Genomic DNA, 144,179 nt, shown 5'->3' with positions numbered 1-144,179 from the left:
AACTAGCTAATTAATACATCAAAGTTAACTGTCGAAATCACCCATGTCTATGTACTCTTGTTCATGCTAGGATGAGGGCATCTGCAAGTTGGTAGCTAACTTAGGTCTGATTAAGTCTGAAACATCCATAGGTTGCTCTGAAGAAACTCTGGGAACAGTAGATAGCACGGTTCAGTTAGCTGGCTCTGAACACCGTTCTTTCTGAAAGAAAACATGAAAAACATATAATAGTGTGATAACATGAGGCACACAAAGATTGTTTGTGTGTTGTGTAAGCCTCCGCACCCTCTTCAAGAAACACAGAGAGATAGCTAAAAAATCCATCAACTATAGTGGTCGAAAAACTAAGAGGTCCAGATCACTTTCACGGGAGTACTACAGGAGGATTGACCACTTACAAACAAGTTGTTTAAGTCTTAAGTAATTCAGACATGCCTACTAACAGTGAACTTGGATACTTGTAAATTCACAAGCACGGATATGAGTACTGACAGTGAACATAAAATAGACTGGCGCTCTCATGAAGCACAGAAAAATTTAGTCCTACCAAAAGTTCCCCATCCCGCTGGCCGGGCACGGCGCTGGCCGTGGCGGTGCCGGACAACCAAGCAGAACACGACCACACTACCCCTGACGCCCCTTCTTGTCGGACAAACACCACCGGTGTCCACCACTCTCACGGCGGACCACGACAGTTCCCCCATCCCGGTGCCCAACAGCGTAGGCACTGGCGAATCCTCCCTATTGCGGTGGCTACACACAACAAATCCAACAAACTAGAATTGCTCCGACCGCAGAGAAGCACAAGCTCAAGCCGACAACACTAATTCACAGCCTCATGTTCGTGATTTGCGTAGAAAAAAAAAGCACACGAAAAACACAAAAGATAGTGATTCTCAACAAATCCCTCTTCTAGACTTGCAATTCCCTCTTGGAATCGTGATTCTCAACAAATTATGAACCCTAGACTGCAGAAAATGGACATCCGCAGCTCGATTATGCCTCGCGTACACGCAACAGGGGCGGGATTTGGGGGATGGAGGGGAGAGAGGGGAAAAGGGACCGTAGCTCACCTCATCAGTGGGGAGCGAGGACTCTGGAGGGGCGCCGCTAGGCATCTCGCCATGGGCGTCCACGAGCATCTCGTCGCCGGCGACTTCCGCCGCGGGAACCTTGGATGTGACCGCCCCCGTGATGCGGCTTCCTTCCTCTCCCGTTTTCTCTCTCCGTGTGTGTCTTTGTCTCTCGATTCAAACAGTGTCGTTGGGTGGTCTCTAGAAGAGATGTTGATCCTGGGTCCACATTCCAGAGAATGAAAAAAGGAAAAAAACAAATATTAGACTACTCGCGCGATGAGATGCAATGCAACCAAGACTCGAGTAAGTGAGAAACAAATGAATCACTTACAGAAATCTTCTGATGCACAAAAATGTAAGATAGATATACACTAACAGAATAAAAAAATGACCGAGGATCTGAATAAGTAACTCTTCTCTATTTTAATATGCTCCTTTTTTGAGAAAATGAACTCTACTAACAGATTAAAATTTACTTAAATCCTTGGGAAAAACAAAAAAATGCAAAAAAGAAAAAAGGACAAAAAAAGTATATGATTTCAAAAAATATAGAAGAAAAAAACACATAGCGAGGGTGAAGGCATTTCATGGGGGGAGTTTCCCCCTTTTGACCAAGCAAAAAAGTTCTAGTTGCGAAAAAATGTTTGTAGAAAAAGACATGTAGTTTCTTCTCGACGCCGCAACCTCCGACAAAACAAAGCCCCACCTCCGACCAAGTTAGAAGATAAAGCAGTTTCATGTCCTGGTGTGGGACATGCAACTGGACCTCCTCTCTTTCTTTGTCGCCCTATCTAAGAAAACAAAGACCCCTAGTTGCAACTAAGTTGGAAGACGCTAAGTTATGACCATGCTAGAAAGACATGTGGGTTGCATGAGTTTATTTGGACATGCAATGCAGTTGCGACCAAGCTAGAAGACATGTAGTTGCGTGCTTAGTGTGGGACATGCAACTGGGGCCCCCATGTCTCTCGACGCCGCGCCCTTCTGACAAGGAAAAATCCCTCTAGTTGCGACCAAGCTAGAAGAAGTGCAGTTGCGTGCCTGGTGTGGGACATGCAATTGGGGCCCCCATGTCTCTCGACGCTGCGCCCTTCTGACAAGAAAAAATCCTCTCTAGTTGCGAACAAACTAGAAGACATGCAATTGTGTGCCTAGTGTGGGGCGTGCAACTAGGGCCACCCGTGTCTCTCGACGCCACAACCCTTCTGACAAGAAAAAATCCCTCTAGTTGCGAACAAACTAGAAGACGTGCAGTTGCATGCCTGGTGTGGGACATGCAACTAGGCCCCATGTCTCTCGGTGTTGCCCCATTCGACGAAACAAAAAGGTACCCCCCCCTCCCTGAGCTGGGACCAGAAAACTAGAAGCCGCCCCTCGAGCAACCAACAAAAAATGGAAGTCAAGTTGTGACCAAGCTAGAAGACATGAAGTTGCGTGCCTAGTATGGGACATGCAACTAGCCCCCCATGTCTCTTGATCCCGCCCCCTCCGACAAAACAAAGCTCCTCCTAGTTGCGAACAAACCAGAAGACGTGCAATTGCGTGCTTGGTGTGGGACATGCAACTGGGCCCGATGTCTCTCAATGCCACCTCATTCGACAAAGCAAAAAGATACCCCCACCCCCCGGGTTGCGACCTAAAAACTAGAAGCCGCCCCTCCGAGAAAGCACAAAAAAATGGAAAGTAAAGTTGCGACCAAGCTTGAAGACATGCAGTTGCGAGCCTAGTGTGGGACATGCAACTGCCCCCCCCCCCCATGTCTCTCGATGCCTCGCCCTTCTTACCAGAAAAAATCCCTCTAGTTGTGAACAACCTAGAAGACATGCAATTGCGTGCCTGGTGTGGGACATGCAACTGGGCCCGAAGTCTCTCGATGCCGCCCCATTCGACAAAACAAAAGGTACCCCCCACCCCCCCCCACCCCTCGAGTTGGAACCTAAAACTAGAAGCTGCCCCTCCGACAAAGCACAAAAAATGGAAAAGTCAAAAGTTGCGACCAAGCTAGAAGACGTGCAATTGTGTGCCTAGTGTGGGACATGCAATTGGGGCCCACGTGTCTCTCGACTCCGCGCCCTTCTGACAAGAAAAAATCCCTCTAGTTGCGAACAAAACTAGAAGACGTGCAGTTGCGTGCCTGGTGTGGGACATGCAACTGGGCCCGAAGTCTCTCAATGCCGCCCCATTTGACAAAACAAAAAGGTAACCCCCCTCCCCGAGCTTGGATTAGAAAACTAGAAGTCGCTCCTCCGACAAAGGACAAACTAACAAAAAATGGGAGTCAAGTTGCGACCAAGCTAGAAAGACATGCAGTTGCGTGCCTGGTGTGGGACATGCAACTGGGCCCGAAGTCTCTCGATGCCGCCCCATTTGACAAAAAAGGTACCCCCACGCCCCTGAGTTGCGAACTAAAACTAGAAGCCGCCCCTCCGAAAAGCAAAAAAATAGAGAAGTCAAGTTGCGACCAAGCTAGAAGACATGCAGTTGCGTGCCTAGTGTGGGACATGCAACTGGGGCCCCCATGTCTCTCGAGGCCGCGCCCTTCTGACAAGAAAAAATCCCTCTAGTTGCGAACAAACTAGAAGACATGCAGTTGCATGCCTGGTGTGGGACATGCAACTAGGCCCCGTGTCTCTCGACGCCGCCCCATTCAGAAAACTAGAAGCCGCCCCTTGGGCAACCAACAAAATGGAAGTCAAGTTGCGACCAAGCTAGAAGACATGCAGTTGCGTGCCTAGTGTGGGACATGCAACTGGGGGCCCCCGTGTCTCTCGACGCCGCGCCCTTCTGACAAGAAAAAATCACTCTAGTTGCGAACAAACTAGAAGACATGCAGTTGCGTGCCTAGTGTGGGACATGCAACTAGGCCCCGTGTCTCTCGACACCGCCCCATTCAGAAAACTAGAAGTCGCCCCTCGGGCAACCAACAAAATGGAAGTCGAGTTGCGACCAAGCTAGAAGACACGCAGTTGCGTGCCTAGTGTGGGACATGCAACTCCCCCCCCCCCCCCCGTGTCTCTCGACGCCATGCCCTTCTGATAAGAAAAAATCCCTCTAGTTGCGAACAAACTAGAAGACGTGCAGTTGCGTGCCTGCTGTGGGACATGCAACTAGGCCCCATGTCTCTTGACGTTGCCCCATTCGAAAAAACAAAAAGGCGCCCCCCTCCCTGAGCTGGGACTAGAAAACTAGAAGCCGCCCCTCGGGCAACCAACAAAAAAATGGAAGTCAAGTTGTGACCAAGCTGGAAGAGATGCAGTTGCGTGCCTAGTGTGGGACATACAACTAGGCCCCCATGTCTCTCGATGCCGCCCCCCCTCCAACAAAACAAAGCTCCTCCCTAGTTGCAAACAAACTAGAAGACATGCAGTTCCGTGCCTGGTGTGGGACATGCAACTGGGCCCGATGTCTCTCGATGCCGCCTCATTCGACAAACACAAAAAAGGTACCCCCCCCCACCCCCGGTTGCGACATAAAAACTAGTAGCCGCCCCTCCGACAAAAGCACAAAAAATGGGAAAGTAAAGTTGTGACCCAGCTAGAAGACATGCAGTTGCATGACTAGTGTGGGACATGCAACTGGGGCCCCCATGTCTCTCGACGCCGCGCCCTTTTGACAAGAAAAAAAACCTCTAGTTACGAACAAAAGTAGAGAAGACGTGCAGTTGCGTGCCTGGTGTGGGACATGCAACTGGGCCCGAAGTTCTCTCGATGCCGCCCCATTCGACAAAACAGAAAGGTACCCCCCCCCCCTCCCCCGAGCTGGGACTAGAAAACTAGAAGTCGCCCCTCCGACAAACCAACAAACTGGAAGTCAAGTTGCAGCCAAGCTAGAATACATGCAGTTGCATGCCTGGTGTGGGACATGCAATTGGGCCCCATGTCTCTCGACGCCGCCCCATTCGACAAAACAAAAGGTACCCTCGCCCCTCGAGTTGCGACCTAAAAACTAGAAGCCGCCCCTCCGACAAAAGCACAAAAAAATGAGAAAAGTCAAGTTGCGACCAAGCTATAAGACATGCAGTTGTGTGCCTAGTGTGGGACATGCAATTGGGTCCCCCCATGTCTCTCGATGTCGTGCCCTTCTGACAAGAAAAAATCCCTCTAGTTGCGAATAAACTAGAAGACATGCAATTGCGTGCCTGGTGTGGGACATGCAACTAGGCCCCATGTCTCTCAACGCCGCCCCATTCGACAAAACAAAAAGGTACGCCCCCCTCCCCGAGTTGGGACCAGAAAACTAGAAGTCGCCCCTCCGGCAACCAACAAAATGGGAGTCGAGTTGCGACCAAGCTAGAAGACATGCAATTGCATGCCTAGTGTAGCACATGCAACTAGCCCCCGTGTCTCTCGACGCCGCCCCTCCGACAAAACAAAGCCCCTTCCTAGTTGTGAACAAAACTAGAAGACATACAGTTGCATGCTTGGGGGTGGTACATGCAACTGGTTCCCCATGTCTCTCGGCGCCGCCCCATTCGACAAAACAAAAGGTACCCCCACTCACCGAGTTGCGACCGAAAAACTTGAAGCCGCCCCTCAGACAAAAGCACAAAAAAATGGAGAAGGTCGAGTTGCGACCAACCTAGAAAGACATGCAGTACTACTCTACTATGTCAACAACAAAGGACATGACAGATTAGGGAGGGATTCTTCAACAGTAGATTTTATTTGATCCACAAAATTCCTTCGGCTACACACACATGCTCCATTCGACATGTGCTATTGTGGCACATGCAACTAGCCCCCATGTCTCTCGACACCTCCCCCTCCGACAAAACAAAGCCCCTCCTAGTTGCGAACAACCTAGAAGACATGTTGTTGCGTGCCTGGTGTGGGACATGCAATTGGGCCCCATGTCTCTCGATGCCCGCCCCATTCGACAAAACAAAAGGTACCCTCACCCCTCCCCCCCCCCCCCCCGAGCTGCAACATAAAAACTAGAAGCCACCCCTCCGACAAAGCACAAAAAAATGGAAAAGTCAAAGTTGCGACCAAGCTAGAAGACATACAGTTGCGTGTCCTAGTGTGGGATATGCAACTCGGGCCCCATGTCTCTTCGACGTCGCGCCCTTTCGACAAGAAAAAATCCCTCTAGTTGCGACCAAGCTAGAAGACATGTAGTTGCATGCCTGGTGTGGGACATGCAACTGGGCCCCATGTCTGTTGACGCCATCCCATTTGACAAAACAAAGGTACCTTCCCCCCTCCCCGAATTGGGACCAGGAAACTAGAAGGTGCCCCTCCGGTAACCAACAAAAATGGAAGTCAGGTTGCAGCCCAGTTAGAAGACATGCAGTTGCGTGCCTGGTGTGGGACATGCAACTGGGGGCCCCATGTCTCTCGACGCCGCGCCATTCTGACAAAAAATCCCTCTAGTTGCGAACAAAAACTAGAAAGACATGCAGTTGCGTGCCTGGTGTGGGACATGCAACTAGGCCCCATGTCTCTCAATGCCACCACATTCGACAAAACAAAAATGGTACCCCCCCCCCTCCCCGAGTTGGGACCAGAAAACTAGAAGTTGCCCCTCCGGCAAACCAACAAACTGGAAGTCAAGTTGCAGCCAAGCTAGAATACATGCAGTTGCGTGCCTGGTGTGGGACATGCAACTAGGCCCCATGTCTCTCGACGCCGCCCCATTTGACAAAACAAAAGGTACCCCCGCCCCTCGAGTTGCGACCTAAAAACTAGAAGCCGCCTCTCCGACAAAAGCACAACAAAATGGGAGAAGTCAAGTTGTGACCAAGCTATAAGACATGTAGTTGCGTGCCTATGTGTGGGACATGCAACTAGGCCCCCATGTTTCTCGCCGCCGTGCCCACCGACAAGACAAAAGGCCTTCCTAGTTCTGACCAAGCTAGAAGACATGCAGTTGTGTGCCCATTGTGGGACATGCAACTAGCCCCCCGTGTCTCTTGGCGTCGGCCCCTCCGACAAAAAAGCCCCTCCTAGTTGCGACCAAAAGCTAGAAGACATGCGGTTGCATGACTTGTGTGGTACATGCAACTGGGCCCCCTTATCTCTCGACGCCGCCCCCGTTCGACAAAACAAAAGGTACCCCCACCCCCTCGAGTTGCGACCTAAAAACTAGAAGCTGCCCCTTCGACAAAAGCACAAAAAATGGAAAAAAGTCAAGTTGCGACCAAGCTAGAAGACATGCAGTCGCGTGCCTAGTGTGGGACATGTAACTAGGGTCTCTCGATGTCGCGCCCTTGTGACAAGAAAAAATCCCTCTAGTTGCGAGCAAACTAGAAGACATGCAGTTGCGTGCCTGGTGTGGGACATGCAACTAGGCCCCATGTCTCTCGACGCCACTCCATTCGACAAAACAAAAAGGTACCCCCCCCCGGTCCCCGAGTTGGGACCAAAAAACTAGAAGCCGCCCTTCCGACAACCAACAAAATGGAAGTCGAGTTGCGACCAAGCTAGAAGACATGCAGTTGCGTGCCTAGTATGGCACATGCAACTAGCCCCCCATGTCTCTTGACACCGCCCCCTCCGACAAAACAAAGCCCCTCCTAGTTGCGACCAAAAGCTAGAAGACATGCAGTTGCGTTCCTGGTGTGGACATGCAACTGGGCCCCCCATGTCTCTCGATGCCGCGCCCTTCTGACAAGAAAAAATCCCTCTAGTTGCGAGCAAACTAGAAGACATGCAGTTGCGTGCCTGGTGTGGGACATGCAACTAGGCCCATGTCTCTCATCGCCGCCCCATTCGACAAAACAAAAAGGTAACCCTCCCCCTCCCCCGAATTGGGACCAAAAAAAACTAGAAGCCGCCCTTCTGGCAACCAACAAAATGGAAGTCAAGTTGCGATCAGGCTAGAAGACATGCAGTTGCGTGCCTAGTGTGGAACATGCAACTAGCCCCCATGTCTCTCCACACCGCCCCCTCTGACAAAAACAAAAGCCCCTCCTAGTTGCGACCAAGCTATAAAGACATGCAGTTGCGTGCCTAGTGTGGGACATGCAACTGGGCCCCCCCATGTCTCTCGACGCCGTGCCCACCGACAAGACAAAAAGCCTCCTAGTTCCGACCAAGATAGAAGACATGAAGTTGCATGCCTATTGTGGGACATGCAACTAGCGCCCGTGTCTCTTGACGCCGCCCCCTCCGACAAAACAAAAGGTACCCCCTCCCCGAGTTGGGATCAGAAAACAAGAAAGCAACCCCTCCGACAAAACAAAAAGGTGCCCCCCCTCCTCCCCGCGTTGCGACCAAGAAAACAAATGTCCCCTCCCCCTAGTTGCGAGCAATGTAGAAAAGACATGAAAGTTTTACGTGCCCTAGTGCAGAACATGTAAATTGGGGGGCATGTCTTTCGACGCCGCCCCCTCCAACAAAACAAAGGTCTCCCACCCCCTAGTTGCGACAAAAAAACTGGGCTCCCTTGTCTCTACGCCGCCCACCTTCGACAAGACAAAAAGTCCCCTAGTAATCATTTTAGAAAAAAGACATGCAAGCAAAAATAGATCGCGCACAGGCTTAAAAAATCAATAAAGTTCAATTAAAAACACATAAGCTGGTTGGATAGAATGGAAAAAAATGACATGTATAGAGGAAGTCTGGTGTCCTTGAAACGAACACAGAAGCACACATTTTGACATTTAGAAAAAAAACATGTACACATAAATTAAAAAGTATATGTATGGTTACTGAGAAAATCAACAAAAAAACTTAGGTGAAAACTTGAATATAATGTAGAAAAGGGTCCCCATCATATGTTATTCAAGCCGCATTGTTCGGTGGACACATAAGAAAACGGAAACTACACTGACAGGTTCAGCATGGCATAAAAATGAAAAAAAGGTTCGTCATACAGACTTCGACACAAAAAATATATAGAAATACCCAAAAGATGAGTATTATAGACGCAGCTCTGCTTGTCATCAGTTGCTGTGGCTGGTGCCTAGCCAAGCTTCTTCAAGATAACCAGGACATGGACATCATCCCTCTCGCTGCTCTTGAAGCCAATAAGAACAGCTGTGTTGACTTTGAGTCCTCTGCTAGCTGCGAAGTCTTTCCACTTCTTGCTGTCAAACACAATGCGGCCATCATCAGCAGTTTTGTATGAGATTTTTTTGAATCTCCCACCATCCACAGAAATACCAACAACCCCCTGTTTTTCAAACAGCGTGGCAGCAGCAACTTTCTTGGGTATTTTCTATCAAAAAAACACAAACATACACAGAAAAATGAGTGTTTATATCAAAAACAATCAAATTTTTCTTTGGTCTTTGAATAATTTAAAAAACAGCTAAAAACAATTCACATTTTTTTTGCTTTGAAAAGAGTGTACTAGAAAAAAAACTGAACATGAATACATGTTCAAAACATGCTTGCAGATACTAAAAACTCCTAAAAAAATCTTATATTTTTTACTTATGCAATTTTTGGTTTCAGAATCCATATTACCCTGCCCCTTCTCTTTCAAGGAATCATATTTGCATTATGTGTTCACATATATATGCCTGTAGCATACCATACAAAAAAAGAAAAAAGGAAGAAAAAGAGATACATACCATCATGCCCAAGCAAATGTTTGTCCTTGTGAGGCGGTGAACAAAAGCAAACCCGATGAAATCATCACTAAGAGGTAGCAGCCCTTGTAGCTGAAAATCCTCTCTCTCATTAAGCAGAAGCCCCCTAGTGCGAACAATGCCTTCACCATCATCACTTGAACCTCCTCCATCCTCATTATCTGAGTCTGAATCTTCAATGGGATCACCCTCCTCCATAGGTTGTTCATCTTCGGAGCCGTTGCCCACTTGGAACCACAAAATAGATGCCATAGGCGAAGGTTGATCCAGGAAGAACACCACCATGTGACTCTTGCCCAGCTTGTTGTCTTCATAGAACTTCCTCCAACCTCTCCCATACATAGCGCTCTTTCTGTGACCCTTGTAACACTTTACAGTGTATGCCTGTTGGTTTGCCACAATCGTCACCTTCTCTCCTATCATATTGTTGAAACGGGCCCTTTCATTGCAGGGCACAACCTGATTTGAACAAAAAAACCAAAAAAGCTAGGAGTGATGTCAAGGCAAAAAGTTATGACAAAATTGTGATGACATTAGTACAAAAGGTTAGGAGTGAGTTACCCCTGCATTCTTGAACTCCTCCCATGCAAACATGTTGAAACCGCTTCCCTCAGTCTCATACTTGCAATGGTTGAAACAAACTCCACAAACCCCCTGTACACATCCAAAAAAAGAAAAGCAAAAAATAAAATAAAAATAAATTAGAATGGATAACTCACTAGAAACACTTTACAGTGTCATTCTTTGACCTCGGAAACATATATATACTCACAATGTATTCATACAGCTTTATTGACTGCGAAAAAGCCCAAAAACCATGCTTACCCGATGGTACAACCAAAACAAAAGGTACTTCTGCTGTAAAAAGACTAGTGGTTCAAGTTTCGGGAAAAGAGAAGAAACGAAAGTATTGCTGTACATGTGGTTACTATTACTCTTCTAAAAAAAGGAATTACAAACAAAAAATAGTTTCGAATAGCTTCACACAGGGTCCGTTCAGGTTCCTGAAATTAAAAACTGCCCCCCAAAAATGACAAAAATCTTGCTTTTTAATACGTTTTTGTGACTAAATTAATTCAAAAAACGATGCTAATCTAGGCTAAGATATTTCACTTTTTGCTACTCGACAGATCAGAGAATACTCCTGTGATGGTCATGAGTTTAACCTCTGAAACTAAAATGTACCTACATAGAAAAATGGTGGTGCTACTAGTACTACTTCTAGTATATAAACAAAAAAGATACTAATCACTATTATAGCTACTAGGCTTTATTACTAGTTCTAATCAGTGCCGCAGAAGTACTCTGGGAGCGATTCTCTGCTTGAAACTACTATCAAAAAGTTGATACAAAAACAAAATAAACATGCCACTCCTAAATAGATAAGTTCAGTAAATCATTTATCATTTGATTCCAGAGAAAAATAAAAATATTAAACATGCTACTGATTCATAGGGTTTCAACAAAAAATAAAAAAATAAAACATGCTACAGCTAAATGATAGGTTCCATAATCATCCTCTTGTTTTCCCAGAGAAAAAATGGTATCAGCATCCTACTGATTCAAAAAAAGGTTTCAGCAGAAGATCTGAAGATAAAAAATCACACACAAAAAAAGGGCGCCCCCCTACATACCAGTGCTTGAAGAAAAAAATGACACGAAAAATATGTCTAAAAAATCCTGGAGGCGATTATATGGTTGAAACTATTAATTTACACTCGATACAAACAAAAAACGACCCCAATCCCCCTCTAATCTAGTAGTGCCTCAAAGCCAGCCAGAGTGAGCGGCTGGATTTTCTAGTGCGTCAATGAGTAAGCAGCTACAATGGTTCTCCTGCCTGGTTCATTCTCTAAAAAGGGCATTTTTTACACAAACACAACAAACAAGTAGTGTTCATGGTGTCAGATATCAATACCCCGCCTATACTGTAATCACTAGTTCATGTGTTGTTAACAAATTTAGTGTCCAAATACAATTTATTTGCTAAAAATAAGCGTACAAAAAATGAATATGCATTCATGTACATCTCCAGCAGAACTTCGGACTAAAGAACTACAAATTACTTGGCTTTACATCTGAAGAAGCAGAAAAGTACTAGACTAACTGAATTTCATATGGAAAACGCCTAAAGTAACAGACATGAAAAGATGAGAAATCCTTCCGTTCCCTGCTTCTTCTTTTTGTCAAAAGGAGCCTCGTTGAAAAATTTCCATGCACAAGTTAAGTTGCTCTGTGTGTGCGCACACTTTGGTTAGAGTTGGGTTCACTTGGTGAAAACAATCAGATCTGTTTATCAGCTTTACAAAAAAACAGAGGTGCTTGGAACATGACAGCAGCTACTTCAAAAATCGCTCACAAGCTACTTCAAAAAAAAATGGCCACTTCATTTCCGATTAGACACATCGAAAACTGCCCAAGAAAAAGGGGATTCCTTCATTTCGGGGCAATGAGAAATTGGGCTCCGCTCGAGCAAAAATACTGGCACCTCAGTCGTTGCTCTAACATTGAACAAAAAAACATTGGCACCTTAGTCGTTACTCTAACATTTAAAACTAGTCTCTTGCGCTGGGATCTCTCTATGAATGATAATTTTGGCACACATAGGTGAAACCTAGAGAGAAAACTGAAGTAGGGGTGCTGCATTTTGGTGCGCAGACACACTGGTGGGGATTGATTTTCGTGTTCAATCTATTAGCTGCTTGAACAATAAGGACACGAGAAAAATAACTAAAAGAGTCGATTATAGAGTTGAAGCTATTAAACTTCGCAAACAACTACCCCTAACCTCTTCAGATCTGAGGTATATCACCAACAAAGAACAAAAACAAACAAAGAAACGAAAAAAGATGGAGAAAAAAGTAGGGGGAAACTCACTCTATCAGCAGCGCCCGCCATTTCTCTCTCGTTGAGCCTCTGTAGCACGCCGATCTTCAGAGCTCGGCCTCTCTTCTCCCCCCTGCAGCGTTCTTCGATTTGAGACTGAGAGAATGGGGAGAGACAATGAGTAAATGAGCTCTGACTGCTCGCTCCCCTCTGCTTAATAACCACGGACTGGTCGCTTCCCTTTCTCAAAAAAAAAGACTGGTCGCTTCCCCTTCTTCACTTTAATGCGTCCCAAAAAAACAAAAACACAGAAAAAAAAAGAACGGGCACAGCCCAGCCCAGCCCATCAGCAGCGCTCGCTCTGGGAGGCGCGCATACAGCGGGAAAAAAACAAAGCGGGCCGGTCTATGCCTTAGACAGGGCGAAAACTAAGGACAAAGTGCCCCAGCGTGAATCTACAAGCAGCTGAAGATCGGACGGCTGGCCCATCCACTGAGACTTTACAAAGTCTCATTCTGACTGATTTTTAGCGTCTCCATTCAACAAATCGCATCACCACCACGCACGTAACCCCCAGTGCGTCACTTGTAAGGCTCTATACGAGCTCAGCCGTGCGTGGCAATGGAGATCGAATCCAACCCAAAGTATTGCAGAGTTATTAAAAGAGCATCATCCGAGGAGGACCGGCTGAGTGGCCTCCCCGACGACGTCCTCCACTCGATCGTCGGCCGGGTCCCCCTCAAACAAGCCGTCTGCACCAGCGCCCTCTCCACGCGGTGGGCATGCCTGTGGCTCCACGCGCTCGCCGCCTCCGCCGTCCTCGACTTCACCGACAGCGACTTCGTCCGCGGCCAGTCCCCAGAGCAGATCGTGGCCACGGTGAACCGCTGCCTCGAGGTACACGGCGCGGCGCCCATCGATGTGTTCCGCATGGCGTTGTCCCCGTTCGACGCGTTTGGGTGGGACGTCGTCCGGTGGGCCGCGACCGCCTTGGGGAGAGGCGCCAGGGAGGTGGGGGTGGACCTGACGCAGCACGCCAACGGCCGCGGGGTTCTAGAGTTTCCCGGGGACCTCTTCCAGGCCGAGAGCTCCCTGGCGGTGCTCAGCTTCGGCCGGTGCAGCCTCCGCGACGTCCAGCCCGGCGCGGCGGGGCTCGCCGGCCTGACATCGCTCTCCCTCAACCAAGTCGACGTCACCGACGATGCTCTCCGGGACGTGGTGTCCGGGTGCCGGCTGCTCGAGTTTCTGAGCCTGAAGAGCTGCCACCTCCTCGTGTACGTGAGGGTCGCCGGCGAGAGGCTGCGGGGCCTGCAGATCGTGCGCTGCCTGGCAATGCGCCACCTGCAGGTGGCCGCGCCCGTGCTGGAGTCTGTTGCCTACCACGGCGACGTCCTCATCTGGAGAGAGGACGAGCCGTCCGGCGTGGAGTTCGTTGGCCCAGGCGGCAGGACCGATGCCAGGCCGGAGCTAAAGGACGCGTACCTGACCCACATCGGCTATGCCGAATACGACGAAGTAATTCACGAGTTCGCCTACTCAGGCTTCCTGGATCAGGTCTCGCATGCCAAGATTTTGACACTTTGTTCCGTGGGCATGCTGGTACGATATTCAAACTTGTTGCCTAGGAAACAGTTAGGTGATTAACTGACGGTGTCCTTTATACGATCAGCATATGGAAGAAGAGCGACTGTTCTTTGAGGCCAGTGTGGATATATACCCCGAACCTCAAAGAGCTGCAGCTGCTTGTGGACTCCATGGGCGACGACGATGTTACTCACATCTCCGTATTCTTTGAGGTCTTCGAGGCGCCGCTCCTCGAGCGCCTCTTTATCCGGGTAAGCATCCTGATACATGACCATTCCAACCTAACTTCCCATGGCGTGCGATCCTAACGAGCTAGCGGCTCCGCCGATCGAACTTGCAGTTGCCAGACGCGCGCGGCGGCACGGCGGCGACAGGCGAGGGCGCGGATATCGTTCTCGAGTACGAGATCACTCTCGACCACCTGACGTTCCTCAAGGTGGTGAACTTCCCAGGGAGGAGGCGCGAGCTGCGGCTGCTAAGGTTTGTCCTGCGCAGGGCTCCTGTCCTCGAGCTGTCGAGCAGCTGGTGCTCGTCACCCCGGAAGACGTGGGGACTCCGGGAGACCATGAACACCAGGACAACGTCCGCCTGCTCCTTAAGGTCGTCCAAGAGCATGTGTCAGAGATCAGCAAGGCGTGGCTCTGGCAGGAGCCCCGCGTCACCGTGTGCCGGCCGAGGGAGGACGACAGCCGGAGCCCTGCACACACCAAGTACTACCACCATGACCAGGCGTAGTTCAACTACAGCTAATTAAGGGACCGGCTACATACAAGTCGACTGATTTTGTATGTTGGGTCAGTCATTTTTTTTTGCACCATAGGAGATGAAAACAATGCCGGTATCGAGAGCGGATTATCCACCATGCACAGGATATTTCATGCATGTTTTGGCCCCATGGTCGGGTTGTGTGTCGGTGTAAATAGTACCAGGTCAACCGCATGCCCCACCTCTCCCTTTATAACTCTATACCAGAAATATCTTCCCTCTTATTTCTTTCTATGTAAATAATTTAGATGCCTGATATCTTGTGAAACAAAAGTGTGCTTTATATTCTATTTGGACAAATATGTTTATTCTGACGAGACATTCAAAACAAGATCAATATTGAATATATTATTAAAACTGTTTTTTTACAAATATATTCAAGAGTGGTCTTCTTTTAAAGTCCTAATCCGAAGGAACGCAAATATGGAAACATATTGTAAATCAAAATTTTGATTCAAAAGATAAAATGGATTCTAACATTAAAATCATATGAAAAAGTATGAGTTAGTGAGAGGAGAGAGGTCATATGAAAAAGGGAGGCTACACTATGGGCAAAAATGACTGGTTGATGTGACGCATTTAACATGCATGAACACGAATCTCCAACATAGATGATCGACGCTCAATACATGCATGGTAGATATGTTTTTCTCCAAAGGTATCCCTATGGCAACGCTATGCCTAGCTGGGTGCAGGCAATTGTTGGGCCTGGGCATGACATGCATGGATAATGGATGGGTCACACGTACATCACATTAACAGTTTGGCTTTTTAGGTATGATGGATATGAGTACGTACATGAAAAATAAAAGCACACACGTTTGTATAAGTCTTTAGTGATGGTATAGACATAAAAAAATCAAAAAAAATGTATGTGTGCCACATTGGTATTGCCTTTTAAGAAGAAGAAAAAATTGCAAACAATTTTACACTCAAATTGCACTTTTTGTAATACACAACGAATAAACATATACTAGTGCAATTTTCACAACCTAGTATAATTTACACACATATTATAGTATTTGAGTGTATACCAGCCCTTTATGAAGAAATAAAATATAAAAATAAAAACAAAAAACAAAATAGTAAAATTTCTACGTAAGAATGAAACCCTTTAAGAAGAAAGGAAATAAAAAACAACAAAATAATGAAGTTTTCTAGGGAAGAATAAACCATTAAGAAGAAAGAAAATAAAAATAAAAAAACAAAATCATTAATTTTTTTATGGAACAATGGAACCATTTAAGAAGAAAGGAAATAAAAAGTAAAATAAAACAAAAATAATGAAGTTGTCCAGGAAAAGTTGAAACCCTTTAAAAAGAAAGAAAATAAAAAATTTGCATACAGGCTTGCCCTGAAATTGCACATTTTGTAATATGCAAAAAAAGCATATACTGTACAACTTTTGCTCTCTACTATAATTTACAAAACAATGGTGCATCGTACTTGCGTGTATACTTACTTACAAACATAGAAAAAACATATTCTGAGAAGAAATGAAGTACAGTGGCATTGGCACTACTCTTAAGAAAAAATAAAGTGAAAAAAGGAAATAGTAATAAAATTTACACATTAATTGCACTTTCTAGTATATGTTGGAATAAACAAATAATAGTGAAATTTACATTAAAAGGAAGTTTTTAAGCAAGGAATGAATTAGTGGCATTGGTATTAACCTTAAAAAAGGAATGAAATAAAAACTAAAACATAATAAAAAATAAAGTTTTTCTAGTAGAAAATGAATTAGTGACATTGGTATTACTCTTAAGAAGAAAGGAAATTAAAAGAACTTGCACACAACTTTGAGTGAAATTGCACTTTTTGTAATATGCAACGAATACAGGTAAATACTGCAACTTCCATAATATAGTATAATTTGCACACATATTATGTAGTACTTGCGTGCATACATATACAAAAAAATATTAATGGATTTTTAAAAAATAATGAATTAGCAAAAATTTAGCACAAAAAATAGCATTGGTATTGCCCTTAAAAAAGAAAGAAAATAATAAAATTTCCAAACAATTAGCACAAAAATGCACTTCTCATAATATATAGAATAAACATATAAGAGTGATGTTTCCGTACTCTGATGTAATTTGTACATGTAGTACTTGCATGTATACATTTACACACACTCAACATATGAAAATAAACGTAAATAAAAAAAAAACTCAACGGAAAAATAAAAAATAGAAACCAAAAGCAAACAAGAAAATAAAAGCAAACACAAGGAGGAAAAAGCATACACACACTAAAATTGGGATGCATTTCATCCATGCATGTGCGTGCAAGAGCCACGAAGTGGACATGCATGCATGCATGAAGTCGTATCGTGCACTCAGCAAGGATAGGCAAAAAAATCAATTGAACAAGTAACGGAGTCAGTCGAATCTCCTACACATGTATCACAAAGCATTTTGAATCAACGGCCGCAAATTTGACTGACTGAATTTAATAATTCAGTCGCCTGACATATAGCTAACGTGGCTAATTAATTAGGTCCAACACCCCATTCGTTGTAGAAGTCCCGTTGCAACAATTAATAAGCACATCTCGAATGGACACCAATACCTTTAGGCTGGTCATAATGGGGAGTAATTTAAACTAGTGTCATGCATAGGACATAATAGTAGTATTTTAGATGGCTTTATTTATTAGCTTGTAGACTCATCTTGTCTTGAAAAACACTATGTTACAGTAACATATTATGTTACCACCTCTCATTAATTACTTGCCACATAAGCATAAATTTCTTGAAGTGCGCTATGTTACTAGCTAAATTACCCCCACTATGACTAGCCTTACGGACACGTCCAGGCAAATAGGGAGACGGCCATCAAACACTATGCGCCAAGTGTTGCCGACTTCATTCCACATGTATATTTAGATTAATAGCGATTTTTAGCATATGTAAATAAGTGCAAACATATGTAATCACAACCAAAAAAGCGCCAGATGTTTATATGATTTTTTTACATGCGGTCAATCTTAAAAATTGCCAGTTTGGCTGTCTGTGCAAAAATCCTTATTGTTTTTGCCTTTCATACCAGTTGTCTATGCCAAGTTCTTCACTATGCGGCCGACTCCTTCAAATTGGGCGCCAAACGCTTCAACATCCTGGTGCACAGTAGGCTTGCACGATCTTTCTTGCATCGGGTTCCCAAGTACAGACATCTTTGTGGTCAACATCTTGGTGCCCTCCAAAGTGGCTGTGAGCTCAACATTTTTCTCTTGAAGCTTGACCATCTTCTCTTGCGCTATGATGAACTTTTCAAACCTCTCAGCCTTCTTTTCTTCCTTCACATCATTGCACTCGATGCATGTCTCCTTCTTCTTCACCATGATAATCACGAACCTCTTTCTCATCTTGGTTGCCGCCCTTTCTCGCTTCTCCTTCTCCTTCTCTCACTTCCTCCTCGGTTCCTAGCCATCCTTTTTTGTTGGAGCAAGCCTTTTTTTGGATCACCATTTTCGCCTACATCGGTCATGATGACAGTCTTGACGAAACTGAAAACGACATTGAACCACTTGGGGTTGCGCATTGAACTTCAGCCAACAATGCATGAAGAGGATGCACATTGTTGCAAGACTAGTCAAGGTTGTCACATGTCTGACGTGCGATGCTGCAAGGACGACCTCCCACTTCTACAAGTTCTATGTGTGATAATGCAAGGTCACGCGTCTATGTTAAAAGAGGGACACACATCACTGCAAGACTAGGCGGGGATCTGCATGTCGGACATGGCGTGCAACATTGCAAGGCTGGTCCCCAGTAGCTACAAATTAGACGCGTGATGTTGCAGTGTCAGGAGGGAGGGGGTGCTCAAAGCAGGGCACATGCCACCATAAATTTGTGCCGACCCTAATGCATGCCATATGTGCGGCACCGCAAGGCTAATAACCAGATGTTGCAAGCCAGTCGACCATTGTTGCAAGCAAAAAGTATGTTGCTGCCAAAGTCAACTAGAACTGTTCTTTCACTAATGCAAGCTAGAGCAATGTGCTACAAAAGCTTGCCGTCATTGTTGTAAGGAGCATAATTTCTCGCACAAATCATGTAGGGAGGCATCTAAGTAGGTATGGAATCTTTATGGCAACATGTCGATATGTTGCGCAAAGGCAAAAAGAGAAAGCTGCTGGGATCCGATGGTGAAGATTGTTGTCATTCAACGGTTAGTGAGCCGGCCAATATGTGCTTAGGATTTACAGGCTAACACCTAACAGACGCCTAAACATTTTGTGAATTGATGAAACGTCTTTTAGGGTACTGTGAATATTTTTATTTGATATCCGTGAAACTATCTCACAAAACACTTGAACAGATGGAAAACATGAAAAATTAAAGAGTGGCTAAGTCAGTTGACTAAGACTCAACCAAGTCTCAATCAAGTGGCATAATATATACTGCCTCTACCGCGAATTGCTTGTCACTCAAATGGGTCTATCTTTCATTAAAATAGTGCTAGATACATCCATTTGAGCGACAAGTAATTTGGGATAGAGTAAGTATGAAATAAAAAGAAGAAAATAAAATAAAATTTTGAATGAATCTCCACGCAAGACTTCACGAACATAGCACCGATTGAGACATAAGCAAGTCTCAGTCGACTGATATTTAGCAACACCGAAAGCCAAAAAAAAGGAAAATAAGTTAAAATTTTGATTTTTTAACTTATAATTAAAAAACAACAAGACGTATAAAAAGGAAAAAGACGAAAAAAGAATCTTCTGGAAACCAAAACTGGATCAGGCCAAGTACAAGCAATTTCCGATTTTTCTGCCAAAAAACCCAGTGACGTTCACCACGCGATTGACCCCAATCTTTTTTGTAAGATTAACTTTTTTTTTGTAAGAGATTGACCCCAATCTGATGTTTCCTGTTCGGCGCTTAACGTTCCCGTTACAGCGAGCGCCCACACCGGAGGTTTTTTCGTTGCTTGATGGGTCGGCCCACCTCAGCTCCGCTTTTGCATCTGTTTTAGCAAGCTTCCGAACTTTTTTTCCCGCTCTCTTTCTCGAAATCATTAATTAAAGAGTACTCGTTGCAAAAAGCACTCAATTTTCTCAAGTCGCGACAAGTGGTGTACATGCAGCGCGCCACTTGTCGTAACCTGGGAGTTTTTTCTTTTTTCGTAGATCCGTTTATTCAAAACGTTTTATCTCTTAAACTGTGCGTTCAAATCTCGAACCATTTTCATCGTTAGATTCTTCGCGTCGAGATCTTCAAAACTAGATCCCATGTTGATAGGTTTTGACGAACTTATTTTTTCACGAAAAAACCGGGCGAAAAAACCGGACCGGGAGCATGGTTTTTTTTCCTTTCCGAAAGAGGCACGTCCATGCCTCTCGCGAAATCACAACCGTGCCTTTCATGAAAGCAAAACCGTGACTCTCATGGAAGGAAAAAAAACAAAAAACATATTTTTTTTTTGTTTCCAAGAGGCACGGCCGTGACTCTCGTGAAAGCACAACCGTGACTCTCGCGAAAGCAAAACCATGACTCTCGCGAAAGAAAAAAAAACAGAAAACGTGTATTTTTTCCCTTTCCGAGAGGCACGGCCGTGACTTTCGCGAAAGCACAACCGTGCCTCTTGCAGAAGCAAAACCGTGACTCTCCCGAAAGAAAAAAAAATAGAAAACGTGTTTTGTTTTTCCCTTTCCGAAAGGCACGGCCGTGACTCTCGCGAAAGCACAACCGTGCCTCTCGCGGAAGCAAAGTCGTGACTCTCGCGAAAGAAAAAAAAAACAGAAAATGCGTTTTTTTTCATTTTCGAAAGGCACGGCCGTGACTCTTGCTAAAGCACAACCGTGCCTCTCACGAAAGGAAAAACGTGACTTTTGCGAAAGAAAAAAAAAGAAAACGTGTTTTTTCGCGCAAAATAAAATTTAAATTTTTTTTAATCAAAAAGCTAAGAAAGACCGGAGGAAAACCAAAATGTCGAAAAAAACCAAAAAAACCGTTTAAAAAGCCGAAAACACGTGCGGAAAAATAAAAAAACAAAATCCGAAGGAAGCGTCCAAAGCGCGACACGTGGTAAATGACCGAGAGCGCGCCAAGTGGCGCTGATCGTAGCGAGGCTCCCGAAAAAGCGCTCGTTAACTAGTTGCTCCCTCTCTTTCTTCGTTTCTTTACGTTAAGTTCGGCTTTCTCTGATTCGTTTCTTTACGTTAAGTTCGGCTTTCTCTGATTTTTGTTTTCACTGGGTTCACAGGCCTAAGGGCCGGCCCAAGAAGCGTGCGCGCGTGCGTTAAGCGCTGACGAGGAGGTCTCCCCCAATCCCCCGTTCCCCTCCGCCCTACACGCTCTCGCTCCCGTTGCCGCCGCCAGCTCCTCCCCCTTTCGCCGGAGCTCCTTCTCCGGCAGTAGATATGGTGAAAGGCGCAGTCCGGTATGACCACTTCTCCCCTTCGCTTTATTCGTTGCTAGTCCCGGGTCCCGTCAAGTTTTCAGTTTCAGAGCCAGAGAAACAAATAACCAACCCCACTTCCGTCACTCCTTTGAGTGATCCGGGGGCTCCAAACCCTAGCGCCGGTGCACCCCCTCTCCCCTCCTCTGCCGTAGGCTCCGTGCGCGGTGGCGGAGGGCTTCTCCCCTAAAGGGTGGAGGGATTTTTTTTTCTTCGTCTCTCGGCGGGTGGGGTACCGGGGCTACCGGGGCGGCGGCTGCTAGCCGAGCTCGCGTGGTCTAATTTCCGAGGTCACGCTCCTGAGGACGCTGGGCGGCACCGTCCCGTGCCCCGGTTTTCTACACGCCAGTTGCTGGACGTGAACCATAAACAATAACGAGAATTTGGCAATTCACAAGTCAGACATCCTTGATAAATACGTTCGTAACTGTGAATCAGTCTAGTATCGGCTTGGCCTCACTTGTAGTGCTTGTTATATTCTCAATTCAATTGTCTGTTCTTCTGCATCTGAAACCTTGCTCCAACCTTGTAGCTATGAGCCTGGACCGGCATTTCAGGAGAGTGGAGAGCAGGGCAAGCTTGAAATACCAGCATCTGGCTCGACAGAATTTTGGCTAATACAGTGGCCTCTAAACCATGTAACTCGGAAGTTTTTTTTTCCACCCCCATGGCATGTTACTAGTATGCTGCATTTGGGCTCCAGGGTAACATTTTTCTGTATTATTACACAGGTAAATGCTTCTGAGTTTAATGGTAAAGAAGTTACTGTTGAGCTTCAGGATGATGGAAACTTGGGAAATTTGGAGAGTTCTTCCGGTAAATAAACACAATGATGTATTATTTCGAAATTATTTTCACGTGATTAATTACATGTTTCAGTGATCTTAAAGCTTCCCAGCATTCAGACAACAACGGAGTTTGGTATTTTCTAAATACTGTTACTCTTGAGTGTTCAGCGGGTCTATTTTATCTGGACAGTGATCTTTATTCCTAAAGGTGTTATAAATGAAACCACTTGCTTGTCCATGGTGAAACTTGTCTTTCATTTTGTTAGGTGTAAATAAGATTCAGACAATGCTTGTTCTTTGATGGTCACTATTGTTATGCAGGCCACCAAGTATTGGCTTGAGTTATTAGTTCAGTCTGAACTAACTCTTATTCAAATTTTTTGAAAGCTTGTTTATCTGTGCAAAACAAACTATTAGTTCCTATTGGCTCCTTGAAACAGAAATAGAAATTAACAAGATGTTATACTTCAGTCTAAAAAAAGATGTTATTCTTTGTGGATATTCTGACTCCAGAAGTTTGGTATTTCCAGTGAAATTTCCTTGTGAACTTTTTCATGTAATGGCCAGTTATATCCTCCTCCTTAATATAAGCTAGTTGTTGATTGACATGCAATATGTTGACATCTGCAATATGTTGTAGTACTAGATGACTTGTCTAGTCCCTTCTCCATTCTCATTGACTGAAAATACCATTATTTTATCAAAATTGCTATGAATACTTTCCGCAAACATTCCGGTTTATCTCATGTACGTTATTTGGCAGGGAAATCATATGAACTCGTTAGCTTTGCTGCTCAACAGCCAGATGCTACTGTCTTCATTCCATCAGGATCTGAAATGAAAGCCGGTACTTGAAATGTCAACTTAGTACTTTAATTGTTCGGTATTAGGAATGCTCTGCTATTATTTTTCCATTATTGAAGTAATGTGAAGTTTGCTGAAGCATTCTACTGTCTTTGTTTATAGTATTTTGAAGTCATAATGATGACACAGTCTATGGGTTGGTAAACCCTAATTTACTTTGCATTACTTAGGCACCTATTAATATTTTGCTTGTTTGCCAAAACTTCAATTCACTGGATACTAGTAAACCATATATTGTAGCACTATGTTTGATTTCAGAATACTTGGATCCTAGTCTTCAATGGGAATAACAAATAAAAGAAGAAACTGTATATGACACTTCATTAGTGAAAGTTTACCTCCAGATATCTAACTATTATGAGTTACAGTGTGTGCTTATTGATCTGTATTGAAGCAATGAAGGAAACCAATGTCAGCATCGTAAGAGGGGTATGCCGTGAAAGTAAATCTTAGAGTTTAAGTGGCATACAAGGAGTTGGATCATCTGTGTGTTAGCTGATAGAAGAAAAGTATCTTCTCAAAATAAAGCTTCCAATATTGTGAGCTTCAGGAGAACCATTGCTGTTTGAATGATTCATAATTGTATTATGAGAACAAGTTGGTCTAATAGCTATCCTCCAACTATGTAATAAGTAACATGAGTCTAGAAATATATTCTCCATTTAACTGTTGAGACCTGCAGCAGTTGTATGCTGTATTTATTTTCACACAAACATGCAAATAACGTGGGAAAGAAAATCAATTATGTTATGCTTATTTCACACTGTTTAAACAAAAACAAAAAGTAATATATCAGTTCTCAGTGGTTGTGTTCTTTCCAATTTGTTACGAGCCCAAGCAGTCTATTTTACCTTTATTTCTGTCATGTGCTCTGTGCATGTAAATTGGCCTTTTCACTAACATAAATGAATAAATCCAGTGGGGAAGATTTCACGCAGAGTTTGCTTGGTTCGTTACCCCGAACCTGAAGAATTGGAGAAAGAGAAACCAAGTTTTGGGAGTCTTACACCTGGCAGCAGGAGAGCTGCAGGTATATATTTTTTAATATGGTTTTTCTTCAGTAATGTCATTTTTCAGCTGCCAATACCTTAGACAAGCCAGGCAGAGATCTAGCTAGATTTACCAAAATTTGCTGAATGAAGTAGTAAAGGAGGGTTTACCCATGAACACAAGTTTAATTTAGTTCTGTTTAACCCAGCCGGAGCTGCATATGCAGAACATCACTACAAAAGTGGTCATAAAATGCACTGACTGTTATTGTTGCTGTCATATGCAAGATATGATGTTGGGCTCATTCGGTTTGGAGGAAATCTAAACGTAGGAATTTGGAGTAGTATAGGAATTTGATAGGATGTCACTTGCCACCCTAAGGAATTGACTTGCCTCGTTCCTACGCGCAAAATGAGCTTTGAGTGGACGTGTAGTTTCCTCCAAAAGCATAGGAAATGAATAGTATTCCTACAAAATTCCTTTACGCATTTCCTACAAACCGAATGCATATATAGGAAATTTTCCTCTGGAATCCTTGTTCTCATTTTTTTCCTATAAAAATCCTCCAAACCGAATGAGGCCCGTCAGGCAATATTTATCATCTCTGATGAAATGCTGCCTACCAGTATGTTAGCATGTCCTTTCACCTTATAGGATCAGTTGACTGTCACTGATGAGTGCATATGATTTTTCAGGTTCTTCTCGGAAGACTATGTCTCGGTTCAGTGGCTTATCGAAGAACCGTAGCAGCCAAGGATCAGCATTGTCCCTGGGTCAAGAGAACCGTAGCAGCCAAGGATCAGCATTGTCCCAGGGTCAACAGAGCGTGGAGCCGACGCCCAAACACAAGCAGAAGAGAAGGGACGAAAGCAGCTTGGGGGGCCACTCAAACGTGTCCGCCAAGTCCTCGGAAGGATCCCAGGCTCGTGGCGCAGGAAGCAACACAACGTCGGAGATGCCGCCGACGTCGGTGGAGAAATCCAAGAAGAAGAAGAAGGTTAGGATTCAAGAGTAGTAACAACGGTGGCAGCAGCCACCCACCCACCTTGGAGAAGAAGATGCTATTTTCCCCCCTGACAGATGAGCAGTTGCATCTCCTCTTTGTATGCGTCCACACTGTTATTGCTTGTTGCTGGCCTTGGTGTTGCAGCCAGTTGGTCTCTGCGGCCACGGTACAATCGTGAAATTTTGGTGAATGGAAGTTGTGGAGGCAAATTTCGTGACATGTTCAGCAAATTCAGCATATGTGCCGCATCGGGTGCAATCACATGGATCTCCATTTCTCCAGTCTCTCAACGTTAATCCTCACCCAGCAATATACACCAGCAGCTCGTATTTGGCAAACAAAAACTCCTGCTGCTGCCACAGGGTTGGGCCTATGGGCTGGCCGATCAACATTGCACGTTTATCCGCGCGTGGATCCACTCGGTCTCTCGCACTGCTAAAAAAAACGGTCTCTCGTGGTCCACTAGACGCTCTCGCGTTGCCTAAAAAGAAAACTAGACGCTCTCGCGCCTTTTTTTTGGCTATCGGTTTTGCTTAGCGGAGCTGTTAGCCCGTGATTCAGCAAACTGTGTCGTCTGAACCGTTAGCCCGTGATTCAGCAAACAGTGCCGTCTGAACCTAGCGTATGTACTGCCTCGTGCAGGTTTTTTTAACATCAGTGCAGACATAAAGCGCTCATATACATGCGCATGCACTCACTCCTATGAACGTACACATGCACACGCTACCCCTATGAGCATCTCTGAAAGACTAAGCCGGCATATCATCTTGAAATTTATAAAGTCATCGTAGGCGTCTCGTCGTCGATGAGAACGTCTTCTCTCATTGAATGCGCATCACCGAAAGTCTTGAAATAAATCCAGAAATAAATGCGAGCATCAGCATTTAAACCCTGATGATGGGATGAGATACCACAATCCCTTTAATCATCCAACCACAGATTGGCTTTTATACCTTGTGCAGGTTTGAAGAATGGTAGGCGATCCGGCACATGATCTTTGTTGTGCGTGCCCTTATCTCGTGCTGGCCGTGCCCGCCCGCCTCATGTACGTCACGGGTTCAACCCCTGCAACCATACCACGGGAAGAGACGATGGCCCTGGAGAAAGAAAAGAAAAATAGTGATACTGCCATGGTGGTATGGGTAAGACATCGATTACATCTCTGCTGGATTTTCTTGTTTTCGCCACGTCCTCCCATAAGAGTATATAAGATGTTTTAGGTCAATACTTTAGTGACCAAAAACTTTTTATATTTATTTACAAAGATAGTACTTTCTTCATCTCATAATGTAGGACGTTTTTTTGACACTGCAGTGTCAAAAAACGTTTTTTGACACTATACTTTATTACAACTTGTATAGAATTAAGGGCTACAACATTTGTTACCTCCTCTTGGTTTGCTTAGTAGTGCGCGCTCGGAGAGTGCACAGCACTTAGTTAACGGGAGACACGGAGATCCGGAGATACACTGCGCAGGTGCACACTAGTTACTTAGTTAAAGGCAGACAGGGAGATCCGGAGATGCACTGCACACCGCAGAATACAGCGACAGAGACGAGACAGCGGCGCAGCGCCGTACGTACTTACCGTCCGGAGCCATCACGAGTTATTTGGGTGCGTTATTGGCTCATCGCAGTCGGTCACGTCGCACCCACGCACGCATGTTTCGCGCGCGCGTTCGCGGTTTTAGACAGGTTTTCGTAATTAGCCAGGAACCAGCTAATCAACCCGTCATGTCGGCCAGCGGACGAGGAATCTAGCTAGTCCGTACTAGCTCTCATCGATGCCCCGGAAAAATGATGAGGCTTTCTAGGTCACCGCAGGTTCTGTTATTAAAGCACACATATCATATCACGGCAGGAAAACTGTTACACATCACAGCTTTTTTTTCTTTTGCAGATTTCTCTTGTGTGTAAATGTTTTTTTTGAAAAAGATAAGACCTATTAAAAGTTCATCAAAAGTACAAAAAAAAAATTACATCAAAATTCTGAGACCACCGAACAACCCGTCAGAACGAGCCGCCGGCATGTCATTGTTGTCGCTTCCCTAACAGAGTCGGCTTGACCTTGTCGATTTTAGCCAGGAGTCTTCGTGCATGTGCCCATAAGGACCAATGCCCTGGAGTCATAGTCATCCCCATTGAACCCTTGCAAAGATTTAAATCACCTAACACGAAATCTCGTCATGATTTTTTTCTTTTGCACATTTCTCTTGTGTGCACATGTTATTTTTCTTCAAACCTATTAAAAGTTCATCAAGAGTTCAAAGTAAAAATTACACCGAGATTCCGATACCACTGAACGACCACTAGTACCGCCAGAACGAGCCGCCGACACGTCACTGCTGCCGCTCCCCTATTAGAGCCGGCTTGACCTTATTGATGATAGCCAAGAAGTCTTTGTGCATGTGCCCCAAGGACCAGTGCCCTGGACTCGTAGTCGTCGTCTTTGAACTCTTGTATATATTTAAAGCGTCTGACATGAAATCTCGCCACATGTTGAGAAACCCTAACATCACTACACGAAGGAGACAACAGGAATCTACGCTCGAGCTCCGTCAAGTACGTCCAAACAGACGAACTCGAGGTGTATTGAAATTTAAAAGACAAACCTGAAGAAGAAGCGCCACCACCTGCCCAAGCAGCTACGAGGACTAAAAAAATTCTAACCTAAAGTACTAACCGGAGTGAAGGCACCGGCATTTCCTCCCCGCCACCAGCCACCAAAGTGGCAGTTAGAGGGAAGACAAATCTACGGGCTCATCGGTTAAGCCTGGAGGGGAGAGTTTGGCCTGCTAGCGGCCTAGGGTTAGGAGAGAAAAAAGAGAGAAAGCCTCGAAGGTTTTCTTTCTGGCAGAATGTTGTTTTGTGTGTACAAGTTTAGGGTGTATTTCACGGGAAATACCTTACACGTACCATACGGTTGCGCATTTATACTGCATGTGCACGTAGGCACACGACAGTAGTGCATGGGCTGCACCCATCGCCATCGACCGTATTGGCTCCGCTTGGCCATACCTGCTGCATGTGCTGGTGCTGCGTCCATCCATCCATCGCCAAGACCGATCCTTCCAGCTCCAGGACCCATCGTCCTCCTCAAAATCTTCAGATGATACTGCATTCAATACGTCCATTATACATCACAGCTAGCCAGCTTATTCATTTCTTCACAGCTTGTTTAACTTTGTCACCGACCATGCTGCGTCCATCTATATATAGAAGCCCCATCAATCTAAGCCTCCTCCATCTCAGTCCCAGTCCGGGGCCCTTCTCCCCTTCCTCAGATTCTTCCTTCCCTTCTTCCCCTTCCTCCTGCATGGCATGTATGCGCAAGCCATGGCCATGGAACGATCGATTTGTCAATCGGTTTCGCTTGGCCGTCGCCTAGCATCAGGCTCGGGGACTATGGTGCAGCCAAGGATGACTTGCCGACCGAATAATGATACATCATCGTCATATACATTGATCGATCGGCGAGTTGTTCTTGGCTACGTCTTAGCTCCTGATCCTCATGTCAGGCCGGCCTGCGGTTGTGACGCTTCTCGCCATGGTGATTCCAAGCATGCTGGTAAGTTGGTGCTGGTGAACTCCCACTTATATTAATTTATGAAGAAAACCAAGGAGCTAGCTATCTGTTGGTTAATTAATCATTCCATCTAGGAGTATGAATCGAGATCTCTCCCAAATCCCGATGCACATCTTCACTTGAGTTGAGGGTCATGGTTGGGCAGCAGCAGCCACCTCTGCGCTGCTCCGCTAGGAGTTCAACATATGGACAGATTGATACTATCTGTACGTGCTCTGGGCCTCTGGCCACTTGCCGACTTGCGGATGCAGAAACTGACAATTATAAATGCTGTGATATATAGCTCTACTGTAAGATTCCAGGGGCACTGAGGTACGCCTGGCTGGACCAAGCACGAACGGTACTAGCTAACCAAAAGTGGCCGCGAGACACTGAACTTAGTACGTAGTACTGTAGTTTATAATTTGGCACACTGCTACGGTTTGCGCCTTCTTATCACTTGCTCAGTTTCTTCAATACATAAATCATCTTATGATCTATGGAAGAGCTTAGGACGACAAAACCTCCACAAACATCCTATAATTTTTTCTCTAAAAAACCCTCCATAAACAAATGACTGGGCGCACTACTTAATATTGCTTTTGATAAACAACATTTTTATTAACTTAAAATATAGCATCAGGTGGATACAAAGCATGGTGAGCAATACCTGGCCTCTGCATAGGTAAGACGCACATAGTCAAAACCAACAGTATGAGCAATACCCGTTTTTACAGTACCAATTTTTATTAACTTAAATCTGACCATTGAATTTCTGAGGATAGGATAGACATTCTCCTGTTAAAAATTAAGGGAGCCATGGTCTCGTCTGCCCAGCCCAACCGGGCGGCTGTAGCGGATGAGCAGGCGTTCGTTGGAACTTGGAAGCCATGGGATGTCAAGAATTCCTGGACGTGGGTTCGGAGGTCCTACAGCTTCATTTGACCAGCCGTCCTCGCCTGGAGAGGCGGCGGTGGTCAAGCCGGGTTGAGGCTGCACGCGATGTCGGAGGGGAGGTCGCCGGAGTAGACGGGTGCACAGCTCCGGCGGGACGCTGGCAGGGACCTCCGTGGAGACGAAGACGAGGCAAGAGCAGTCACGAGTGAGCGCTGACCGGTCCTGAAACACGTCAGGTCCCTGGGGAGTAGTGGCGTCCTGGGCGGCGAGTCCTCCTCGAGCTCCTCGTGGTGGGAGGAAGAGGAGGAGGGAGGGAGGGAGAGACTGGAGTACAACGTAACATAGATGGCGAGGAAGAGAGGCCTAGCTGTGCAGCCTCTTGATCAGCCATAGATGGCCTTCGCCTGGCGGACCGGCATAAACTTTTTCTACCCAAAATACCCTTATGACATGTATACTGGACGACGAGAGCCAAGCAGTGCAACCTATACTGCTCGTGATTTCATGGGCAAATTTGAGCAGTACCCATCGGTTGCCATCGTTAGATTTCACGATTGGACGGCCCATATTTGTCGCAGGGCACCATAAAAGAGCTCCAGACAGAATGAACCCCCCCCCCCCCCCCCCCCATATTTGCTCGTAATTAATCTTGGTTTCATTTTGATATAATGGTGTGCACTCTTATAGTGTGTATTATAGTTCGTTTTGCATACAGAAAATTAAGCTTAATAGTTCGCCACACCTCAAAAAAGTTCCGTCCTCCGCCATTGACTATGCCTATGTCGAAGGATGTGGTGGACTGATCCGGAGATTATGCTGCCACCCATGTTGGGTAAAAAACTTCATGGCCACCTGCTCCAACCGCATCACACCATTTCTTGTTAAAGCTTGAGCCACTTTTGATCTCACAATCTCTTTTTTTAAATAATTTTGAACTCAATCTAGTGTCTGAGTATTTTATTTTTCTAAATTAAGTTGTGTACATGGGGAAGTACTCACCACGAATCCACTAATTGTTGATGCTTTGTTATTGCTGCTGGGGGGGGGGGGGGGGGGGGTGATCCCTGTCTCCGCCTCCTCCGACTCGGACTTCGACAACTATCTTGGGCGCAAGGAGCAGCTAGTATATAAGGCTATAGGTTTTATGTCCACACTTGGGCTAGTTCGATGTCTAATTATGCTATGTATGATGCAAATGTTGTAGGCACGGGTTTAATAATTATACTATGTATGGTGTGGTAGGGTTGTTCAATTATGCAATTAGCTAGTTTAAATTAGTGTTTGAAATGAGTTTGTGTACAAAAAATTATGTTTCAATTTTCTTAGAAGATTAACTTTTATGTATTTGTTGGATAAACAAAACTTTAATCCCTAGAAAATTCGACTTTATATTAGGGGAGATTTTGGACTTATAGAATACATAGGGGGTCCGCTATAGCATGTTTTGCATGGCTCCGGTAAGGAAGGGGCGATAATAGCGACGCCTCTTCGACTCGCTTCGGTGTTTATAGTCGTCGCTAGGTGGTCTAGGGTATAAATGCAAGTTTTATTATTTCTGATGTTTATTGTACTGTTATGATTGAAAATGAATAGATACGAAGTTTTATTTAAAAAAAAGTACATGAAGGGTCAGCTAGAGATGCTCTAACTCCACCTTCATAGTAGACACCACCTGACCTTATAGTACTATTTTTCATGATGATTTGATTAACCGAGCACAGTAGAACAACTGAGCCTCAGTTTTAAGCGTTCACCATTTTGGAGCAGGCATCCATTTACATATTTGTGCCTTAGATACCGCGGAAGGACAAATCTGTGCAAGTTGTGAGCGGTGCGTAGTACCATGGCACATGCATGATTTATGGAAGGTAGCCGCATCTCATCAAGGAACTGACGTGACGAGAGTTGGTTTGTCAGTCTGCTGCGCCCACCGGAACCGGATCGATTCAAACTCTTGCACCAGCCGTCTTTCGCTTTCGAGGTGGTACGTACGTACGCGGGAGGTCACGTGTGGCCGCCTGGCTACTATGGTGTCGGCATCGATGAGCCCTCGGGGACGAGGGACGACGCCGTACGCGTGCGCCGGCTCTTGGGCGCGCCGGGGGTCGCCTTGCCGTTGTGGGCACTGCTGGGCTTGCGGCATGGCCACCATATATGACGAGGTGAAGGACGGCACGGCTTTCAGATTCAGTGCAGACGTGTTCGGTCCTGCCCTCCTGCTTCGATCAGGTTACGCATTGTAAAGGCCAATGCAAAACTTTAAAAAAGTTGCGAAACATTTGAATATAAGTAGTCACAGCATCCACGGACCTCTCAAACCCATCTCAAACGCCTGAGCAGGCCGCCCGGTCACTGCCCGGTCATAAAATTTGAACCCAGACTGGTTTTTCCTCAAACGCCCGGCCTAACCGGCACCCTCATATCCAGCCCAATAATAGGATGGTCCGGGAGCGTTTAGGCCCACCCGCCATGTCGACTTGGCCCAGTCTGGCCCACGGCTGCCCCACAAATAACGTTGTCCGAAAAACTCTAGACTGCAGTCAATCAGAACTTTACTCCCCTCTTCGTCCACTCCACTTCCGATCCCCTTCAAAGTAGTGCTACCTCCGGTTGGGAATCCGGCTCCGACGACGACTGGTCTACCCTGCTGCGTGAAGCGGACCCCGACGATGTGGAGGAGGTCGCCCTCCGCATCACAATGAGGCGTTCGTTCGTCGACCAAGGCGGATCCGACAGCGGCGGATCCACTTCGTCAGCGCCCAGCGCCCGTCGACGCAGCACTGACGACGTCATCGGCCCTTCCCCCTGGCGCGCAGCTCTGGCCACTCCGCTCCGCTCCTCCAGGTATGCCGCCCACCACCAGCACCCTCAGCTCCGGAGGTGGTGCCCAGCTACCGCTGGGTCCTTGTGCCCGCGACGGGGCGACGGACGGCCGAGTAGGAGGCACGAGCAGCCCGGCGCGAGCGGCGGCGGGCGAGAGAGAGGGCAGCGGCGTCCGAGTTGATGTCAGTGCGCCATCCGCGTGCGAGCGCGCTGGTCGATCCCGAGGCAGCGCTCCTCGCTTCTGTCCTCCGCCGCTCGCTCACGACGGCGGAGACGGATGCACGGCGCCTCCGCTGCAAGAATGCCAAGGTGCTCCAACTCGCCATCGAGTTGTCGGAGCGCGGGGCAACAAAGGAGGCGGCGGCGAAGACGAAGGCGGCCCGCCATGCCAAGGAGCAGGACCGCTTGCTCCGCAGGCTGTCAGGCATGAGGTGCAGCTCCGACTCGGATATGACGGACGGCTCCACCTCCGGCTTCGAGGATGACGCGCCTCCGCACGCCAACGCCTACACGGATGAGGGGCACAACCATGCCGACAACCGGAAGTGGAAGGGGCCAGCGAGGAAATGGTGATTTCCTCCGCCCTTCCTCGTTTTGTTTATATTTTATCTATGTTTGTAGTATGGATTTGCATTGTCCGCCGTTGGACTCCAATGAATCATGTTCCTTTTTCCGGCTAATTCGACGAACTGCGTCAGGATCATGTGTTTTACGTAGCGTTGCATAAATCGCATGGTTTTGAGGTTTAGACGTTTGAGGGGTCGGATTGCCCAATACGAGTGTAGATGCTCTCATGTGCATACATAATGCGCAAAGGATGGTGAATTGAGCATAGGTTTAGTTCCCTATGGTGGAATCAGCGCATGGGCAATTTTATTACAAAAAAAAGCATGATTAGGAGCAGTGTGAGTTGATCGCTGTTCTTGTCCAACACTTCCTAAAAAGTACTCTATGTTTTATTTTCCAACCAGAAACACTACTAGCTCACGCGTGGAAGAATGACGACCAAGTTGCTTTCAGCTCCAACTAAAAAAAATCAGGACTATAAAAGACTATTGAACGAGAGCATGCAAAATGAGTACTTCGAAGTCTTGCATTGTTGATCAAGCCACCGACAAGGCCGACCCGCCGGCAGCGACATCAAGCTTGACAGCCACCACCTGGCAGCCTGGTGTTGTCCGCAGAGGCATTGATCTCGTTGTAGAAGAAGCGAAGGAGACGATCGGTGTAGCGACGACCCGTCCGTCGGCGCGCTCCAGGTCGAGGATGAACTTTTTATCGATGTCGAATGACGGTGTCCTGAACTAGGGGGTACTAACCTAGTCGGCCCATGCTCCTCGGACTGGGATGGTGGACCCTCATTCATCTCAAGACGGACTCCTTGAGCCGCACGCCGAAGGCGTGATCAAGATTACATCTACCGAAGACTTGCCGTATACTCCAAAACTTCTCCTGCCGCCTCCATGGCTATATACCGACCTTATAACACTAGATGCCCTGCCTGGCGTGTATATAAGCAAAATGATTTAGCCCGTAGGGGGGACTTCAGCGCAATCTCATTCACCTAGCCCTAGAGTTAGAACACCTCTTACGATCTCGGGGTAGATCAACTCTGTATTTTCTACAGCTCCATCAATATAAACAAGAGCAGGATGTAGGGTTTCAATACAAAAAATACACTTCCGTGATGATACGTGTTTGTCACAGTAGGTCATGTTTTCTGTCATGCATGTACATCTATGATGATTTTACGACAGAATCAAGATAGTGATACCTGTGCTGGCATAGAAGTGTTCTGTGACAATACCAACACTATCATCACGGAAGTGTCCACTTCCATGATGATAAATGCCGCGTCATGGAAGTGCTTTCGTCAAGGGTAACCGACACGTGACATCCACCGTAACGGCTCGTCTTAAGCTATCGGGTCTGATTTTGGATCCGATAACCCGCTATCAGCCAGACGGAACCACGTGTCTGCTCCGCGTTGGCACAGATGTCACTCATCCAATGGGCGAGATGCGCCTATGATATGTTGACACATGGACCAGCCCAAAAGTAGTCCATAAAGATTAAATGGGCCAGCCCAGCTAAAGGCCCACAAGATTTTGCAGACCATAATGGGCCGGCCCAGCTAAAGGCCCACAAGATTTTGCACACACTAGTCGGATCAAATATGAGACGACATGTTAACGAACCAAGATGACTGGGCCCATGATGCAGCCCATATATAGTGATTTGCATGCCGACCCGATTATGTACAATAATTTTACGGTTTGGCCCGTTTACTTTTCATAGAGCGAAGACATGATATATATATAGTAAAATAACTACAGCATCGTGAATAAGAAAAAAACCTAGACTATACAATAAAGAAATTACGACATATTACATCCACTAGGCATCAAAGTTCTGTTGGGGAACGTAGCAGAATTTAAATTTTTTTCTACGCATCACCAAGATCAATCTATGGAGTTATCTAGCAACGAGGGAAAGGGGAGTGCATCTACATACCCTTGTAGATCGCGAGCGGAAGCGTTCAAGAGAACGGGGTTTATGGAGTCGTACTCGTCGTGATCCAAATCACCGAAGACCGAGCGCCGAACGGACGGCACCTCCGCGTTCAACACACGTACGGTTGGGCAGACGTCTCCTCCTTGATCCAGCAAGGAGGAAGGAGAGGTTGATGGAGATCCAGCAGCACAACGGCGTGGTGGTGGAAGCAACGGTGGTCTCGGTAGGGCTTTGCCAAGCTCAGCGAGAGGGAGAGGTGTCACGGGAGGAAGAGGGAGGCGCCAGGGGCTAGGGTGCGCAGCCCTCCCTCCCCCTCTTTATATAGGGGTCTACGAGGGGCCCCGACCCCTCTAGATCCCATCTAGATGGGGGGGCAAGGGGGTGGCTTGCCCCCCAAGCCAAGTGGGGCGCCCCCACCCCTAGGGTTTCCAACCCTAGGCGCAGGGGGAGGCCCAAGGGGGGTGCACCAGCCCATCAGGGGCTGGTTTCCCTCCCACTTCAGCCCATGGGGCCCTCCGGGATAGGTGGCCCCACCCAGTGGACCCCCGGGACCCTTCCGGTGGTCCCGGTACAATACCGGTGACCCCCGAAACTTTCCCGGTGGCCGAAACTGGACTTCCTATATACAATTCTTCACCTCCGGACCATTCGGGAACTCCTCGTGACGTCTGGGACTCATCCGGGACTCGGAACAACTTTCGGGTTACCGCATACTAATATCTCAACAACCCTAGCATCACCGAACCTTAAGTGTGTAGACCCTACGGGTTCGAGAGACACGCAGACATGACCGAGATGACTCTCCGGTCAATAACCAATAGCGGGATCTGGATACCCATGTTGGCTCCCACATGCTCCTCGATGATCTCATCGGGTGAACCACGATGTCGAGGATTCAATCAATCCCGTATACAATTCCCTTTGTCAATCGGTACGTTACTCGCCCGAGACTCGATCGTCGGTATCCCAATACCTCGTTCAATCTCGTTACCGGCAAGTCACTTTACTCATACCGTAATGCATGATCCTGTGATCAACCACTTGGTTACATTGAGCTCATTATGGTGATGCATTACCGAGTGGGCCCAGAGATACCTCTCTGTCATATGGAGTGACAAATCCCAGTCTCGATTCGTGCCAACCCAACAGACACTTTCGGAGATACCCGTAGTGCACCTTTATAGTCACCCAGTTACGTTGTGACGTTTGGCACACCCAAAGCACTCCTACGGTATCCGGGAGTTGCACAATCTCATGGTCTAAGGAAATGATACTTGACATTCGGAAAAGCTCTAGCAAACGAACTACATGATCTTTGAGCTATGCTTAGGATTGGGTCTTGTCCATCACATCATTCTCCTAATGATGTGATCCCGTTATCAATGATATCTAATGTCCATAGTCAGGAAACCATGACTATCTTTTGATCAACGAGCTAGTAAACTAGAGGCTCACTAGGGACGTGTTGTGGTCTATGTATTCACACATGTATTACGATTTCCGGATAGCACAATTATGGCATGAACAATAGACAATTATCATGAACAAGGAAATATAATAATAACCATTTTATTATTGCCTCTAGGGCATATTTCCAATAGTCTCCCACTTGCACTAGAGTCAATAATCTAGTTATATTGTGATGAATCGAACACCCATAGAGTTCTGGTGTTGATCATGTTTTGCTCTAGGGAGAGGTTTAGTCAACGGATCTGCTACATTCAGGTCTGTATGTACTTTACAAATATCTATGTCTCCATTTTGAACACTTCCACAAATGGAGTTGAAGCGTCACTTGATATGCCTGGTCTTCCTGTGAAACCTGAGCTCCTTGGCAAGGGCAATAGCTCCAGTGTTGTCACAGAAGAGAGTCATCGGGCCCGACGCATTGGGAATGACTCCTAGGTCGGTAATGAACTCCTTCACCCAGATTGCTTCTTGTGCTGCCTCCGAGGCTGCCATGTACTCCGCTTCACATGTAGATCCCGCCACAACGCTTTGCTTGCAACTGCACCAGCTTACTGCCCCACCATTCAAAATATACACGTATCCGGTTTGTGACTTAGAGTCATCCAGATCTGTGTCGAAGCTAGCATCGACGTAACCCTTTACGACGAGCTCTTCGTCACCTCCATAAACAAGAAACATATCCTTAGTCCTCTTCAGGTACTTCAGGATATTCTTGACCGCTGTCTAGTGTTCCATGCCAGGATTACTTTGGTACCTTCCTACCAAACTTACGGCAAGGTTTACATCAGGTCTGGTACACAGCATAGCATACATGATAGACCCTATGGCCGAGGCATAGGGGACGACACTCATCTTTTCTCTATCTTCCGCCGTGGTCGGGCATTGAGCCGTGCTCAATCTCGTACCTTGCAACACAGGAAAGAACCCCTTCTTTGACTGATCCATATTGAACTTCTTCAATATCTTGTCAAGGTACGTACTCTGTGAAAGACCAATGAGGCGTCTCGATCTATCTCTATAGATCTTGATGCCTAATATGTAAGTAGCTTCTCCAAGATCCTTCATTGAAAAACACTTGTTCAAGTAGGCCTTTATGCTTTCCAAGAATTCTATATCATTTCCCATCAATAGTATGTCATCCACATACAATACGAGAACTGCTACAGAGCTCCCACTCACTTTCTTGTAAATGCAGGCTTCTCCATAAGTCTGCGTAAACCCAAACGCTTTGATCATCTCATCAAAACGAATGTTCCAACTCCGAGATGCTTGCACCAGCCCATATATCGAGCGTTGTTGCACACCTTGTCAGCATTCTTAGGATCGACAAAACCTTCCGGCTGCATCATATACAATTCTTCCTTAAGGAAACCATTAAGGAATGCCGTTTTGACGTCCATTTGCCATATCTCATAATCATAGAATGCGGTGATTGCTAACATGATTCAGACGGACTTCAGCTTCGCTACGGGTGAGAAAGTCTCATCGTAGTCTACCCCTTGAACTTGTCGATAACCCTTAGTGACAAGCCGATCTTTATAGATGGTCACATTACCATCCGCGTATGTCTTCTTCTTAAAGATCCATTTATTTTCTATGGCTCGCCGATCATTGGGCAAGTCAGTCAAAGTCCATACTTCGTTTTCATACATGGACCCTATCTCGGATTTCATGGCTTCCAGCCATTTGTCAGAATCTGGGCCCGCCATCGCTTCTTCATAGTTCAAAGGTTCACCATTGTCTAACAACATGATTTCCAGGACAGGGTTGTCGTACCACTCTGGTGCGGAACGTGTCCTTGTGGACCTACGAAGTTCAGTAGCAACTTGATCTGAAGTTTCATGATCATCATCATTAACTTCCTCTCTAGTCGGTGCATGCACCTCAGGAACATTTTCCTGAGTTGCGCCACTTTCCGGTTCAAGAGGTAATACTTCATCAAGTTCTACTTTCCTCCCACTTACTTCTTTCGAGAGAAATTCTTTCTCTAGAAAGGATCCATTCTTGGAAACAAAGATCTTGCCTTCGGATCTAAGGTAGAAGGTATACCCAATAGTTTCTTTAGGGTATCCTATGAAGACGCATTTTTCCGATTTGGGTTCGAACTTTTCAGGTTGAAGTTTCTTGACATAAGCATCACATCCCCAAACTTTTAGAAACGACAGCTTAGGTTTCTTCCCAAACCATAATTCATACGGTGTCGTCTCAACGGATTTTGACGGAGCCCTATTTAAAGTGAATGCGGCAGTCTCTAAAGCATAGCCCCAAAATGACAATAGTAGATCGGTAAGAGACATCATAGATCGCACCATATCCAATAGAGTGTGATTACGACGTTCAGACACACCATTACGCTGAGGTGTTCCAGGCGGCGTGAGTTGTGAAACTATTCCACATTTCCTTAAGTGCGTGCCAAATTCGTGACTCAAGTATTCTTCCCCACGATCTGATCGCAAGAACTTGATTTTCCTGTCACGTTGATTCTCAACCTCACTCTAAAATTCCTTGAACTTTTCAAAGGTCTCAAACTTGTGTTTCATTAAGTAGACATACCCATATCTACTCAAGTCATCAGTGAGGGTGAGAACATAACGATAGCCACCGCGAGCCTCAACACTCATTGGACCGCACACATCAATATGTATGATTTCCAATAAGTTGGTTGCTCGCTCCATTGTTCCTGAGAACAGAGTCTTGGTCATTTTACCCATGAGGCATGGTTCGCACGTGTCAAATGATTCGTAATCAAGAGACTCCAAAAGTCCATCTGCATGGAGCTTCTTCATGCGTTTGACACCTATGTGACCAAGGCGGCAGTGCCACAAGTATGTGGGACTATCATTATCAACCTTACATCTTTTGGTATTCACACTATGAATATGTGTAACATTACGCTCGAGATTCATTAAGAATAAACCATTCACCAGTGGGGCATGACCATAAAACATATCTCTCATATAAATAGAACAACCATTATTCTCGGATTTAAATGAGTAGCCATCTCAAATTAAACGAGATCCTGATACAATGTTCATGCTCAAAGCTGGCACTAAATAACAATTATTGAGGTTTAAAACTAATCCCATAGGTAAATGTAGAGGTAGCGTGCCGACGGCAATCACATCGACCTTGGAACCATTCTCGACGCGCATCGTCACCTCGTCCTTCGCCAGTCTCCGCTTATTCCACAGCTCCTGCTTTGAGTTACAAATGTGAGCAACCGCACCGGTATCAAATACCCATGAGCTACTACGAGTACTGGTAAGGTTCACATCAATTACATGTATATCACATATACCTTTAGTGTTGCCGGCCTTCTTGTCTGCTAAGTATTTGGGGCAGTTCCGCTTCCAGTGACCACTTCCCTTGCAATAAAAACACTCAGTCTCGGGCTTGGGTCCATTCTTTGGCTTCTTCCCGGCAGCTTGCTTACCAGGCGCGGCAACCCCCTTGCCGTCCTTCTTGAAGTTCTTCTTAACCTTGCCTTTCTTAAACTTAGTGGTTTTATTCACCATCAACACTTGATGTTCCTTTTTGATCTCCACCTCCGCTGATTTCAGCATTGAATATACCTCAGGAATGGTCTTTTCCATCCCCTACATATCGAAGTTCATCACAAAGCTCTTGTAGCTCGGTGGAAGCGACTGAAGGATTCTGTCAATGACCGCGTCATCCGGGAGATTAACTCCTAGCTGAGTCAAGCGATTGTGCAACCCAGACATTTTGAGTATGTGCTCACTGACAGAACTATTTTCCTCCATCTTACAACTAAAGAACTTGTCGGAGACTTCATATCTCTCGACCCGGGCATGAGCTTGGAAAACCATTTTCAGCTCTTCGAACATCTCATATGCTCCGTGTTGCTCAAAACGCTTTTGGAGCCCCGGTTCTAAGCTGTAAAGCATGCTGCACTGAACGAGGGAGTAATCATCAGCACGTGACTGCCAAGCGTTCATAACGTCTTTGTTCTCTGGGATGGGTGCGTCACCTAGCGATGCTTCTAGGACATAATCTTTCTTGGCAGCTATGAGGATGATCCTCAGGTTTCGGACCCAGTCCGTATAGTTGCTGCCATCATCTTTCAGCTTGGTTTTCTCTAGGAATGCATTGAAGTTGAGGGCAACATTAGCATGGGCCATTTGATCTACAAGACACATTGTAAAGATTTTAGACTAAGTTCATGATAATTAAGTTCATCTAATCAAATTATTCAATGAACTCCCACTCAGATAGACATCCCCTTAGTCATCTAAGTGAAACATGATCCGATTCAACTAGGCCGTGTCCGATCATCACGTGAGACGGACTAGTCAACATCGGTGAACATCTTCATGTTGATTGTATCTTCTATACGACTCATGCTCGACCTTTCGGTCTTCCGTGTTCCGAGGCCATGTCTGTACATGCTAGGCTCGTCAAGTCAACCTAAGTGTATTGCGTGTGTAAATATGGCTTACACCCGTTGTATTCGAACGTTAGAATCTATCACACCCGATCATCACATGGTGCTTCAAAACAACGAACCTTCATAATGGTGCACAGTTAGGGGGAACACTTTCTTGAAATTATGTGAGGGATCATCTTATTTAAGCTACCATCGTTCTAAGCAAATAAGATGTAAAAACATGATAAACATCACATGCAATCAAATAGTGACATTATATGGCCAATATCATTTGCTCCTTTTGATCTCCATCTTCGGGGCGCCATGATCATCGTCATCGGCACGACACCATGATCTCCATCATCATGATCCCCATCATTGTGTCTTCATGAAGTTGTCTCGTCATCTATTACTTCTACTACTACTATGTCTAACGTTTAGCAATAAAGTAAAGTAATTACATGATGTTTATGTTGACACACAGGTCATAAATAAATTAAGACAACTCCTATGGCTCCTGCCGGTTGTCATACTCATCGACATGAAAGTCGTGATTCCTATTACAAGAACATGATCAATCTCATACATCACATATATCATTCATCACATCCTTTTGGCCATATCACATCACACGACACATGCTGCAAAAACAAGTTAGACGTTCTCTAATTGTTGTTGCAAGTTTTTTACGTGGCTGCTATAGGTTTCTTAGCAAGAACGTTTCTTACCTACGCCAAAACCACAACGTGATATGCCAATTTCTATTTACCCTTCATAAGGACCCTTTTCATCGAATCCGATCCGACTAAAGTGGGAGAGACAGACACCCGCTAGCCACCTTATGCAACTAGTGCATGTCAGTCGGTGGAACCAGTCTCACGTAAGCGTACGTGTAAGGTCGGTCCGGACCGCTTCATCCCACGATGCCGACGAATCAAGATAAGACTAGTAACGGCAAGTAAATTGACAATATCGACGCCCACAACTGCTTTGTGTTCTACTCATGCATAGAAACTACACATAGACCTAGCTCTGATACCACTGTTGGGGAACGTAGCAGAATTTTAAAAAAATTCTACGCATCACCAAGATCAATCTATGGAGTTATCTAGCAACGAGGGAAAGGGGAGTGCATCTACATACCCTTGTAGATCACGAGCGGAAGCGTTCAAGAGAACGGGGTTGATGGAGTCGTACTCGTCGTGATCCAAATCACCGATGACCGAGCGCCGAACGAACGACACCTCCGCGTTCAACACACGTACGGTTGGGAAGACGTCTCCTCCTTCTTGATCCAGCAAGGGGGAAGGAGAGGTTGATGGAGATCCAGCAGCACGACGGCGTGGTGGTGGAAGCAACGGTGGTCTCGGCAGGGCTTCGCCAAGCTCAACGAGAGGGAGAGGTGTCACGGGAGGGAGAGGGAGGCGCCAGGGGCTAGGGTGCACAGCCCTCCCTCCCCCCTCTTTTTATAGGGGTCTGGGGGGGGCCCTCTAGATCCCATCTAGATGGGGGGGGGCGGTGGCCAAGGGGGGTGGCTTGCCCCCCAAGCCAAGTGGGGCGCCCCCATCCCTAGGGTTTCCAACCCTAGGCACAGGGAGAGGCCCAAGGGGGGCGCACCAGCCCATCAGGGGCTGGTTCCCCTCCCACTTCAGCCCATGGGGCCCTCCGGGATAGGTGGCCCCACCCGGTGGACCCCCGGGACCCTTCCGGTGGTCCCGGTACAATACCGGTGACCCCCGAAACTTTCCCGGTGGTCGAAACTGGACTTCCTATATACAATTCTTCACCTCCGGACCATTCGGGAACTCTTCGTGACGTCTGGGATCTCATCCGGGACTCTGAACAACTTTCGGGTTACTGCATACTAATATCTCAACAACCATAGCGTCACCGAACCTTAAGTGTGTAGACCCTATGGGTTCGTGAGACACGCAGACATGACCGAGACGACTCTCCGGTCAATAACCAACAGCGGGATCTGGATACCCATGTTGGCTCCCACATGCTCCTCGATGATCTCATCGGGTGAACCACGATGTCGAGGATTCAATCAATCCCGTATACAATTCCCTTTGTCAATCGGTACGTTACTCGCCCGAGACTCGATCGTCGGTATCCCAATACCTCGTTCAATCTCGTTACCGGCAAGTCACTTTACTCGTACCATAATGCATGATCCCATGATCAACCACTTGGTCACATTGAGCTCATTATGATGATGCATTACCGAGTGGGCCCAGAGATACCTCTCCGTCATACGGAGTGACAAATCCCAGTCTCGATTCGTGCCAACCCAACAGACACTTTAGGAGATACCCGTAGTGCACCTTTATAGTCACCCAGTTACGTTGTGATGTTTGGCACACCCAAAGCACTCCTACGGTATCCGGGAGTTGCACAATCTCATGGTCTAAGGAAATGATACTTGACATTCGGAAAAGCTCTAGCAAACGAACTACACGATCTTTGAGCTATGCTTAGGATTGGGTCTTGTCCATCACATCATTCTCCTAATGATGTGATCCCGTTATCAATGACATCTAATGTCCATAGTCAAGAAACCATGACTATCTTTTGATCAACGAGCTAGTCAACTAGAGGCTCACTAGGGACGTGTTGTGGTCTATGTATTCACACATGTATTACGATTTTCGGATAACACAATTATAGCATGAATAATAGACAATTATCATGAACAAGGAAATAGAATAATAACCATTTTATTATTATCTCTAGGGCATATTTCCAACAAGTTCGCCACCAGTGAAAATAAAGCACAAGCAGACAGCAGATTACATACACTGGGCATCAAAGATCGTCACCAGTGCAAATAAACACGCCGACAAAATAATATACAGAACCAACATCACTTCAATAGAGTTCAAGAAAGGTTAGCCCTGCTCGGGAGCTGCAGCGCAAGCAGCTGAGCAAGCTGATGAGACTGCGCTTGTTTGACGCTTATATCCTCCTCATTCTGAAAGAGAAACAAGCAGACAGATGACAGGTTTTGCACATATAAGTATCAGTGCTGACAATTCATCACATTTCTTATTGGCGAATAAAGAGACGCAGTTTGAAATAGCATTGACACAATATGGTATTGTTCAGGTTAAGACATGACATGAAATGACATTGTGAAGGAGTTGGTAGCTTCAGACACCACTAGCTTACATATCAAGAACTCATAAGCATCAATGGTTAGTGTGCTATCAATTTATCCCATTTGGGTTGGCAAGTAAAGAGACAGTTTACATAATAGTAGAATAATATGACATTGTTCATAGTTAAGACATTGCAAAATATGACATTGTGCTGTAGTGGGTAGTTTCACCACACCACTGGATTACGGATCAAGAACAGAAGCATACATGTAGTGAAAAAGAAGATCACTTGCTCTGTATAGTTTAATTTACATGGTATGAAGAATGAACTTGGTTGTACAATTGAAAACTTAAATTGAGAAGGACAAAATTTTGTTTATGAACTTCATAATAAACTTTAAACATGCAATTTGATGCAAACACCAAAAATAAACAGCTGTTGCAGTCATGCCTAACCAAATATACACAATAAAGTTTGAAGGCTTGAGAAGGACAAACTTACATTAGTGATGAAGATCGGCTCTATAAAGCCCTTGTTCATGCTGATGGGGGGGGGGCAATTCAAGAGGTTTACCACATAATATTCTTCATAACCATTGCCTTTATTCTACATTTTGTTAAGAGTAAATATAGATGTGATAATATAATAAAAAATGGAGAATATTTAAGATAAGATGAAGAGTAATGCTACATAAACAAGTATCTATAAATGTAAGTACAACGATACAGGCAAAATGTATAGCCAAAAGCAATGCAGAGCTAAACTTCTTCAGTACCATTGGTTTTATCCAACCTTATGGTAAGAGTAAATATAGATCTGATGTGTAGAAAATGGAGGGCAAAGGAAAATAAGATGCATAGTGATGGTACATGAATAACTAACTGTCAATATAAGTACACTGATAAAGGATCGCAGGCACTTACAAGAACAATGCAGAGCTAAAGTTTTTCATTGGCATTGGGTATATTCTACATTAATGTAACCATTAACACAGATCTGATAATTTGGAGCGAATAATTGATAAGCAAGCTATCATGCATACTGCTGTCACATAATGAACCAGGTATGAATGCAACTATAGTGACACAGGACAACAAGTACTAACAAGAGCAGAGCAGCGGGCAACACATTTGCGATATCTTGTCGTCCTTTTCAAACCGGAATTCTTCTTCGAGCAGATTTCCTGCAAAAGAGATCCGTAAGGCATATCGGAAAAGTACAAGTTCAGGTTGTCATGTGATATCATAGACAGTACCTCATCCTGGGAACGAGACCAATGCATAACAAGGTTTTCCCATTCAATGTCTTCTAAATTTAGAATAGGAGACTTCACCGGAAATTCGTTTATATACTTGCCATCAAAGTGTGTTTTCCTCAGGTAACACTGATACTGCTGCAATGCTTTCTTGAAAAGCGCAAGCAAGATTTGCTTGTCATGACTATCCAGATCAACCCTCGTCTACTTACAACAATGTACTGTAAATCATTGATGTGTTCGATCAGTAGAAAACAGGAAAATAATCACCATGAATAATAGCACTTACACATAAGTGGGATAGGAAGATGTGAAAATGGTGTTTGTCTGCACTATAATATTCCCATGATGGGAATATATGCACGTAGTTCATAACAACATTGAAAGCATTGTCTTTTAAACTTGAAATAACTGGAATGAGGTTCGAATGGGCAGAAATTGGCCATCTCTGCAGTTGGGATAGGTCTTCGGCCGGTGGACTTGCTGTACTTTTTGCTGGAGTGGGATTTTTCTATGGTACGACTGGTGCTATGGAAACTGAAATCAACATACCTTTTACTGGAGTGCAGGTCCTGTGTGGTTGGGCTAGTGGTGTGGCCATTGAAGTATGGGTACAGTCTGTTGGAGTCGGTCCTACGTTTTGTGTCACTAGTTGTAGAGCCAATATAAGTGGGGTGCTATTTGATTTCTCCGGCACCACCACATTTTTCAAGGACTTTGCTGGCGCTCCTTTAGGTTCGGCAATCACCCTCTTCCTTTTTGATGTCTGATGCACAAGAACAATATTTGAGTGGGAAAACATGGTATGATGCCAGATGGAATATGTATTGATAATGGATGGGCATGGAATCTTGACATATGTGATGAGTAAACTAAGCAGATGGCGGTGCAACAAAGTAGAAGAAATGCAAGACACCTTATGCAAGATACGCGCAATCAATAAAACCTTGCCAAATTAGAACATGCACCTTGATGGGTGAACATGACGTGCCATCTGCCCTCAGCTCCTCGAGGTCAAGAATAGTCATTAGGATCATATTCTGAACAAGAATCTGCAGGTGGGGGCATATGAGTTTCATTGCATCCAGAATGGAACTCAATGCCTTGGTGCCAAGTTTGTTAGTCATTGCAGTCTTCCATAATATTCTTCTGATGCACGCATTCTCATATTCATTGTGATTATGTACAATATCTGAGAAGCATGAAAACATAAATAGTAGTGGGATTATCTTTGTAATGTAGAGGATATTATAATATAATAGGGGCTCTCTATAAGCACGTGTGTGCTATCACTGGATTCTGATGAGAGAGCCCATGTGTGCTGTAATATGATGTGTGTAGATATAATCTGGCACAAGTACACAAAAAATAGGCTCCCTGTTGGGAGCTCCAGAAGTAAGGATAGTTAGCATATGATAGGTTCATAATATACTGTATAGAAAGTTTATTGCTAAACCATGATAACAAGAGCACAGAGCAACTAGGCAGACCGCAATGTACATAAAAGGGGTACACCATAACCAGCATATATAAATTGGGAAAATGGAACTGGCTAGAAAATACAGTGTTGTATTACCGCTACTAATTAAAAGCCTATCGATCATGTACATGCCACACTACAAAAAAATACACTTCCATGATGATACATGTTTGTCACAGTAGGTCACATTTTCTGTCATGCATGTACATCCATGACGATTTTATGATAGAATTAAGATAGTCATACCTGTGCTGTCGTAGAAGTGTTTTATGACAATACCAAAATTATCATCACGGAAGTGTTCACTTCCATGACGATAAATAACGCATCATGGAAGTGCTTTCGTCAAGGGTAACCGACACGTGGCATCCACCATAATGGGTCGCCGTTAAGCTATCGGGTCCGATTTTGGATTCGATAACCCATTAATAGCCCAGACCAATGGCGAATTTCCATGTGTAAAATTCTCATTGGCCAAAGGAAACATGTGTCAGCTCATCATTGGGTCAGATAGGTGCCTATGATATGTCGACATGTGCGATGGCCCACCACTGGCCCATTTTACAAAGGGCGGCCCGTTTGACTTGGTCAAAAGTTAGCGGGCCGGCTCATGAAAAGCATGTCAAAGGTTTGTTCATAAATAGCCCATTTTACGGCCCGGTAACTCACGACCCATTAGGGCCTTCCCGAAATCGTCCCAACAGCGTCATGTGGGCCGTCGAATATAACACAGCCCGTTTCACTTTCGGCCCATGTATGGCCCATGACGTCTTTCGGCCCATATGAGGCCTTTCGTATCTTTAGGCTCTTTAGTGGCCCACTGTGACTCTAGCCCATAATGTATAGTAAATTTCTTTGTACCCATTAACGGCCCATGATTCACATGGGCCGTTTCCAGCCCGTGTTAGCTTTCGGCCTATTGACGACCCATACGTTCTTGGGCTCCTTTCCGGCCCTCGATTACTTCTGGCCCGTTACTGGCCTGTTTCCCTAATGGGCCAAATTCGTCCCATGGACAAAATTGGCCTGTTTGTTGCATGTTAACCCGTTGCGCCGTTTCCAGCCCGTCCTATATTCTGGCCCACTGACGACCAATTATGCTTGTGACAGAATTATGCCTTTGCTGTCTTCCAGCATGTTAACGGCCCGTTACAGTGTTGGCCCGATACCAATTACGCCTGTTTACGACCCATGTGGACCCATTTATCCGACGGCCTGAGGCCCACCGATTCAATGGCCCATTGGAGGCCCATTTATCCGACGGCCCGTAGATCCTACGGCCTATAGTAGGGTCAAGGTTACCACGGTCCTTATATGGCCCATGATTGTTGCGACCACTAGCAAACCAGGGAAAAAGAAGACTAGGAAATAAATAAGCCCGAAACTAATGCTAGGCTATTAAGGCGATTGCACAGATTACATTCACTGGGCATCAAAGTTCGCCACTAGTGCAAATATAGGGAACACCCTACACTATACAAAAATGTCTTGCTATTTTCTTCAGCCGGTGGCTGCACGTTAAGAACAAGTTTTGTATCGCAACAAAACAAATTACAACCATAAACAAAAGGAAGGTTGGCATAAAAGTTAATAGTCTGGCAGATAAGTGCACCACCAGAAGTTCAGAAGCTCAGTTCATTTTACCAGACTGTTATGTTTTCATGCTGTATTGTCCGATGGAGCACCATAACCTTCGCCTTAATTTCTCCTAGGCTCCTGAACAACATAGCAAATGTCTGATAGTCTGGTTTCAAAACCATGCATATCTTGACGACATCGAACAATGGCTGTCCTTGTTTCATAAAGGGTCTCTGTTAGGGAATGGATTTGTGTGTGGAGCGCAGATATAACATTGCTTTGATCTTGCATATCTTGATCATGAGGCCGTTTGGACGAGATTGCCTTAACAACCAACCCAGTATTATGCAGGAACGTGCTTTTGGCACTCTTAGTGGACAGGTACCGACCCGCTGCAGCAAGAGGTGACATTGCAGTTATATTTGCCTTGTCACGTTCAGAAGGTGGCGGTTCCACCATTTTTCCCATAGCTTGCTGAAAAATTGAGTATTTACATTAGTACTACTAGAACAGAAGATATTAAGGAGGCAGCAAAACCAAACAAAATAGCTTTGGTTTATATACAGAACTTATTCTGGTGAACCCGTGTAAAATATTAGTTGTATTTTACTGCAAAGTACATAATAAAACCATGTACCAAACATATGACCATGTACCCTGGCTAATGTATTATATATTTATTCACATTGTATTGACAGCTAAGGATAAAGAGACAAAGTTTATAATACGGTAAGCATAGTATGACATCATTCATATGGCAAAACAACTGAGAACAGACAAACAAGCAATTGTAACGTTGTGTGGGCAAGTCCAACACATAACTAGATTACAGATCAAGATCAAAGGAACATCACTCCTCTCTTTTAAACCTTGTAAGGTGCAATGATACACTAAGAAAATTGTGTATAAAATTGAAAAGAGTAATAGACATTGGCTGCAAACCATGCAGTTCAATGCACAAGTCAGAGTAACTAGTAGTTAAAAGGCATGAGGATTAAGGACTGACAACAACGGCTTTGACTGGTGTAGTCATGCCCTTCGTCTTGCCGGTGTGACAGTCCTTGAAGATTTCCACAACATTTAGTTCAGGTACTTTTTGGTCCTTGCAGGCTTTCCTCTGCATTTGGAACAAGTCAATATAGATATGATAATATGGCATAGTGATACGCCTCCAACGTATCTATAATTTTTGATTGTTCCATGCTATTATATTATCAATCTTGGATGTTTTTATGCATTTATATGCTATTTTATATGATTTTTGGGACTAACCTATTAACCTAGAGCCCAGTGCTAGTGCCAGTTTCTGTTTTTTCCTTATTTTTGAGTATCGTAGAAAAGGAATATCAAACAGAGTCCAATTGACCTGAAAATTTACGGAGATCATTTTTGGACCAGAAGAAGCCCATGGAGCATCGGAGATGGACTAGAAGAGTCCCTAGGCCACCACGAGGGTGGGGGCGCGCCCTACCCCCTGGGCGCGCCCCTGCCTCGTGGCCGCCTCGTGGACCCCCGGACTTGTTCCCGATACCAACGCCTCTTATATATCCCCAAACTTCCATAAAATAACCTAGATCAGGAGTTCCGCCGCCTCAAGCCTCTGTAGCCACCAAAAACCAATCAGGACCCTGTTCCGGCACCCTGCTGGAGGGGGGATCCATCACCGGTGGCCATCTTCATCATCTCGGCGCTCTCCATGACGAGGATGGAGTAGTTCACCCTCGGGGCTGAGGGTATGTACCAGTAGCTATGTGTTTGATCTCTCTCTCCCTCCCTCCCCCCTCTCTCTCTCGTGTTCTTGATTCAACACGATCTTGATGTACCGCGAGCTTTGCTATTATAGTTAGATCTTATGATGTTTCTCCCCCTCTATCTCCTTGTGATGGATTGAGTTCTCCCTTTGAAGTTATCTTATCGAATTGAGTCTTTAAGGATTTGAGAACACTTGATGTATGTCTTGCATGTGCTTATCTGTGGTGACAATGGGATATTCACGTGATCCACTTGATGTATGTTTTGGTGATCAACTTGCGAGTTCCGTGACCTTGTGAACTTATGCATAGGGTTTGGCATTTTCGTCTTGACTCTCTAGTAAAAACTTTGGGGTACTCTTTGAAGTTCTTTATGTTGGTTGAATAGATGAATCTGAGATTGTGTGATGCATATCGTATAATCATACCCACTGATACTTGATGTGACATTGGAGTATCTAGGTGACATTAGGGTTTTGGTTGATTTGTGTCTTAAGGTGTTATTCTAGTACAAACTCTAGGATAGATTGAACGGAAAGAATAGCTTCGTGTTATTTTACTATGGACTCTTGAATAGATTGATCAGAAAGGATGACTTTGAGGTGGTTTCGTACCCTACAATAATCTCTTCATTTGTTCTCCGCTATTAGTGACTTTGGAGTGACTCTTTGTTGCATGTTGAGGGATTGTTATATGATCCAATTATGTTATTATTGTTGAGAGAACTTGCACTAGTGAAAGTATGAACCCTAGGCCTTGTTTCAACGCATTGCAATACCGTTTTCACTCACTTTTATCATTAGTTACCTTGCTGTTTTTATATTTTCAGATTACAAAAACCTATATCCACCATCCATATTGCACTTGTATCACTATCTCTTCGCCGAACTAGTGCACCTATACAATTTACCATTGTATTGGGTGTGTTGGGGACACAAGAGTCTCTTTGCTATTTGGTTGCAGGGTGGTTTGAGAGAGACCATCTTCATCCAACGCCTCCCACGGATTGATAAACCTTAGGTCATCCACTTGAGGGAAATTTGCTTCTGTCCTACAAACCTCTGCACTTGGAGGCCCAACAACGTCTATAAGAAGAAGGTTGTGTAGTAGACATCAAGCTCTTTTCTGGTGACGTTGCCGGGGAAGTTAGCGCTTGAAGGTATGTATTTAGATCTTGCAATCGAATCTTTCTGTTTCTTGTTTTATCTGTAGTTCAGTCTATAAAAGAAAACTACAAAAAATGGAATTAAGGTTGCCTCATATGCTTCATCTTTTTGATGTCTTTCGTGAAAATAAGGATTCCGATAATTGTGCCAAAGTGTTAGAAGAGGAATGTATTAAAATGTTTGGCACTGAATCTTTGGATGATGAGCATGATTGCAATGTTGTTAGTATGAATTATTTGAATATCCATGATGCTAATGATATGAAAAGCCACAAGCTTGGGGATGCTATGTTTGATGAAGATGATATTCTTTGTCCCCCAAGTTTTGATGAGCAAATTTATTTTGATGATAGCATGCCTCCTATTTATGATGATTATATTGATGAAAGTGGGTTTGGAAGAGTGTCAACTTTAGGAAGTAATGATCCCACTATTTTGGAGGGTGTTGAATCATAGTGTGATAATTATGAAAGTGGATTTGGAGAGGTCATGACTTTATTTTAGTGACGAATCCACTATTTCGGAAGAGGTTCCAATTGATTATGAGAACAAAGTTGCTATCTATGATGATTATTATGATGACATGTATGCTATAAAGATTAATGATAACCATGAAACTTGTCATCATGATTTTTATTTTCAATTGTATTATGCCTGACATGTTAGTTATTTTGTTGAGGTTGCTCCCACTTCTATTCATGAGAAGAAATCTGCTTATGTGGAGAGTAATAAAAATTCTATGCTTGTGGCTCATGAAAAGAATGCTTTATGTGATAGTTATATTGTTGAATTCATTCATGATGCTACTGAAAATTATTATGAGGGAGGAATATATGCTTGTAGGAATTGCAATAATATCAAGTTTCCTCTCTATGTGTTGAAAATCTTGAAGTTATGCTTGTTTTGCCTTCCTATGCTAGTTGATCATTGTTCCCATAAGTTGTTTGATCACAAAATCCCTATGCATAGGAAGTGGGTTAGACTTAAATGTGCTTGTCATATGCTTCATGATGCTCCCATTATGTTTCAATTCTTATCTTTTATGTGAGCATCATTGAAATTATCATGCCTAGCTAGAAAGACATTAAAGAAAAGCGCTTGTTGGGAGACAACCCAACACCTTTACCTACTCTTTTTGTGTGTTCACATGATTAAGCTACTGTAGTAATCATGTTTTATAGCTTTTGTTTCAATAAAGTGCCTAGTAAAGCCATTAGGATCTTCTTGGGTGATTGTTGTTTGATCTAGCTGATAAAAACAGAAAGTATGCACGCATGAAAATAATAATTATTTTTTACCAGAGTGATAAAATACCAATTCCAACTGCAGTAGAACAATATACCTTTTATCCTGGTCTTCCTAATTTTTCAGAATTTTTGGAGTTGCAGAAGTATTCGAAATCTCCAGATTACTACAGACTGTTCTATTTTTGACAGATTCTGTTTTCATTGTGTTGTTTGCTTATTTTATGAATCTATGAGTAGTATCGGAGGGTATGAACCATAGAGAAGTTGTAACACAGTAGATATTACACCAATATGAATTTAGAATGAGTTCACAACAGTACCTAAGTGGTGATTTATTTTCTTATACTAATGGAGCTTACAAGTTTTCTGTTAAGTTTTGTGTTGTGAAGTTTTCAAGTTTTGGGTAAAGATTCGATGGACTATGGAATAAGGAGTGGAAAGAGCCTAAGCATGGGGCTGCCCAAGGCAACCCAAGGTAATATTCAAGGAGAACCAAGAGCCTAAGCTTGGGGATGCCCCGGAGGGCATCCCCTCTTTCGTCTTCGTTCATCGGTAACTTTACTTGAGGCTATATTTTATTCACCACATGATATGTGTTTTGCTTGGAGCGTCATTTTATTTTCTTTTGTTTTGCTTGCTGTTTGAATAAAATACCAAGATCTAAAATTCTTAAATGTTAGAGAGTCTTCACAGAGTTGCATGATTATTCAACTACTCATTGATCTTCACTTATATCTTTCGGAGTAGTTTGTCGTTTGCTCTAGTGCTTCACTTATATCTTTTAGAGAATGATTGTGGTTTTATTTTGAAGAAATTAATGAACTCTCATGCTTCACTTATATTATTTTGAGATTCTTTTAGAACAGCATGGTAATTTGCTTTGGTTATAAAATTAGTCCTATTATGATGGGCATTCAAGATAGGTATGATAAAAACTTTCATATAGAGTGCATTGAATAGTTTAATACTTGATAATTATTTTGAGATATAAAGATGGTCATATTAGAGTCGTGCTAGTTGAGTAATTGTGAAATTGAGAAATACTTGTGTTGAGGTTTGCAAGTCCCGTAGCATGCACGTATGGTAACCGTTGTGTGACAAATTTGAAGCATGAGGTGTTCTTTGATTGCCTTCCTTATGAGTGGCGGTCAGGGACGAGCGATGGTCTTTTCCTACCAATCTATCCCCCTAGGATCATGCACGTAGTACTTGGTTTTGATGACTTGTAGATTTTTGCAATAAGTACGTGAGTTCTTTATGACTAATGTCGAGTCCATGGATTATACACACTCTCACCCTTCCATCATTGCTAGCCTCCCTTGTGCAGCGTAATTTCGCCGGTACCATAAACCCATCATTTACCTTCCTCAAAACAGCCACCATACCTACCTATTATGGCATTTCCATAGTCATTCCAAGATATATTGCCATGCAACTTTCCACCGTTCCATTTATCATGACACGCTTCATCATAGTCATATTGCTTTGCATGATCATGTAGTTGACATCATATTTGTGGCATGGACACCCTTCATAATTTTTTATACATGTCACTCTTGATTCATTGCACATCCCGGTACACCACCGGAGGCATTCACATAGAGTCATATTTTGTTCTAAGTATCGAGTTGTAATTCTTGAGTTGTAAGTAAATAAAAGTGTGATGATCTTCATTATTATAGCATTGTCCCATGTGTGGAAAGGATGATGGAGACTATGATTCCCCCACAAGTCGGGATGAGACTCCGGGCGAAAAATAAAAAAAATAAAAAAATAGGCCATTAAAAGGGAGAAGGCCCAAACAAAATAAAAAAATGAGAGAAAAAGAGAGAAGGGGCAATGTTACTATCCTTTTTCCACACTTGTGCTTCAAAGTAGGACCATGATATTCATGATAGAGAGTCTCTTATGTTGTCACTTTCATATACTAGTGGGATTTTTTCATTATAGAACTTGGCTTATATACTCCAATGATGGGCTTCCTCAAATTGCCCTAGGTCTTCGTGAGCAAGCAAGTTGGATGCACACCCACTTAGTTTCTTTTGTTGAGATTTCATACACTTATAGCTCTAGTGCATCCGTTGCATGGCAATCCCTACTCACTCACATTGATATCTGTTGGTGGGCATCTCCATAGCCCATTGATACGCCTAGTTGATGTGAGACTATCTTCCTCCTTTTTGTCTTCTCCACAACCATCATTCTATTCCACCTATAGTGCTATGTCCATGGCTCACGCTCATATATTGCATGAAAGTTGAAAAAGTTTGAAAAGGCTAAGTATGAAACAATTGCTTGGCTTGTTATCATGGTTGTGCATGATGGGAGCATTTTGTGTGATGAAAATGAAGAATGGCCAAACTATATGATTTTGTAGGGATGAGCTTTCTTTGGCTATGTTATTTTGAGAAGACATAAGTGCTTGGTTAGTATGCTTGAAGTATTATTATCTTTATGTCAGTATTAAACTTTTGTCTTGAATCTTTTGGATCTGAACATTCATGCCACAATAAAGAAAATTACATTGAAAATTATGTTAGGTAGCATTCCACATCAAAAATTCTGTTTTTTTATCATTTACCTACTCGAGGACGAGCAGGAATTAAGCTTAGGGATGCTTGATACATCTCCAACGTATCTATAATTTTTGATTGTTCCATGATATTATATTATCAATCTTGGATGTTTTATATGCATTTATATGCTATTTATGTGATTTTTGGGACTAACCTATTAACCTAGAGCCCAGTGCCAGTTTCTGTCTTTTCCTTGTTTTTGAGTATCGCAGAAAAGGAATATCAAATGGAGTCCAATTGACCTAAAAATTTACGGAGATCATTTATGGACCAGAAGAAGCCCACGGAGCATCGGAGATGGACCAGAAGAGTCCCAAGGCCACCACGAGGGTGGGGGTGATACATCTCCAACACATCTGTAATTTTTGATTGCTCCATGCTATATTATCTACTGTTTTGGACATTATTGGGCTTCATTATCCACTTTTATATTATTTTTGGGACTAACCTATTAACCGGAGGCCCAACCCAGAATTGCTGTTTTTTTTTGCCTATTTTAGGGTTTTGAAGAAAAGGAATATCAAACGGAGTCCAAACGGAATGAAACCTTTGGGAACGTGAACTTCTCACCGAACATGATCCAGGAGACTTGGACCCTACGTCAAGAAACAAAGGGGGAGGCCACGAGGTAGGGGGCGCGCCTACCCCCCAGGCGCGCCCTCCACCCTCGTGGGCCCCCTGTTGCTCCACCGACGCACTCCTTCCTCCTATATATACCTACATACCCCCAAGCGATTAGATACAGAGCCAAAACCCTAATTCCACCACCGCAACTTTCTGTATCCACGAGATCCAATCTTGGGGCCTGTTCCGGAGCTCCGCCAGAGGGGGTATCCATCACGAAGGGCTTCTACATCATCACCATAGCCCCTTCGATGAACTGTGAGTAGTTCACCTTAGACCTACGGGTCCATAGTTATTAGATAGACGGCTTCTTCTCTCTTTTTGGATCTCAATACAATGTTCTCCCCCTCTCTTGTGGAGAACTATTCGATGTAATCTTCTTTTTGCGGTGTGTTTGTTGAGACCGATGAATTGTGGGTTTATGATCAAGTCTACCTATGAACAATATTTGAATCTTCTCTGAATTCTTTTATGTATGATTGGTTATCTTTGCAAGTCTCTTCGAATTATCAGTTTGGTTTGGCCTACTAGATTGATCTTTCTTGCAATAGGAGAAGTGCTTAGCTTTGGGTTCAATCTTGCGGTGTCCTTTCCCAGCGACAGTAGGGGCAGCAAGGCACGTATTGTATTGTTTCCATCGAGGATAACAAGATAGGGTTTTCATCATATTGCATGAGTTTATCCCTCTACGTCATGCCATCTTGCTTAAGGTGTTACTCTGTTTTCATGAACTTAATACTCTAGATGCATGCTGGATAGCGGTCAATGAGTGGAGTAATAGTAGTAGATGCAGGCAGGAGTCGGTCTACTTGTCTCAGACGTGATACCTATATACATGATCATACCTAGATATTCTCATAACTATGCTCAATTATGTTAATTGTTCAACAATAATTCGTTCACCCACCGTAGAATACTTATGCTCTTGAGAGAAGCCACTAGTGAAACCTATGGCCCCCGGGTCTATCTTCATCATATTAATCTTCCAATACTTAGTTATTTCCTTTGCTTTTTTACTTTGCTTTTATTTTACTTTGCATCTTTATCGTAAAAATACCAAAAATACTATCTTACCATATCTATCAGATCTCACTCTCGTAAGTGGCCGTGTAGGGATTGACAACCCCTTATCGCGTTGGTTGTGAGGATTTATTTGTTTTTTGCAGGTATGAGGGACTCGCGCGTAGCCTCCTACTGGATTGATACCTTGGTTCTAAAAAACTGAGGGAAATACTTACGCTATTTTACTGCATCATCCCTTCCTCTTCGGGGAAAACCAACGTAGTGCTCAAGAGGTAGCAAGAAGGATTTCTGGCGCCGTTGCCGGGGAGTCTACGCAAAAGTCAATATACCAATTACCCATCACAATCCCTATCTCCCACATTACATTATTTGCCATTTGCCTCTCGTTTTCCTCTCCCCCACTTCACCCTTGCCGTTTTATTCGCCCTCTCTCTCTATCCTCCCTCTCTTTCCCGTTTGCCTCTTTTTGCCCGCTTGCTTTTTGTTTGCTTGTGTGTTGGATTGCTTGCTTGTCAAGATGGCACAAGATAACACTAAATTGTGTGAATTTACCAATACCAACAACAATGAATTTGTTAGCACTTCGATTTATCCTCTTACCGATGCTGAAGCTTGTGAAATTAATGCTGCCTTGCTGAATCTTGTCATGAAAGATCCGTTTTCCGGCCTTCCTAGTGAAGATGCTGCTACCCATCTAAATAGCTTCATTGATTTGTGTGATATGCAAAAGAAGAAAGATGTGGATAACGATATTGTTAAATTGAAGCTATTTCCTTTTTCGCTTAGAGATCGTGCTAAAGCTTGGTTTTCGTCTTTGCCTAAAAACAGTATTGATTCATGGAATAAGTGCAAAGATGCTTTTATCCCTAAGTATTTTCCTCCCACTAAGATCATCTCCCTTAGAAACGATATTATGAATTTTAAGCAACTTGATCATGAACATGTTGCAAAAGCTTGGGAGAGGATGAAATTAATGATACGTAATTGCCCTACTCATGGTTTGAATTTGTGGATGATTATACAATTTTTTTATGCCGGATTGAATTTTTCTTCTAGAAATCTTTTAGATTCAGCCGTGGGAGGCACTTTTATGGAAATCACTTTAGGATAAGCTACTAAACTCCTAGATAATATTATTGTTAATTATTCTCAATGGCATACTGAAAGATCTACTAATAAAAAGGTGCATGCGATAGAAGAAATTAATGTTTTGAGTAGAAAGATGGATGAACTTATGAAATTATTTGCTAGTAAAAGTGTTTCTTCTGATCCTAATGATATGCCCTTGTCTACTTTGATTGAGAATAGTAATGAATCTATGGATGTGAATTTAGTTGGTAGGAACAATTTTGGTAACAACGTGTATAGAGGAAATTTTAATCCTAGGCCTTATCCTAGTAATCCCTCTAATAATTATGGTAATTCCTACAACAATTCTTACAGAAATTTTAATAAGATGTCCTCTGATTTTGAATCTAATATTAAAGAATTTATTACTTTGCAAAAGAATTTCAATGCTTTGATTGAAGAAAATTGCTTAAGATTGATGAGTTGGCTAGGAACGTTGATAAAATTTCTCTTGTTGATTTTTTGAAACTTAGATCTATTCCACCTAAGCATGTTATCAATGAGTCTCTCAAAGCCATGAGAATTTCCATTGATGAGTGCAAAGAAAGAACCACTAGGATGCGTGCTAAGAAAGATGCCTTTATAGGAGCGTGTTCTTCTAGTTCCTATCAAAATAAAGATGAAGATCTAAAAGTTATTGATGTGTCCCCTATTAAATCTTTGTTTTGCAATATGAATCTTAATAATGATGGGACTGATTATGATCCACCTTTACCTAGAAGGCGTTCCAAGAATTCGGAGTTTTTAGACCTTGATGCTAAAATTGATGAAAGTGGGATCGAAGAAATTAAAACCCTAGATGTTGCTAAACCCACTATTTTGGATTTCAAGGAATTTAATTATGAAAATTGCTCTTTAATTGATTGTATTTCCTTGTTGCAATCCATGCTAAATTCTCCTCACACTTATAGTCAAAACAAAGCGTTCACTAAACATATCGTTGATACCTTGATGCAATCTTATGAAGAAAAACTTGAATTGGAAGTTTCTATCCCTAGAAAACTTTATGATGAGTTGGAACCAACTATTAAAATTAAGATTAAAGATCATGAGTCCTATGCTTTATGTGATTTGGGTGCTAGTGTTTCCACGATTCCAAAGACTTTGTGCGATTTGTTAGGTTTCCGTGATTTTGATGATTGCTCTCTAAACTTGCATCTTGTGGATTCCACTATTAAGAAACCTATGGGAAGAATTAATGATGTTCTTATTGTTGCAAATAGGAATTATGTCCTGACATAGATTTCAATCCTTCATGTCCTATTATTCTTGGTAGACCTTTCCTTAGAACGATTGGTGCAATTATTGATATGTAGGAAGGAAATATTAGATTACAATTTACATTAAATAAAGGCATGGAACACTTTCCTAGAAAGAAAATTAAATTACCTTATGAATCTATTATGAGAGCCACTTATGGATTGCCTACCAAAGATGGCGATACCTAGATCTATCCTTTTTTTGCCTAGCTAGGGGCGTTAAACGATAGCGCTTGTTGGGAGGCAACCCAATTTTATTTTTATTCCTTGCTTTTTGCTCCCGTTTAGTAATAAATAATTTATCTAGCCTCTGTTTAGGTTGTGTTTTTTTGTGTTTAATTAGTGTTTGTACCAAGTAGAACCGTTGGGAAGACTTGGGGAAAGTCTTGATATCTTGCTGTAAAAAACAGAAACTTTAGCGCTCACGAGAACTGCTGCCATTTTTATTTGGAAGGTTCTATTTAGTTCATATTATTTTTTGCATATGATTAATAGATAAATTCCTCACGTCCAGCAATTTATTTTAGAATTTTTGGGGTTCCAGATCTTGCGCTAGCTACAGATTACTACAGATTGTTCTGTTTTTGACAGATTCTGTTTTTCGTGTGTTGTTTGCTTATTTTGATGAATCTATGGCTAGTAAAATAGTTTATAAACCATAGATAAGTTTGAATAAAGTAGGTTTAACACCAATATAAATAAATAATGAGTTCATTACAGTACCTTGAAGTGGTCTTTTGTTTTCTTTCGCTAACGGAGCTCACGAGATTTTCTACTTTAAGTTTTGTGTTCTGAAGTTTTCAAGTTTTGGGTAAATATTTGATGGATTATGGAACAAGGAGTGGCAAGAGCCTAAGCTTGGGGATGCCCATGGCACCCCCAAGATAATCTAAGGACACCTAAAATCCAAAGCTTGGGGATGCCCCGGAAGGCATCCCCTCTTTTCGTCTACTTCTATCGGTAACTTTACTTGGAGCTATATTTTTATTCACCACATGATATGTGTTTTGCTTGGAGCATCTTGTATGATTTGAGTCTTTACTTTTTAGTTTACCACAATCATCCTTGATGTACACACCTTTTTAGAGAGCCATACATGATTTGGAATTTGTTAGAATACTCTATGTGCTTCGCTTATATCATTTGAGTTATATAGTTTTGCTCTAGTACTTCACTTATATCTTTTAGAGCATGGTGGTGGATTTGTTTTATAGAAACTATTGATCTCTCATGCTTCACTTAGATTATTTTGAGAGTCTTAAATAGCATGGTAATTTTATTAAATAATCCTAATATGCTAGGTGTTCAAGATTAATATTTTTTTCTTATGAGTGTTTTGAATACTAAGAGAAGTTTGATGCTTGATGATTGTTTTGAGATATGGAGGTAATAATATCAAAGTCGTGCTAGTTGAGTAGTTGTGAATTTGAGAAATGATTGTGTTGAAGTTTGCAAGTCCCATAGCATGCACGTATGGTAAACATTATGTAACAAATTTGAAACATGAGGTGTTATTTGATTGTCTTCCTTATGAGTGGCGGTCGGGGACGAGCGATGGTCTTTTCCTACCAATCTATCCCCCTAGGAGCATGCGCGTAGTGCTTGGTTTTTGATGACTTGTAGATTTTTGCAATAAGTATGTGAGTTCTTTATGACTAATGTTGAGTCCATGGATTATACACAGTCTCACCCTTCCATCATTGCTAGCCTCTTCAGTACCGTGCATTGCCCTTTCTCACATTGAGAGTTGGTGCAAACTTCGCCGGTGCCTCCAAACCCCGTGATATGATACGCTCTTTCACACATAAACCTCCTTATATCTTCCTTAAAACAGCCACCCTACCTACCTATTATGGCATTTCCATAGCCATTCCGAGATATATTGCCATGCAACTTTCCACCATTCCGTTTATCATGACACATTCATCATTGTCATATTGCTTAGCATGATCATGTAGTTGACATAGTATTTGTGGCAAAGCCACCATTCATAATTCTTTCATACATGTCACTCTTGGTCCATTGCATATCCCGGTACACCGCCGGAGGCATTCATATAGAGTCATATCTTGTTCTAAGTATCGAGTTGTAATTCTTGAGTTGTAAATAAATAGAAGTGTGATGACCATCATTCATAGAGAATTGTCCTAAAAAAAGAGAAAGGCCAAAGAAAAGAAAAAAGAAAGGCCAAATAAAATAATAATAATAAAGAAGGGACAATGCTACTATCCCTTTTCCACACTTGTGCTTCAAAGTAGCACCATAATCTTCATGATAGAGAGTCTTTTGTTTTGTCACTTTCATATACTAGTGGGAATTTTTCATTATAGAACTTGGCTTGTATATTCCAAAAATGGGCCTCCTCAAGTGCCCTAGGTCTTCGTGAGCAAGTAAGTTGGATGCACACCCACTTAGTTTCTTTTGTTGAGCTTTCATACATTTATAGCTCTAGTGCATCCGTTGCATGGCAATCCCTACTCCTTGCAATAACATCAATCGATGGGCATCTCCATAGCCCATTGATTAGCTTCGTTGATGTGAGACTTTCTCCTTTTTTGTCTTCTCCACATAAGCCCCATCATCATATTCTATTCCACCCATAGTGCTAGATCCATGGCTCGCGCTCATATATTGCGTGAAAGTTTATAGGTTTGAGATTACTAAAGTATGAAACAATTGCTTGGCTTGTCATCGGGGTTGTGCATGATGAGAGCATTCTTGTGTGACGAAAATGGAGCATGACTAAACTATATGATTTTGTAGGGATGAACTTTCTTTGGCCATGTTATTTTGAGAAGACATAATTGCTTAGTTAGTATGCTTGAAGTATTATTATTTTTATGTCAATATTAACTTTTAGCTTGAATCTTTCGGATCTGAATATTCATACCACAATTAAGAAGAATTACATTAAAATTATGCCAAGTAGCACTCCACATCAAAAATTTTGTTTTTATCATTTACCTACTCGAGGACGAGCAGGAATTAAGATTGGGGATGCTTCATACGTCTCCAATGTATCTATAATTTTTGATTGCTCCATGCTATATTATCTACTGTTTTGGACATTATTGGGCTTTATTATCCACTTTTATATTATTTTTGGGACTAACCTATTAACCGGAGGCCCAACCCAGAATTGCTATTTTTTTTGCCTATTTTAGGGTTTCGAAAAAAAGGAATATCAAACGGAGTCCAAACGGAATGAAACCTTCGGAACGTGATTTTCTCACCGAACATGATCCAGGAGACTTGGACCCTACGTCGAGAAACAAAGGAGGAGGCCACGAGGTAGGGGGGCGCGCCTACCCCCCAGGCGCGCCCTCCACCCTCGTGGGCCCCCTGTTGCTCCACCGACGTACTCCTTCCTCCTATATATACCTACGAACCCCCAAAACAATCAGATACGGAGCCAAAACCCTAATTCCACCGCCGCAACTTTCTGTATCCACGAGATCCCATCTTGGGGCCTGTTCCGGAGCTCCGCCGGAGGGGGTATCCATCACGGAGGGCTTCTACATCATCACCATAGCCCCTCCGATGAAGTGTGAGTAGTTCACCTCAGACCTACGGGTCCATAGTTATTAGCTAGATGGCTTCTTCTCTCTTTCTGGATCTCAATACAATGTTCTCCCCCTCTCTTGTGGAGAACTATTCGATGTAATCTTGTTTTTGCGGTGTGTTTGTTGAGACCGATGAATTGTGGGTTTATGATCAAGTATGTCTATGAACAATATTTGAATCTTCTCTGAATTCTTTTATGTATGATTGGTTATCTTTGCAAGTCTCTTTGAATTATCAGTTTGGTTTGTCCTACTAGATTGATCTTTCTTGCAATAGGAGAAGTGCTTAGCTTTGGGTTCAATCTTGCGGTGTCCTTTCCCAGTGACAGTAGGGGCAGCAAGGCACATATTGTATTGTTTCCATCGAGGATAACAAGATGGGGTTTTCATCATATTGCATGAGTTTATCCCTCTACATCATGTCATCTTGCTTAAGGCGTTACTCTGTTTTCATGAACTTAATACTCTAGATGCATGCTGGATAGCAGTCGATGAGTGGAGTAATAGTAGTAGATGCAGGCAGGAGTCGGTCTACTTGTCTCAGACGTGATGCCTATATACATGATCATGACTAGATATTCTCATAACTATGCTCAATTCTGTCAATTGCTCAACAGTAATTCGTTCACCCACTGTAGAATACTTATGCTCTTGACAGAAGCCACTAGTGAAAACTATGACCCCCGGGTCTATCTTCATCATATTAATCTCCCAATACTTAGTTATTTCCTTTGATTTTTACTTTGCTTTGATTTTGCTTTGCATGTTTATCATAAAAATACCAAAAATACTATCTTATCATATCTATCATATCTCACTCTCGTAAGTGTCCGTGTAGGGATTGACAACCCCTTATCGCGTTGGTTGCGAGGATTTATTTGTTTTGTGCAGGTACGAGGGACTCGCGCATAGCCTCCTACTGGATTGATACCTTGGTTCTCAAAAACATAGGGAAATACTTATGCTACTTTACTGCATCATCCCTTCCTTTTCGGGGAAAACCAACGTAGTGCTCAAGAGGTAGCAGGGGGGCACGCCCTACCCCCTGGGTGCGTCCCCTGCCTCATGGTCGCCTCGTAGACCCCCCTGACTTGTTCCTGACGCCAACGCCTCTTATATATCCCCAAACTTCCAGAAAATAACCTAGATCGGGAGTTCCGCCGCCGCAAGCCTCTGTAGCCACCAAAAACCAATCGGGACCCTGTTCCGGCACCCTGCCGGAGGGGGGATCCATCACCGGTGGCCATCTTCATCATCCCGGTGCTCTCCATGACGAGGAGGGAGTAGTTCACCCTCGAGGCTGAGGGTATGTACCAGTAGATATGTGTTTGATCTCTCTCTCTCTCTCGTGTTCTTGATTTGGCAGGATCTTGATGTATCACGAGCTTTGGTATTATAGTTGGATCTTATGATGTTTCTCCCCCTCTATCTCCTTGTGATGGATTGAGTTTTCCCTCTGAAGTTATCTTATCGGATTGAGTCTTTAAGGATTTGAGAAACACTTGATGTATGTCTTGCATGTGCTTATCTGTGGTGACAATGGGATATTCACGTGATCCATTTGATGTATGTTTTGGTGATCAACTTGCGAGTTTCGTGACCTTGTGAACTTATGCATAGGGGTTGGCACACATTTTCGTCTTGACTCTCCGATAGAAACTTTGGGGAACTCTTTGAAGTTCTTTGTGTTGGTTGAATAGATGAATTTGAGATTGTGTGATGCATAGCGTATAATCATACCCAAGGATACTTGAGGTGACATTTTGTGTCTTAAGGTGTTATTCTAGTACGAACTCTAGGATAGATTGACCGGAAAGAATAGCTTCCTGTTATTTTACTACGGACTCTTGAATAGATCAATCAGAAAGGATAACTTTGAGGTGGTTTCGTACCCTACAATAATCTCTTCGTTTGTTCTCCGCTATTAGTGACTTTAGAGTGACTCTTTGTTGCATGTTGAGGGATTGTTATATGATCCAATTATGTTATTATTGAGATAACTTGCACTAGTGAAAGTATGAACCCTATGCCTTGTTCCAATGCATTGCAATACCGTTTTCGCTCACTTTTATCATTAGTTATCTTGCTATTTATATATTTTCAGATTACAAAAACTTATATCTACCACCCATATTGCACTTGTATCACCATCTCTTCGCTGAACTAGTGCACCTATACAATTTACCATTGTATTGGGTGTGTTGAGGACACAAGAGACTCTTTGCTATTTGGTTGCAGGGTTGTTCGAGAGAGACCATCTTCATCCTATGCCTCCCATGGATTGATAAACCTTAGGTCATCCACTTGAGGGAAATTTTCTACTGTCCTACAAACCTCTGCACTTGGAGGCCCAACAACGTCTACAAGAAGAAGGTTGTGTAGTAGACATCACACAACGAAAAGAGTGAAACAACAGCTAATTACAAGAGCCTAGCAGTTTGCAATATAGCTACGAGATCCTGTTGTGTTGGAATTTCACTTTCGTACAGTTGGCCTTGTTCTTTGAACAGTTCACCTACAAGAAGATAGGTTTGTGAGGAACATGCGTAAATAGGAGTTATGTAACATCCCAAATTTTCAATTTGGATGTTATACATAGATCATCATATGCATATCATATTTTATTTGCATTTTGGTGGTGATCCTAGAAATCTTAAGCAACTCAAGGACCCAAGGAGAGAGTTGGAGGTTTCGATTATTTTCATATTTGAATTTTTCTCAAATTTGAAAAGAGGATCATTTTGATTTCAACAATTTTTCTCTCCAAAAATATATCCAATATTAAAATAAAATGAGTGGAGATAATATGACTTCTCCTGATCACAGGGGAATATTGGAGGAAAGATTTTAAAATCAAATAAATATTTTATTTGGATCTTTATTCGAGATTTTTATTTGAATTAGAAAAATATGCATTTTTCAAAAATTGCCTTTTTAGGTCAGAAAAATGTTCACTTTGTTCTAAATATTTTATTTAGACGGTGAAAATTGTTTTGGCATTTTAGAATTTTTTATATTTATTTAGGATTTTTCTTCGGCTGAACTTTATTTGAAAAAAACTCTTCGCGCGCCGAACTGGGCCGGCCCAGCTGGGAGCCAGGCCTTGGCCTAGCAAGGCACCGCCTCGCGCCGCACCGTGTTCGCGCCGGACTCCGGCGAGGAGTCCGGATCGCCGCCACTGCCGCCCGGCTTCGCCTCCAAGTCGGACCCCCCGAGGCTTTGTAAGCCGAGCCCCGGCCTCCCTCTCACCTCACCACGCCGTCGCCGCTTCCACCAGCAGCAGCCCGCGCCCGCGCCAGCCGCCGCCGCTAGCTGCAGCCGCTGCAGCCACGCCGCTCCGCTGCCTCCACCCGCTGCAGCCGCCGCCGCCGCGCTGCTCCGCCGCCTCCACCCGCTGCAGCCGCCGCCGCCCTTCACCTCGCCCCCGCGCCGCGCCCCGCCGCCCCGCAGCCTCATCGGAGCCACCACCCCGCCCGCCGCCCCCACTGCCGTTGACCGGTATAGAAACCGCCCGGTTCGCCGGTTCTTTCAGTTTATTCCGGTTTTAGGTCTAGATCGATTTTTCTTTAGGGTTAGGGTTTTTCTCGGTTTTCTTCGGTTAGGTCTATTCTGCGAACGTTCGTTCGTTTATTTCTTATAATGAACGAATTCGTTCGTTTGTTTCTGTTAGCGGACGTTTGTCCGACAAATTTTTCTTTTTTCTGTTTTATTTTTGCCAGGGACCTATCCACGATTATTTTTATCGCAGATTAGCCCCTGATCTTCAAACCCTCGCAACTTTTTAACCGTTCGTCCAAATCCAGTGAAACCAACGCCAAAATCTTCGCCTTGAAACCCTCTTTCCAGTTAACCAACTTGAACATGATTTTGACTATTTAAAATTTGTTTGCAAGCATATTTGAATTCAAACTTCTTTTGATCGTAGTTTGAGTTTCGTAGCTCCGATTTGAGTGTTTCTTTTTGCAAATCGAAGCTCTTCAGTTGAACTTTAAATTTGGACTTTATCATCTGAGTTTTACCCTTGCATATATGCTTGAGTGCTTATGTATGCTATTGTTTGTTTGCGATAAAGTTCCCAGAGTGCAAAGCGTGCTACTACAAGTCTCTAGGGTTTGCAGATCGTCAGCAAGGCAAGTAACACTTTGATCATACCCCTTTATTACCCAGTTTTTATGCATTAGTTTCAACCCTCAAACATTGCATGAGTAGGATTGATAAAATGTGGGTATTGGGAAGTAGATGATGAGGTAGAACCTATTGTCCTTTATGTATCAAACCCTGGGAGTTACTTCTACGTTATGCTTATACTGCTATGCTATGCTCGTAGACGTGGTTTGGTTTGAGTGATTCATGATAGTTGTGAGTATTATTATGAAATAAGGGTTTATTTAAGGTGGCTACTTTAACACACATCTGGGTGGATTGTTTGTGGGCACCTGGGGCAATCCAGTGCTGTCCAAGGAGAATCCCGGGGTGGTATCTGTGTGATTTTTCCTATGGTCCACCACCCAGGCTCGAAGGGATCATATTGTTATTCATGCTGGAAACTTCCGTGTGCAGCCACAAGCCATTATGGGCTCTGGCATAGTTGAGTATGTTGCGCGACCTCTTTTAGTGGTAAACTAGCAGATGTAGGGGATGTAGGTGGTACGGTTTACCCGTCGAAAGGGCTAATGTTTCTGAAAGACTGTGTCTCGGTCATCCGTTTCTCAAACATCATGTAGTGCGAGAAATCAACGGAGGAGATCGAGTCTTGTGGGCAAAAGTGCACAAAACCCTACAGAGTGTACAAACTAATCATGATTAGCCGTGTACCCGGTTATGGACATCTTGAGTATCTGGTGCTTGAATTATTACGTTGATCTCATCACTTTATTTAATTAACTTGTTGGGTTAATGATTACTCTAATTGGGATTGAGATGGGGTTTACCATTCTCAATGTTTATCAACTACCATGATAGTTAAATAAAATATATTCCTTTGTTGTAGGAAAAAATTGGCTTTTCGCAAAAACTTTAAACCGTTGAGCCTCCACCAGCCAAATATGCATGAAGTTATAGCAGTTTCTTGTTCATTGCTCTACAGTGTTATTTTGCCAGCATACTCCATGTGTTGACCTGTTTTCGGGCTGCAACGTATTATGTTGCAGACTTTTCAGACAAAGAGTAAGGTGCGCTAGGTCGTTGTTTTGCACTCAGCTATGCCGTTGGAGTTGATGGACTCGCTTTACCTTCGAAGCCTTCCGCTCTTATCTTTATTAGATGGCCTTCAGCCATATTATTGTAATAAGTACTCTCTTATGAGTTATTCGATGTAATAAGTGTGTGATTGCAACTCTGTTATAAATCCTTCAAAGTACTATGTGTGTCATTATTACCGATCCAGGGATGACACTTATGCACAGAGATTCGACCGTTTGAGGTTGGATCGCTATAAGATGGTATCAGAGCACACGCTGATTGTAGGACATGACCACTAAGATAAGCCATATGTCACTCTTCTCTACTCATTTTGACTCCTCTCCATTTCCACTCTATAGATGGTGGACCCAAGGAACAAGTTTGCTCAACCGGATGAAGACACCCCTTTTGGACGACACTTGAAGGAAGTCACTAGGTACCTGAACATGGGAATACCAAGATTCACCGGGACCTACACCGCCACTTTACTAGAAGAGGAGCGTTGGATGATTCGAGTTCATGTTCCAGGAAGGACCTTCACGCAAGTTACTGAGCCCATAGAGTTTTCCTTTGATGCACCAACCTGGAGTCTAGGAAAGAGCATGGCAGCTCACATCGCCATGGGACGCATCGGCGAAGTTTATCACAAGGATCTTAAAGACACCATCTACCAGATATGTGGGCGCTGAGTTGAGAAATGGGAGATGATCAGTACCAGGAGGGACAGGTCCATTGCAGCCTTCATCCAGGAGTTAAACCAGCACATTCGCCGCCAGGAAAACCAAATGTGCGCTGAAGAAGTTGATGACTAGGAACATGGATCTTGAAGAGGAACTCAAGTCTACATGTGATGGATACGAGGAGGAAATCGCAATACTACCAGAAAAGAATGATGACCTGACGAGGAAGCTAGGAGTATTCATGGGAGACCCCGTGCCAGGAGGAGATGACGACCACCCCAAGGACTACATAATCATCTACGACACCGACTCCGACCCCGACAGTAGTGATGATGAGTACGAAGACGAGGCTGGAGCGGATACCATGGAGTCTTCCACCGACCAAAATATCTAGATGACCACCATATTTTCAGTAGTATTCCCCCATGTATATAGTAGTAATCCGAGTATTTTGTAACGGTAGCTAGATCGATTGTATGCCCTTGTTTGAATTGAGTGGTGTGATATGAATGTGTTTGTCTCATGTGCATATGGGTAGTGTTTTCTCGTTAGACCTCATTCCATTCTAATCTCTCCCCTCTAAACACATCAGATGCCTCCGAGATGTGACCGTGGATTTGTCTTTCCACCAGAGCTCACTCAGTTGATCCAACAGCAGAACGCCTTGATGCAGCTACTAGTTCGGAACCAAGGAAATAACAATAACAACAACAATCCACCACCGCCACCTCCCGTTGACAACCTAGCCCTTTTTTTGAGGTTGAATCCGCCGGTGTTTTCCAGTAACACCGAGCCGATTGTTGCTGATGACTAGCTACATAGGATTGGAAGGGAGTTGAACACCGCAGGTTGCACAGATGCGGAGAAGGTGCGCTTTGCCGCACACCAACTGGATGGACCCGCAACCTCATGGCGGGAGAATTACATAGCCACTATTCCCATAGCTAATGTCACATGGGATCAGTTTTAGCAAGCATTCCGCACAACCCCTCAACCAGAGCTATAAATATGAAGAAGCGTGAGTTCCACAACTTACGCCAGGGAAATCGTACTGTGGGGCAGTATGTGGATGAGTTTAGCAAGTTAGCCTGTTATGCCCCAGATGATGTGGCCACAAGTGCCGTGAAGCAGGAGAAGTTTATGGAAGGACTGAATGATGAGATGAGTATGCAGTTGATGGTGGCAACATTCACTAACTATCAGGAGTTAGTAGACCGGGCCATGATGATTGAAAGCAAACAATAGCAGATAGAGAGCCGCAAACGGAAGTATGGGCAGGGGAAGTACAATTCTGGAGCTCAGCAGAAGCCTTAATTTACCCCTAACCTATGAGGTTATACCCATAACCATGGAGGCCACACCCACAATGGAGGAAGTTCCCATAACCACAGTGGGCCTAAGAATGGAAACGGGAATGGAGCAAGAGTAGCCAGAACCGCCCCAACCCAGCAACACCCGCCAAGAAGGACCTGAGGCATGTTACCTGTTACAAGTGCGGGAAGACTGGGCATTACACCAACGAATGTTCTGAGTTGAAGAATGGCAATGGAAATGGAAACTCTGGGAAGAAGCCCAATCCGTTCACCAGAAGTCAGGTGAACCAGATCAATGTGGAGGAGGTTGCAGATCAACCTGACGAAGTGATCGGTAAGTTTTTGATTAAGTCATTTACCACACTCGTTCTTTTCGATACTGGTGCATCGCATTCATACATATCAAGGGGATTTGTGGACAAGTTTGCTACCTCTTGAGCACTGCGTTGGTTTTCCCCAAAGAGGAAGGGATGATCCAGCAAAGTAGCGTAAGTATTTCCCTCAGTTTTTGAGAACCAAGGTATCAATCCAGCAGGAGGCTACGCGCGAGTCCCTCATACCTGCACAAAACAAATAAATCCTCGCAACCAATGCGAATAGAGGTTGTCAATCCCTACACGTTCACTTACGACAGTGAGATCTGATAGATATGATAAGATAATATTTTTGGTATTTTTGTGATAAAGATGCAAAGTAAAATAAAGGCAATGTAAAAAGCAAACGAAATAACTAAGAAGTAGGAGATTAATATGACAAAGATAGACCCCGGGGGCCATAGGTTTCACTAGTGGCTTCTCTCGAGAGCATAATATTCTACGGTGGGTGAACAAATTACTGTTGAGCAATTGACAGAATTGAGCATAGTTATGAGAATATCTAGGTATGATCATGTATATATGCATCACGTCTGAGACAAGTAGACCGACTCCTGCCTACATCTACTACTATTACTCCACTCATCGACCGCTATCCAGCATGCATCTAGAGTATTAAGTTAAAAACAGAGTAACGCCTTAAGCAAGATGACATGATGTAGAGGGATAAACTCATGCAATATGATGAAAACCCCATCTTGTTATCCTCGATGGCAACAATACAATACGTGCCTTGCTGCCCCTGCTGTCACTGGGAAAGGACACCACAAGATTGAATCCAAAGCTAAGCACTTCTCCCATTGCAAGAAAGATCAATCTAGTAGGCTGAACCAAATCGATAATTCGAAGAGACTTGAAAAGATAACCAATCATACATAAAAGAATTCAGAGATCATTCAAATATTGTTCATAGATATACTTGATCATATAGTCTGGCTATGCTCCATCTTCACCACACAATATATTTAAATCATGCACAACCCCGATGACAAGCCAAGCAATTGTTTCATACTTTTGGTGTTCTCTAACTTTTTCAATCTTCACGCAATACATGAGCGTGAGCCATGGACATAGAACTTCTAGGTGGAATAGAATGGTGGTTGTGGAGAAGACAAAAAGGGAGAACATAGTCTCACATCAACTAGGCATATCAACGGGCTATGGAGATGCCCATCAATAGATATCAATGTGAGTGAGTAGGGATTGCCATGCAACAGATGCACTAGAGCTATGAGTATATGAAAGCTCAACAAAATAAACTAAGTGGGTGTGCATCCAACTTGCTTGCTCATGAAGACCTAGGGCATTTTGAGGAAGCCCATCATTGGAATATACAAGCCAAGTTCTATAATGAAAAATTGCCACTAGTATATGAAAGTGACAACATAGGAAACTCTCTATCATGAATATCATGGTGCTACTTTGAAACACAAGTGTGGTAAAAGGATAGTAGCATTGCCCCTTCTCTCTTTTTCTCTCATTTTTTTATTTGTGCCTTTTTTTGGCCTCTTTTCTTTCTCTTTTTTTTCGTCCGGAGTCTCATCCCGACTTGTGGGGGAATCATAGTCTCCATCATCCTTTCCTCACTGGGACAATGCTCTAATAATGATGATCATCACACTTCTATTTTCTTACAACTCAACAATTACAACTCGATACTTAGAACAAAATATGAATCTATATGAATGCCTCCGGCGGTGTACCGGGATATGCAATGACTCATGAGTGACATGTATGAAAGAATTATGAACGGCGGCTTTGCCACAAATACGATGTCGACTACATGATCATGCTAAGCAATATGAAAATGATGGAGTGTGTCATAATAAACGGAACGGTGGAAAGTTGCATGGCAATATATTTCGGAATGGCTATGGAAATGCCATAATAGGTAGATATGGTGGCTGTTTTGAGGAAGGTATATGGTGGGTGTATGATACCGGCGAAAGGTGCGCGGTATTAGAGAGGCTAGCAAAGGTGGAAGGGTGAGAAAAGTGCGTATAATCCATGGACTCAACATTAGTCATAAAGAACTCATATAATTATTGCAAAAATCTACAAGTTATCAAAGCAAAGTATTACACGCATGCTCCTAGGGGGATAGATTGGTAGGAAAAGACCATCGCTCATCCCCGACTGCCACTCATAAGGAAGACAATCAAAAAATAAATCATGCTCCGACTTCATCACATAACGCTTCACCATACGTGCATGCTACGGGAATCACAAACTTTAACACAAGTATTCTTCAAATTCACAACTACTCAACTAGCACAACTTTAATATAAACATCTTCATATCTCAAAACAATTATCAAGCATCAAACTTCTCATAGTATTCAACACACTCATAAGAAAGTTTTATTATTAATCTTGTATACCAAGCATATTAGGATTTTAAGCAAATTACCATGCTATTTAAGACTCTCAAAATAATCTAAGTGAAGCATGAGAGATCAATAGTTTCTATAAAACAAATCCACCACCGTGCTCTAAAAGATATAAGTGAAGTACTAGAGCAAAACTATATAACTCAAAAGATATAAGTGAAGCACATATAGTATTCTAACAAATTCCAAATCATGTATGGCTCTGTCAAAAGGTGTGTACAGCAAGGATGATTTTGGTAAACTAAAAATTAAAGATTCAAATCATACAAGATGCTCCAAGCAAAACACATATCATGTGGCGAATAAAAATATAGCTCTAAGTAAAGTTACCGATAGAAGTAGACGAAAGAGGGGATGCCTTCCGGGGCATCCCCAAGCTTTGGCTTTTAGGTGTCCTTACATTATCTTGGGGGTGCCATGGGCATCCCGAAGATTAGGATCTTGCCACTCCTTGTTCCATAATCCATCAAATCTTTACCCAAAACTTGAAAACTTCGCAACACAAAACTTAAAGTAGAAAATCTCGTGAGCTCCGTTAGCGAAAGAAAACAAAAGACCACTTCAAGGTACTGTAATGAACTCATTATTTATTTATATTGGTGTTATACCTACTGTATTCCTACTTCTCTATGGTTTATAAACTATTTTACTAGCCATAAATTCATCAAAATAAGCAAACAACACACGAAAAACAGAATCTGTCAAAAACAGAACAGTGGGTAGTAATCTGTAGCTAGCGCAAGATCTGGAACCCCAAAAATTCTAAAATAAATTGATGGACGTGGGGAATTTATCTATTAATCATCTGCACAAAGAATTAACTAAATATCACTTTCCAAATAAAAATGGCAGTAGTTCTCGTGAGCGCTAAAGTTTCTGTTTTTACAGCAAGTGTAACAAGACTTTCCCCAAGTCTTCCCAACGGTTCTACTTGGCACAAACACTAATTAAACACAAAAAACACAACCAAAACAGAGGCTAGATAAATTATTTATTACTAAACAGGAGCAAAAAGCAATGAATAAAAATAAAATTGGGTTGCCTCCCAACAAGCGCTATCGTTTAACGCCCCTAGCTAGGCATAACAAGCAAGGATAGATCTAGGTATTGCCATCTTTGGTAGGCAATTCTTCAATGAGGCATCTACCATATTTAGGAATTTATTTATTTTTATTGATTATCAAATTTTTAGGCAGAAGATCGAAAAAATTATTTGTAACAAATGGTTCCTTAATGATAGCAAAAAGATTGGGATGAACACTTATAGATTTAAGATCCGTAGTTTCCTTACTAGAGGATTCACCCTTATTATTAGGAACATACATAAGCTTGGCAATTTTAGCGGGAGGACTTGGAGTGTTCTTTACGGAAGAAAAAGCGGTTCCCAAGTTGGTAATAATATCCTCAAGTTTATCAATTCTAGTGGAATCGTGATTTACTTTCTCATTAACTATGGGTTCCTTCTTTTTAATATTTTTCAAAGTGACTCCTACTTTAGATCCATATTGAGAGATTCGGTTGTGAATATTTTTATCCAAATTTTCAATTAACTCTACGGTAGCAACCTTATTTTCAATAATTTCAAGTCTTTGCATTACATGCTCCAAAGTTAATACAGTTCCATTAACCAAAAGAGGGGGTGAGCCAAACAAATCTATCATAGCCTTATAAGAATCAAAAGTATGGCTACCTAAGAAGTTCCCTCCAGTAATAGTATCAAGGACATATCTGTGCCAAGGAGTAATGCCTACATAAAAATTGCGAAGAAGAACGAAAGTAGATTGCTTCCTGGAGGATCTATTTTGAGCATTGCAAATTCTATACCAAGCATCTTTTAGATTTTCTCCCTCCCCTTGCTTAAAATTTAGAATTTCACTCTCGGGAGACAACGGAGAAGATAAGGGACTAGCCATAACGATAAGCAAACGAACTAACGCACAAGCAAACAAAAAACTAGCGGGCAAAAAGAGGCAAATAGAGAAAGAGATGGAGGATAGAGAGATAGGGTGAATAAAACGGCAAGGGTGAAGTGGGGGAGCGGAAAACGAGAGGCAAATGGCAAATAATGTATTGCGGAAGATAAGGGTATGTGATGGGTACTTGGTATGTTGACTTTTGCATAGACCTCCCCGGCAACGGCGCCAGAAATCCTTCTTGCTACCTCTTGAGCATTGCGTTGGTTTTCCCTGAAGAGGAAGGGATGATGCAGCAAAGTAGCGTAAGTATTTCCCTCAGTTTTTGAGAACCAAGGTGTCAATCTAGTAGGAGGCTACGCGCGAGTCCCTCGCACCTGCACAAAACAAATAAATCCTTGCAACCAACGTGAATAGGGGTTGTCAATCCCTACACGGCCACTTACGAGTGTGAGATCTGATAGATATGATAAGATAATATTTTTGGTATTTTTGTGATAAAGATGCAAAGTAAAATAAAGGCAAATTAAAAAAGCAAAGGAAATAACTACGTAGTAGGAGATTAATAGGATAAAGATAGACCCGGGGGCCATAGGTTTCACTAGTGGCTTCTCTCGAGAGCGTAAGTATTCTACGGTGGGTGAACAAATTACTGTTGAGCAATTGACAGAATTCAGCATAATTATGAGAATATCTAGGTATGATCATGTATATAGGTATCACGTCTGAGACAAGTAGACCGACTCTTGCCTACATCTACTACTATTACTCCACTCATCGACCGCTATCCAGCATGCATCTAGAGTATTAAGTTAAAAACAGAGTAACGCCTTAAGCAAGATGACATGATGTAGAGGGATAAACTCATGCAATATGATGAAAACCCCATCTTGTTATCCTCGATGGCAACAATACAATACGTGCCTTGCTGCCCCTGCTGTCACTGGGAAAGGACACCGCAAGATTGAACCCAAAGCTAAGCACTTCTCCCATTGCAAGAAAGATCAGTCTAGTAGGCCGAACCAAATTGATAATTCGAAGAGACTTGCAAAGATAACCAATCATACATAAAAGAATTCAGAGAAGATTCAAATATTGTTCATAGATAGACTTGATCATAAACCCACAATTCATTGGTCTCAACAAACACACCGCAAAAAGAAGATTACATCGAATAGTTCTCCACAAGAGAGGGGGAGAACATTGTATTGAGATCCAAAAAGAGAGAAGAAGCCATCTAGCTAATAACTATGGACCCGTAGGTCTGAGGTAAACTACTCACACTTCATCGGAGGGGCTATGGTGTTGATGTAGAAGCCCTCCGTGATCGATGCCCCCTCCGGCGGAGCTCCGGAACAGGCCCCAAGATGGGATCTCGTGGATACAGAAAGTTGCGGCGGTGGAATTAGGTTTTTGGCTCCGTATCTGATCGTTTGGGGGTACGTAAGTATATATAGGAGGAAGGAGTACGTCGGTGGAGCAAAAGGGGGCCCACGAGGGTGGAGGGCGCGCCTGGGGGGCCGGGGGGGGGGGGGGGGGGTAGGCGCGCCCCCTATCTCGTGGCCTCCTCTTTTGTGTCTTGACGTAGGGTCCAAGTCTCCTGGGTCTTGTTCGTTGAGAAAATCACATTCCCGAAGGTTTCATTCCGTTTGGACTCCCTTTGATATTCCTTTTCTTCGAAACCCTAAAACAGGCAAAAAAACAACAATTCTGGGCTGGGCCTCCGGTTAATAGGTTAGTCCCAAAAATAATATAAAAGTGGAAAATAAAGCCCAATAATGTCCAAAACAGTAGATTATATAGCATGGAGCAATAAAAAATTATAGATACGTTGGAGACGCATTAAAGTTTAAGTTACCAACCTTAGCCCTTTGGTCACCCATGTTAGTGAGCTCGCCAGGAGCAGAGTATATGGCCAGCCGATGGTGTGATCGGTTACCCTTAACCATTGGTAGCCATGTTTTCCCCTCAGACCTAATAATTTTGGAGTCACAAGGATTGGATATAATATTAGGCATGGATTGGTTATCGAAGTATGGAGGAAACATTGACTGTTCTAGTAAGTCGATTCAGCTCACCACCCCGGAGGGAAAAAGGATCAAGTATGTATCTAGACATTCGTCATGGAGGACCCAAGTAAATTCTCCTTCGGGGGTTGTTCATGAAGAAGTGCCTATTGTGAAGGATTACCCAGATGTATTTCCAAAGGAACTACCAGGCATGCCACCAGATCGGGACATAGAATTTTTGATAGAGCTGTTGCCAGGCACCGGACCAATATCAAAGAGGCCACACCGGATGCTCGCAAACGATCTGGAGGAAATTAAGAAGCAGATTAAGGAGTTATTGGAGAAAGGTTATATCCGACGAAGTTCATCCCCGTGGGGAGCCCCAGTGCTTTTGGTTGAGAAGAAGGACGGATCTTTGAGAATGGTTGTTGATTATCGTGCATTGAATGAAGTGACGATCAAGAACAAGTACCCACTGCCGATGATCAACGATTTATTGGACCAGCTGCAGGGAGCTAAAGAATTTTCCAAGACCGACCTGCGATCAGGATACCACCAGTTGAAGATCCGAGAAAAGGATATACCAAAGACAACTTTCACCACAATGTATGGTCTATATGAGTACATGGTCATGTCATTTGGATTGACAAATGCCCCTGCCTATTTCATGAGCATGATCAACAAGGTGTTTATGGAGTTCTTGGATAAGTTCATCATAGTGTTCATTTATGATATTTTGGTATACTCGAAGAATGAAGAGGAGCACAAGGAGCATTTGCGTTTAGTTCTTGAGAAGCTCAGGGAACATCAGTTGTATGCCAAATTCATCAAATGTGAGTTTTGGTTAAAGGAAGTAGGGTTTCTTGGACATGCTATATCAGGAGAAGTTATAGCAGTAGACCCTACCAAGGTTCAGTCTGTAACTAAGTGGTTGGCACCCACCTCAGTCGGGGAGATCTGCAATTTTCTAGGACTTGCGGGATATTATCGGAGATTCATTGAGAATTTTTCCAAGATTGTGAAGCCTATGACGGAGTTGTTGAAGAAGGACACTAAGTTCAAATGGACGGATGAATGTGAGGCCAGTTTTCAGGAGTTGAAGAAACATTTGGTTACAGCCCCAGTGCTAATTCTTGCGGATATACGCAAGGATTTCCAAGTGTATTGTGACGCTTCTCGCTTAGGGCTTGGAGGAGTACTTATGCAGGATGGAAGAGTCGTTTCATATGCCTCACGACAACTTCGACCACATGAATTGAATTATGCCACACATGATTTGGAGTTAGCAGCCATGGTGCATGCACTCAAGACGTGGAGACATTTTCTTATTGGAAACCGATGTGATGTGTACACGGATCACAAGAGTTTGAAGTATATTTTCATGTAGAAGGGGCTGAATATCAGAAAAGGAGATGGTTGGAGCTTATAAAGGATTATGATATGAAATTGCATTATCACCCAGGAAAGGCCAATGTCATAGCAGACGCTTTGAGATGGAAGAGTTATGCCAATAGCCTTGTAAGAGGAGGATTACCGCATGAGCTAGTCAAGAATCTCAAGGAGCTTCGTTTGGAGATAGTTCGAAGAGGTTTTGTGGCAACCATGGAGGTTCAGTCTACATTATTGGGAAAGATTCGAGAAGCTCAGAAGGATGATAAGGAAATCGCTGAGATAAAGGAGAAAATGAGCAAAGGAAATGCCAAGGGTTTCCGTGAGGATGAGCACGAGACCTTATGGTTTGAGGATCGTATTTATGTCCCCAATAATGCTGAGATCAGGAAGTTAATACTTCAGGAAGCTCATGACTCGCCATACTCGATTCAGCCCGGAAACACCAAGATGTATTTGGATTTGAAGGAGCGTTTCTGGTGGACTGGTATGAAAAAGGATATTATTGAGTATGTAGCAGTGTGTGATGTATGTCAGAGAGTGAAGGCAGAACATCAGAAACCAGCAGGATTACTGCAGCCTATGCCGATACCCGAATGGAAGTGGGACAAGCTTGGCATGGATTTCATCACCGGATTACCCAGGAACCGATCGGGATACGATTCAATCTGGGTAGTAGTTGACTGTTTGACAAAGGTAGCTCACTTTATCCCCGTGAAAACCACCTATACAAGCACGTAGTTGGCCAAAATATATATGACCAGGATCGTATGTCTGCATGGAGTTTTGAGGACCATCGTATCAGATAGAGGGACACAATTTACCTCGAAGTTTTGGAATCAGCTGCACCAGACTTTGGGTACTAGGCTAGAGTTCAGTACAACTTTTCATCCGCAGACAGATGGACAGACCGAGAGAGTCAATTAGATTCTGGAGGACATGTTGAGAGCTTGTGCATTAGATTATGGATCCAGTTGGGATGATAATTTGCCTTACGCAAAGTTCTCATACAACAATAGTTATCAAGCTAATCTGAAGATGGCCCCTTTCGAAGCTTTGTATGGAAGCAGATGCCGGACACCATTAATGTGGGATGAAGTTGGAGACCGCCAGTTCTTCGTACTAGATTTGATCAAAGAGTCTAAAGAGAAGGTTAAGTTGGTTCGCGACAGACTAAAGGTAGCTCAGTCCAGGCAGAAGTGTTATGCAGACTCAAAGCGCAAGGAGGTAGTCTATGAAATCAGATACAGAGTGTATCTTCGTGTGTCACCTATACGAGGGGTGAAACGATTTGGAGTTAAGGGGAAGTTAGCCCCGAGATTTGTAGGACCGTACCGAGTTTTGGAACGTATGGGAGAAGTAGCCTATAAGTTGGAGTTACCCGAAGGACTGTCAGGAGTTCATGATGTGTTTCACGTTTCCCAGTTGAAGAAGTGTCATGCAGAGATGGCCGATATTCCTCTAAGGGATACAATGCCTCTGGAAGCAATTCAGTTGGATAGTGATATGACCTATGAGGAGAAACTTGTCAAGATTCTTGAGTTTGCCAGCCGAGTTACACGCAGTAAGGTTATCAAGTTTTGCAAAGTTCAGTGGAGCCACCATACCAAGGATGAAGCCACCTGGGAACGAGAAGAGGACCTACAGAAAGACCACCCACACCTATTTGCTAGCGAACCCGAATCTCGACGGCGAGATTCATCTTAAGGGGGTAGGTTTGTAACATCCCAAATTTTCAATTTGGATGTTATACATAGATCATCATATGCATATCATATTTTATTTGCATTTTGGTTGTGATCCTAGAAATCTTAAGCAACTCAAGGACCCAAGGAGAGAGTTGGAGGTTTCATTTATTTTCATATTTGAATTTTTCTCAAATTTGAAAAGAGGATCATTTTGATTTTAATAATTTTTCTCTCCGAAAATATTTCCAATATTAAAATAAAATGAGTGGAGATAATATGACTTCTTCGGATCAGAGGGGAATATTGGAGGAAAGATTTTAAAATCAAATAAATATTTTATTTGGATTTTTATTTGAATTAGAAAAATATGCATTTTTCAAAAATTGCATTTTTAGGCTAGAAAAATGTTCACTTTGTTCTAAATATTTTATTTAGACGGTGAAAATTGTTTCGGCATTTTTAGAATTTGTTTTACATTTATTTAGGATTTTTCTTCGGTGGAATTTTATTTAAAAAAACTCTTAAAGCGCCGAACTTGGCTGGCCCAGCGCCGCACCGCCTCACGCCGCGCCGTGTTCGCACCGGACTCTGGCGAGGAGTCCGGATCACCGCCGCCGCCGCCCGGCTTCGCTTCCAAGTCGGACCCCCCTCGAGGATTTATAAGCCGAGCACCGGCCTCCCTCTCACCTCACCACGCCGCCGCTGCCTCCACCAGCAGCAGCAGCCCGCGCCCGCCGCCGCCGCTTGCCGCGCTCGCCTCCACCCGCTGCAGCCGCCGCCGCCCTGCAACTCACCCCCGCGCCGCGCCCCGCCGCCCCGCAGCCTCGCCGAAGCCGCCGCCCCACCCGCCGCCGCCGCCATCTTTGACCGGTATAGAAACCGCCCGGTTTGCCGGTTCTTTCAGGTTTTTCGGTTTTAGATCTAGATCGGTTTTTCTTTAGGGTTACAGTTTTTCTCGGTTTTCTTCGGTTAGGTCTATTCTGCGAATGTTCTTTCATTTATTTCTTATAACGAACGAATTTGTTCGTTTGTCTGTGTTAGCGGACGTTCGTCCGATAGATTTTTCTTTTTTCTGTTTTATTTTTGCCAGGGACCTATCCGCAATTATTTTTATTGCAAATTAGCCCCTGATCTTCAAACCCTTGCAAATTTTTAACCGTTCGTCCTAATCCAGTGAAACCAATGCCAAAATCTTCATCTCAAACCCCTCTTTCCAGTTAATCAACTTGAATATGATTTTGACTATTTAAAATTTGGTTGCAAGCAGATTTGAATTTGAACTTCTTTTGATCGTAGTTTGAGTTTCATAGCTCCGATTTGAGTGTTTCTTTTTGCAAATCGAAGCTCTTCAGTTGAACTTTCAATTTGGACTTTCTCATCTGAGTTTTACCCTTGCATATATGCTTGCGTGCTTATGTATGCTATTGTTTGTTTGCTATAAAGTTCCCGGAGTGCGAAGCATGCTACTATGAGTCTCTAGGGTTTGCAGATCATCAGCAAGGCAACTAACACTTTGATCATACCCATTTATTACCCAGTTTTTATGCATTAGTTTCAACCCTCAAACATTGCATGAGTAGGATTGATAACATGTGGGTATTCGGAAGTAGATGATGAGGTAGAACCTATGTCCTTTATATATCAAACCCTGGGAGTTACTTCTACATTATGCTTATACTGCTATGCTATGCTCGTAGACGTGGTTTGGTTTGAGTGATTCATGACAATTGTGAGTATTATTATGAAATAAGGGTTTATTTAAGGTGGCTACTTTAACACACATCTGGGTGGATTGTTTGTGGGCACCTGGGGCAATGCAGTGCTATCCAAGGAGAATCCCGGGGTGGTATCCGTGTGATTTTTCCTATGGTCCACCACCCAGGCTCAAAGGGATCATATTGTTATTCATGCTAGAAACTTCCGTGTGCAGCCACAAGCCATTATGGGCTCTGGCATAGTTGAGTATGTTGCGTGACCTCTTTTAGTGGTAAACTAGCAGATGTAGGGGATGTAGGTGGTACGGTTTACCCGTCGAAAGGGCTAATGTTTCTGAAAGACTGTGTCTCGGTCATCCGTTTCTCAAACATCATGTAGTGCGAGAAATCAACGGACGAGATCAAGTCTTGTGGGGAAAAGTGTGCAAAACTCTGCAGAGTGTACAAACTAATCATGATTAGCCGTGTACCCGGTTATGGACATCTTGAGTATCTGGTGCTTGAATTATTATGTTGATCTCATCACTTTATTTAATTAACTTGTTCGGTTAAAGATTACTCTAATTGGGATTGAGATGGGGTTTACCATTCTCAATGTTTATCAACTACCATGATAGTTAAATAAAATATATTCCTTTGTTCTAGGAAAAAATGGCTTTTCGCAAAAACTTTAAACCGTTGAGCCTCCACTAGCCAAATATGCATGAAGTTATAGCAGTTTCTTGTTCGTTGCTATACAGTGTTATTTTGCCAGCATACTCCATGTGCTGACCTGTTTTCGGGCTGCAACGTATTATGTTGCAGACTTTTCAGACAAAGAGTAAGGTGCGCTAGGTCGTTGTTTTGCACTCAGCTATGCCGTTGGAGTTGATGGACTCGCTTTACCTTCGAAGCCTTCCGCTCTTATCTTTATTAGATGGCCTTCAGCCATATTATTGTAATAAGTACTCTCTTATGAGTTATTCGATGTAATAAGTGTGTGATTGCAACTCTGTTATAAATCCTTCAAAGTACTATGTGTGTCATTATTACCGATCCAGGGATGACACTTATGCACAGAGATTCGACCGTTTGAGGTTGGATCGCTATAAGATGGTATCAGAGCACACGCTGATTGTAGGACATGACCACTAAGATAAGCCATATGTCACTCTTCTCTACTCATTTTGACTCCTCTCCATTTCCACTCTATAGATGGTGGACCCAAGGAACAAGTTTGCTCAACCGGATGAAGACACCCCTTTTGGACGACACTTGAAGGAAGTCACTAGGTACCTGAACATGGGAATACCAAGATTCACCGGGACCTACACCGCCACTTTACTAGAAGAGGAGCGTTGGATGATTCGAGTTCATGTTCCAGGAAGGACCTTCACGCAAGTTACTGAGCCCATAGAGTTTTCCTTTGATGCACCAACCTGGAGTCTAGGAAAGAGCATGACAGCTCACATCGCCATGGGACGCATCGGCGAAGTTTATCACAAGGATCTTAAAGACACCATCTACCAGATATGTGGGCGCTGAGTTGAGAAATGGGAGATGATCAGTACCAGGAGGGACAGGTCCATTGCAGCCTTCATCCAGGAGTTAAACCAGCACATTCGCCGCCAGGAAAACCAAATGTGCGCTGAAGAAGTTGATGACTAGGAACATGGATCTTGAAGAGGAACTCAAGTCTACATGTGATGGATACGAGGAGGAAATCGCAATACTACCAGAAAAGAATGATGACCTGACGAGGAAGCTAGGAGTATTCATGGGAGACCCCGTGCCAGGAGGAGATGACGACCACCCCAAGGACTACATAATCATCTACGACACCGACTCCGACCCCGAAAGTAGTGATGATGATTACGAAGACGAGGCTGGAGCGGATACCATGGAGTCTTCCACCGACCAAAATATCTAGATGACCACCATATTATCAGTAGTATTCACCCATGTATATATTAGTAATCAGAGTATTTTGTAACGGTAGCTAGATCGATTGTATGCCCTTGTTTGAATTGAGTGGTGTGATATGAATGTGTTTGTCTCATGTCCATATGGGTAGTGTTTTCTCTTTAGACCTAATTCCATTCTAATCTCTCCCCTCTAAACCCATCAGATGCCTCCGAGACATGACCCCAGATTTTTCTTTCCACTGGAGCTCACTCAGTTGATCCAACAGCAGAACGCCTTGATGCAGTACTAGTTCGGAACCAAGGAAACAACAACAACAACAACAATCCACCACCGCCACCTCCCGTTGACAACTTAGCCCGTTTTTTGAGGTTGAATCCGCCGGTGTTTTCCAGTAGCACTGAGCCGATTGTTGCTGATGACTTGCTACACAGGATTGTAAGGGAGTTGACCACCGCAGGTTGCACAGATGCGAAGAAGGTGCGCTTTGCCGCACACCAACTGGATGGACCCGCAGCCTCATGGCGGGAGAGTTACATAGCCACTATTCCCATAGCTAATGTCACATGGGATCAGTTTTAGCAAGCATTCCGCACAACCCATGTCTCAACCGGAGCTATGAATATGAAGAAGCGTGAGTTCCACAACTTACGCTAGGGAAATCGTATTGTGGGGCAGTATGTGGATGAGTTTAGCAAGTTAGCCCGTTATGCCCCAGATGATGTGGCCACAAGTGCCGCGAAGCAGGAGAAGTTTATGGAAGGATTGAATGATGAGATGAGTATGCAGTTGATGGTGGCAACACTCACTAACTATCAGGAGTTGGTAGACCGGGCCATGATGATTGAAAGCAAACAACAACAGATAGAGAGCCGCAAACGGAAGTATGGGCAGGGGAAGTACAATTCTGGAGCTCAGTAGAAGCCTTAATTTACCCCTAACCTAGGAGGTTAGACCCATAACCATGGAGGCCACACCCACAATGGAGGAAGTTCCCATAACCACAGTGGGCCTAAGAATGGAAACGGGAATGGAGCAAGCAGTAGCCAGAACCGCCCCAACCCAGCAACACCCGCCAAGAAGGACCTGAGGCATGTTACCTGTTACAAGTGCGGGAAGACTGGGCATTACGCCAACGAATGTTCTGAGTTGAAGAATCACAATGGAAATGGAAACTCTGGGAAGAAGCCCAATCTGTTCACCAGAGGTCAGGTGAACCACATCAACGTGGAGGAGGTTGAAGATCAACCTGATGCAGTGATCGGTAAGTTTTTGATTAAGTCATTTACCACACTCGTTCTTTTCAATACTGGTGCATCGCATTCATACATATCAAGGGGATTTGTGGACAAGTTTAAGTTACCAACCTTAGCCCTTAGGTCACCCATGTTAGTGAGCTTGCCAGGAGCAGAGTATATGGCCACCCGATGGTGTGATCGGTTACCCTTAACCATTGGTAGCCATGTTTTCCCCTCAGACCTAATAATTTTGGAGTCACAAGGATTGGACTGGGTTTCATCTTTTTCATTCCTGCACTGAATCGATGTTGGGAGGATACGTGCATGACACCTAACGGCAACCGCTGCCTCTGATACTAACTTGGCTGACTCTGTAGCATCACATGGCCTTTTTGAGCCTACCTCAAAACGGATCTCCATTCTTCCTCCTCTAGATTTAGTTAACCTATCGAGCATTATCCCTGATGTTTGTTTCCTCTTGCGCCTAGGTTCTAGTCCAACAATGAACATAGGAAGTGTTAGTGTACATCAAACTGTGGGACTACATATAAAGAAACATGCAACTGTAACTTGATTCCATCAACTACCTTCTTGCTTTTGAAGCTCACAAAGTTCATCTGATCTTGCCAACTCGTCTTGTGTCAAGACTGCTTCGGAAGTAGTGTCATGTGGCAAGGGAGCTTGGGAACGTGCTGCTAGCCGAGTTGATGAACGAGTAACTCGTGCACCTGGTGGTACTGTGGAAGGTGTTGCAACAACTTGGGCCGTCTCTGCTTGTTTTGTGGTAGCTATTGGTTTCTCTTTGGATTGTTTTACAGCTCGTGTAGTACGGGATACCCCGTTTGCACAATTTTTCACTGGACTTTGACCTTCTATTGCACCATCAGTACCAGTAGAATCTATAGGATTCTTCCGCTTCCCTTTCCGTGTGTCCTTAGTACTAACACCATCCCCTGTCATTCTGTGTTCCTTCCTCTTTCTCTGTGCCATGTTAAGTCAAGCCGACAAGAAAAAGGAATAAAAATTTAGTTCTTTAGAACAAATTGATGCTTGATACAGACGAACTAAACTTTGATGTTAGACAACCACATGATAGGAGGATGTAATATGTACGAAAAACAGGATGGCATGAGATAATCAGAACTATTATGTGTAAACTAAGCAGAAGACATTTCACTAAATTAGAAGCAATGTAATGAATGTAGACACCATATGAAAGGTGCTACAAATATCACTCTGCCAAGTTAACAGTGTCTCGTCATAACTGGCGTTTAAACAAATGTGAAGCAGTACAAGAAATAAATCATATGCAAGTTGCAAATAACATGACACTACCAAGTTAAAGGTCTCTCGTCATTAGTCCCATTGCATATTCACAGCTTATGATGTGTAAAGTAAGCAGAAGGCATTTCAACAAATTAGAAGCAATGAAAGCTAGACACCATCTGAAAGATGCAACGAATATCAGTCTACCAAGTTAAAACTGTCTCACCATAAGTGCCATTTCAACAAATTAGAAGTAGTACAAGCTAGAAAAGAATGCGAGATGTAAGGCAAACACATGATACCAGGATGAAATATGTATGAAAAATAGGACAGCATGGCATACTCACAACTGTTTGTGTAAACTAAGCAGAAGCCATTTCAACAAATAAGAAGCAATGCAAGCTAGACACCGTATGCAACATGCAATATAATATCACACTGCCAAGCTAGAGAAAGCACCTGGGATGCCGGTTTTGCCAGAAGACCGCCATCAGTCCCTACCTTATTTTTCCTTCCTCTTTCTTAATTGTATTGCCTTGCCAAGTCAAACCCAAAAGAAAAACGAATACAAATTCGCTTTTCAGAACTCACTGATGCAGGATGCTGACGAGCACTACTCTAATGTAAGGTGACCGCATGATTGGACGATTGAATGTGTAAGAAAAAAGGACATCATTGCATATTCACAACTATGATGTGTAAACTAAGCAGAAGGCATTTTAACAAATTAGAAGCAATGAAAGCTAGACACCATATGAAAGATGCAACAAATATCACTCTACCATGTTAAAACTGTCTCGTCATAAGTGCCATTTCAACAAATTAGAAGTAGTACAAGCTAGAAAAGAATGCGAGATGTAACCTATATCACACTCCCAAGTCAAACGTGTCTTATGATAAGTGATTGTTGCAGGTTACACAACAGTAGTACTTTGATGTAAGAACATGATGTGATAGACAGATATTGTATATTCTAGAAACAAGAACATGTGTCTTATTCACAAGTATAGTGTGTAAAGTAAGCAGATGGAATTCAACAAAATTAGAAGCAATACAAGCTAGACATCATACATAACATGCAACCACATATAACAGTGCCAAGTTAGAGGGAGCACTTATGATGGTGCACTAGGGGAGACGTGCTCATCATCAACACAGCTACGTTGAGTGTCTATGCATGTGTTGTCTTGCAAATATTCTTGGGGGGGGGGTGGCGGAGTAGAATCTATAGAGGTCATCCGTTTGGAAGGAGCACCTTTATCCACTGCCTTGCTAATTTCCTTCCGCTTTATTGATTTTGAATTGTCAAGTAAAACCGACAAGAAAAAGCAATAAAATCCACTCTTCAGAACTCATTCGTGCATGATACTGATACTGAAAATCACTACTTTGATGTAAGGCAAACACATTGTACCAGGATGGAATATGTACGAAAAACAGGACAACATGGCATATTCACAACTGTTTGTGTAAACTAAGCAGAAGCCATTTCAACAAATAAGAAGCAATGCAAGCTAGACATCACATGAAAGATGCAACCAATATGACTCTGCCAAGTTAAAAGTGTCCCATCATAAATAGCGTTTCAACAAATTAGAAGCAGCGCATGCTATAAATCATATGAAAGATGCAACTAATATCACACTACATATACTAAAGGTGTCTCGTCATATTGATTGATGCGGGATACAAAAAATAATAATAGTTTTATGTAAGGACATGCTTAACAGACAGATGTATGTACTAAAAACAGGAAGGCATATCACATTAATAGGTATAATGTATAAACTAAGCAGAATAGCACATGCAATTTAACCAGATTGGAAGAATTACAATCTAGACACCATGTAACATGCAACCACATATCACGCTGCCAAGTTATAACAAGCACCTGTGATGCTGGTGCAGGGGAAATGTGGTAATCAACTATAGAGCTACATTCACAATCTTTATCTAGCCTTGCTATTTCTTGAGAATCATGTGGGGGAGGCTGACGCTGCATTCTTTAAATGAGGATCTTTTCTCACAGTAGTCCACAGGCCTGACTGCCTCATCATAAGTGATTGATGAGGGATACATAAGAACATTAGTTTGATGTAAGAACATGGTTAATAGACAGATGTACTAGTATGTACCAAAAACAGGAAGGCATGTCATATTCAAAGGTATAATGTGTAAGCTAAGTAGATGCAATTTAACCAAATTGGAAGCAATACAAGCTAAACATCCGGCTGGAGTGGTGAGCATGATCATTGAGGACCTGAGAGCCTGGTGGGAGGCGGGCTGCTTCGCCACCATCGTGGATTTTTAGTTGGCTTCCAGGTGATGCCTGTCTGTACTAGGCTTGTCACTAGCTTGACCAGTGCGCTGACTAGCTATTTGTCTTCTGGTGCTCCCATGATGGTGGTTCATGTAAAAAATATCTTTCAGTATCTTAATAAAGACTGACTTTGGCCTTTGGAATACAAGCTAGACGCCATACGCAACATGCAAACACATATGACACCATGAATTTACAGCGAGCACCTAGGATGGTGGTTCATGGAGAACGAGATCACCAACTCCAGAGCTACGTTTACTGTCTCCATCTATTGAACATCCAATCTTTAAAGCGTGGAAATGTCCCTTGCCTGCCAACGAAGCAAGCAGGAGCAACTTCTCTCTTTTCTTTTGTGCTTCTGTCAAGGCAGAGTCTGAAATACCCTTGCATAAAAACACAATAGTGAGAGTATGGGTGAAGTGTGTGCATAACTAGTGCACTGTAAAAGTAGCAGATAGCAGGTGGCTGAAAAATAAATGACAAGAGACATATGATAGCTCTACAACATTGCATGGCAAACAAAATTAGATTCTACTCTGTATGATTTTGTAATATTCGAGCATATGGATGGCTGGGAAATGCAGGTACTCCTCCAGCACACCACCACATGTGGTCCTATCAAAATAACAGTCGATGGAAAATAAATAGGTCAGTCGATTTTTTGTGAACCGTCCAATCTATAAGGAACGGGCAGATGGCCTTCGTCTACCTCCTGCGAGTCACTGTTGACGATCTTTCTTGAACCGCCAGCGACCACCAGCCTAGACCACTGCCTCCGCCTTCCCGCCCTCCCCTCGACCTCACACCACCGCCGTGCTTGGCAGCGCCCCCTGACCATCCCTTTAATCCTGGTCGACCTCCAGATCAGGCGCTAGCAGCTCCTAGGCCCCACACACCCCTAAGATAAACACCGAGGCGTTGCTTCCCCGGCGTAATAGGCAGACTAGCGCCTGTTACACCGGGGAATGCTTCCTTTAATTGGGAATCAACTGACCAGGAATTGAAATCCAGGGGGTTGACGGACCTCTAGCTAAGGTGAAATAGTATATGAGGAGAAACCTTGTGCATCGCGAGTTAGTAGGAACATCTAGTATCAGGAAGAAGCGGACAACTAGTGTCTTCTGTGGGATGAATACCGTGCAAGCAGACATGTACGATTTGCACAAATAAGGGAAGAGGAGTACCATTTCTGGTTGCCAGTGCTGTGTCCTCCAGATGTAGCAGCGATATTCTTGTTTTTACCTGGGGAACCGATGTTTTGGAGGAGGGTCGAGCCTTGGAAGAACCCATGGCCAAATTGTTGACTGTGTTGCAGTGGCCGTCTGTCAGTGGAGGGGAAGCAGATCCGAGGCGGCGAAGGACGGCATAGTGGGAACAGCTCTAGTGTGGTGGACAGTGGTGAAGTTGGAGTGGCAGCGGTGAGGCAGATGATGACGTGGTGGAACTGGCTCGGTTACGGACAGTTTGGCCTCGACTTCAACTACTAGCCATGGAGGGCGTTGCGGTTGCGGTTGTGGTGGACGACGACCTCGGGGTATGGGCTCCGGCGTGATGGAGGAGGGCGGCGGTTGATGGGTGGGATGGGGTGGCGTATGGAGGACGCTGGGGTTTCGCGGCTGGTGGAGAGGTAGTTTTGGCACCCACGGAGTACGAATGGGGAATCAGACAGGGGCGGGGGGAGCTAAGGGAGAACTATGTTTCGGTCTAGGACGCGCTTGTTTTTGTTTTTTTTGAATAGATGGGACGCGCTTGTTTGAAATTTGGGGAAAGTACAAACTTTGCCCCCTCTTAAATTTTGGACCTACTGTGGGTCAGGGGTAGGATGGTAATCCCAGGTGTTCCAAATAGTGGGCGAGATCGATTTCAGCCGCGCGCATGTGTGCTTAGGCGGCCATTGTTTATGAATGTTTTTCGGAGGTGGTTGCGTGGCATCTAGATGAAGCTACAAACCTACCCCGGTTTAGACCTTTGGACGTCGGGCCGGTAGATTTCAGAGGTCAGAGTTAGAAAAGTAATTTCCTTGTACCAAACAGTGGTCTCACGCGGGTTCAGGCGAGTAGAGGCTCTTTTGGCGCTTCGTTCAAAATTTTGAAACAGAAGCATTCACGTTTCGAGTACTCTTGAACTTTGAGGATTGACCTAAATAGACAACGTTAAATTTGACCTTGTATGTTTGAAAACCTCATTAAATTATGCGCTTCTTTTTAAAATTTTGACACTTGAAAATCCTATAACTACGATTATTTTGGAATCGAGGAGGTAAATTTGAATCTATTTTGTACACGACTATATGTGCTATTATGTATAAAAGCAGATCAAAGATTGGTGCCCCCATAATTTATGCATGATTTACAAATGACATGATATTGAATTAAAATAATTGAATGGATTTCATGTTGAATTCGAATTTTTAAACCACCTTAAGTTGAATTCAAATGTATGCTAGTTCATAGCTAGCTATTTATAATGTTCATTGTGTAACGTTTGTATGTATAATGTGCTTTACACACACAACATGAACTATAATCACGTTTATATTCGATTGCTAAAGCGATGCATTGCCTGGAGTTCAAAATACTAACTATGTGGATCAATTATGTCGAATAATAACATAGACATGCTCAAATTCGATAGAATATAGATGTCTGATGGATCAATGACCGTTCCTTACGCGAATTACAAATATCATGATCCCAACCAAATATTTGGATACAATTTATATTTTTAATCAATGTGTACATTAGTCTTTTACGTGTAGTTTCACTCTCCATCGGTGGTCTCTCACACATGCTCACACACTCTCTCCCGAGGTGTCTTTCGCGCAGACATGATCTTGATATAACCGTCCCTCCCTCTCGTAACCATTTATGATTGTTTTCACTAACCTTTATCACAATCACTCTTCCTCTCACAAGCATACACACGCACAATCTGTTGGGGAACGTAGTAATTTAAAAAAAAATTCCTACACACACGCAAGATCATGGTGATGCATAGCAATGAGAGGGGAGAGAGTTGTCCATGTACCCTCATAGACCATAAGCGGAAGCGTTATGACAACGCGGTTGATGTACTCATACGTCTTCACGATCGACCGATCCTAGTACCAAACGTACGACACCTCCGCGATCTGCACACGTTCAGCTCAGTGACGTCCCACAAACTCACGATCTAGTAGAGCTTCGAGGGAGAGCTTCATCAGCATGACGACGTGATGATGGTGATGATGAAGTTAGACGCAGGGCTTCGCCTAAACACTGCAACGATATGACCGAGGTGGAATATGGCGGAGGGGGGCACCACACACGGCTTGGAACAATCAATTTGTGTGTCCTAGGGTGCCCCTGCCCCCGTATATAAAGGAGCAAGGTGGAGGCCGGCCGACCCTAGTGGCGCCCAAGGAGAGGAGGAATCCTCCTCCTAGTAGGAGTAGGATTCATCATTTCCTAGTCCTACTAGGAAGGGGAAAGGGGGAAGGAAAGAGAGGGAGAGGGAGAGGGAAAGAGGGGCCGCACCCCTCCCCTAGTCCTATTAGGACTCCCCTTGGGGGGGGGGGCGCCACCTCCTGGGCTGCCGCCCTCTCTCTCCCCTAAGGCCCACTAAGGCCCAATACTTCCCCGGGGGGTTCCGATAACCCCTCCAGCAGTCCGGTTTTCTCCGAAATCACCCAGAACACTTCGGGTGTCCGAATATAGCCGTCTAATATATCGATCTTTATGTCTCGTCCATTTCGAGACTCCTCGTCATGTCCATGATCATATCTGGGACTCCAAACTATCTTCGGTACATCAAAACACATAAACTCATAATACCGATCGTCACCGAATGTTAAGCGTGTGGACCCTATGTGTTCGAGAACTATGTAGACATGACCGAGACACGTCTCCGGTCAATAACCAATAGCGGAACCTAGATGCTCATATTGGCTCCTACATATTCTACGAAGATCTTTATCGGTCAAACCGCATAACGACATACATTGTTCCCTTTGTCATCGGTATGTTACTTTCCCGAGATTCGATCATCGGTATCTCAATACCTAGTTCAATCTCATTACTGGCAAGTCTCTTTACTCGGTCCGTAATGCTACATCCCGTAACTAACTCATTAGCTACATTGATTGCAAGGCTTATAGTGATGTACATTACCGAGAGGGCCTAGAGATACCTCTCCGACAATCAGAGTGACAAATCCTAATCTTGATCTATGCCAACTCAACAAACACCATCGGAGACACCTATAGCGCACCTTTATAATCACCCGGTTACGTTGTGACGTTTGGTAGCACACAAAGTGTTCCTCCGGTATTCGGGAGTTGCATGATCTCATAGTCATAGGAACATGTATAAGTTATGGAGAAAGCAATAGAAACAAACTAAACGATCATCGTGCTATGCTAACGGATGGGTCAAGTCAATCACATCACTCTCTAATGATGTGATCCTGTTAATGAAATGACAACTCATGTCTATGGTTAGGAAACATAACCATCATTGATTCAACGAGCTAGTCAAGTAGAGGCAAACTAGTGACACTCTGTTTGTCTATGTATTCACACATGTACTAAGTTTCCGGTTAATACAATTCTAGCATGAGTAATAAACATTTATCATGATATAAGGAAATATAAATAACAACTTTATTATTGCCTCTAGGGCATATTTCCTTCAGCCTCCCACTTGCACTAGAGCCAATAATCTAGATTACATTGTAATGATTCTTACACCCATGGAGTCTTGGTGTTGATAATGTTTTGCTCGTGAGAGAGGCTTAGTCAATGGGTCTGCAACATTTAGATCCGTATGTATCTTGCAAATCTCTATGTCTCCCTCCTTGACTTGATCGCGGATGGAATTGAAGTGTCTCTTGATGTGCTTGGTTCTCTTGTGAAATCTGGATTCCTTTGCCAAGCCAATTGCACCAGTATTGTGACAAAAGATTTTCATTGGACCCAATGCACTAGGTATGACACCTAGATCAAATATGAACGCCTTCATTTGATGCTTCCGAAGCAGCTATGTATTCCGCTTCACACGTAGATCCCGCCACGACGCTCTTCTTGGAACTTCACCAACTGACAGCTCCACCATTTAATAAAAATACATATCCGGTTTGTGACTTAGAGTCATCCGGATCAGTGTAAAAGCTTGCATCGACGTAAATGTTTACGACGAGCTCTTTGTCACCTCCATATACGAGAAACATATCCTTAGTCCTTTTCAGGTATTTCAGGATATTCTTGACCGTTGTCCAGTGATCCACTCCTGGATTAATTTGGTACCTCCCTGCTAAACTGATAGCAAGGCACACATCAGGTTTGGTACACAACATTGCATACATGATAGAGCCTATGGCTGAAGCATAGGGAACACCTTTCATTTTCTCTCTATCTTCTGCAGTGGTCGGGCATTGAGTCTAGCTCAACTTCACACCTTGTAATACAGGCAAGAACCCTTTCTTTGCCTAATTCATTTTGAACTTCTTAAAAACTTTATCAAGGTATGTGCTTTGTGAAAGTCCAATTAAGTGTCTTGATCTATCTCTATAGATCTTGATGCCCAATATATAAGCAGCTTCACCGAGGTCGTTCATTGAAAAATTCTTATTCAAGTATCCTTTTATGCTATTAAGAAATTCAGTATCATTTCCGATCAACAATATGTCATCTACATATAATACCAGAAATGCTACGGAGCTCCCACTCACTTTCTTGTAAATACAGGCTTCTCCAAAAGTATGTATAAAACCATATGCTTTGATCGCACTATCATAGCATATATTCCAACTCCGAGAGGCTTGCACCAGTCCATAAATAGATCACTGGAGCTTGCACACTTTGTTAGCACGTTATGGATCGACAAAAGCTTATGGTTGCATCATATACAACTCTTCTTTAAGATATCCATTAAGGAATGCAGTTTTGACATCCATTTGCCAAATTTCAAATCATAAAATGCGGCAATTGCTAACATGGTTTAGACGGACTTAAGCATCGCTACGGGTGAGAAGGTCTCATCATAGTCAACTCCTTGAACTTGTCGAAAGCCTTTTGCAACAAGTCGAACTTTGTAGACAGTAATATTACCGTCAGCGTCAGTCTTCTTCTTGAAGATCCATTTATTCTCTATGGCCTGCCGATCATCGGGCAAGTCAACCAAAGTCCATACTTTGTTCTCATACATCGATTCCATCTCAGATTTCATGGCCTCAAGCCATTTTGCGGAATCTGGGCTCATTATCGCTTCCTCATAGTTCATAGGTTCGTCATGGTCAAGTAACATGACTTCCAGAACAGGTTTACCGTACCACTCTGGTGCGGATTTTACTCTGGTTGACCTACGAGGTTCGGTAGTAACTTGAGCAGAGTTTCATGATCATCATCATTAGCTTCCTCACTTACTGGTGTAGGAATCACTAGAACTGATTTCAGTGATGAACTACTTTCCAATAAGGGAGAAGGTACAATTACCTCGTCAAGTTCTCCTTTCCTCCCACTCACTTCTTTCAAGAGAAACTCCTTCTCTAGAATGTATCCATTCTTAGCAACGAATATCTTGCCTTCGGATCTGTGATAGAAGGTGTACCCAACAGTCTCCATTGGGTATCCTATGAAGACACATTTCTCCGATTTGGGTTCAAGCTTATCAGGTTGATGCTTTTTCACATAAGCATTGCAGCCCCAAACTTTAAGAAACGACAACTTGGGTTTCTTGCCAAACCAAAGTTCATAAGGTGTCGTCTCAACGGATTTAGATGGTGCCCTATTTAACGTGAATGCAGCTGTCTCTAAAGCATAACCCCAAAACGATAGTGGTAAATCAGTGAGAGACATCATAGATCGCACCATATCTTATAAAGTGCGGTTACGACGTTCGGACACACCATTACGTTGTGGTGTTCCAGGTGGCGTGAGTTGCGAAACTATTCCGCATTGTTTCAAATGAAGTCCAAACACATAACTCAAATATTCACCTCCACAATCAGATCGTAGAAACTTGATTTTCTTGTTACCATGATTTTCCACTTCACTCTGAAATTCTTTGAAATTTTCAAATGGTTCAGACTTATGTTTCATTAAGTAGATATACCCATATCTGCTCAAATCATCTGTGAAGTGAGAAAATAACGATATCTGCCGCGAGCTTCAATGTTCATTAGACCACATACATCAATATCTATGATTTCCAGTAACTCTGTTGCTTGCTCCATTGTTCTGGAGAATGGAGTTTTAGTCATCTTGCCCATGAGGCATGGTTTGCAAGTGCCAAGTGATTCATACTCAAGTGATTCCAGAAGTCCATCAGAATGGAGTTTCTTCACGCGCTTTACACCAATATGACCTAAAAGGCAGGGCCACAAATAAGTTGCACTATCATTATCAACTCTGCATGTTTTGGCTTCAATACTATGAACATGTGTATCACTACTATCAAGATTTAGTAAATATAGACCACTCATCAAGGGTGCATGACCCTAAAAGATATTACTCATATAAATAGAACAACCATTATTCTCTGATTTAAATGAATAACCGTCTCGCATCAAACAAGGTCGAAATATAATGTTCATGCTCAACGCTGGCACCAAATAACAATTATTTAGGTCTAAAACTAATCCTGAAGGTAGATGTAGAGGTAGCGTGCCGACGACGATCACATCGACTTTGGAACCATTTCCCACGTGCATCGTCACCTCGTCCTTAGCCAATCTTCGCTTAATCCTTAGCCCCTGTTTCGAGTTGCAAATGTTAGCAACTAAACCAGTATCAAATACCCAAGCACTACTGTGAGCATTAGTAAGGTACACATCAATAACATGTATATCAAATATACCTTTCACTTTGCCATCCTTCTTCTCCGCCAAATACTTGGGGCAGTTTCGCTTCCAGTGACTACTTCCTTTGCAGTAGAAGCACTCAGTCTCAGGCTTAGGTCCAGACTTGGGTTTCTTCACTTGAGCAGCAAGTGGCTTGCTATTCTTCTTGAAGTCCCCCTTCTTCCCTTTTCCTTTTTTCTTGAAACTGGTGGTTTTGTTGACCATCAACACTTGATGATCCTTCTTGATTTCTACCTCCACAGACTTTAGTATTGTGAAGAGCTCAGGAATCGTATTATCCATCCCTTGCATATTATAGTTCATCATGAAGCTTTTGTAGCTTGGTGGCAGTGATTGAAGAACTCTGTCAATGACACTATCATCAGGAAGATTAACTCCTAGTTGAGTCAAGTGGTTGTGGTACCCAGACATTCTAAGTATATGTTCACTGACAGAACTGCTCTCCTTCATCTTGCAGCTGTAGAACTTATTGGAGACTTCATATCTCTCAATCCGGGCATTTGCTTGAAATATTAACTTCAACTCCTGGAACATCTCATATGCTCCATGATGTTCGAAACATCGCTGAAGTCTCGGTTCTAAGCCGTAAAGCATGACACACTGAACTATTGAGTAGTCATTAGCTTTGCTCTGTCAGGTGTTCACAACATCTGGCGTTGCTCCTGCAGCGGGTTTGTCACCTAGCGGTGCTTCTAGGATGTAATTCTTCTGTGCAGCAATGAGGATAATCCTCAAGTTACGGACCCAGTCCGTGTAGTTGCTACCATCATCTCTCAACTTAGCTTTCTCTAGGAACACATTAAAATTCAACGGAACAACAGCACAAGCCATCTATCTACAACAACATAGACATGCAAAATACTATCAGGTACTAAGTTCAACATAAATTAAAGTTCAATTAATCAAATTACTTAAGAACTCCCACTAAGATAGACATATCTCTAATCATCTAAGTGATCACGTGATCCACATCAACTAAACCATGTCCGATCATCACGTGAGATGGAGTAGTTTTCAATGGTGAATGTCACTATGTTAATCATATCTACTATATGATTCACGCTTGACCTTTTGGTCTCAGTGTTCCGAGGCCATATCTGCATATGCTAGGCTCGTCAAGTTTAACCCGAGCATTCTGCGTGTGCAAAACTGGCTTGCACCCGTTGTATGAACGTAGAGCTTATCACACCCGATCATCACGTGGTGTCTCGGCACGACGAATTGTAGCAACGGTGCATACTCAGGGAGAACACTTATACCTTGAAATTTAGTGAGAGATCATCTTATAATGCTACCGTCGATCTAAGCAAAATAAGATGCATAAAGGATAAACATCACATGCAATCAATACAAGTGATATGATATGTTCATCATCATCTTGTGCCTTTGATCTCCATCTCCAAAGCACCGTCATGATCACCATCGTCATCGGCGCGACACCTTGATCTCCATCATAGCATCGTTGTCGTCTCGCCAACTATTTCTTCTACGACTATCGCTACCGCTTAGTGATAAAGTAAAGCAATTACATGGTGATTGCATTTCATACAATAAAGCGACAACCATATGGCTCCTGCCAGTTGCCGATAACTCCGTTACAAAACATGATCATCTCATACAATAAAATTTAGCATCATGTCTTGACCATATCACATCACAACATGCCCTGCAAAAAGAAGTTAGACATCCTCTACTTTGTTGTTGTAAGTTTTACGTGGCTGCTATGGGCTGAGCAAGAACCGTTCTTACCTACACATCAAAAACCACAATGCGGTATAGTGATTGCTTTTTGGTCTTCAGAAAGAACCATGTTCATTGAATCCGATTCAACTAAAGTTGGAGAAACTGACTCCCACCAGCCACCTGTGTGCGAAGCACGTCGGTAGAACCAGTCTCACGTAAGCATACGCGTAATGTCGGTCTGGGCCGCTTCATCCAACAATACCACCGAATCAAGAACCAAATAGTGACGGCAAGCAATATGTATATACCCACGCCCACAATTCCTTTGTGTTCTACTCGTGCATATAACATCTACGCATAAACCTGGCTCGGATGCCACTGTTGGGGAACGTAGTAATTTCAAAAAAATTAGTACGCACACGCAAGATCATGGTGATGCATAGAAACGAGAGGGGAGAGAGTTGTCTACGTACCCTCGTAGACTGTAAACGGAAGCGTTATGACAACATGGTTGATCTAGTCATACGTCTTCACGATCGACCGATCCTCGTACCGAACGTATGACACCTCCGCGATCTGCACACGTTCAGCTCGGTGACGTCCCACGAACTCACGATCCAGTAGAGCTTCGAGGGAGAGCTTCATTAGCACGACAACATGATGATGGTGATGATGAAGTTACGGGAGCAGGGCTTCGCCTAAACACTGTAACGATATGACCGAGGTGGAATATGGTGGAGGGGGGCACCGCACACGGCTTGGAACAATCAACTTGTGTGTCCTAGGGTGCCCCCTGCCCCCGTATATAAAGTAGCAAGGGGGGAGGCCGGCCGTCCCTAGTGGCGCCCGAGGAGAGGAGGAATCCTCCTCCTAGTAGGAGTTGGATTCGTCCTTTCCTAGTCCTACTAGGAAGGGGAAAGGGGGAAGGAAAGAGAGGGAGAGGGAAAGAGGGGCCGCCCCCTCCCCTAGTCCTATTCGGACTCCCCTTGGGGGGGGCACCTCTTGGGCTGCTGCCCTCTCTCTCCCCTAAGGCCCACTAAGGCCCAATACTTCCCCGGGGGGTTCCGGTAACCCCTCCAGCACTCCGGTTTTCTCCGAAATCACCCGAAACACTTCCGGTGTCCGAATATAGCCGTCCAATATATCGATCTATATGTCTCGACCATTTCGAGACTCCTCGTCATGTCCGTGATCATATCCGAGACTCCGAACTATCTTCGGTACATCAAAACACATAAACTCATAATACCGATCGTCACCGAATGTTAAGCGTGCGGACCCTACGGGTTCGAGAACTATGTAGACATGACCGAGACACGTCTCCGGTTAATAACCAATAGGGGAACATAGATGCTCATATTGGCTCCTACATATTCTACGAAGATCTTTATCGGTCAAACCGCATAACAACATACATTGTTCCCTTTGTTATCGGTATGTTACTTGCCCGAGATTCGATCGTTGGTATCTCAATACCTACTTCAATCTCATTACCGGAAAGTCTCTTTACTCATTCCGTAATTGTTGGGGATATTACTACTGGACGTAAACTGGCCAGGAGTAGCCGGATTAACTCCAAGAAGATCAGAAGCCCATGAAGACGTAAGGATGGTGGCGCTTTACGAAGGCCCATGGCCCAAAGGCGAATTAAGGCCTGTAAATGTAAACCAACTTTCTCATGTAACTTGCATTGTAATATAGGAAGGATAGAGACCGAGCCGGACACGTTTATGATCCGGCCTCGGGACTCTGTAAACCGGCGGGCGTCAACCTGTGTATATAAAGGGATGACCCGACAACGATTTAAGGAGAACGGACAACAACTCGAGAGCCAGGAAAAGCGGTTTCGCTCCCTGGTTATCGAAACCCTAGTAATACCAACACAACTAGACGTAGGCTTATAGCTTCATCGAAAGGGCCAAACTAATATAAAACCCGTCGTGTCCCTTGTCCGATTTAACCCCTTTAAGCTAACCCGTAGCGATGACTCCACGACTAAGTCCTTTCACATGGACATCTGCCATGACAAACCCACGACAGTTGGCGCCCACCATGGGGTTGTCGCACGACGGTTTCGAGTTCTTGAAGGGCAGCTTCGAAGGACTCAAGGGGTACGCTGTGGGCCGGATGATGAAGAGTTGTCATGGCAAGCTCTACATAGACGATGCGGGATGGGGTCGTGAGGCCGGTTCAATTGAATACGGATATCGGGTCCCCTTTGGCAGAATTCACATCTTCATCGGCAAGATCGGTGAACCGGGCCCTGAGCCGGACACCTACACCGACATCATCGAGACGGCTCAGCGTGCAAGCCCTACCCCGGTTCAGCCCCCACCAAGGCATGTTTTCGTAGGTGTCATCCATGTAGCGGAATATGAGGATGGACCAGCATCTGATGGGGAAGCCATTGTCCATTCTGATGACGAGTCTTCAACCGAAGAGACCGAGTCGCTGTATCAGCTGCAGGACGGCCGAATTAGTGGGAGTTCCAATGGCAACAGTATTCCAAACCCCCTCAATCTGCCAAACCGGGTCACGGTCTTCATGGCCGGTACACAGCCGGCGCAACACTCTTCTACCGCCGCGGCGATGTTCTCTAGTTCAGCAACAACAACACCAGCAGGAGCAGGGGGCTCTGCGCTGCCTCCCGCTCAGGTTTTGTCTGATTTGTTTGATGCTTTGGCAACATTGATGGCCGTGGAGGTGGATGCTGCAGCCCGAGATTAGCACAATACGGAGATTGCAAAGGTGAAGGATCAAACAATCAGGCTAAAGCGGACCTGGCAGCAGAGAACGCCAGGATGGCTACAGAACGGGCTGAGTTGGAAGCTCAGGCCTACCGGCTTAGGTTGGACCAGAACGCCTCAAATGAGGTCATGAGAAGGAGATACCGGCCGCACCTCCCACCGGGTTATGAGCTAACAAATCTCTTCAACACGCCAGGAGCCAGAACCAGTAACCAGCCAGTGGTAACCCGGACGGAGGCGCCGGGAACCGGAGCGCCGGTTCAACCGCGCGCGATGAACCCGCCTTGTCAGAACAACATTGTGCTGCAGTATGTTACGACGCCCCCGGGGCATTACTCAAACCCGTTGGATAACATTGTGGCCGCCGCCTCACGATTGGCAGCCCTCCCAACTGACGGTGAGTCACCAGTGGCAATTGAGACACGACAGGCTAGAGAGCTCCTTCAAACAGCTTTGAACCAGCAGCAGGCTTATTCACATAGTCGCGAGAGGATTCATTCCACTACCCGTCCGAGCCGGAGCTACAACAGGCACGTTGAGGATGAACCGGCTGTATCAAGCAGTGCATGTCACCGTAACTCACCGCGAGGACACAACCCGGCAGGTGCTGGTGCTAATGCGCAGGATGTGGTGGATCAAGGTCGTGCACGTCAAGAAGCTGAGTTAGCAGCTCTGCACGCCGCTCGTCAACCTAATCCGATTCGCCCTACCACCTCAGTGGAGCCCGACGTGGTCTTCAATTCTTTAGGGGTGCCGTGTCTTACCCCCGCTTTGCGTAATGTGCGACTGCCCAAGGATTTTAAGGGCCCTCGTAAGGTGCCCAATTACACCGCCGATGTACAACCGGAGTCATGGGTGGAGAGTTATGAGATGGCGATGGAGATGATGGACGTGGATGAAGTGGTTTGTGCTAAATACTTCGCCATGATGTTGGAAGGGACTGCTTGTGCTTGGTTAAAAAGCTTACCAGCTAACTCTGTCGGATCATGGGCCGAGTTAAAACACCGGTTTATCTAGAATTTTAAAGATACTTGTAAGCAGCCTCTGTCGATTGTGGACCTGGCCACTTGTGTTCAAGAGGATGGGGAGTCCACAACCCATTGGGTGAAGCGAGTCTCAGCTATTCTGCATTCGTCGGATCGCATCAACGCAGATACATCATTATTAACGTTGGAGGGCAATTGCCGGTTTATACCATTAAAACTAAAGTTAGGAAGGCTCAAACGTCACTGCAATGACATGTCAACGCTTATGGCCGCTTTGGTTAAATATGCCGATTCAGATAGTACCAAAGACCCAGACTCAGAGGAGGACAAACCAGGGAAAGGGAAGAAGAACGGCAACACCAAGGGATAGCAGCATAACCCAGCAGGTCATGGGAACAATGGTAAGCGCAAAGCAAACAATAGTTTGGACTTTGTGGATAACACCAATGCTCAGGACAATGGTCAGCATCGTAATGGCAAACATCCCTAGAGGGGCGGAGGGTCAGGCCCCAATCTGGAGCGCCTGTTAAATCAACCTTGTCCAAAGCATGGATCGAAGGAGAGGCCAGCTTCACATCTTTGGAAAGATTGTTACATCATGCGAGAGTTCAAGAACTCCAATATGTTTCAGTACGACAATGGCCCGCCCGGTGGTTCAGGAGGTGGTTTGCATGGGCCGGGTTATGGAGGCAACAGCTTCGGTTCAGGATTTCAAGGCAATCAAACCAAACATAGCAATCAAGGAACCATGGCAATCAGGGAGGTTATAACCATCAGGGGAATCAGCAGCAGCAGTCGGGTTATCAAAGCAATCCGAAGCAGTTGAATAGTGGGTAGTATCATGTCTTCACCACTAGCTTGTGCAAGCGTGATCATAAGCTTCACAAGAGGGCCGTGAACTCTGTTGAACTGGCAGTGCCTCAGTATTTACGCTGGTCTGAGAAACCAATTTTATGGAGTCGTGAGGATCACCCACCCCGGGTTGATAATCCGGGTCATCTGGCCTTAGTGGTGGCACCTCAAGTTGGGGGGTATAAGTTCACCAAAGTGCTCATGGATGGTGGAAGTAGTATCAACATCCTTTACTATGATACCTTCCGCCGTATGGGATTGACAAATAAGAATCTTAAACCGTCGAACACCGTTTTTCACGGTGTGGTGCCTGGTAAGTCTGCATATCCAGTGGGCAAAATAGCCCTAGAGGTGGCTTTTGGAGATGATCATGACTCAAGGTCAGAAACATTGACTTTTGAGGTGGTGAAAATCAAGAGTCCGTATCACGCCCTGTTTGGACGACCGGCTTATGCCAAGTTCATGGCGAGGCCGTGTTATGTTTATCTGCAGCTTAAGATGCCATGTCATAAGGGGACCATCACAGTACATGGGAGCAGGAAGATTGCTTTGGAATGTGAGGAAGGTGATGCGGCCTATGCTGAGTCGGTTTGTGCCACAGAAGAGCTGAAGTTTTATAAAGACAAGGTTGATCCGGCAGACATGACTTCTTTGAAAAAGCCAACTACGGAGCATGATCCGGCGTTGAAGTTTAAATCGGCCACAGACACTAAGATGGTTGATTTTGTTCCTGGCGATTCATCCAAGCAGTTCAGCATCAGCGCTAACCTGGATCCCAAATAGGAAAGCACGCTCATCGAGTTCATCTGTGAGAACTGGGACATCTTTGCATGGAAGCCTTCTGACATGCCAGGTGTACCGAGGGAACTCGCTGAGCACACACTTAATATAGATCCTAAGTTTAAACTGGTCAGGCAGTTTCTCCACCGCTTCAACGAAGAAAGGCGTAAGGCTATTGGTGAAGAGGTAGCTCGGTTGTTGGCCACAGGGTTTATCGTAGAGCTCTTTCACCCGGAGTGGCTAGCTAATCCGGTGCTAGTCCTTAAGAAAAACAACACTTGGCATATGTGTGTGGACTACACAGAGTTGAACAAGGCCTGTCTAGCTGATCCCTTTGCCCTCCCTCGTATTGATCAGATTATTGATGCTACGACAGGTTGTGACCGTTTGTGTTTTCTGGATGCTTATTCTGGTTATCATGAGATCAAAATGGCAGTTAAGGGCCAGGAGAAGACAACTTTCATAACTCCCTTTGGAGCCTTCTGCTATGTCTCTATGCCCTTTGGGCTCAAGAGTGCCCGGCGACTTAACAACGCTGTGTTCATAACTGTCTTCATAAATAGATTGGGCGCAATGTTCATGCGTATGTGGATGATATTGTGGTGAAGTCCAGGAAGGAGGAAACATTGATAGATGACTTAAGAGAAACCTTTGACAACCTCCGGGTTTATAAGATGATGCTTAATCCAGACAAATGTGTCTTTGGTGTTCCAGCAGGCAAGCTCCTGGGTTTTCTGGTGTCAAACAGGGGTATTGAGGCTAACCCGGAGAAGATTACAGCTATCACCTCTCTGGCTAAACCGGCGTGTATCAATGACGTTCAGCGTCTGGCGGGCCGAATTGGAGCTTTGAGCCGGTTTATCAGTCGTCTCGGGGAGAAGGCTATCCCTTTATATCAGATGCTAAAGAAAATGGATGACTTTGTCTGGAGTGATGCGGCATAAAGCGTTTGAGGATTTGAAGAGGCAGTTAGCTGAACCGCCTGTCCTCGCGGCTCAGGTCAATAAATAGCCTTTACTGCTATATGTGGCTGCTAATGCCCGGGCTGTTAGTGTGGCTATTGTTGTGGAGCACAAGGAGGCTGGAAAGGAGTATCCGGTTGAACGGCCGGTTTATTATATCAGTGAGGTTCTTATCGAATCAAAGTAGAGGTATCCGCATTGGTAGAAGTTGGTGTATGTGGTGTTTATGGCAAGCCGAAATCTCAAGCATTATTTTCAGGGTCATCCTATCATAGTGGTCAGTTCAGCCCCTTTGGGAGACATCATCCAAAACAGAGAGGCAACAGGTTGGATTGCCAAGTGGGATATTGAGCTTGGACCTCACGGGCTCAAGTATACACCTCGCACAACGATCAAATCTCAAGCACTCGTGGATTTCATCAACGATTGGATAGAGTTGCAGGCACCAGAAGAAAAGCCAGACAACACTTATTGGACTATTCACTTTGATGGGTCCAGGCAATTGGAAGGCTCGGGGGCTGGAGTCATATTAACTTCCCCACGAGGTGACAAATTTTGTTATGTTCTCCGCTTAATGTTCCCTTGCACTAACAATGCAGTTGAGTATGAGGCCTTACTCCACGATCTTCGGATGTCTAAGGAGATGAACTTAAGCCGGGTTAAGTGCTTCGGTGACTCGGACCTGGTGGCTCAACAGGTATCTGGCACTTGGGATTCTAAGGACCCACTCATGGCTACATATCGATGAGAGGTGGACATAGCAGCTGGTCATTTCAAGGGTTATCAAGTTGACCATATAGACTGGCGAAAGAATGAAGTGGCGGACGCTTTAAGTAGTCTAGGCTCTCAGCGTAAACCGGTGCCACCTAATGTTTTCCTCGACGTACTGCATAATCCGTCGGTCAAGATACCCACAGAGGAGGAGTTGGCTATTCCTGACCCGGAGGCTCAGTTGGTGGCGGCTTTGCATGTTATACCAGATTGGACAGTCCCGTATTTGGCCTATATGAACCGGGGCGAGTTATCGGAGGATGAAACCTTGGCCCGGCAGATAATCCGGCGATCCAAATCAATGACCATTATCAATGGGGAGTTACATCGTTACAACGTCACAGGAGCAATTCAGTGTTGTGTGTCTCCTCAAGAGGGTTGTGAGATTTTGCGAGAAATCCATGAAGGAGATTGTGGTCACCACGCCGGTTCAAAATCCTTGGTGGCTAAGGCTTTTCATCATGGCTTCTATTGGTTGACGGCTCATGCTGATGCTGAGGATTTAGTCAAAAGGTGTGACGGTTGTCAAAAATTTGCACGCCGTGCTCATGTTCCGACTCAAGAGTTGAGAATGATTCCAATTACTTGGCCGTTTGCAACTTGGGGGCTCGATATGGTTGGACCCTTTAAGAGATTCAAGGACAAAAAGACCCACCTGTTAGTGGCAGTTGACAAGTTTACCAAGTGGGTAGAAGCAGAGCCAGTCAGTAAGTGTGATGCAGCCACGGCGGTTCAATTCATCAAAAAGGTGATATTCCGGTTTGGTTTTCCACACAGTATTATAACTGATAATAGTACTAATCTGTCAAAGGGTGAGATGGAGGAATTTTTCCAACGTGAGCACATCCGGCTTGATGTAGCGTCAGTGGCTCACCCGCAGTCTAATGGTCAAGCAGAGAGGGAAAATCAAGAAATTTTGAGAGGTATCAAACCCCGGCTTATGGTTCCTTTAAAGTGGACACCGGGTTGTTGGGTGGAGGAGTTACCTTCGGTGTTATGGAGTATCAATACCACACCTAACAGATCTACGGGTTACACGCCTTTCTTCATGGTTTACGAAGCAGAGGCGGTTCTCCCTAGTGACATCCGTCATGACTCACACCGTGTGACGGCTTATGTTGAAGCTGAGAATGAGAAAGCACATCAGGACTCACTAGACCTGTTAGATGAGGAACATGATTTAGCAGCAGCGCGGTCAGCGATTTATCAACAAGATCTCTGACGTTATCATAGCCGTCGGGTTAAGACCAGAACTTTTCAAGAAGGCGATCTGGTGCTCCGGCTCATCCAGGATCAGACTGATATGCACAAGTTATCCCCACCTTGGGAAGGACCTTTTGTTGTCAGCAAAAATCTGCACAATGGGTCATACTACCTCATTGATGTTCGAGAGCACAAAGACTCACACAAATCGGAGGAGGAGACTCAGCGGCCGTGGAATATAGCTCTTCTTCGGCCTTACTATACTTGAGCCTCAGGCTCTTCTTATGTACATACTTATGACAATGTATATATTATATAATAAACCGGAGCCTCAATTAAAGCGGGGTCTCTGTTCTTTTTACATCATGTGTGGTTCCATGGGGGCTTCTACTTACAAAGCGGAGTTTTATTAACCCGGCTCATAAGGCCACACAGATAAAAAGGGAATCACTAGGGGGCTTGGTCGTATTCGAACCATAGCTACACCTCTTGATCGGTTTAACACCAAAAAGGGAAATCACTAGGGGGCTTGGTTGTGCTTACACCATTGCTACACCTTTTGATAGGCTTCAAAGCCAAAAGGAAATCATGTGGAACCAAAGAGAGGCTGTTGCATAAAGCACAACTCAAACATAGGTCACCACTGAGCATTGCTCAAATATTACTTGGGGGCTCCTTGCTTCTCAAAGAACAACGAGCTTGCACGCTTGTAGTAGGCTATCAAGTCAGGCTTGGAAGCAAGGTGTATTCACCTAAAACCCTGGGTTATCCTGCCTCTTTAAGTAAGCCACTCCGTCCAGGTAAACCTGGTATGACCCATCGAACGTTTGACAAGTCAATCTCATAGACCCTGAACTTGTCAAAGTTAAAACAGTGAATGGTTAAAGATTGAGGTCCATCTTAAAAGGCTTTGCTAAATGGTTTAACTCAGCGGCCTGGTAGCCCATGAAAAGCCTCGATTTAGGGCCTGGCAGCCCATGAAAAGCCTTGCATATTTATTTTGTCTTTGTTGTTTTTATAATCTTTCAATAAGGGATTTATGAATATTTTCTGATAAACCGGTGTTTAGTACAACCCAGCGTGACTTTCAACGCTAAGTTGTCAGTACATGATCAGTTTTTGAACCGGCAGTAAGTTGCTCCGGTCTTGTTTTGACTAGATGTCGCCAGCATTATATGAACAAATCAGCGGCTATTATAGCCCGACCTAGTTTTTATATGAACCGGCAAGAGGGCAAGGAGTCATCAACACTCCGGATTGGTGCTTTTCACCCTTACTATACAAACAGTTGGTCAGCCAACGAGGTATGTGATAGGTATCATCTATTTTTACAAATCTTGGTTATCCATCCAAGTTATGTATATATTTTTTGGGCATCATGACCCATACAGTGGTAAACCACTAGGACACTTTCAAGTTCTTATATGCAGGAACACAAATCATAATGGACTATGCATAAATAGATCCCAAAGGCAGAACAAGTTTTCAGGTATCAGGCAAAACAAACATGCTCGATGGCATGGCAGATAAAGGTGTTCATGCTATCCTATTACAAGGCGCTACAAACAACCCAAATTGAATAATTGTTTTCAAAGAGTGGAAGACTGCAACTGGTAAACCAGCCACCGGTTTAGGATTCCTCATCGGGACGGCTTTACGGTTGAGGGTCATCTTGTGCGGTCACATTCTCTTCATCCCTCCCCAGACGCTGGAAATCAACCGTTGACCAATCGATTCCGGTTAAGGCTTGAAAAAACTGCCTCTTCATGGATAAGGTTGGAGGGGTCAATGTCAGGAGCGTAAGTATGCTTACGGATTGGTGGCACAAGATCTTCAACATTATGGATCAACACGGGCTGTCTTTTTCCCTCGGCTTCATAAGCTGGTTGAAAATGAGATAGATCTGTGTCCTCCGCTAGTTTGCTTGCTATCGGTCGCATCTCCTTTCTCAGCCTTCGGAGATCATCGTTATTGAAGTCTGAGCCATTTTCTTTCAAACCAGGATACCCTTTGATGATATCTGCCGGTTCAAGATCCAGAATCCATGCCTTAGCCCGGATTAGCGCAGTTAGCGCTCCTGACCTTGTGGCTGATCTCTTCAGTTCGTTGATCCGGACAGGCATCATGGACAGCTTTTCAATAGTTTCTTTTATCAGCGATGGCGGATGCTTGTTATACGCTGTAGTGCAAATGGCTCGCTGGGATCCAGAGAACAGCTGTTCTATCAAGGTATAGGCCGCTTTAAGCTTCATCCGCATGTCAGTGCCCAGATGAGCAATGCGGGTCCCTGTCATGGTTAAAATATTAGTAAACCGGTCATTGATAAGACATTATGAATTAGACAAATTGCATGAAAGGATACTTACCAAACACATCAGAAGTCATGGCGTTAATCTACCGCTTTAAGCCGGTCAATTCTTCAACCACCGGCTTCAGGGCTGCCTCTGCGTCCTCGGCCTTTTTTTTCAAACCGGCCTTTTCTGTCTCCCAGTCTGCACACTCTTTGTTAAAGGTTTCTTTCAGCTTCTCCATAGCTGCTAAGGCATTGGCCAACTCTTCTTTGGCTTTGGAAGCCTCTGCTTGTTGAGATTTGACATTCTCTTGAAGGTCCGCGGTTTGAGCATCCTTCTTATTCAGCTCAGCCTACAAAGGTGAGATATATCATAAAGATAGGTTATGAAGTACCAAGCGTATAACAAGTTATGCACTTTGTACTTGGGGGCTAATGCCTATTTACTCTATCATCAATATATTTTTCACAAGTCTCAAGTACAATGCAAGCATTATCCTTAACACTTGGGGGCTAATGTACATCTGTTCAAAGTTGACGCATTGATTCAAGACCCGGTTTACCTTGCAAAGATAAAACCGGCCCTTGGGGGCTACACCGATGAAAACTACAGGAATACAATGATAAAGTGCCGGTTTATTTCCAAAGATCAATTGACATATGGAGGATCAGCATGCAAGGATTAAGATATTACAAAGTCCTGGTTTATGATTGCCATCATAAACCGGCCCTTGGGGGCTACTTGGGATGATACTTGTACTTTGGATTTAAGAAAGGAAAAGTGATGAAAATACCTCATAGCGTTCCTTCATCAGGTTCACCAAACCGGCTTCATAATCATGGTTTGAGTGCAGATGGTTTAGAAAACCGGAGTGGAGTTCTTGAGCGCTGAGATGGGCGTAGCTTGACAAGTCGGTGCTCCATTAGCCTTTTTCCATGGCAGCACTCTCTTCCTTGGCACTATGTTTCGCCAATATAACAGGATGGCCAGGAGAGCTGTGGCTCATACTGGCAATGATAACATCGCCTTGTTTGTCTCCAACAGTCTTTTCTGGAGTTGATGGGGTGTCAGTAGCTTTCACCGGACTAGAAGGTCTATCGTCAGCCCGGATGGGATTTGCCGGTTCATCATCAGGTACAGCAGTGTCAACTTCTGGTTGTTCATCAATATTGTGATCTTCAGGGGGTGGTTCATCAAAGGTAGCTTCAGGATTTGGATTTGGACCCTCCGGTTCAGCCGTTAGCTCTGGTTCAAGAACCACCTGGTCTTCAGGCGGATTGTTCACCCGAGACTTTTTGCTGGGTCTGGCTTTGGCTCTAAAACAGAAAAAGATGTGAAAGTTAAGCATAGTATAGAAAGTATGAAAACATCAAAAGAAGGGTTTTAAGTACTTACCCAGCTACAGTTTTGAGAGGAGGAAGTTGGGTCGCTGTTGACTCGCCAGAGGATGAAGGAGGTGTCACCTGATTATTTGAATCAGATGGATTAAGAGGTTGTCAGAAATAGCCTGCCTTGGCATAAGAATTGTCAGAAGTGGGTGAGACCTCAGATCGGCGCTTTCGAACCGGGGTGTCAGGTAAACCGACCGAAGTGACCTTTTGGCCGCTGTGCCGGGTTGTGCGGCAAGCCTCGTGCTGCTGCGTCGTCAAAATAAATGTTGGATCCAAGTGAGCAAGAGGATGAGAAAAGCTTACTTTCCAGACCGCTTGACGGATTTTTTGTGTTGGCATAGAGTATGAACCAGAGAAAGGATAATTACCTCTACATCGTCAGCTTGGCTGCCCTCCACATCCTCCTAATAAGTATCATTTTCAATGAGATGCATGAAAAGGGAACCAAGTGAATCAAGTTCTACCTCAACTTCTGGTTCATCCGGGTCATCGTCCAGTTCCATACTAATGCGTTCAGGTGCTTTCCGATTTGTGGTTTTCTTGACGGCTTTGGTTTTAGGGCGGGCAGTTTTTGCCGCTTTCTCTTGAGGTTTCTTCTTCCAAAACGGATCATCACCCTGTTTAAAAGTAAAAAGAAGAGTATTCAAGGATTGTACAGTCCAAAGATATCAAGGGTAAAGCGGAGGAACAATACTCATAGCAGGCGGTTTGTTTTGCGTGTAAAAAGGGTCTAGTCCGGTTTGGCGACAGACCACTTCCGATTCGTCCAATATCTTCTTGACGGCCTCAGTGACCTCTTCATCGGTTAGCAGAATGTTGGTATGACGTTGGGAGTCCTCTACTTCACCACTATACTCGCACATTAAGCCAGAGCGGCGACTTAACGACAAGATGCTCCAAGATATCCAACAACGGACAAATTCTACACCTATTAAACCGTTGGCCAAGAAGGCTCTCAGCTTGGCGAGTTGAGGTGCATACGAGGCCCATTCTTGAGCGCTTAGCCACTGTGGAAGTGGAAGAGTGTTGGCAAGCCGGTGGGCACGTTAACCCGGCAGATGATTCTCGTCTTCAGGGGAGGTGTCTTTATAGTAGAACCAAGTTTGATTCCACTCTTTGGGGTGACTATGCAGCTTGGCATGAGGAAATTCAACCTCTTTTCCTTTTTTAATGGAGATGCCACCAAGTTCAGTATTGGGTCCGTCTACAAATTCAGTGCGCCGGTTCAGATGGAAGAAATGCCAGAACAGCTCCACAGTTGGCTCTTCTTGGAGGTACGCTTCACAGAAAACTTGAAAGTTGCCTATATTGGATACCGAGTTGGGTCCAATATCTTGAGGGTGGAGTTGAAAGCTGGAAAGCACATCCCGAAAAAACTTTGACCCGGGCGGTTTGAAGCCACGGCCTATGTGATCAACAAACACCACTACTTCACCCTGCTTGGGAGTGGGAGGGTTCTCCGGTCCAGGAACTCAGCACCGGATCTCATTCTTTTTGGTAAGGTACCAATTTTGACGATTCCATTAAGTTGCTCCTCGGTAACCCGGGAGGAAGCCAAGTTGCAGGAATAAAACTGCTTGTCCATTGCAAGTGAAAAGATGAAAAGAAATACCGGTTTACAATTCATTCATGGTAGTGCATAAGGTGCAATGGGATAAAGAAATCCAAGTATGTAAATTTCGTAAACCGGAGGCTGCTACAATGATGAATGCCAAAGCGATAAACAGAACAAAGGTATACACATACTGCTAAACCGGAGTATGGCAACGGAGATAAATGGATTGCCGGTTTACAAGGGGACTAATGGTATGTGATAGATTGCTTTCTACAAAGGTAAACCACCTATATGATAAAGAAGATATAGATCTAAGGCAAGAACGACTAAATAAGGTAAAACAGGTTTCATAAGATTACATGGAAATTTTGGATCTACCGTAAGACAGGAAAAGCAAAAAGATTTAGACCTAAAAAGGTTGGTCCCGAAGCGGTTCACAAAGGTCCAGATTAGTTTTTATGCGCATAAGGGTTTGTTGTGATAGTAGAAGATAAGGAATGCTATAGCTGTTACACGGAATACATCAAGCTGGAGGTTTTTATCCATGGACTAAGGAGGAACAGGGAAGAACAGTGCCGGAGCTTCGATGAACTTCGATGAACAATGAAACCCTAGATAGATATCTAGAGGAGGAAAGGGAAAGACTTACAGCGGGTGTTGAAGCAGCGGAGGTACGCCGCGGCTCTCTGGTGCAACCAGGTCGATGCAGCGGCCAACAGAGAGGCGGAAGCGAAGCTCGGCGACGATGGCGGCGCTCGGGTGCAGAGGCGTCGCGCGGAGGAAGAAGAAGCAAAGAGACGGAGGGGAAAAAGGAAATGACCTGTGGCCCTATTTATAAGGTAAAGGGGGGAGGTAACAGGCGCGAGAATCAAGGGGTCGGAATATTGGATACCTAACAGGAGCGGTCGCCTCGATTGTCGGAGGCTCATTAACGAAAAGTGAGATGTACTATTTTTAAATAACAAGATGACGTCATGGCGATTTAACATGATCCCGGAGTATGACGTCACGACGGTTTACAAGATCAAGGTGAAGGTGCAAGGGTAGAATTTTTCTAAGTGTTGAAGATTGACATGAACAAGTTCAAATCAATATGGGGCCTAATGTTGGGGATATTACTACTGGACGTAAACCAGCCAGGAGTAGCCGGATTAACTCCAAGAAGATCAGAAGCCCATGAAGACGTAAGGATGGTGGCACTTTACGAAGACCCAAGGCCCAAAGCGAATTAAGACCTGTAGATGTAAACCGACTTTCTCATGTAACTTGCATTGTAAGATAGGAAGGATAGAGACCGAGCCGGACATGTTTATGATCCGGCCTCGGGACTCTGTAAACTGGCGAGCGTCAACCTGTGTATATAAAGGGACGGCCCGACAGCGGTTTAAGGAGAACGAACAACAACTCAAGAGCCAGGAAAAGCGGATTCGCTCCCTGGTTATCGAAACCCTAGTAATACCAAAACAACTAGACATAGGCTTTTACCTTCATTGAAGGGGCCGAACTAGTATAAAAGCCCCTCGTGTCCCTTGTCCGGTTTAACCTCTTTAAGCTAACCCATAGCAATGGCTCCACGAATAAGTCCTTTCACGAGGACATCTGCCGTGACAAACCCACGACAGTAATGCTACATCCCGTAACTAACTCATTAGCTACATTGCTTGTAAGGCTTATAGTGATGTAGATTGCCGATAGGGCCCAGAGATACCTCTCCGACAATCGGAGTGACAAATCCTAATCTTTATCTTTGCCAACTCAACAAACACCATCGGAGACACCTGTAGAGCACCTTTATAATCACCCTGTTACGTTGTGACGTTTGGTAGCACACAAAGTGTTCCTCCGGTATTCGAGAGTTGCATGATCTCATAGTCATAGGAACATGTATAAGTTATGGAGAAAGCAATAACAACAAACTAACGATCATCGTGCTAAGCTAACAGATGGGTCAAGTCAATCACATCATTCTCCAATGATGTGATCCCGTTAATCAAATGACAACTCATGTCTATGGTTAGGAAACATAACCATCATTGATTCACCGAGTTAGTCAAGTAGAGGCAAACTGGTGACACTCTGTTTGTCTATGTATTCACACATGTACTAAGTTTCCGGTTAATACAATTCTAGCATGAATAATAAACATTTATCATGATATAAGGAAATATAAATAACAACTTTATTATTGCCTCTAGGGCATATTTCCTTCACAATCCCCATCGACCCTTTCTATATACATAGACCTGCCTACATGTCTCCCGCACGCACATTATCTTTAGGCCTGTCTCTCACGCATTGTCTCCGTCTCTCTTCCTAATTGACGAGTATGATTCTAGCAGAGCATTATGTAGGATGCCCCTTAAATTTTGGTTGGATGAATAGTAATATCATAGATAAGGGGTTACCTTAGTCCGAGGACCTAGGGTTACAAATCCTAGCCGGCTTTGTCAGTGGACACAGAGTCCTTCACGACTCTGCTATCTTTGTCTTGTGCGACTTGTCCTCCATGGGTCTCCCTAAATGCGTCACGGGCCGACCAATGTGGCGCAGGACGGAGCCGAACCAAGGGCCTCACCTCGGCCCACCGGACCTCACACGGTAACACACCCTCTGCCCCTAAGTCTCGTTATCTTCTCACACCCACACAGACACCACACAAAAAAATTTCTCCTCGTGCCTCTATCCCCTCCCCCTTGCATATACACACTCAAGGGCATCTCTCGTCGTGACATCATATTCGTCTCTCTCTCTCTCTAGACCTATCTCAATTCTCGTGGTATCTCTCCCACACCCCCCGCCGGCCCCTCTATCCATGCCTCTCTCGAATACGTAATACACACACATACCCCTCTAGGCCCTACCAAATGCATCAACTACACATTCACACATGTTACATCACGTACCCCATTGATCAAAAAATCCCTCTCTTCACGTTTATTTCACATACAACATTCCTTTTGAATAAAGTGTGGCCAAAAAATTATTTTAGAATTTCTACATATATACAACATTACAGAGTTATATGGAGGAGTATGAACGTTAATTTGCATTGCATGGTGCCCACAATGATATTTATTCCGCAATATGAATTCTTATATTTTATACTATATATAAAGTTAGTCATGATAAATAGAAACGAAGAGCATCTCTCTCTCCATCGCATACATCCCCTCTACGCCCCTTTCACGTACGCACACAAACTATCTCCAGATCCTCTAAAAGTACGCCCTAGCACATTCACGCATGTTTCATCTTTATCTCGCGATATATAGAATGACGATCATTGTATTTGAAGCGAAAGCACGATACATACATTAGACTTCAGAATCCACTCATTATGGTCACCATTTATGTTTTGTGGTTATTATACAGTCACGTGCTCACCGTATAGCTCTGTATTTGCTCAAGACACGACTAGTTAACCATTTAAACGCTCCACGTGGCACCTCTAGTGTCGCATCACATTATCTCACTGCCATTGGACCCACCTGTCGGCGTGTATCTACTCTACTCTTATAAAAACCAGAGTTGGTGATGATGGTGTGCCTGCCATCCTGCAATATAGGCTGTCCGATTTATATCTGATGGATAGGAAGGAAACTATGGAAATTTTGCAAAAAGGTACCCACACCCCTCTCCACATTTGCAAATAAAGCCTTCCCATGTTTATCCTTTTCTCTCACAAGATAAACTACTCATACAAATGCATCTTGATGTTACATGCAACGTACGGGCATCTTGCTAGTAAGAATGAAAACAAACGATAAAAAATATTGGATGGTGGTTCGAAGTCATGACTGCGGGCACATCGGACATGGTGGCCTTGTATTGGTATGCAGAGCTGTCTGTTTTAACACACATGAGCTGGTGTGGTGATTATACACACACACATGCACATGAACTGCATCATGCAACACTCACACGACCACACACAGCCACGCACGCATGCAACACTCACACGTACACACAGCCACACACGCACGCAACACTCACACGCACACACGCACACATGCATGCACACACCACACGACCTACACACACTCTCATGCTCAAGTGCTCAACCTACACATGCATGCACACACATCAGGCCCTGACAGACACATACACAACCAGGTGGATCCCACGCACGGGTTGGAGTCTTATCGCGCCTGCGTAAATTTGTGTTTATCCGACCTTTGTTCCTATGCGAACTGATAGGTGGGACCCACAAGGAACATGGTCAATTTAACTAGTCAACATAGTGCCACGCAGACTATTTGGCCGGTCAACAGAGTGCAATCCGATGCTGAACGGTGAGCAAGTGACCGTATAATCACCGCAAAACATATATAGTGACCGTAATGAGCGTATTCTGAAGTCCGGTGACTGCATTACGCTTTTCTCTCTGTAGGCCCTCCAAAACTACATCTCTACACGTTCTCGCATGTTACATCTAGCAACTATGCAATACAGCACTACTACTACACTCTAACACAATAAATCATATGTGTTTTTAGTTTTACAAGATCTCATATTGTTACTTAATTATTCAGTTTGCATACATTAAAATTGCCTTTGAAATGTATGGCCAGTATCATCTATCGCATGGGAAAAATCTTGCCCTTTCCTGTTTAATCGAGTTTTAAACAGCAAAACTATAGTAGTACTACAGTACACACTAATGTAGGATGCTGCTAACACAACACTACGATCAGAGACCCTTCGACAAAACTGTGTGCAATGCAATAGTCGCAAATGATGGTGTAAAATAACCATCAAAAAAGGCGCAAACCGTTTGCGTTGGAGGATGCATCAAACATGGTTCAGATTTTAGTTGCGTGTGCGATGCAAGGCATATGGTTGATCCATACGAAATGTTTGCGATTAGACAGAACAACAGAAACAGGCAGCAATATCAATGTGTGTGCGATATACGGCATATAGTTTGCTCCGATTAACTGTTTGCGATGATCGAGGTGAACACAAATGATTTGGCGTAACAAGATGTGTGTGATACCCAGCAAATAGGTCGGTAATCAGAATTGTGTGCGATCATTATAGACAGCCCATACGGACTTTTTTTAATTGTGTGCTCGTCAGGGCACACAGTTCAACAAACCAACCTGTGGGCGATAATGTAGAAGATCTCTGTTGAATACTTATTACTAACCGTCTGCGATGAGATTGACAGGATAAACAGAGATAACAAGTTAATATGAGCGAACGGAAATAGCGATATGTACATTCGGCTTAATTTAGTCCTTGTTGTTGTTATTGTTGTCGGATGGCCCCGCGACATTGCCTTGGTGAGGACACTTCTTGCCGCTGGTGGTTGGCTTTTCATCGTGGCCACCGTCGTCATCGTCGTTGCTATCGTCGTCCTCCTCCTCCTTGTTCGACCATTCCTCCTCCTCCTCATCGTCGTCCTCTTCTTTGTCCTCCGACAGCCCCTTGTCCGTCTGGTTGTCGTCTGACTACCCCGGAGGCACCGTCACATCCATGAACCAGATATAATCGAGGTCTGGGCTCGACGCCGGACTCATGGAAGACGAGCGGGATGATTCCGATGTTGACCTATCATCGGGCGCCAGACTGCAGGCCGAACTACCATCCTTGCTGTCGCTCGACATGGCTGCAGAGTGTGTGCTAGTGTGTAGCATGGCCTGCCGGGGACGATGAAGATGGTGGACACTTAAGCAGGGTATGCGGAGAAGAGGAAATGCCAATTGAAGCGGGGGTTGACGTATTATCTAACCGCTGATATAATCTTTTTTTGCAAGGGAACCGTTGATATAATCAACCGCAATTATTTGTACCCAGTCACTCCAAATTCCTGGGGTTGCACAGGACTCCTATTGGCTGGTTTATTTTTTCAGGACAAAAAGAAGGAACAAGTTTTGAGATTATGCACCGGTACCAGTATGAACGGAGTAGGACCGTTGACAAGCAATATAATGAGCTCTTCTTATTGATAAAGCCAGTAATAATCAAACTACAAAGGAAAAGAAAAGAAAGGCAAAGGAAAATATATGCACGAATCTTCGCGTAACATCAATGGCATAGGACCTAGATATGCATTACTTAGAGCACATCTAGATGTGCTTTAGCAATACTCTCAAACAAAACCCCTAATCATCATTGCAAACAGCACATAAAACATTGCTAATGCGACAACCAGAACTACACATGCTAGTTCCTTCTTGTCTCTTGCTTTCATTTGTTGCATGTGATTGATTCTTTCTTGCTTCATCGTACCGATTGTACATTCCAGATCTGCCAGTTTCTTCTTCAACTTTACATTATCTTCTACGAGCTTGGTGATAACACTTCGAGCCCTGCCATGCCATTCTTCATCCAGCCAGTTAACAAAGGCACAAGTCTCATATCCCCGCCAATGTTAAATAGTATTCAGGATGAGCGGTGGCATTAACTGAAGTAAAATGATGAACTGAGCACTAACCTCTAAGGGGCAACTGAGAAACCGCCTGCTAATGTCAAATCCCTCCGTGCATACACGTCGAGCGGGAGTGTGCCCGTGCACACAACTCAGCTTTTGGTACTTCTCGGTGGTGCAAAACTCGGAGTCAAACTCGTGTTTCGAGAGTCTGGAGTCATGGTCCGGATTCGGCGGTAGATCGCTTTCCTGGGGGGAGGGGTGTCATTCAGGACGGATTCAACAAGGAGCTATACATTGGACATGCTAAAAAAATTGGGATAGATTGGAACCTGACAGGACAATTTGGATCCGTAGTACACCTACCTTTTGATGATCTTAGGCAAGTGCTCGGTGGCGACCGCCGTCGTGGCGGCGATACGAGCAGGAGCTGCCACACCGAAACCATAAGCACCACTCGTCTGCTGAGTTATGGGGAAATTGTGGGGATAAGCTAACGGTCCGGAACTACTTATGGCACTATATGTTCTATACGGCACACTATTTATACATGTCGTTTGTGTTAGGTATTACAACATCACACACGATTTCCGCACAAAACCGTGTGAGAAGACAACGTAGGTTAGACATGGTTGCCGTTACATAACCGTATGTGATGTACTACCCTGTCCATATAATTGAGTTACAGTGATACCGTGTAAACAGCCGCTCTGTGGATATCCGTAAAAAAGGCCGCTCTGCATATAGAGATGGCGACGGCGGCCTAGGTAGCGGCTACCGAAGAAGAGGTCAATCCTCGGTCGGTGGGCGGTGGCGGCGTCATAGGAGGTCAATCCTCGGTCCGTGGGGGGAGATAGGAGGAGCTCAACCATTGAGGTCGGCGGTGGCGTGATTCGAGCACATCCATTGCGGTCGATGGCGGGATAGTGGAGGTCGAACTTCAGGTGGCAGCTGCACTAAGATTTGCTCCTCGACCCTGCTCTCTCGGCGTGCCGCCGCATCGCGCTTCTCTGTCTGCTGGGTGGAGGTCACCACGCGGATAATTAATTAAGGTATTCTTTTTGTGAGTGGCTTAATTAAGGTATTCAATTCCTAAGGGTAGTGTTGTACTAGTACTCTGTGTGTAAATTTACTAGCCATTAATTTTTGTCATTGCACGCCTGGATAACAACATGGAGCGCCCTCGGAAATTATGAAAATAAAACCTTGTGATTTATGCACGCATCTTTGGGCAGCAGTTAATTCGTGTGTTAATGTTGTTGTTTTGTTTTTAATTACCATTCATGTGGTGCAGATGGAACGATCTCGATGGATGAAGAATCGGAAAACCGCAAATTTATAAGTGGTGTGACAGAGTTCATGAATTTGTCTGAAATTACAAAGAGGAAAATTGGTGATGTGGATTGCATCCTGTGTCCATGTACTGATTGTGCTAATACAGAGTCACATGAAGTTGCAGATGTCCAGTTGCACTTAGTCTCTAGGGGATTCATGGATGGATATACATGTTGGACCAAACACGGTGAAGAGGAGGTCATGGATGAAGATACCCATGGCAGCGAGATGCCAAACCCCGATCAGTGTCACACGGATGTTGAATCTAACATCGGGGCAGAGGCGTCAAGCTACCAATGGAACACCAGAAAGCCGAAATGCCCACTGGAAAACCAAGACGTCGACACAGATGACGATGATCTTGATATGACAGATTTTGCTGCTATGATTGCAGATTACGAGGGCCCCAAAAAGGATATGATTGGGTACAAGGATCAGCCAACCATTGATGCTGACTCCAAGAAAGACTTGTATCCAGGTTGCAAAAAGAAATATTCCAAGTTGAGTGCCACCATGGCGCATCTCAGATTTAAAGCAGCAAGCTGTGTATCAAACAAGGGCTTCACAGAGATGTTAGGTCTTTTCAAAGAAATTCTTCCGGAAGATAATGTGCTCCCCAGAAGCATGAATGAAGCGAAGAAAATTGCTTGCCCATTGGAACCTGAAGTACAGAAGATAGACGCTTGTGTGAATGATTGTATATTGTACCGTGGTGAGTACAAAGATTTGCGTGCATGTTCCACATGCAAGCATGCATGATACAAGCGCAGGAGAGCAAAGGACAAGTACAAATTGGACGATGAGATCAAGACAGGAATCCTGTTCAAGGTTGTTTGGTACTTGCCTTTAATTCCAAGGTTGAGGCGTTTGTTTGCAAACCCTAGAGAGGCAAAGAGGTTGCAGTGGCATCATGATGAGCGAATTGCGGATAAGTTTATGAGGCACCTGAAAGATGGGGCTCAGTGGGAATTAATCGACAAGAAGATTGAAAATTTTGCCTAGGATCCTAGAAGTATAAGGCTCGGGGAGTGTACTGACGGGATGAATCCTTTTGGCGATATGAGCACCAATCACATCACATGGCCGGTGCTTCTGTGCATATATAACCTAGCTCCTTGGTTGTGTATGAAGAAAAAATACATTATGATGTCAATGATTATCCAAGGCCCAAAGCAACCTGGAATTGACATCGACATTTACTTTCAGCTACAGGTAGAAGAACTGATGACAGTGTGGATAGATGCGCCTGCTGTAAAATGTTATGATGCTTACAGAAAGGAGATTTTTTATCTACAAGCGATGCTGGTGCACACCATTCAAGATATGCCAGCATTAGGCAACACATCGGGGAAGAAAACAAAGGGAGATGTAGGGTGTGTCACATGCATGGATATGACAGCTAGCAGAATACTTCCCAACTCGCACAAAACCGTGTATTTGCTTCATCGTAGGTTCTTACGGAAAACTCACCCATACCGAAAGATGAAAGTTGAATTTGATGGTACGACGGAGGCAGGTGTGGGCCCAAGACCCTATGAAGGGGAGGTGGTCCACAACATGGCTAAAAAATTAGTGTTGTGCTTGGTAAGAACCACCCTTTGATGGTGAAAGAAACACCCAAGGGTCAAGTGTTTAAGAAGAAATCGGTGTTCTGGAAATTACCTTACTGGGAGATTCTATGTGTACATCATTGCATCGATGTCATGCACATAGAGAAGAACATATGTGAAAGCATCCTTGGTACTCTGCTCAAGATTAAAGGTAAAAGAAAGGATGGTGACAGTTCACGGCTTGATATGCTGATCAATCAAAACGCAAGAGTGAAGCAGAACATGATGACAAATTCATCAAAGCTCGCTAGAGTTACAATTTCAGTACAAAAGAAGCAACACAGTTCTTCACCTATTTGTTGTCAGCTAAGACACCCTCTTCCTACTGCGCAAACATCAGAAGTCTCGTGGATGTGAGCTCAGGTAAAATGAAGTTGGGACACATGAAGTCACATGATTGCCACGTAATGTTGACACAAATCCTATCGGTGGCCATCAAGAATCTGATGGACAAAGATATAAGAAACACACTCATTGATCTCTGTGATTTTCAACCAACTATGGCAGAAAGTTGTAGATCCTGGAGAGTTGGATCATATGCAAGATGATATTGCAAGAATATTGTCCAACCTAGAGATGTTTTCCCACCGTCATTCTTTGATGTCATGGTCCATCTCACTGTGCACCTTGTCGACGAGATAAAGTATTGTGGTAATGTGTTTCTTTGCAACATGTATCCCTTCAAGTGGTTCATGGGAATACCGTAGCACTTTTGTCGGAACCGAAACCATCCAGACGCAAGCATCCTACAAGGTTATACCGCAGAGGAGGTGGTTGAGTTTTGCACCGAATACATGAAACAAAGACCTACAGGTTTGCCCCTCTCTCTCCATGAGGGAAGGATGAAAGGTAAGCCGGTCCTTGCTGGCACGCAAATGGCTGCACCAGGAGAATTGGCAGAGAAAGTCCATTTGACGGTACTGCTTAACAACCCAGTTCTCAGTGCTTATGCCGAAGAACACTTGGTGAAGATACGCCAAAGCTTCTTACCAATGGCACCTTCAACATATGTGGAGATGAAGGAGCACACTACGAACTACGCCGAATGGCTGAAGAATCATTTGGCCCAAGGATCCAGCGATGACATTGCTACGTGGTTGGCACAAAAGCCATCACCTACGGTGTTGACATACCAAGCATATGACATAAATGGATACACGTTCTACACCAAGGAACGTGATCAGAAGATCTCATATCAGAACAGCTGTGTTCGAATAGAATGCATGACTCTAAATGAAGCTGATAAAAGGGTATACTATGGAACCATCAAAGAGATTTGGGAGCTTGACTATGTGAAAGTTAATGTGGCATTATTCAGGTGCGCATGGATCCCTCTTGGTTAGGTAAGGATTGATGAGTATAGGACGACCTGTGTTAACAGGACAACGATGGCATATCACGCGGACCCATTCATTCTTGCCAGCAATGCTACCTAGATTTTCTTTGTGGAAGACCCCTTGCATAAGAACTGCCACGTAGTGATGCATGGGAAGAGAAGGGTACTAGGTGTCAACGATGTTGCCGATGAGGATGAGTATGATGAATTTGATGAGTTGCCAGCCAAGGGATCATGCACCCGTGTAACAGAGAAGCGTAAAATCATCATAAAACCCAAGTTCATTCGGGGTCAACTTAATGATCCCAGTTCCCCCATGTACATGGGAATTAAGCAATAAGACTAGTCTTTATGCCTACCATGCAACTTAGTTCGTTCAATTTAGAACTGTCGCGTGTACTGAATTTGTGAGTTATGCCCGGTTTTCTGTTGACGTAAGAACATTTAATATGTTGACCTTGATATGCTGTCAGCTCAGGCAATGAATATGAACTGTTTTTTGTTATTATTATTATATCATAGAGGTAGCACACTCAATTGATCTCACTACAGTATGTGTGAACAAAAATATGCAATCTGGTTTGCGAATAGCACACGGTTCGTTGATGAAAGCTGTGTGCCGACCAAACCCCGCCCACGGTCTGAGTTGTGCTTTCTGATTGGCCAGAACCCAATCCCCACGGATCGTATGTCTGCACCGTTGGATGCTCCCAGATCGAACGACGATCCTCATTCCTTTCGACAGCACATGCAGTTCTAGTTGTAATTTTATTTACATGCACAAAATGCACGTTAATCTCAAAAAATGTCTTAAATATAGCTAACGATACCGGAAATGCGCTAGAAAATCAAACCCGTGGTGTAATGGTGATTGCGTACCATGGAAATTTTTATGAGGCCAAACGATGAAGTCACAGGCCATAGGAATTTGAATTGACATGTCTCCTTTTGGAAACCATGATCCTTCATGTGAGATGCTCCGGTTTGGCAGGAGTGATCAAAACTTGTGCCAAACTCGACCATTTTTTCCACGGGGTCATGAGAGCACGCCACGGGCACACATCGATTTTGATGATGTCCGAACTTCATCTGAATTTCCTGTAATTAAAATACCAACTAGGCCTACGCCAGTGGCCGCACCTCACGGCCGAAATGTTTGAAACTTCTCCCCGCTTCTCAAAAAAAACGGATGAAAACTCACAAAGTGACGCATAATTGATCTGTACACCTTCTTTGCTAGGCTGATAGTAAGGGGGTAACATAGCTAGTATCATGCATGCCAACTAGGCAATTTTGATGAGTTGTCATAGAATTAAATGAAGAAAGAGAGGGTTAAGTATCATATCATGAAACCATATCATAATAAATGCTATGCTACTATGTGTCATGCATGAGACTAGCCACAGTGGGAGTAACTTCAGCAGTAACATCGACTCCAACTCAGCAAACTTGCTTATGTGGCAGTAAGTTAATGAGGAGAGAGATAGTTTCAGTAACTTACCTAGTTATTATAACATCACATGTCCCAATGCAATATTAGTCTATAACCTAATAAATGAAGCTTTGCATGACACTACACTTATATTACTACCCACTATGAAGGTAGTAACATAGTCTAGGGATATGTGTATGTTACTCTCCATTGTGGCTAGTCTGACAATAAATAAAGTACTACATATGATACTACTCTATGATACTATGCATTGGACTAGCCACAGTGGGAGTAACTTCAGCAGTAACATCGAGTCCAACTCAACAAATTTGCTTATGTGTCAATGAGTTAATGAGGAGAGAGGTAGTTTGAGTAACTTAGCTAGTTACTGTAACACCACAAGTCCCAATGCAATATGAGTCTATAACCTAATAAATGAGGCTTTTGCATGTTACCATACTTATGAAAGGTAGTAACATAGTCTAGGGATGTTTGTATGTTACTAGTGTATGATACTCTCCATTGTGGTTAGTCTTAATTAGAGCAAGTACAATAGAGTGACATAAGCAGGCTATAAGGAATAGAATAATATATATGTTCTTATTAGTTGGAGGAAAGAGAAAAGGAGAGATAAGACAAGCGGGCTATTGGTTAGTAGAGCCAGCTGCAACACGAGACCCAAGACACTTTGTGAGCATGTAAGGTGGGCCAACTATTGATAAACTAGTATGTATTTAAAAACTTATTATTGTACATGTCGGCTAAGAGGTTGGCTGTATATGACATGGCAACTTCTTATAACCGACCGTTGGCTGTATTATTAACCATGCTCTTAATGAGGTAGCTAGTATATCATATATATAGACTAGCTAGTATCATACTCCCTCCTTTCCGGTTTATGGGGCTCAATTCAAAAATATCACCAACCAAGGTAGATGGTGAGTGGTGGAATACTTTTTGTATTTTGCAAAAACACCCAATTAATGCTATTGTTTTCCTCAAAAAATTGTGTTTTCCAATGTATTAATTGCAATACATGCATGCATAAAGTACATGCATTGGTCAATTTTCTCTTAATACTTGCATGCACTGATTTAATGCACCTTGGAACCTGAACATGTGGTGGGGAACAGCCAAATTGAGCCTTATAAAATGGAAAAAACTAAAATTTTGAGATAAGCCTATAAACCGGAAAGGAGGGAGTATATATGCATGATACTGGTATATGATCGGTAATACCTCCATAATGCACGCATGCATAGTATCATAAGTTAGTATCTTCGGTTGCCTTATTAATTGCCATGCATGACACAAAGTAGTACACCATTTAATGTGATATGGTATGATGATATGATACCACACCCTTTCTTTCCTCATTTATTAACATGTATATAATAAATGCTATACTACTTTGTGTCATGCATGGCCATAAATACGGTCATCTATGATATATACTACTCTATGATACTATATATGCACTATGAAGGTACGTACGTAGTATCATGCATACACTAGTATCATATGCATGATACTATATATAGTATATATGATACTCCCCAATATATAAGGCTGGCCATAGTGGTGGTATCATAGCCGACGATGTCATGCACACGGAAATAACAAGTATGCTGATGTGGCAAAGAATTAAATATATATATAGAGGGTTAGAGTAGCATATAGGTAGATACCGTATCATGTTAAATGCGATGCTAATTTGTGTCATGCATGGCAATAAATATGATCTATGATACTATATGCTATGTATTATACTATGCGCTATAATTAATTAAAGGTAGTATCATACACTAGTATCATATATATATATATATGCATGATACTAGTATATGACACTCTCCACTATGAGTAGCCTAAGTATATATAGCCTAACTAAAACACCCACATGTAGTTGTAGTAGGGTTTTTGACTTTAATTAATTATATGCACTAAAATGTAATGCAAGGTAAGTGCAAAGAATGACTTAAACATAGCAGATGACCTGAAATGGGCTGTAACTTTGTATCTAGTAACTAACGATTTGTAGTCTGAAGTGCCGCATCTCCTTTTGGAAACTATGATCCTTCTTGTGAGATGCTCTAATATGGAAGGTGCGACCACCAAAACTTGTGCCAAACTTTACCAAATTTTTTCCATCTGATCGTGAGAGCATGCGACAGTGACACAATGATTTTTGTTATTTTCCAGACTCTATATGCATTTCCTGAAATTAAAGTACCAACAAGGCCTACGCCTCTGGCCGCACCCATGCGGCTGAACTGTTTGAAGTTTTTTCCCGTTTCTCGCACAATGAATGAAAACTCGCAAAACGACACACAAATAATCTTGCTAACATGCACGTCTAGTTGTGACTATATATACACATACAAATGAGATCTTTTTTTTCATACTCAAAGTTTGAGATTGCTAGCGAGGCCTGCCGCCTGGTAAAATGTACAGAAAATCAAACCATAGGGTACAATCGTGATTTCTTACCATGGAAAAAATTGGAGGCAAAACGATGAACTCATGTTTTCATTCGAACAAAAATATGATGTTAGGTAATGTAAATATTTTCAAATAGCACACGGTTCACTAAAGAAAGCCGTGTGACCTCTAAACCGTGGCCAATGCCTCCCTCTGCCACGCGCACGATCTGAGTCGTGCGTTCTGATTGGCCAGAACCCAAACCCCACGGATCGTACGTCTTCACCGTTGGATTCTCCTTGATCGAACGACGATCCTCATCCCTTTCGACAACACATGTAACTGTTTTCAAATAGCCCCTCCAAAAAATGTTTTCAAATAACATACGGTTCACTCACGAAAGCCGTGTGCCTACCAAACCGTGGCTGATGCCCCCCTTTGCTGCGCGCGCGATCAGAGTCGTGCGTTCTGATTGGCCAGAACCCAACCCCACGGATCGTACGTCTGCACTGTTGGATGCTGTCGGTGAGAACAACACCTACGGAATCACTCGGATCCCTTCTATGGTTGGCAGGCGCGGGGTTGTGCAAAGAGCGGGCCTAGCGGCCAGCACAAAAATCGTTTACCCAGGTTTGGGCCGCAAGGATGCGTAATCCCCTAGTCCTGCTTTGGTGTATATTTGAGTGTTCTTGAGCTTCCGAACTAGATGTGGTGCATGCGTAGTCCAAAAGATCCGAATCCCTCTTCAGTACACCTCGGGCCTCCTTTTATAGTCAAAAAGGGGTCGCCACAGTGGCACACATGAGGTGGAAAGGTAAATAGTGTACAAGCTTATCGCTTTTCATTACAGGACAAGGACATTAAATGCTCTCCTTAGGTGTCTCGTTGCTTTATTGGGGATGGTAACGAGGCCCGTCCCGTCCATCACCGTTCCGCCTCGCTCCGACACGCGTCCAGGCCAACGAGGCATGCAACACCACGTAAGCTGGCAGGCTGCTGAGATGGCGTGGTGGTAGGGTCTTCACGAAGATCTGCATGCCACCACACAGGTGCTTGACTAGCTGGATTAGCATCCACGTACTGCCACATGGGTACTAGCCTCAGTTGGTGGGTCGGCCGCTGAGCTGGGGCGGTGATGGGGCGGCAAGGTCTTGTCACAGTCCCATGTATATTCCCGGCAAGGGTCTTGCCGGGGTCTTGTGGTCTCCCTCGGCAAGAGTCTTTCTAGGGACATGCGAGTGTTTTCGGCAAGGAGCCTTGTTGGGGCCTCGAGGGCATCCTTGGCAAGGGGGCTTGCGATTGTCTTGTCTTCTGGTAATCGGCTAGTATTGTGGGCTCTTTTGTCTCCACAAAGATTTGTATGTCACCATGGAGGTGCCTCCCGATCTTTGGTTCCAATGTGGTTGAGGGTGTTGGAACCCTTGGGCTCAAGGGTGGCGTGCTCTGCTGGCGTTGGGCAAGTTGCCCCGGCAAGGCTCTTGCCGGGGCTGCGGAGGCCGCCCCGGCAAGGGTCTTACCGGGGGAGTCCACCTCGCCCTCTTGCTCTTTGTGTCTCTGGTCTTGGCGTTGTTCTGGTCGTCTCGTGCTCCTGGCTAGAGCGCTGCTCTGGTATTCTTGTGCTTCTGCTTCCTCTGCCCCGCTAGGTACAGCCGCAGGCGCGGCTCTGACTGCCCGCGCACAAGTAAAGGGGTACAAAAGAGAGCCCCTACTTTTGTGAACCGATAGGAGTGCTCATGCCTGGGCCATACATAAGCGCGATGCGTTGTTGGGCTAGGCCCAAAACGGTGTGCGGGCACACGGGGTCGAGCTTTACTGCTTTAACTTTCTCGCCCGTCGCACTTCCCCACAACCCGTGTTGAATGCGTGACGTGGGGGGTCGTGCGCGGAATGACCGCAGCATGTTTGCATCATCCATGGTGAACAGTAAAGAGGTGGCTTGCGTGTTCTCTCGAAACGGCGGAGCCGCCGCTCATTTACTCTCTCCGCCTCGGAACCGTTGTTCCACGTTTCCCATTACGCCTACTCCTTACGCCACGTACGCCGCATGCACGGTGTGGGGTAGGTGACAGATGCATGGAATACGGGAAGACATGCGAGGGTCAATACTCATGTGCCCTCGATTGGGCGGGGAGGGCGGTCGATGGCCTCGCTTGCTGCCAGTTTAATGCGCCGTATTCGAGCGGGCTCTTCAGGGGCATAGAGCTAGTCTTTCGGCCTCCCCTCCCCAACTATAAAAAGGGAACTCATGGGTAGGAGGAAGAGCATATCCCTGTGTCCCCCCTTCGTCTCCATCCCCACTCACGGTCATGGCGAGGGGGCGTGGCCGCGGCCGTTCTTCTGCGGAGGCGAACAGGTCCTCTTCCCGCCAGAGGGCTGCGGCGGTCAAGGAAGAGCCAGATGCCCAGGGTGACGGCCATGCTCGAGGCGGGGCCGCCGGACAGGGCCGCGGTCGGCGAGGCGGTCGAGGCAGAGGCGGCCGTGGAAGGGGATGCCTGTGTCGCCTCCGTGTCCGTCGCCATCTCCTCCGCCAACTCCTCCTGCTTCGCCGAGTGGCCACGTCGGGGACTCGGCGCTCGAGTTTATCCTACAGCTGCGTGGGCCGCTGCGCCGCCGCCTTCGTCTTCCCTGGGCGTTCGCGAGGGTGCTGGAGATCGACCAGCCACCGTGGCTGAGGCATCACATGAAGGGGTGTTGCCATGGTGACATGTGGGTGAACACAGGGTTCCCCGCCCGTGAAGTGATGCTCCTTTGCCGGGGCTGGAAAAACTTTGCATGTGCCCATTGCTTAATGGATGGGCACGTCCTCTGCTTTAAGCTAGCGGAGAGCGATTTGCTCTCCGTCAAGGTCTTCGGGCGCTCGGGACACATGCTAGGGTGCTGTGCGGAGAGCTCGGCTGATGGCGAAAGCTCCTCTTCGGGCAAGAGTGACGAGGAGGACAACGACAGCGATGACGAGGGTAGCGGGTGGGAGGATTATGGGTCCGACTAAGCGTCGGACACACCATTCCTGGGCGACGCCGACATCACCATCATCTGCATCGCCAGCTCCTTGAACTTCTCGGTGTCGTCGCCTTGGGCAGCTGGTGTTGGAGGGACAGGGAAGATGAAGAAGGCGGGTGGTGGGCTATCAAGGAGGAGTATGATGGCCTCGATGCCTTCGTTGCGTATTGCCAGACCGCTTCCTCATCTTTCGGCTCTTCCTCCGGCACCATCATCACCGGCCTCCTTCCAGACGATCGCTGATATGTTCCCTTGGCGTCTTCTACTGCTCGTACCTCGCCTAGGCACTCCTTTTGCCTTTCCGTGATCTTGTTCTGTTCCCTGAGGAGAGGGACAAGAAAGGGATTACGAGCATCTTATCTCTTTTTAGTTTTTAAGCCTACGTGCCTTTGTAAGATTTTAATCTTGGAACCCCCTTGCTCATGTATGCATTACGTACGAATTGTACTTGTAAGTAATGTATTAATAAGGAGAAGGGTGTTTGCCGGGTTTTGTTTGCGTGTGGGTGAGGGCCACACCAAGGAACAAGTCCTCGTTATCTTAAGATAAACACTGTACCCCGGCCACATGCCTTGCCGTCTTTCTGCTCTATAGCTCGGCTACACTCACACCCTTGGTGGAGTTAGGGGCTGAGTAGGATTAGGCCCTTCTCTCGTCCCCTTCCCATCGCACTACAACCAAGTTCCGGCCCAAAGTAAGGTTTTCGGACTCGGGACAGAGGGAGCAAGATGGTATGAGAGCGAGCGAAGTCTCGTACGTTCAGGTTTCATACGGAGGCACAGAGTGGGGAAAGAAACTTATCTGATGTCTTAGCCCCCGGCAACCTTGGCTTGCCGTGATCGGATCTTTAGACTTCATCCCCTAGCGACTTTGGCTTGTCGGTGTCAGGGCATCGGCCTGTTCTCTTTCCAAAATAGCTCGGCAGAAATGTCCACGCACCCTACGAACCAAAAAAGGACGAGAAGGAACAGAAAGATGCATACTCGACCTCTATGCTATGGGTTAGTTGCCGCCAAGCACTATCAACCCTAACACAGAGAGAGACTCAACCTAGCATGCATGCTAAAACTTAGGGCACCAGCGCTTCATTTATTTATGCTCAGGGTTTGCGCCAGGCTTTGTACGAAGGGTTGCATGCCTTGTCGGCAAGTCTTGTACAAAAGGTGGTTTCCCGGGGAGCCCGGCAACCGTGCCTTATGGGTAAAACTTGTGAAGATGTTCTATGTTCCAGGAGTTACTCACTGGAATACCATCTTCGGTCTCCAGGCGGACTGCGCTAGGCCTGGTGACTCGTATTACCTGATAAGGGCCTTCCCACTTTGGCGTCAACTTGTTGGAATTCTTGGCCGACTAAGCATGCCGAAGAACAAGGTCACCTTCCTCAAGGCTTCGAGCATGAACCTTGCGGCTATGATAGAGGCGCAAGGCTTGCTGGTAGCATGCAGCTTGCACAGCCGCCCGAAGACGATCTTCCTCAAGGAGTGTTGAGTCATCTTGCCGCAACTGCTCTTGCTCAAGCTCATCATAAGCGAGCACTCGAGGTGACCCGTGTGTGAGTTTCATGGGGAGAACTGCTTCTGCCCCGTAAACGAGGGAGAAAGGGGTCTGGCCGGTGGCTCGATTTGGTGTCACTCTGATTGACCAAAGAAACGCTGGCAATTCACCAATCCAGCGCCGTCCGCACTTGCGTAGCCTGTCAAAATTCCTCGTCCGGAGGCCTCACAACACTCTGCCTGGCCGTTGCTTCGTGGGTGTGCAACAGAAGCAAAACGGACCTTGCTGCCGAGGTCCTGGATGTACTAAATGAAGGTGCGGCTCGTGAACTTCGTTTCGTTGTCAGTGAAGACTCTATTTGGCACACCAAAACGGCAGACTAGTCCCTTGAAGAACTTGACGGCTGACTATGCTATCACCTTTCTCACTGCCTCCACCTCCGGCCACTTTGTGAACTTGTCGATTGCCACGTACAAGTACTCAAAGCCCCCGACAGCACGGGGAAAGGGGCCCAGTATGTCGAGCCCCCAGACCGAGAATGGCCAGGAAAGAGGGATTGTCTAGAGAGCTTGAGCTGGTTGACGATGCTTCTTTGAATGGAACTGGCATGCTTCACACTTCGTTACTAAGGCCGTTGCATCTTAGAGGGCAGTGGGCCAGAAGAAACCTTGCCAGAATGCCTTGTCGGCAAGGGCCCTTTACCCTATGTGGGAGCCACATATGCCTCCGTGGATCTCTGCCAATAGTTCCAATCCTTCCTCCCGGGGAATGCACTTCAATTTCACACCGTTCGGTCTTTTTCTGTACAGAACATCGTTGACGAACTGATACATGGCAGATCGACGAGCTACTTTCTCCGCCTCTTCCTAGTCCTCAGGAAGTTCCCCTATTTGGAGGAATCGGACGGTATGCTGTGCCCATGCCGGAGCCTGAGGCTTGATGACAAGGGATAAAGGCGTTTCCTATGCCATGGGAGCGACTGTCTCTACGGCCAGGGCTTGACGCCCTGCCTGTTGCCCCATGGCAAGCCCAGTGTCCATGGAAACGTCTTTATCGGCGGCTCCTGGGAGCTCGGTGGGAAAGTACTTGTCGGGGCCTGATTTCCTTCGCTTGTTCTGCCCTGTCGATGGTTCAATGGATGGTTGAGTTAATCGAAGCACAAAAGTACCTAGTTCCACAAGCAATTTGAAGGCAGCGTGTTTCGACAAGTAGTCGGCGATGCCGTTCTCCACTCGGGGAACATGCTCCGCTTGTGTACCGTCAAAACACTCTTCCAGCTTCCTCACTTCATCTATGTAGGCCTCCATCAATGGGCTTTGATAATCTTTGTTAACTTGCTTGACGACAAGCTACGAATCACCCCTGACGATGATCTTCTTGATTCCAAGGTCTGCCGCGATCCTGAGACCGGCAAGTAACCCCTCGTATTCAGCAATGTCGTTTGTTGACATCTTCGTGGGAAAGTGCATCTAGACTACATACTTGAGATGCTCTCCGGTGGGTGCAACAAGTAGCACACCAGCACCGGCGCCTTGCAGCGAGAAAGCCCCATCAAAGTACATAACCCAGTCGCGAGTTGTTTCCTTGCCCGGGAGAGTGGTCTCCTGAATCTCTTCGTCGGGCGTTGAGGTCCATTCTGCAATGAACTCCGCCAAGACTCTACTCCAAATTGTCGAAGTGCTTTGAAACTTCAAACCAAAGCTTGATTGTTACAAAGCCCATTCCACAATCCTGCCGGTTGCATCTGGGTTAAGCAATATCCTTTGCAATGGGAAGCGGGTGATGACGGTGATTTCGTGTGCTTGAAAGTAATGACGCAACTTCCTCAAGGCCATAAGGAGGCTGAAGATAAATTTCTGCACACCGGAGTACCTTGACCTAGCCCCCTGCAAGAGGGAGCTGACAAAGCAAACTGGGTGCTGCATTATCTTCTTCTTTTGCACTATTTCATTCGGTTGCATCGCTGCTGCTTCGCCAGCGCCAGACTCTGCCGGGGGCCTTGCCTTACTAGCACCAGGCCCTGCCGGGGGGAGCTCCGGTTTGCCATCCGCCAGCCCTGCTGTTGCCATTGCCTCTTCATCGACCTTCCTCTGTGCCACTAGCGCGGCACTGACCACTTGGTTCGTTGCCGCTAGATATAACAACAACGGCTCTTGTGGTTTAGGCGCAACCAATATTGGCATAGAGGAGAGGTACTTCTTCAAATCCTGCAGGGCCGCCTCGGCCTCTGGGGTCCATTCCATTGGGCCTGCCTTTTCAAGATTTTGAAAAGGGAAGGGCACATTCAACAGACTTGGAGATGAATCTGCTCATGGCGGCAACGCAGCCAGCGAGCCGGCGTACATCCTTGATCCGCCTAGGTGCCTCAATCTGCTCAATGGCGTTGATCTTGTCTGGATTCGCCTCGATCCCACGCTGTGACACAAAGAACCTAAGAAGTTTTCCTGACAGAACGCCGAAGACACATTTCTCAGGGTTCAACTTGAGGTTGATCTTGCGCAAATTTGCAAACGTCTCTTCCAAATCATGTACGAGTGTTGCCCTATCCTTGGTTTTGACCACTATGACATCCATATAAGCTTCCATGTTTCTAGGTAGCTGGGGCTCAAAACCAATTTGGACTGCTCTTGCAAACATTGAGCCATCACTCTTCAACCCGAAAGGCATTCGTAAGAAACAATACGTACCACATGGGGTGATGAGTGATGTATTCTCTTCATCTTCTCTCGTCATGAAGATCTGGTGGTATCCTGAGTAGGCGTCAAGGAACGATAACAAGTCGCACCCGACCGTGGAGTCAACAATCTGGTGAATGCGCGGCTACAGGAAAGGGTCTTTCGGACATGCCTTATTGATATCTGTGTAATCAATACACAAGCTCCATTTCCAATTTGCCTTGCGCACCACTACCGGATTGGCCAACCATGTCGGATGAAGTACTCCCCTCACCAAGCCTGCCACTTATAACTTCCTGATCTCCTCCGTGATGAACTCCTGCCGCTCCAAAGCTTGCTTCTTGACCTTCTGCTTGACGGGTCGCGCATGAGGACAACCAGCAAGATGGTGCTCAATCACCTCCTTGGGAACGCCGGGGATGTCGGATGCTCGCCATGCAAACACATCGACATTCGCCCGAAGGAAGGTGATGAGCACGCCTTCCTATTTGTTGTCAAGGGAGGAGCTTATGGTGAAGGCCCCTCCCATGCCATCCTCCTTGACGGACACCTTCTTGGTCTTTGGTGGTGCAACTATGGATTTATTGCTCTTGCCGGTGGAGCCGTCTGGCACGTCCTCGACGGGAGCACAGCACTCCGAAGAGGTGCACTTGCTGGAGTGGGTGCGAGAGGTCTTGCCGGTCTTCTTCCCTCCCCGGGCTTCGGCGACAGGAGCAAGTGCCTTGGCGGCAATCGCTGCAACTACCTCCCGGTAGAGTTGGTCAGCGTAGATCAGCGCATCCTTCTTGTTGGAGGGGACGGTGATGATAGTCATCGGCCCAGGCATCTTCAGTGTGTTGTAGGCGTAGTGTGAGCCGCCATGAACTTAGCTAGTGCCGGGAGGCCGAGGATCCCGTTGTAGGGCAAGGCATCTCGGCTACATCGAAAACAATCCTCTCTGTCCTGTAGTTTAACTCGCCTCCAAACGTCACGGGTAGCGTGATCTTACCCTTCGGCTGACTCCTTCCCAGGTTGACCCCTTGAAATGTGCCCGTCTCTTCGAGGTCTCCATCAGGAATCTGTAGCCTTTTGATCACAATAGGTGAGATCAAGTTCAGACCGGCCCCGCCATTAACTAGCATTTTTGTCACCTTGAGGTTGCGTATTGTTGGCGAAACCAATAACGGCAAACACCCGACCGCAGTTGTACGATCAAGGTGGTCCTCGGTGTAAAAAATGATAGGCGTGCTGGACCACTTCAGTGGCTTTCGAGCATCGAATGATGGTTCCGCTACTGTGATCTCACGCGCCCACTGCTTGAGCTGGCGGTGAGAGGTGTGCAGGGAGGCGCCACCATCGATGCACATGGCCTCCGTAGCTTTCTGAAACTCATGCTCGCCGGACTCATCCTCCTCGTCATGACTGTCGTCTTCCTGCTTCTTGTCGCAGCCCCGGGCGGGCCGCTCTTGCTGGTTATCCTTGCTGCAGCGACCTCCTTGGCCGCTGATACGTCCATTTTGCATCATGCTTTTATATTGAAATTTATTGCACTATGGGTTGTTATTACAGATTATGTCACAATACTTATGCCTATTCTCTCTTATTTTACAAGGTTTGCTTGAAGAGGGGGAATGCCGGCAGCTGGAATTCTGGGCTAGAAAAGGAGCAAATATTAGAGACCTATTCTGCACATCTCCAAAAGTCCTGAAACTTCATGAGAGCACGTTTCAGAATATATAAATAATATTGGGTGAACGAAGTACTAGAGGGGGGCCCCCTGCCTTGTGGCCCCCCTGGTGGCCCTCTGATGCCCATCTTTTTCTATATGAGGTCTTTCGTCCGAGAAAAAAATCATAAGCAAGTTCACGGGACGAAACTCTGCCGCCACGAGGCGGAACCTTGGTGGAACCAATCTTGGGCTCCGACAGAGCTGTTCTGCCGGGGAAACTCCCCGCCGGGAGGGGGAAATCATCACCATCATCATCACCAACGATCCTCTAATCGGGAGGGTGTCAATCTCCATGAACATTTTCACCAGCACCATCTCAAACCCTAGTTCATCTCTTGTATCCAATCTTTGTATCCAAACCTCAGATTGGTACCTGCGGGTTGCTAGTAGTGTTGATTACTCCTTGTAGTTGATGCTAGTTGGTTTACTTGGTGGAAGATCATATGTTCAGATCCATTATGCATATTAATACCCCTCTGATTATGAGCATCAATATGCTTTGTGAGTAGTTACGTTTGTTCCTGAGGACATGGGAGAAGTCTTGCTATAAGTAGTCATGTGAATTTGGTATTCGTTCGATATTTTGATGAGATGTATGTTGTCATCCCTCTAGTGGTGTCATGTGAACGTCGACTACATGGCACTTCACCATTATTTGGGCCTAGAGGGAGGCATTGGGAAGTAATAAGTAGATGATGGGTTGCTAGAGTGACAGAAGCTTAAACCCTAGTTTATGCGTTGCTTCGTAAGGGGCTGATTTGGATCCATATGTTTCATGCTATGCTTAGGTTTACCTTAATACTTCTGTTGTAGTTGCGGATGCTTGCAATAGGGGTTAATCATAAGTGGGATGCTTGTCCAAGTAAGGGCAGTACCCAAGCACCGGTCCACCCACATATCAAATTATCAAAGTACCAAACGTGAACCATATGAACGTGATGAAAACTAGCTTGACGATAATTCCCATGTGTCCTCGGGAGCTCTTTCCTTCATATAAGAGTTTGTCCAGGCTTGTCCTTTGCTACAAAAAGGATTGGTCCATCTTGCTACACCTTATTTACTTTTATTACTTGCTACTCGTTACAAATTACCTTATCACAAAACTATCTGTTACCGATAATTTCAGTGTTTGCAGAGAATACCTTACTGAAAACTGCTTATCATTTCCTTCTGCTCCTCGTTGGGTTCGACACTCTTACTTATTGAAAGGGCTACGATGGATCCCCTACACTTGTGGGTCATCAAGACTCTTTTTTGGCGCCGTTGCCGGGGAGTGGAGCGCCTTTGGTAGGTGGAATTTGGTAAGGAAAAATTTATAGTGTGCTGAAATTAACTGTCACTTGTTACTATGGAACATAATCCTTTGAGGGGCTTGTTCGGGGTATCTTCACCCTGACCAGTAGAGCAAAGAGTTGCTCCTTGCTACCTCTTGAGCACTGCGTTGGATTTCCTTGAAGAGGAAAGGATGATGCAGCAAAGTAGCGTAAGTATTTCCCTTAGTTTTTGAGAACCAAGGTATCAATCCAGTAGGAGGCTGCACGCAAGTCCCTAGTACCTGCACAAAACAAATAACTCCTTGCAACCAATGCGATAAGGGGTTGTCAATCCCTTCACGGTCACTTACGAGAGTGAGATCTGATAGATATGATAAGATAATATTTTTGGTATTTTTATGATAAAGATGCAAAGTAAAATAAAAGCAAAATAAAAAGCGAAGGAAATAACTAAGTATTGGAAGATTAATATGATGAAGATAGACCCGGGGGCCATAGGTTTCACTAGTGGCTTCTCTCAAGAGCATAAGTATTTTACGGTGGGTGAACGAATTACTGTTGTGCAATTGACAGAATTGAGCATAGTTATGAGAATATCTAGGCATGATCATGTATATAGGCATCACGTCCGAGACAAGTAGACCGACTCCTGCCTGCATCTACTACTATTACTCCACTCATCGACCGCTATCCAGCATGCATCTAGAGTATTAAGTTCATGAAAACAGAGTAACGCCTTAAGCAAGATGACATGATGTAGAGGGATAAATTCATGCAATATGATAAAAACCCCATCTTGTTATCCTCGATGGCAACAATACAATACGTGCCTTGCTACCCCTACTATCACTGGGAAAGGACACCGCAAGATTGAACCCAAAGATAAGCACTTCTCCCATTGCAAGAAAGATCAATCTAGTAGGCCAAACCAAACTGATAATTCGAAGAGACTTGCAAAGATAACCAATCATACATAAAAGAATTCATAGAAGATTCAAATATTGTTCATAGATAATCTTGATCATAAACCCACAATTCATCGGTCTCAACAAACACACCGCAAAAAGAAGATTACATCGAATAGATCTCCACAAGAGAGTGGGAGAACATTGTATTGAGATCCAAAAAGAGAGAAGAAGCCATCTAGCTAATAACTATGGACCCGAAGGTCTGAGGTAAACTACTCACACTTCATCGGAGAGGCTATGGTGTTGATGTAGAAGCCCTCCGTGATGGATACCCCCTCCGGTGGAGCTCCGGAACAGGCCCCAAGATGGGATCTCGTGGATACAGAAAGTTACGGCAGTGGAATTAGGGTTTTGGCTCCGTATCTGATCGTTTGGGGGTATGTAGGTATATATAGGAGGAAGGAGTACGTCGATGGAGCAACAGGGGGCCCACGAGGGTGGAGGGCGCGCCTGGGGGGGGGGGGGTAGGCGCGCCCCCTACCTTGTGGCTTCCTCCTTTATTTCTTGACGTAGGGTCCAAGTCTCCTGGATCATGTTCGGTGAGAAAATCACGTTCCCGAAGGTTTCATTCCGTTTGGACTCCGTTTGATATTCCTTTTCTTTGAAACCCTAAAATAGGCAAAAAACAACAATTCTGGGCTGGGCCTCCGCTTAATGGGTTAGTCCCAAAAATAATATAAAAGTGGATAATAAAGCCCAATAATGTCCAAAATAGTAGATAATATAGCATGGAGCAATCAAAAATTATAGATACGTTGGAGACGTATCACTCCTCAACCTACTGAACCTACTGAAAATGTTTACTTTGAAATTCCTTCGGGTATGATAGAGAAACTGCTAGCTAATCCTTTTGCATGAGATGGAACATTGCATCCCGATTTACACTTAATCTATGTGGATGAAGTTTGTGGATTATTTAAGCTTGCAGGTATGCCCGGTGATGGTATAGGCTATGTGATGATATGCAATCATGGGACTACAAGCGATTGAAATTGGAATTTCATTACAAGTTTTATACTATGCATCTTGTTCATCGTGATCATAATTATATATATAATTTTTGGCCTCGCGAAGGAGAAAGCATCGCTCAAGTTTGGGGGAGGCTTAAGTCAATTTTATATTCATGACCGAATCATGATCTCTCAAGAGAAATGATTATTCAAAAAAATTATGATCGGCTTTCTCTCAGTAATCGCTCCATGCTCGATACTTCTTGCACTGGATCTTTTATGATGAGGACTATTGAATTCAAATGGGATTTATTGGAAAGAATTAAACGCAACTCTGAAGATTGGGACCTCGACAAAGGTAAGGAGTCAGGTATAACACCTAAGTTTGATTGTGTTAAATCTTTTATGGATATCGATGCTTTCCGTGAATTTAGCACTAAATATGCACTTGACTCTGAGATAGTAGCTTATTTCTGTGAATCCTTTGCTACTCATGTTGATCTCCCTAAGGAGAAGTGGTTTTAATATAATCCTCCCATTGAAGTAAAAGTAGTTGCACCTATTAAAGTTGAAGAAAAGACTATCACTTGTGATGATCCTATTGTTCCTGCTGCTTATATTGAGAAGCCACCTTTCCTTGTTAGAATAAAGGATCATGCTAAAGCTTCAACCGTGGTTAACAAAAGCAATATTAAGACACCCAAACCCCCTGAGCAAATTAAAGTTGAACCTAAAACTACTATGGTTAAAGATCTCTTGGCCGATAATATTGATGGGCATGTTATTTACTTCTGCAATGAAGCTGCTAGAATTGCTAGACCTGATGCTAAAAATAAACATAGACCTGTTGTAGGCATGCCTGTTATTTCCATTAAAATAGTAGATCATTGTTATCATGGCTTATGTTATATTGGTGCTAGTGCAAGTGCAATACCTCATTCCTTATACAAAGAAATTATGCATGATATTGCACCTGCTGAGATAGAAGAGATTGATGTTACAATTAAGCTTGCCAATAGAGATACTATTTCACCAGTTGGGATTGTTAGAGATGTTGTAGTATTGTGTGGGAAAGTTAAATATCCTGCTGATTTTCTTGTTCTTGGTTCCCAACAAGATAGCTTTTGTCCGATTATATTCGGTAGACCCTTCTTGAATACTGTTAATGCTAAGATAGACTGCAACAAGGATATTGTTTCTGTTGGTTTAGGGGATATGTCTCATGAGTTTAATTTTGCTAAATTTAGTAAACAACCCCATGATAAAGAATTGCCTAGTAAAGATGAAATTATTGGTCTTGCTTCTATTGCCGTGCCTCCTACTGATCCTTTAGAACAATATTTGCTAGACCATGAAAATGATATGTTTATGAATGAAAGAAGGGAAATAGATGAAGTATTCTTTAAACAGAGACCTATTCTGAAACACAACTTGCCTGCTGAAATCCTAGGGTATCCTCCTCCACCCAAGGGTGATCCTGTGTTTGAGCTTAAACCATTACCTGATACTCTTAAATATGCTTATCTTGATGAAAAGAAGATATGTCCTGTTATTATTAGTGCTAACCTTTCAGAGCATGAAGAAGAGAGATTATTGAAAACTATGAAGAAGCACCATGCTGCTATTGGATATACTCTTGATGATCTTGAGGGCATTAGTCCCACTCTATGTCAGCACAAAATAAATTTGGAGAAAGATGCCAAACCAATTATTGATCACCAACGACGGCTGAGTCCTAAGATGAAAGAAGTGGTAAGAAAGGAAATATTAAAGATCCTTGAAGCGGGTATAATTTATCCCGTTGCCGATAGTCAGTGGGAAAGCCCTGTCCATTGGGTCCCTAAGAAGGAAGGTATTACTGTTGTTCCTAATGATAAAGATGAATTAATCCCACAAAGAATTATTACAGGTTATAGGATGGTAATTGATTTCCGCAAATTAAATAAAGCAACTAAAAAAGATCATTACCCTTTGCCTTTCATTGATCAAATTCTAGAAAGATTATCCAAACATACACATTTTTGCTTTCTAGATGGTTACTCTAGTTTCTCTCAAATACCTGTGTCAGCTGATGATCAAGAAAAGACTACTTTTACTTGCCCTTTCAGTACCTTTGCTTATAGGCGTATGCCTTTTGGTTTATGTAATGCACCTGCTACTTTTCAAAGATGCATGATGGCTATATTCTCTGACTTTTGTGAAACGATTTGTGAAGTTTTCATGGATGATTTCTCTGTTTATGGATCCTCTTTTGATGATTGCTTGAGCAACCTTGATCGAGTTTTGCAGTGATGTGAAGAAACTAACCTTATCTTGAATTGGGAGAAGTGACACTTTATGGTTAATGAAGGTATTGTCTTGGGGCTTAAAATTTCTGAAAGAGTTATTGAAGTTGACAAAGCTAAAGTTGATGCTATTGAAAAGATGTCGTGTCCCAAGGACATCAAAGGTATAAGAAGTTTCCTTGGTCATGCCGATTTTTATAGGAGGTTCATTAAGGACTTCTCAAAAATTTCCTGACCTCTGACTAACCTTTTACCACAATATATTCCTTTTTGCCTTTGATGATGATTTTGTAGAAGCATTTGAAATACTTAAGAAAGCCTTGATTTCTGGACCCATTGTTCGGCCACCTGATTGGAATTTACCTTTTGAAATTATGTGTGATGCTAGTGATTATGCTGTAGGTGTTGTTCTAGGACAAAGAGTTGATAAAAAATTAAATGTTATTCAATATGCTAGTAAAACTCTAGACAATACCCAGAGAAATTATGCTACTACTGAAAAGGAATTCCTAGCAGTTGTATTTGCTTGTGATAAGTTCAGACCTTATATTGTTGATTCTAAAGTAACTATTCACACTGATCATGCTGATATTAAGTATCTTATGGAAAAGAAAGATGCTAAACCTAGACTTATTAGATGGTTTCTCCTGCTACAAGAATTTGTTTTGCATATTATTGATAGAAAGGAAGCTGAGAACCCCGTTGCAGACAACTTGTCTAGGTTAGAAAATGTTCTTGATGACCCACTACCTATTGATGATAGCTTTCCTGATGAACAATTAGCTGTCATAAATGCTTCTCGTACTGCTCCATGGTATGCTGATTATGCTAATTACATTGTTGCTAAATTTATACCACCTAGTTTCACATACCAGCAAAAGAAAAAGTTCTTCTATGATTTAAGACATTACTTCTGGGATGACCCACACCTTTATAAAGGAGTAGGTTGTGTTATTAGATGTTGTTGTAACGCCCGGATAATTAAGCTACAGTGATTCCCCGCTAATGATGCCACGTCACCACAGTTACTGTGGTAAACTCTCGATAGTTCAGAACCGAAACAAGTTCAAATTTCAAATAAAAGAAAACAATAAAAGTTTTCAAAAAAAAAAATTAAAACAAAAATGTTCGGTGGTTGCCAAATATTACAAAGATAATTATGGTGTAAGGTTCACCATTTTATAAAATGCCTAAGTGTTTATAAAAAAATAAAAAAATAAAAACAGAAAAGATAAAAAAAAATAAAAAAATATATATAAAAGGACCCCCCCCCACTGGGCCAGACGGCCCAGCCGGCCAGGCCACCACCGGCCCAACTGGGCAAAGGCCCAGCCGGCCACCCCCCCCCATAACCCACACCCCCGAAACCCTAACCCCACCCCGTCGCCCCACTCACCCCCCACTCCCCACCTCTCCTCTCGCCCCCACTCCCCCCCCCCGATCCAATCGGGATCGGGCCCGAACCCATCGCCGCCTCCCCGACGCATCACCGGCGCCGCCCCGCCCGTCGCTCGCCGTCGTCCTCACCCCCCTCCCCCTTTCCTGGACCGGAAGGGCCCCCCCCTCCGTCGCCGCCGCGCCAACCCCCACCGACGCCTCGCCAAGCCCGACGCCTCCCGTCGTCATCGTCGGCACCAGGCGCCGCCGAGCTCCGTCGCCGGATCTGCACCAGCCCGCTGCCCGTCTCCGGCTCACCTCCCCTCTCGCTCCTCTTCCCCGACCCGATCTGGATCGGGAAGGGGCAACGAGCCCGACGCCGCCCTGCCTCTGAAGCCGCTAGACCTCGCCGCCACCTCGCCCCGTAGTCACCCCGCCTCCCTGACGCCGCGTCGCCGGACCGCCCGTCTTCGTCCTCCTCCACGACCGGCCTCCTCACGCCTCGTCGCCCCCTCTCCCCATCAACGCTGGTGAGGCCCCGGGCCTCTCCCCTTCTCTGCCTCGCCCCTCGCTCGCGGTCACCGCACGTTAGACCGCCCACGCGTGCGCCTGCGGTGAGCACGCGCTCACCGCGCCCTCTGCGCCGTCCTCACCGACCGCCGCATCCGCCGTGGCCCGCTCCCTTCCATGGCCGGCATCGTGCCCCGCCATGGCTGCCGGCAAGGCACCGCCCGGGTCCAGGCGACCCGGCGCCCGCAACCGCGCCCGTTCGGGCGACAACCATCGCCCCGGCGCCCAAAACCCGTTAAGGCCCCCTGTGCCTATGACAGGGGGGCCCACGACCAGAACGCTTTTAACAAAAAAAAGAAAAATAAATAATAAATATAATAATTAAAATGTTAATTAATTAATTAGAGAATTAATTAAAGCGGATTAGATTAACCTAATCATTTAGCTAAAGCTAATTAGCCCTATTTAATTACTATGAGCCTATGACATATGGGCCCCATGCCCCCAAAAAAAAAGGAATTATAATAATTAATTAATTAGGATAATTAATTAATTTAATTAATTCTGTTTAGTTAACCTAAACCTAATTAGGCTAATTAATTCTGATAATGAGATAACAGTCAGTGACCGACGGGCCCCACCCACCAGTTGACTGGTCAACGGTCAGAGTTGACCGCTGACATCATGCTGACATCATGCTGATGTCATAATTGTATTTCCTAAATTAATTAATTCTGTTAGTCCTAAAAATGATTTAAATCTTTAATAATGAATAGAAAATAAACCGTAGCTCAGATGGAAAAACTTTGTACATGAAAGTTGCTCAGAACGACGAGACGAATCCGGATACGCAACCCGTTCGTCCGCCACACCCCTCTAACCTATCGAACTCGCAACTTTCCCCCTCCGGCTCCTTTGTCCGAAAACGCGAAACACCGGGGATACTTTCCCGGATGTTATCCCCCTTAACCGGTATCACCTACTACCGCGTTAGGGCACCTCTAACGCCGTAACTTGTCTTGTCATGCATCACTATGCATATGCTTGCATTATATTTATTGTTTCTTCCCCCTCTTCTCTCTCTAGACACCGAGACCGACGCCGCTGCTACCCTGTACGACTACGGAGTTGACGACCCCTCTCTCTTGCCAGAGCAACCAGGCAAGCCCCCCCCCCTTTGATCACCAGATATCGCCTACTCTTCTCTATACTGCTTGTATTAGAGTAGTGTAGCATGTTACTGCTTCCCGTTAATCCTATATTGATGCATAGCTTGTCCTTGCTACTACTGTTGTTACCTTTACCTGCAATCCTAATGCTTAGTATAGGATGCTAGCATTTTCATCAGTGGCCCTACATCCTTGTCCGTCTGCCATGCTATACTATCGGGCCGTGATCACTCGGGAGTTGATCACGGGTATATACTATATGCTTTATACATGATACATGTGGTGACTAAAGACGGGTCGGCTTGTGGAGCACCCGCGAGTGATTCACGGATTGGGGGCTGAAAGGACCTTTGTCCCAACGGCCCTCTGTGTGGATCTTTGAGGCGGAGCGACAGGGCAGGTTCCGACCACCTAGGAGAGAGGTGGGCCTGGCCCTGTTCGGCGTTCGTGGATACTTAGCACGCTTAACGAGATCTGGGTATTTGATCTGAGTCTGGCCATTTGGTCTATACGCACTAACCATCTACGTGGGAGTAGTTATGGGTATCCCGGCGTCGTGGTATCAGCCGAAGCCTTCTTGACGTCAGCGACGGAGCGGCGCGCGCTGGATTGGACTGGAACGCCACTAGGCTAGGTCTGCTTCCGGCCGCCCACGCAACGTGCAGGTGTGCTAAGGGCGATGGGCCCAGACCCCTGGGCGCTTAGGTTTAGACCGGCGTGCTGACCTCTCTGTTGGTCTAGGTGGGGCTGCGACGTGTTGATCTTCCGAGGCCGGGCATGACCCAGGAAAGTGTGTCCGGCCAAATGGGATCGAGCGTGTTGGGGTATGTGGTGCGCCCCTGCAGGGAAGTTAATCTATTCGAATAGCCGTGATCTTCGGTAACAGGACGACTTGGAGTTGTACCTTGACCTTATGACAACTAGAATCGGATACTTAATAAAACACACCCTTCCAAGTGCCAGATACAACCGGTGGTCGCTCTCTCTCAGGGATACGAGGAGGGGATCGCCGGGTAGGATTATGCTATGCGATGTTACTTGGAGGACTTCAGTCTACTCTCTTCTACATGTCGCAAGACGGAGGCTACCAGAAGCGTAGTCTTCGAAAAGATTAGTTATCCCCCTCTTATTCTGGCATTCTGCAGTTCAGTCCACATATGATACCCTTACTCCATTTGATACCCATGCATATGTAGTGTAGCTCCTTGCTTGCGAGTACTTTGGATGAGTACTCACGGTTTCTTTCTTCCCCTTTTCCCCCTTTCCTTTCATTCTGGTTGTCGCAACCAGATGCTGGAGTCCAGGAGCCAGACGCCACCGTCGACGACGACTCCTACTACACCGGAGGTGCCTACTACTACGTGCTGCCCGCTGACGACGACCAGGAGTAGTTAGGAGGATCCCAGGCAGGAGGCCTGCACCTCTTTCGATCTGTATCCCAGTTTGTGCTAGCCTTCTTAAGGCAAACTTGTTTAACTTATGTCTGTACTCAGATATTGTTGCTTCCGCTGACTCGTCTATGATCGAGCTCTTGTATTCGAGCCCTCGAGGCCCCTGGCTTGTAATATGATGCTTGT

At 44.5% G+C, this 144,179-nt stretch overlaps 2 protein-coding genes and 2 pseudogenes across 3 annotated transcripts; 2 read left to right on the top strand and 2 right to left on the bottom strand.

Annotated features, from left to right (window-relative positions):
- LOC147979189 (uncharacterized) overlaps positions 1-12,587 on the bottom strand; it is a 19,209-nt pseudogene extending 6,622 nt beyond the window's left edge.
- Positions 12,588-13,059: 472 nt separating this feature from the next.
- Positions 13,060-14,805, top strand: LOC147979188 (FBD-associated F-box protein At4g10400-like; annotated as a pseudogene).
- Positions 14,806-20,989: 6,184 nt separating this feature from the next.
- Positions 20,990-25,065, top strand: LOC125543618 (uncharacterized). Of its 2 annotated transcripts, XM_048707030.2 has the most exons (6): positions 20,990-21,182; positions 21,733-21,838; positions 21,932-22,016; positions 22,752-22,835; positions 23,772-23,882; positions 24,538-25,065. In XM_048707030.2, exons 1-6 carry the CDS (start codon positions 21,163-21,165, stop codon positions 24,855-24,857), a joined length of 726 nt encoding a protein of 241 aa, XP_048562987.1. In that variant the 5' UTR covers positions 20,990-21,162; the 3' UTR covers positions 24,858-25,065. The 2 variants fall into 2 exon arrangements, with proteins under 2 accessions (XP_048562987.1, XP_087402917.1); XM_087546791.1 differs by lacking the exon at positions 23,772-23,882.
- An 18,316-nt stretch (positions 25,066-43,381) lies between these two features.
- LOC147979187 (uncharacterized) lies at positions 43,382-107,833 on the bottom strand. The gene is made up of 7 exons (XM_087515074.1): positions 107,815-107,833; positions 107,262-107,735; positions 45,147-45,268; positions 44,858-45,061; positions 44,708-44,785; positions 44,104-44,208; positions 43,382-43,474 (listed from the first exon to the last, which is right to left on the bottom strand). Exons 1-7 carry the CDS (start codon positions 107,831-107,833, stop codon positions 43,382-43,384), a joined length of 1,095 nt encoding a protein of 364 aa, XP_087371200.1.
- Between the last annotated feature and the right edge of the window lie 36,346 nt (positions 107,834-144,179).

The sequence above is a fragment of the Triticum urartu genome, chromosome 3A (assembly GCF_056163025.1).
Source record: "Triticum urartu cultivar PI428250 chromosome 3A, HENAU_Tu73, whole genome shotgun sequence".
Lineage (NCBI taxonomy): Eukaryota > Viridiplantae > Streptophyta > Magnoliopsida > Poales > Poaceae > Triticum > Triticum urartu.
Note: the sequence above shows the minus strand (reverse complement) of the source record. Positions and strands in the feature narration are given on the sequence as shown.

Coding starts and splice junctions, on each gene's coding strand:
- LOC125543618 (XM_048707030.2), top strand. CDS start 21,163: ATGGTGAAAGGCGCAGTCCG. Junction 22,017..22,751: donor AAATTTGGAGAGTTCTTCCG/GTAAATAAACAC, acceptor GTTATTTGGCAG/GGAAATCATATGAACTCGTT. Junction 23,883..24,537: donor TGGCAGCAGGAGAGCTGCAG/GTATATATTTTT, acceptor ATGATTTTTCAG/GTTCTTCTCGGAAGACTATG.
- LOC147979187 (XM_087515074.1), bottom strand. Junction 45,269..107,261: donor AGATCTTGTGCCACCAATCC/GTAAGCATACTT, acceptor ACCTCATTCCAG/TTATTTCAAGTTTAAAAGAC. Junction 43,475..44,103: donor AGCCGATCTTCATCACTAAT/GTAAGTTTGTCC, acceptor TTTCTCTTTCAG/AATGAGGAGGATATAAGCGT.